Raw genomic sequence first — 118125 nt, forward strand, 5'->3', positions numbered from 1 at the left:
TCTAGTGCATTTCCTTTCATTCTCCTTATCACAAAAACATCCAGTTTTGGAGGGGGTGGGTTTATTATGGACAACCTGAATGTGCTGCTTATGCAGTTGAATCCAGCTTGCAAAATAACAACCATCCGTCTTGAGAGACAGCCCAGGACCCCTATCCACACTGCCAAGGCTTGCTCTCCAGAGAGGTCACTTTGGTGCTGCTATTGCAGTGGTTTGACTTCAGGCCTGGAGGCGCACTTCATTGTCTCTGGAGACAGACAGGTGCCAACAATCTGCTTATGTATTTATTACTGCTAGATTGTACTCTCTATAAAGATTTGAGGAGTGAGGTTATTACCCCTCTACTACTACCCAAACCAGGATGCTCAAGCACTGCTACTGTATCTTTCTTCTGGTAGATCAAGATAACCAGGTGACAGCAAAAACTGCAAAAATTTTAGCAGAGGCAATTAGAATAAAATCTATTATTTGATTAACTTTCTAATATTCCTCAGCTTAGGGGAGAAAAATCAAAAGAAAGACTATTGGCTCACATGTTTTATCTGTGGTTAAAGAATAATGTATCATTTCTGTCATTTGTATTGATGTAGACCTCCAGAATGTATTTTGTATACCTAACTATTTAGTTCTATCCCCAGTATATTTTTTCTTATTGCTATGGCTAGTGGCTAATGCAAATAAAGTTTCTATCTATGCATGCTTTTATTACAGTTCTTTTAAAAGGGACCAGGGCAGAAAACATCCAAATGTAACAACAATGTTAATACAGTATAATGAAAATACAATACGATTAAAAAAATAAAGTAAATATATAGTAAATGTTAAGAACAATGTAAAACATTTAAAAGGATCTAAAAACAACGAATAAAGGTCTAAAACATTTAAAAGACAAATGCATATCATCACAGCTCCTAATTTCATGATTGCCAGGAACAATATATTTCAGCCATCCAGTGATGGATCTTGCCATTTAACCCAAATTGTGCTCCTACGCTCACCCTCTGTAGGTAATTGCAGCTTCAAGGCACTGTGGATTTGGATCTGGGGAATCAGTTTGGGAGGAAATTATGCATGGAGAGACATGCATGGAGTCATAGATCTCCTACGTAGCATCTAGTTTGGCCCTCTCACAGGACTCTGCCATTGCGTTTCAAATATACAAACATCCTTTCCTAGTATTTATCATTCTTACCTAGCTTTTTCAGAGCTGGCCAGAAAAGACTCTGTACTTCTAGCAGAAGCAGTTAGTTTTAGAGGGAAGGAGAGATCAACCTTTTTAAATGCACCAAGTGCATTCTCCATATGAAGTGGCACTATGTTCCGTCATTCAAAACAAACATATTGGTTTCCTGGTTCCCCCTCTTTCTTTGTCACACACATGCCGTAAAGGGTGTGACTTTGTATGCAAAGTGAGAAGGTTGCAACAGTAGAGTTGATTCCAAGAGAGCAGAGACAGACCATAGAGAAGGAAGTGTCTAAAGCAATCCATACAGGCCATAACTGGGCTGAATATCAGGTGAGGTCGACTGTTAGTCATACTCAATGTGAATCCATTGAAATCTCAAAAAGGTCTGAAAACGAGACCCTTCTTGTTCTCCTGGACTTCTTTGGTGGCTTTCAATACTATTACTGGCCCAGGACATATTGCAGCCTGAGGGAAAGGAGAAGATGGTACCTTATCCCATGGTCAGAAACCAACTGGACAGGCACTTGAATCTTACTCAACAACGGTGATGCGGAAGTATACTTCACTTTTTACAAAGGCAGCAGGCTAGCTTAGGAGGTGTAGGCAGTGCTTTATTGATAAAAGTGCCACGGCTGTGTATAGGAAATGCACGTGGAAGATATAATATATCAAGGAGTTATTGGTCTGACATGGAGCTCTTTCTGCCTCTGTCCCCCCCCCCCCCTATGGAATGTCAATATGAATGTTTTGAGAACAGTCTTAAATATTTTGGGAACACTGGGAGGAGGTGAAGCCCTCCCCAGCCCCCCACAGCTGCCTTATCAGTTGTGGAGGATAGTGTTACTGGAGGTTACCACCCATACACTTCCGCTGCACCTTCCGCTTGTGTGGTGGCACCTCAGCAAAACCTCATCTTACTGTTTACAGCAGAGTATTTCCCTGGTGGCAGACGACAAGAACAGTAGTCATAGTCAAAGTCCTCAGCCAAGAGCTTCTTTATTGCTTGACTGGTTGCACAAGAATTTCTATTACAAAAATATACAAACTATTTAGTAAGGTAAAGGTACCCCTGACCATTAGGTCCAGTTGTGGCCGACTCTGGGGTTGCGGCGCTCATCTCGCTTTATTGGCCGAGGGAGCCGGCATACAGCTTCCGGGTCATGTGGCCAGCATGACTAAGCCGCTTCTGGCAAACCAGAGCAGCACACGGAAACGCCGTTTACCTTTCCACCGGAGTGGTACCTATTTATCTATTTGCACTGCATGTTTTCGAACTGCTAGGTTGGCAGGAACAAACTATTTACATGCCTTCTATATCTCTCCAGCACAGTATAAACTCAGTGTGTGTGTGTGTGTGTGCTTTCTTCGTGCCTCAAATGGCAAACTCATAGCGCCTTCTTTTAACTGCATCTTCAGCTGACTCCAATTAAGCTGGCACTCCCACACATTGAAGAAACTTCTGGAATGCTTTTTAAAGTTTAAAGGAACCTTAGCTGTTTCTTTAAAGAATGTATTCCTAACAAGTGCTGGGTACCTTCTTTTATGTTTGACATGTTTTGAGAAAGTGAGGCATTGGGAGGGGGTGGCTAATGGATGATTTGCACGTCGCTAGTCTTGGAAGCCACACAGGCTATATATAAAATAGGACAGTTTGGGCAGAGTTTCTTTGAAACTCATGCATGGACTGATTGGGCCGTGCAAACTGAGGCTACCTGAGGGGAGTAGCTTTGAAGCTGCTTGAGGGCTTCCAAGTGGCAGATTGAAGTGCTTGCTTGGTATGTATACATTGCTTGCTGCTTTAGAATAAAATCTTTAATCTTCTCACTCACTTGTGTATTTTGTATTGCTCATTTTAAAAGAACCACCTTGCATTTGGCAAGACAGGCTGCCAGCACAAAATGGCTGCCATGGGCAGTAAGGAAAGGGGATAATAAAAATAAAAATAAAAATAAATAAAAATAAAAATTGGCTGGGATGGTTCACTATACCAGTGAATAGTGTCACAAAAAAGCACTTGGTGTAGGACCAGGGCTTTTTTTGCAGCTGAAACTCAGAAGAACTCAGTTCTGGCACCTCTCAGGTGTGCACCATTGCCAGTAAAAGAGAACAAGGGAGGAGTTTGTGGTGAGTTTCAGCACCTCTTTTTCTAGAAAAATAGCACAGGGTAGGACAGAAAATGAAGCATGCACAGCAGTGGGGGCTGGGGACTAGTGGGATAGGAGCAGGGAGCCCAAACAATATGTGGAGCCTGAGTTAATGACTAACAGAGCCAGCTAATTCTAAAATGGTCCCCTGCTCCCTGCTGAGTTCTAGAAGAGCAAGAGGAAGCTGACAGCCAGTGGCACCCCATGGACTGGTTGGAAGTAAGATGATAGGCATATGTGGGCTTGCTGAGGGCAGATTGAGGTTGGTAGGGCAGTGGCCCATTTGGCCTAATGGACCAGCATTCACTGAGCTCTAGTCACCCCACACCCCTCGGCATCTGCCACCTGAACTGGCCATCTTACTCTGCCATGAGTACTTATTCCCAGGTAAGTCAAAGTAGGATTGCAGTGTTATTCAACTAAGAGAAAGAATACACATGCACACAGCTTACACTCTGCAGAACAACTACTGTAATAGCCTTTCTTTGGTGCTGACTACTAGCTGTATTTGCATAGGTTTTTTGAGTGAGTAAATATGCATAAATAAATAATCAGCTTCAGCAACACCGGACAAAAGCTTAATTGATACTTTTGTTCTGTATACTCAGTATGGCAAACAGGAAGAAAAATAAATCTAGTCTCTGTTTGGTAGAGCAAAGAAATTGAAAGGAGGATAATTCTGCACTTACGGTTCACTTCAGTGCATGACTGAACCCTGCTTTTCTACGGGAGTATCCAAATCAGTAACTCAATTAAAGGGCAGCATCAAAATTTAACAAATCAATAATTAGAGGATTCCTCAAGGGTGCAGAAATATATTGATTGATCGGACCCTTCATGGAAAGGTCCCATGATGGCTTACAACAATACAGAGATACAATATTAAAGTCAGTTAAAGCAATTAACAATCAGAAGAACAAGGTGGGTCCTGAAAATATATTTAGGTATCAGAGGCCAGGGCAAAGAGGTACATCTTTAGTGTTTGAATTGTATGTGCAAATTGTGAACTTGGTGGCATCAAGCCTATCAGTGAAATAGACTAGAATCATAGAATCATAGAATCATAGAGTTGGAATAGACCACAAGGGCCATTGAGTCCAACCCCCTGCCAAGCAGGAAACACCATCAGAGCACTCCTGACATATGGTTGTCAAGCCTCTGCTTAAAGACCTCCAAAGAAGGAGACTCCACCACACTCCTTGGCAGCAAATTCCACTGTCGAACAGCTCTTACTGTCAGGAAGTTCTTCCTAATGTTTAGATGGAATCTTCTTTCTTGACTAACCACAGACAAAGTAGGGATTTTCACATACTTCCAAGATTCCCCCATTAAGCAGATAAGTTATAAGCATATGAAAATTAAAAGGTAGAAAAGCCCACCCCAAAGCAAAACAGCCACTTTCTTTCCCATTCTCCTTTCCTTCTCTTGGTATTTCTCTCTCAACAATTGATACTCAACTTTATTGCAAGGGCTGGTAATATGCCCACTTGCCAGCCCGACATAAAAGAGTACGCCACAAACAACTGAGATCAATCACACAGGAATGGATTCGATGTGTAATATACAATGTATAGGAAATAGTAAAATACAAATATGCTTTATTTTTCTTTTTATTTACATTAATGTTTAATTTTTACAATAAAACCTCAACACGGAGGAGCTAGGCTTACAGTAACACTGAGAAGAAATCCCAAGGATATCCTTATTTTGAAACAATTACACCCACTCTATACATTTAAAGCACTCTTCCGCCATTTTAATAGTAATGGAGAATCCTGGAAATCATAGCTTGGTAAGGGAGCTGGGGATTGTGGTTGTGTGGTGTCAGCACCCTTAATAAACTACAGTTTCTCTGGGTACTTGAGGAACAACCCATATCTGTTAAAGTGGTATAAGAGTGTCTCAAACGGGTGGTGTGGATGCGCCCAGAAAACTACTCAATGTTCATTTCCCAATGAATTTATCAGTCTTCTTTCTAGAGAAGCACCTTGAAAGTGTCAGTTTACTCCTTCAGGTCATGTTCCACATTCTCCTAAACTGTGGATTTCCAAACTGTGGCCTGTGGACCACCAGTGGACTATGATATATTTTGAATGCTCTCTAGAGTATGATGTAGAAAGTGCCAAAAGAAGGTACTTCCTCAAAAGTATGTGTGTGACCCCCCCCCACAGAAAGTTGGTCCAGTTGCTCATTTTAATAATCCTGGATATTTCTGGGTACTTCTTTCAACATGTTCAGCAAAGCAAAATATACAGAAACTTTATATAAAGAGTAATAGCAAGAAAATATTCACAAATATTTATAAATACCATATAACAATTCTTTGATCAAGTACAAACAAGCAGAAGTATAAAATTATCTGAATTAACATTATAACATTGAACTGAAGATAAATTACAACCCCACTATTCTGGGCACCCTATTTCTTTGCGGCTTCTTGCCACATCGTTTAACACTTTCAACAGATTAAAAGAATATTGAGCTTTGCATCCAAAAGGTCTTAGGTTCAATCAGGGGTGGAAGAAGGGGTGTGTGGTGGGGGTGGGCCACCCCGGGTGTCAACACTGGGTGTGTGTGTGACAAAATGCCAGGCAGCACTCACCATGGGGCCTGCAGCGTGCCCAAGCCACGTGTCTCTCCTGGGAGTGATGCAGTGGCTTGGGCACCTGCAGGCTCCACGCTGCCCCAAATGGTCCACCCGCCGCCTCCCCCTCAGCTGTAGGGCGGCTGAGTGGGAGAAGGCAGGCAGATTCCTCAGAGGTCCCATGGAGCGTCCTGCCCTGGTTGGCCCCGCCCCGTGGGCAGCTGACCCCACCCCCATGGGCGGCTGGCCCTGCCTCTGGGCACAGAGCACGCATGCCACCCCAGTCGCCTGATTGGCTTGCTCCACCACTGGGTTCAATTCCCAGCATCTCCTGTCAGAACCTTGGAGAGCTACTGCCAGGCAGGGGTATAAAATCCTAAACTAGATGAACTGACAGTCTGTCTTGCTATAAGGCAGTGAGTGGCCTGTGTTCCTGTTGCGTCCCCAAACCAGACCCCTTGGTTCAATAAATTGTCAGAGCGTATAGGACTTAAATCACTACTGATCAGTAAAGCAATTTAAATGCACCTGTGCCCAAATTCTGAACAAATTCCACATAACCCATCAGTAGATGGGCTGAAGGCAGAGAGAGGAGCATCTCATAGAAGGTTCAATGCAAAAAACACTAGGAGGAGTGTCACAACAGGGGAATTCTGTTCTCTGCCATTCACCTCACTTTTCCCACTTGTGGTCCCATCCTTTCCACACACCACAAAGGTCATATTGGGTATATGCTGGGAGATCCAAGTGGCATAAAAAGGGGTTGAAGAATAGACACCAGGGAGACCAGGGCGGCCACAGCCTATCCCCCAGCTCACAACCCCAGCCAGGACCCAATGTCCATCACATGGGCAAGCCAAGGGTCCCCCGGAGTCACCCTGTGGAGAGAGAGATAGGAGTCAGTCCACAGTTACAGGAAGCCTCCTGAGAGTGGGTTTTGGAGACTGGTTTCAAAACAGATTATGCTTATTTCCTTTACAGATCTGTCCTCATGTATAGTTCAGGAACCATCTCCCAGCTAGACTAAGATAGTGAAGAAATGGCTAAGGTATGGAGGAGAAACAATGCACAAGGCTGAAATGACCAAATTTAAATTTCCCAAAACAATATGGGAACTGAAAGACGGCTATCTGTTGAAATTCGCACATATCTGAATTTTGTGATTCAGTTCTCCAACTAAACAATGTTAACAAAGACGCATATATTATTAAAATATTGCTTGCACAGGCATGTATATTAGTCAAAACTGCATATGAAATTGTGTTTATTGGGAGAAATTCACACTAAAATGCCGAAATTGACAGATTCTTCTATCCCTGGTCCAGACTTTCAGTTTCAGTTTAATGAATATATAATGCAGCCCTGTAAATAAGTCTTCCAATGTTACTGGCCTGCAAAAATGTATGTTAGCTTGCTGTGGCCCTGCAAAAATGTATGCTTGCTGTGGGCCAGGAGAGGAGAGACAAACAGCTCAGTCCTTATCGCAGCAGCCCACTGCATTTTAACGCAGGAGACTACCTCCTCCAGCAGACCTCTTGGCTTCTATGGTGGACACAGATTAGAGATGAAGCACCCTCTCTCTCCTCTGCCAGCCTGCTCACTAGCTTGCATGTAATGCCTTGCCACCTATGTCTACCACCCCACTGCTAAAATACAAGGCTGACATATTGCATTTCCACATCAGGTCTATTTAAGTAGGCCTGTACTCATCTTCTGAGAAGGCTACATTTCTGAACTGCTGGCCCTGTGAATAAAACCAAGACAAAGGATGGAAAAATCTGTGGCCTCCCAGCTGTTGTTGGACTCCAACTCCCATCAGCCCCAGCCAGCAGAGCCAATGATCAGGGGGGATGACAATGTCTGGAGGGCCACAGGTTCTCCATACCTGAGCTAGACCTTTGGAGCATGTCCCCTCCTTTTCTGGGGTGCTCCTGCCCACCACAGCCAACCACACTTATGGAGCATCCTACCTGGCAGGAATCTTTGCCCCCTTCTTGGTAGCCAGCACAGATCATACCAGGGCCGACCGGGTTATGGAGTTGCGGTTCATGTTGGGTAGCGTTGAAGAGAGAATTGCATTTTTCTCGGTCTATGAGTGGCACTTTCACTTCCTGGAGGGTTAGTGGGGGTGGCAATTCCACTGTAAGAGGAAGCAAATGTATCATTAGGGATGTGATCAGGTGGATAGCCACCCATCCCAATTATATCTCTTACCCCAATGTATACTCTAATAGCTGCCTATTTTACACTGTCCATTCTGCATTTAATATAGACGGAGGAAGGCAAAAGCAAATAGTGACTGCGTCCATCTCCCCTGACCACTGGTTTCTGAGATATCACAAAGCACTGCCCAGACATGTGCGGAACTTTACAGCATACAGAGAAAGAAATCTGCATTTTAACATCAATTCCTGATAAAAAACCAGGCACAATAATAAGGTATGATTAAGTGGCCAGCTGATTGCCTTTTCCTTCTGCTCTGCTTATAGAAATGTATAAGAGGGTTCACTTTCACCATCTACTGGTGAGAAAAGTGGTAGCACTGTTAGCTTCCAGACTGTTGTGAAACTCTAATTTGGAGAAGGAGGAACCTGTGACCCTCTGGAAGTTGTTCAACTACAACTTCCACCATCCCCTACCCTTGGCTCCATCCATTTTCCAAGGGGAGAAGGTGTGCTGGGAAGTTGCATGCTTGGATTTCAAACCTTGCCTCCTCATATGTCCTATTCATCTGTAGTTACTTTGTGGTTAATAAAAGCAGCAATGAGTCTTGAAGCACCTTAATGACTAACACATTTATTATGGCATAAGCTTCTGTGGACAATTCCATAAAAGCTTATGGCATAAATATATTTGCTAGTTTTCAAAGTGCTGCACTTCTCTCTCTCTCTCTCTCTCTCTCTCTCTCTCTCTCTCTCTCTCTCTGTGTGTGTGTGTGTGTGTTTGCTGCAACAAAGTAACATGATCACACTATCAAAAGGCACTCTGTCTCACAGACATTCTGTCTCACAGACATTCTTTCTAATGCATGGCTCTGAAGGCCATTTTTCTACCATTACAAGGCAGCCCGGAAGTTGAGCTCTGGCCTGGCCTGGCTCAAATTCAGGCCTGTAGATACCATCTCACTGCTTTAATGACATACCCTCCAACATGTTGAGTCCAAAAACCGGGATACATGTCTTCCCAGCTGTGCTCCTGTGCGAGTCACGTGACCTGCATGAGATCACGGAGCCCAAAAGACATGCTTTATTCAGGGCTCTGCTGTCACACAATCGCCTGACACCCCAAAATGCATGTTTTGGGGCACTGCATGATATCATGGACCTGAAAAAGCACTTCTTTCAGGGAGTGATCATGGTGCGAAATCATGCAAGATTATGGAACCCAAATGTGCTCTCACAGGACAAAACAGGAAGTACTGTTTTTTCCCAGGACACTTGTCGGGTATGTAATGGCTGCACCAGATAACATAGTGGTGGTCGGTGTGAGTTGCATTCTCGGATTAGTTCCCTTTACTGCCTTCCTGTTCACTCTCAGGTCCAGCAAAAACTCTTTGTCTTCAAAGTAATCCATGGTCTTGTTGTCCTGCTTTTGATGTTTCTCTCCTCATACCCAGCCTGAGGCCCTAACTATTCATGGTTTGCAGGTATTTATAACCCTTAGGGGTAGGATCTTTTTACAGTGGCCCCTTGTCTCTGCAATACTTTACCATCTAAGATCCATTAGGCCTCAGCACTGGGCTGATTGGAGGTTGTGATGCTTTCCAGATGTTGTGGACTATAACTCCCATCAGCCCAATACATTATTGTCCATGGTCAGGGATGATGGGAATTACAGTGGACAACTTCTGGAAGGCACCTCCTTGGCTACTCCTGGCTGCAAATCATACCCGCCTCCATCCTCCAGCATTTCAACTGCATCATCCAGCATCTTCCACCTGAGCCAGCTTGCCCTATAAAAGTGCAGTGTACATTGCTGGCATGAAAGTAAACAGAGCTTGAAGGAGAACCTCAAAAAGCACTTCTCCATCTCCTCACCTCCAGGTTGAATATCTCCCCATCCAGTCACATAGCAGCTTTCTTCCATTGAGAACTTTGCAGAGGTCTCTGGCAAGCAGATGGGAAGAATGTACTTGGTGAAACTCACAGGGGACTTCAGCTCTACTAAAGCAATATCCCCTCTGGAGCTATCACTGTCATAGGTGGGATGGAGGATAATCTGTTGGATATCAGATGTTACTGTGTTACTTGAAGTGTTCAGGAGCTGATAGGCACCCAGCACTACATCAGAATGGGTAGTTTGGCTCTTGATGCTGTCAGTGGAAAAAAAAAACAAGAGCAAAATGCAACAAGATCTTTGCCAAACTGGTCTCCAAGAGGTGAGTGCCCTTAGACCTTGTAATTCAGTCTCATGTGAACATGGCTAGTTTATTTTTTTAAAAAATATTTTATTAAGTTTTCTTCCAAACAGTCAGAAATATACAGAATAAAGAAAAAAGAAAACATGACTAGTTTAAAGGGGAGACTAGGGCCATAGCAACACAGTGGAGAAAAGGTCATAGCTCTTTCCAAGCAGAGGACCCCAGGTTGACCCCTCCATGTCTCCAGACAAGTCATTAGCACCCATTCATTTTTGCTTTCCCTCTGGGTTTTTAAAAATTGTGCATAAGCATAAGTCCTTGCCATTTCTTGCAACCAGTCTATAGGGCAGGGATGGGGAACCTTTGGTCCTCCAGATGCTGGACTTAAACTCACAACATCTCTGGCCACTGAGCACATGGGATGGGGCTGATGGGAGTAGGAGCCCAACAATATCTGCAGGGCCATTGGTTTACATCCCTGACCATTGGCAAGTCACCTTGTTCTCTTTATCTCCAAGAGGGAGCTACTGGCATAATTTCTGACGTGTTTTGTTATTTTAGTGCCCTCCCAAATCAGGTGGTCAGCAGATATCAGATGACACTATAATACAAAAGTGGAGATGAGCACCACACCCCATAGTCAAATCTGACTGGATTTAACCGTCCAGGGTTCCTTTACCTTAATGGCATTCAACTTGAGCCTATAAAGTTTGTGATTTGAGTATGGCTCTGGAGTTTGAACAATTTACTGCTCGGGCATAGACAGAACTATGCTTGTCAGTGCATGCTTGTCTCCATTTGCATGTTTTAAAATATGCAATATGCATTCAGAGCTGCATGGCTTGAATGCAGCCTACTGTACAAAGGTGAAAGCTGCTGCTGTTGCTCCACTGACATTCATCTCTGGCCCCAACCACCTCCAGGCTGAAAAAGATCCCCCAGCCCCAATCTATACCTTCTGCCAGCTATCTGCTTCCTTTAACTTTATTATTCATTGCTCTGTCAGGCTCTGCTTTGGCAAGGCCAAGGCACTGAGTAGCTGTTAGGCCAGCCATGGGCAGTCATTCTGGGCCAATGGGCACATTGGGAATGTTGAGAAAGTGCTTGGGTGCTAGTCACAAAATGGCTGCTCTGGGCTGTGAGGTACAAAACAAAATGGTCACCACATCTATAAGAGACAGGAGATGTTATTTGCTGTGACCTTTTGTGGATGCCATAGGGCAAACTGGCAGGGACACTGGTGCCTGTGGGTGTCACATTGATGCCCTCTGTGTTAGACATAAAATATTAGTTTGGCCTTGCAGCTGCCTCTAGAGTAAAACTGAATGATGCCTTCACAGCCAAGTACACTAGAAACTTACTTAGGGAAGCAGTGAGCTGCCGACAGGACCCACTTCTCGGCTATGAGGGCACCTCCACAAATAGGTTGGTCCCGATATAAAATGCTGACTTGCCAGGGCCATGACAGCCCATCAGAGGGAGCTGGTTCACCCCCCATAATTCGTTGAGCTGGCTTTCCACAAACTGTGGAAGAAGGAAAGAGGTTTTAAAAAGATAGGTCACAATAACACCAGCACTGAAGCACATCCGGAAACAAACATAAAAAGCCTTGCCTGAAACAAAAACCAAATATTTGTATGCGACCTTTTAAAGAACATTTCCAGTTATTGATAATGGTTTCCAGTCAATCATATTTAGAGCCATAGTGCCTCTAACTGCAGCAAGGCTGCTCACCATATATTGAAGCAATTGAAGCAATATTCAGTTTATTTATTTATTAAGTATATTTCTAAATCCGCCTTGAGGCTCCTGTTTAACAATAGGTCTGCATGATCATTAGGTTTATAGCAGCCCTACATTTTGATGAGACTTCCCTTTGGTTCAGCCCATCCATGAGCCTGTGAAATTGCTGAGTAGGAAAGACAAAATATACAGGGGTTCCTACCTGCTTCAGAGCTGGCAGCATCTGTAGAAAACCAAAATTAAGGGAAAACATTTCAGTTTTTCATATAAGAGACACTGAAGCACAAATACTGAAAAACAGGTGCCTATGTAGGAGAAAGAGGAAGAGGCCCAGGTTACAATCTGTTACCAATGTATTTTTTTAAAAAAGAATACAGCTCTGTATTGTGACACATATGTTATGAGTATATTTTCCTAGCCAAATTGGTAGAGCTTATTACAGGGCTTAATTTGAACAGAGACTCAGCGGGACTTTAGCTCTGGAGCATGCTTCTAACACCAAGACTCTATCTTGAAGCATGTTAAGTATTTTATGTAAGTAAGTACTGTAAGTAAGTAAGTAAGTAAGTAAGTAAGTAAGTAAGTAAGTGTTTTGCATAGTTATCAAATGTCAGCCTCGTACATACTAGGGGGCAATAGCCCTCAACTCATTTACCTGAGGTACCACCTTCCAGCCTACCATTTTCCTCTGTGCCACAGGACTAAATCTGATCTGCTTCCTCAGCTGCAGTGGAAGGGTGTGAACCTATGGCCAGTGTTGAAATAAAATTTGGCTGCCAGTTCAGTTGGTTTCTTTATGTGGAATAAGGAGGCGGCACCATCTTGTTCTTTGCCTCAGGTGGTTACATGTCTTGGGCCAACCTTGGGCCCAGTGAAGGCTAATTGTCTGTTGCCAAGTACTACCATGAGCCAAAAAAACACACCTTCCACACACATACACACATCAAGTCAGCTATAACACAGTGAAAGATGATCCAGAACAACTAGAACATTAATGAAAACAGAGTCTTGGATTTCAAATCCTGCTAGTCCAACTTGTCAAAGAGAAAGAGCCATAGGTAAGCCAAATGAGCACACCTTAGAGTAGAAGGGGGTGGGGGAGTGAGGACCAGCTTTGGTTAAGCAATCCTGTCATTTTTCAACCAAGAATCACTATCCAGGTTCACTAGTAATGCTAAACTAGTTAAGCCAACATCAAACCACAGTTTGCTAACAAACCATAGTTGAACATTACATGAGAACAAGGCCACTATCTGCTGACATACATTTGTCTCCCTAGCGGAAAGGAAGATGAGTTCCACTTGAAAGGCCAGTGTGTGAGAAACTCCTTTGTTTGCACTTATAAACCATGCATCTCCTTTTTTGGCTTAGTGCTTCTCCTACTCCCATTTTAACTCCCCTGAGAAGCGACTGCTTCTCTCATCCTCAATTACCTTCCCTCCATTGTTTCCCCACACCACAGAAGCCAACTTCTAGGGACCAGGGTCCCTTCAGCCACCCCATAAAATATTTGAGGGGGCCACCTCATTTCTCAAGTTGATGGGCATTGCCATTCAAATGGTGTCTGTGCACTGAGTCTTGTGATTGATTATGCAGGGCGGGGCTTACCTGGGTCCCCAATATTTTCAAGCTGGCACCCCTGCCTCACACCATCACTCACCTTGTAGCAGCACAGGCAGTAGAAGCAGCCACACAGCTAACGAGAAGGGCACCATTGACATTGTGGTTGCTGCTTCTGTAATCCTGCTCTGAAGTGTCTCCTGAGTGGTTCTGCTCTGAGTCCAAGCAACAAATCCTCTGCTTCAGTCTCAATTCTTTTGTTATCTGTGCTGCAAAATGTAATATCAATGGCAAAAAAGTATTTCCCCAGAATCCTCTTGGTATCAGCAGGATGGCAAATCCTTGATCTCCCCTTGTATCTGGGATCTTCTATCTTCACCAGCTGTTGTGTTGCTAGACTTGCTGGTAGAGCTCAGTTGACCTTAATAGATGCACAGCATAATGATGATGTTGATGACTTAAGTTCCAGTTATCGTTGATTATGATAATACTTATTTAGTGTTATCAATATGCACGGCACTTTTACAAAGTGCAAGGCGGCCTGTTTCGACCCCATGGAACCTACAGGGCAGCATTCAATCTTATGCTGGCAAATTTAGGTTGTACAATTAAAGTGGATTTGGAGCCCTTGTAGAAAGAGCCACTTCCCTCCCAAAACCGAGCTTTTTTGCAGTAAGGAATGCAATGGGATAACTTTTTTTCTGGTGATAAAGAAAGTAACAGGATACAAAAGGCCCTGGGAAGTGTGGGATAACAACTGCTTGATGCAACATCGTCTAACCTCCCCAGAAACAAATTTAGAATGAATGCTCAATAAGTAGCTGATGCCATCTAATCTCCTCCTCACAAACTTCATTCAAATGTATCAGGATGAATGCTCAAATAAACAGGTTACCTCTGAAAGTGAGCTTACCTGGGGAGTAACGTGAACACTGAAAGATTACAAAGCTAGCAACTCACTATAAAACTGTTAATATCCCCAAAGGCAAAAGCTAGAGGCACTGAGTGCCTGGCGTGCTCTGGTCCATGGGGTCACGAAGAGTCGGACACGACTAAACGGCTAAACAACAACAACAACAAAGGGGCACTGTTTTTTCAAGGGTAGATACAAGGAAAGAGAGTTGCCAGTCTTTTCCTTAAAGCAGAGGATATTACTTCCCTCCCATAGCTGCAGTAGAGCCCATGATCATATCTTAACAGTCCTCTGACCATAAGAGCAATAAAGCTCTATGGAACTGCTTCATAACCCCTTTCTTGGCTGTGGAGCAAGTCTGTGAATTAATATACAACCTGAAGATGCTGTTTCACCTTTATACAAATAGGTTTTTGGCTCATGCTTTGAAGTGGTAGGAGTTGATTCTGGAAATAGCGCACACATCTGTTAAGCACAACCCTGTTGAAACCCCTTAGACTATCCTCCCACGCCTCTGAAAGTCCTGCAAGGGTAGGTGTGCTGAAGCTTTGGCCAACCTGATGTTGCTGAATAAAAAACTTCCACTATCCCTGGCCATTGACTAATGAGAGTTGTAGTTCAGCAGCATTTGGAGGGCCAAAGACTCTCAACTGCTGTGCTAGGGCCTAAGCAGACATTCCCATGGGAAACGTGGGATTGGATACCCTTGTGTATATTTAATAAATCCATATAGTAGAGATACATTTGTCCCTCTCCAGCTAAGAGCAGCTTAAGAAGGGAGGAGTGATTTGCAAAGGGGTACCACAGAATGTTAGGGACACGGGTGGCGCTGTGGGTAAAAGCCTCAGCGCCTAGGGCTTGCTGATCGAAAGGTCGGTGGTTCGAATCCCCGCAGCGGGGTGCGCTCCCATTGTTCGGTCCCAGCGCCTGCCAACCTAGCAGTTCGAAAGCACTCCCGGGTGCAAGTAGATAAATAGGGACCGCTTTATAGCGGGAAGGTAAACGGCGTTTCCGTGTGCGGCTCTGGCTCGCCAGAGCAGCGATGTCACACTGGTCATGTGACCCGGAAGTGTCTCTGGACAGCGCTGGCCCCTGGCCTCTTGAGTGAGATGGGCGCACAACCCTAGAGTCTGTCAAGACTGGCCCGTACGGGCAGGGGTTCCTTTACCTTTACCACAGAATGTTAGTGTTGGAAAGTACCATGATGGCCATGTGGTCTAACCTAAGGTTACCAGATATCCCCGTTTCCCAGGGGACAGTCCCTGGATTTACAACTCAGTCCCCATACAAAACCCATTGAAGTTGAAAAAAAATCTAGTAACTTAGTCTAACCCCCTACTCCAAAGCATAAAGCATCTACAGGCTGTCACTCATCCCTGTATGAACCTCTAGCAAAGAACAAAGAACCGCCTGATCCCTCCTGAGGAAGTCAGCTCCACTGTGGAACAGATCTTACTCTTAAGAAGTTGCATTTCCACCCATTGGTTCTAGGCTTGTCCTCCTCCTCAGCAGAGAACAAATCTGGCCCAATTTCTGCACGATAACCCTTCGGACATTTGAAGACCACCACCACGGCTCCCCTGAATCTTCTCTTCTCCAGGCTAAACATACCAAGCACTTTCAACCATTCCTCACAGGATTTGGTTTCCAGACATCTCACTATCCTCACTGTTCTCCTCAGGGCACCTGGTGTAGGGGGAAATGGCTGGGCTCCACCTTCCCACCCATGCTGCGGCTGCTTTTAGAAGAAGAAAATGATGTGGGGTGATCCAAGCATAGATCCCCCATGTAATATTAGAATCATAGAATTGTAGAGTTGCAAGGCACCCCAAGGGTCATCCAGTCCAACCCCCTCCATTGCAGGAATATCAGCGTAAGATGGCCATCCAACTTCTGCTAAAAAAAATGCAGGAGAGTACACTGCCTTCCAGGGATGCGGGTGACATTGTGGTCTAAACCACAGAGCCTAGGGCTTGCCGATCAGAAGGTCAGCGGTTCGAATCCCCGTGACGGGGTGAGCTCCCGTTGCTTGGTCCCTGCTCCTGCCAACCTAGCAGTTCAAAAGCACACAGTGCAAGTAGATAAATAGGTACTGCAGGAAGGTAAACGGCGTTTCCGTGCGCTGCTCTGGTTTGGTACCATCTCTGAACTCTACCCATCTCTCATCTTCAAATATACAAGCATCCATTGCTGTTCCTACCTGGTTATTTCTGGGTCTGTTCAATAAGAGTCCCGTATTTGACGATTTGCTGCTGCTTTTAAAGAGAAAAATCCTCTACACAAAGCTCCCCGATGCATTCTTTCTGTGAGATAGCATTATGTCTTAATCACTCAAAATAAACATATTAGCTTCCTGGTTTCAACAAAGGTTCGATACCATCTTTTGATTTTTAAATTGTTTAAAACAGCTGTCTGTGAAGGATGTGACTCAACTTGCACAGAGTGATGTTTTTGCAAAGGTGGGATTTGAAAAAGAAGAAGAAAAACTAATGCGGAATGCCTCTGTGTATACACCATGCCTCCCTTCCCTGAAGAGAAACACGTAAAAAAAAAGAGAGAGCCCAAAAAGGAGGTTAAATAAATAATCACTTGAGAGTTGAATGGTGTCTACAGAATGTAGATTTTAAATGTGAACTGAATCAAATTCCTTGCCTGTTCTGAGTAATAATGCATGTTATATAATGCATCTAGTAGTAACCTGCTAGATTCAATACTGTTTACCCCCCACAAAACCCCAAATCGAACAGTTTCTATAAATACTAATATGGGAAATATGTACTGGGATATTTTATAAGCAAACATTATTCCTTATTATTTTGTTCCTGCTGTAGCTGAAATAGATTGACACACTCTCCATTGAAACTAGGGGTAATGAAGGCCAGAGGTTCCCAAGTCTTCATACGAAAAGAAGAAATCAGCAGATTTTCTGCAGTTTTATTGCTTGAGGTTCTCAAAGTTCTGAGTTGTGCTTGTTGACTTACAATCATTCAATTAAGAGGCAAACATCCATGGGTTAATGGCTGCCCCACACCAATGTGCCCAGTGCCCAGAGCTGGTCAAATTATTTTAGCACCAGAGGTAGAAAATTCCACATTTGGCTTAAGGGTTTTGTTGTTGTTGTTGCTAAAATAATAATAACAACAACGTAAAAACCCAAAACTGCCCAAGAGATTTGGGAGGCTTTTACTGTATAATTAAAGATACAATCAAACAACAAGCTGTTAGGTCCTTGTCAGCCTTTGAACATAGCAAGGGTCCAGGTGTCACAGCAATATAAAAATTTTAATAGCCTTAGACAGAGAGGACTTTGTCAGGTTGGAAACAAGCTGGGAGGTTGTTCTACATACCAAACATGATTTAGCCAGATGGAATAATAGGTGGTAAATTCTTCTCTCTGTTTTATCTAAGCCCATATACAGGAAACCATTAAAAAACTTCTTAATTTTTATTTTATTTTTGTAAATCCTTTTGTAGCGCTTGGGTTTATTATAGCCAAGGAAAATATAAATGTTGTGAAATAATTAAACTACAAACACTATTTAAAGGTCATCTTACCGCAACTGAGATTTCCTGTTTTATCCTGAATCTCTCTTCTCAATGTTGGTGCTGCAGATCCAGGAAAAAACCTATGCTACCAGTTATGGTGGGCCTGCCCACCAGTGGCCAAATTTTGGGACCTGATTTTTCTGAAATTAATTTAATTACAAAACAGTAAGTCTTTTCTATGGGGTGTCTGGGACAGATTGAATAAAGACTGTTGCGACAATACTCTGGTCAAACACCTACTAGCTGCAGCACAAATGCTTATAGCTAAAAGTTGGAAATATCTGGAGGGGATTAGCAAAGAGACCTGGTACAGACAGTTCTTTTTTTAAAAAATAGTGATAATGGAAACGAAAAACAACAACAACAACAACAACAACAACCAACCAACCTCTATTAAAAGAGTCCCACTTTTGGGGGGACTCCTATGACAGCACTGTATGGCTCAACTGCAAGGGAATTGCAGGCAAAAGAAATGGAAAAGATGGGGCACATAGGTCACGCCCACACTGTACTTTTAAAGCATGGGGCTCCTGCAAAGGATCATGGGAGCTGGGAATTGTTGCACCATGAGGAGTAAATGATAGGTCCCAGAATTCTTTGACGGAAGCCATATGTCTTAAATGTGCTTTAAGAATAGTTTAATGGAAATTTAATACTGAAATTGTCAAGGCTGATGGCAAGTACAGTTCAGCTGATAAAACATACCAGCACAGAGATTAAACTGGCATGCCTGTAATCTCCTCATTCTCACTGACCTACTTTTTACGGTATTACCTCTTAGTCAGTTGTAAGGAGCCTTACTGTAGAGTCAAGATAATAAGAGTATTTAAAAAAACAAAAACCTCCATAAGCGATATATGTATTTTATTTTTTTAAAAAATTGTGACAACATGATGTGTCACTCACTGGTGTGACTCATTTTTTTTCCTGGAAGTCAAGCCTGGGAACTTCTGGTTGAGACAGTTTTTCAGAAACCTGCCACCATCTTTCTCGCACTCACCTTAATGAGGGCAATTCAAGGAATTTATTGAACTTACCTTCAGTTTCCTCCAGGGATGGGCAAATCTGTACATTTTGGTTTCTGTCAGTTTCTCACTTTTCCAGTATTAAGTTCAGTTCTCCACGTTTTTACATCAGCTTGCATTAAAAAAAAAAATGCCCTCAGGAAAATCCACCAGCATTTTTGTAAGAATTTCTCTTAAAATACATAAAAAAATTCCTTCCAGTAGCACCTTAGAGATCAACTAAGTTTGTTAGACAGCACCTTAAAAAGCAGAGACGTCACCTTGCCAAAAAAGGTCTGTATAGTTAAAGCTATGGTTTTCCCACTAGTGATATATGGAAGTGAGAGCTGGACCATAAAGAAGGCTGATCACCGAAGAATTGATGCTTTTGAATTACGGTGTTGGAGGAAACTCTTGAGAGTCCCATGGACTGCAAGAAGATCAAACCTCTCCATTCTTAAGGAAATCAGCCCTGAGTGCTCACTGGAAGGACAGACCGTGAACCTGAGGCTCCAATACTTTGGCCACCTCATGAGAAGGGAAGACTCCCTGGAAAAGACCCTGATGTTGGGAAAGATGGAGGGCACAAGGAGAAGGGGATGACAGAGGACAAGATGGTTGGACAGTGTTCTCGAAGCTACCAGCATGAGTTTGACCAAACTGCGGGACGCAGTGGTAGTGGTTCGCGTCTCCGCTCCTCCACATGCAGCTGCTGGGTGACCTTGGGCCAGTCACACTTCTGTGAAGTCTCTCAGCCCCACTCACCTCACAGAGTGTTTGTTGTGGGGGAGGAAGGGAAAGGAGAATGTTAGCCGCTTTGAGACTCCTGAAGGGGAGTGAAAGGCGGGATATCAAATCCAAACTCTTCTTCTTCTTCTTCTTCTCTGGTCCATGGGGTCACAAAGAGTCGGACACAATTAAACAACAACAAGAAGTTTGTTATTGGGATGAGTTTTCGTGTGCATGCACACTTCTTCAGATATCTGAAGCATGCACACAAAAGCTCATACCAATAACAAACTTAGTTGGTCTCTAAGGTGCTACTGGAAGGAATTTTTTTATTTTGTTTTGACTACAGCAGACCAGCATGGCTACCTACCTGTAACTAGATTCTTAAAATACATGTTTGTATGCAATTTGGCCCAATATACCTGTTGCAAGTTTCTCCTAGTCAATGAAGACAGACATGGGTTCTTTGAGAAAGGTCTTGTTTATTAAGCTGTGCAGTGGCTTCAGAGAGATATTTCTCAAAGACTGAGTCCCAAATATAGGTGGGGACTCCTTTATATAGATTGTGACAAACAACATCTATATCAGTCCTATAGCAAAATGCATGTACAAGCAAGATTATACACCCGTTATACACAACTCTCACCATTCCCTTATCTTGTAACACGTGTTACTCTTACTGTTCCAGGAACCTTACCCCCCCCCCCCCATCTCTGGCTATGGAGGAATTTACAAAAGACCTTCTGGTAATCTCTCGGGTGAGGGTTGTTGTGACAAATAGATTCTAACTTCTTCTTCCCTCATACCCAATGTTGTAAAAAACAAACAAACAACTTTCCCATATCTAATGAATTTTTGTATGTTCCCTCCCCCCAAAATATGCATTCTGTGCACACTTTGCCAGAGTAGTTGCATTTTTGTACACATTGCTTGGTTGGAGAGTTGCATTGCGAAATTCAGAGAAGAATGAATTTTGAAGTACGGGGCTGTGTTTGGGTTCACCTAGGGACAAAGTGTCCAAGATTTCCACTGCCTTGTTATTATCCCTTGGGAAGGGCTCTCCTGAAGGCAACTTCAGCCCATCTCCCCTCCTGCTTCTCCAGGCATGTTAACAACCAGTAGCGTAGCCCAACTGGTCTATGCAATTGGGGGAGGGAGGACACAACAAACTCTTGACTGTGTTCAGAAAACAGTATGTTGCAGCCCAGAAATGCAAGTGAGCAGTTTATTTCATAGGAGCACATAAAATACGGAAATGGGAGGGGGGAATAGTGAGTATGTAGCTCAACATGGAAATGAAGCACTGTGGAATGTTGGTCTAACTGTTCCTACACTGGAACAAATTCAACACAGCTAACCCTATTCTCAACTGCACTGGCAGCTTGTGATGTAAGTTTATTTATTCATTTGATTCCATCTACAAATCACGTCCCATCAAATACTTCAAAGTGATTTCACAATGCCATATATGAAAACAATCTGGCATATGCAAACAATTAAAAACAATCTCTAATCCAAATTGCATACAGACTGGGATAAAGAGCCAGGCTGCTGGTTGAAGAGGTCAAGAGCAATGAGGAAGTTGGCAACAATCCCGTTCAAAAGGCTCTTGGCCTAGTTGGGTTTTGAATGATTGACAGGGAGCACTGTCTAGACAATTGAATGAGTGCCACGTAGCCAGAGGCTAGAGGATGAACAGAAGTGTAGAGTTGGAAGGTACTCCGATGGTCATCTAGTCAACCCCCCCGGAAATGCAGGAATCTCAGTTAGACATTACATGACAGATGACCATCCAACCTCTGCTTAAAACCTCCAAAGGAGGACAGTTAATTGCCTCTCATGGGAGTCTGTTCCACTGTTGAACAGCTCTTACTATCAGAAAGTTCTTCCTGGTGTTTGATTGGAATCTCCTTTCTTGTAATTTGAATCCTTTGGTTCAGGTTCTAGCATCCGAAGCAGGAGAAAACAAGCTTGCTACATCCTCCATGCAACAGCCCTTTGGATATTTGAAGGTGGCTATCATATCTCCTCTCAGTTGCTGCGGCAGGGAGACAGGGTTGCCAAAGGGTTGGACAGCAGTTATTTCATCAAGATTGTGCAGTAGGAAGTTGACCAGTAGGATATGATCCCTCAGCCTGGGCAGAGTGGAGGATGAGAGGAACTGGACAGTTTTAAAGAGACATTAACTTGGGGTCCAGATCACAAGACAGAGGATGTCTGAGCAGGATGCAGACTGTGGTGTGGGAAGCTTTTTATCCAGCCTTTAACTTGGTGCCCTCCAGATGTTTTGGAGCAGAGCTTCCACCATCTCTGACCATTGGTCATGGTGACAGGAGCCAATGGGAATTGTGGTCCATGATATTTGGAGAGTTCCTAGTCAGGGACGGCTGCTTTAATCCTTTGCCCTTTCTGGTCCTGATCAAACCCAGTATCCTGAGCCCTGAAATTTGCAGTAGGAGGAAACAGCTAGTTGATGTTCCTTTCGTTTACTTAATAACTTTTTAATGATTGCTAAGCGGAAGAAAGGTTCGCATTTATCCTGATGCTGAATTGTTTAATGTTTCTACAAGGAGGGGGCTTAGACTGGTGAGAACTGGCTCCTGGTGTGAGATGCAGGGATAATTGTACACACTGCCACCCACAAATTCCCACTCATAATTCTGCCAACGGGAATCCACCCAAACCCTCAGGCTTTTCCAGCGTAGTTTCCCTCTTGAGTCCCCTAATCCTTTCCCCCACTATTAAGTTTAATCCAGGTGGTGACAAGGCTCTTCTTCTATAAACTCATTGTTACCTCTTCTGGTTCTGTTCCCCACTGCAATATTTATATGGTTGAATGACAGGTGGAGGAGAGGTCTAGGGAGCAGAATACACGTGATGGTTACATGGTGTACAATATGGGTGGGATCTAGAGGGCTTTGGGTAGCAGGCAGGACTACTGGGTTCTTTCTCCAGCTATCACTCAGTCACCGTGGGGATTTGGTTCTGCAGCCAGTCCTAGAAGGGGACTTCTAGTGGGTGAGATTGGAGCAGGACCCCTGGGTTCTCTTAAAGGAAACAGGATGCCTAGTGATTGTAAAGGCTAAGAGCCAGCGTACCCGAATTCTCAGAAGATTTAGCTCATAAAATTTCATAGATTTGTGGTGGGGTCACAAGTGAGTGAAAACAATGTTGTCCGGTGGACTTTAGACTCTCTACAATCCAAGTTGGTTCACCATGTTTTTTAGGGAGAAGTAACAGAAAGAGTGAATCGGTTGACACTCTGGAGTTTCCTACCCTACTTTTGGTTGGACTCCTGGGTTCTTCTTGTTTTTTGGAGAACATTAGTTCCCTTTCTGTTGGGTATAGCAGCTTCTTAGACTCTTTCGTAAACCTGATTGTCTGCCTGGAGATATCTGCTCATCCGGTCCTTCCCTACACTGAGGTTGCCAGACAAGAGGGACAAGGTCTACACCATGGCCACAAAAACAATGGGGTTCTTGTTTCTTCTGATGCTGCCCCTGATGAACAGTGAGTACAAGAAATAGTTCCTGTCTTTCTCTATACTCTCCCCCTGTATGCTTGATTATTGCACACATCTTCATCCCCATTCTGACTTTATTTATATGAAACCAAATTCGATACAGTGGGATTTAAAGAAAATACATTTATTAATATGAAACATTTGTAGACCACATTTGTAACACATCACAAAGTGGTTAATAGTTAAACATTTTTTAAAGACAAAATAATGAAGCCATTTCAAACAATCAAAATTACCCAAATTACAAAAAAGGCAGAAGAAAATGAGACCCAATGGCAACACACCATGTCACTCAAATGCCTGCCAGAAGAGAAGGATGTTACATCCTTTCTGGAGCTATACAGCTGCAAATAAAACCTTTAAAGTGTGTTTTAAGTGCAATATACAATGTGACACTAGATGGTGATGGTGAGCCTTATGGAGAATTCAGTGTATTTTTAAAAACTTTTTTTTAAAAAAAAGCATCTGCAGAAAGGTTTTTATATGTGTGTGTGGAATCCCCCTTGGAAAAGGAGTTTGTTAACATTTTATTCAGTATTTGTTTTTCAGCTATGCACATAATTCTTGTCCAGCGCATCTGAATATATTGAATGCATAGGTGAACAAAACCATCGTGGCACAGAAGCATGGGACACATTTCAAACCTTTCCCATTTATTTTTTTAAAGTAAATATTTATAACAAAAGAAATAGTTATAACTATTAAGAACAACATTTACAGTAGAGAAGATCTCTTGTGCAAATAAATCTCGAAATACTATACCCTCTTTATAAAGTCAACAGAAAGGAAATATTTCGGGCACAGTTTGGTGGTGAAGATCAGCTGACTGAGGAACAATATGATTTGGCAAAAGCCCAACCGTGGTGGTGGAATATCAGCTACAGAGCCATCATGACAGGGATCATTCTCAGGATCGGGGAGGAAAGGGCCATTAAAAACAAACAAACAAACAAACAAACAAACAAACAAACATGCACCTAGATTGTAAGGGGTTAAAATACCATTAATTCAGAACTTTTAAACAATTTTTCTTTATATATACACACATTATGTGTGTGTTGGCTAGGGAAACCAGTCATTTAGTACAAATTAAACACCAGAGAAGGTAAATTATCACTGAAACACACTGGCAATGGTTTCCGTACTTTACCCTAAAGTTATCTCTTTTAAAATACCGTTGTACATCTGATGACTAATTGGAAAATACAACCTAATTCGGTTATATACTGTTGTGTTATGAGATGACACTTGGTGATATGAAAGTCCTGTCTCTGGTGATATTAAATCAGGGATGAATTAATTAGCAGATGGGGATTGTTACTAGCAGCGGTGGAGGAAGCCGCGAGGGCACCTGGGGTGAGGGTGGGGTGAGGGCGGGGTGCACTGCGGGGCCTCCGAGGCGTCTGCCTGCCTCCTCCCACTCAGCCGCCCTACAGTTGAGGGGGAGGCAGTGGGCGGACCATTTGGGCAGTGTGGAGCCTGTGGGGGCCCAAGCCACTGCGTCTCTCCCAGGAGAGACGTGTGGCTCGGATGTGCTGCAGGCCCCGCGGTGAGTGCAACCCGGCATTTTGTCACCCCCCAGTGGTGACACCTGGGGTGGCCTGCACCCACTGCACCCTTCTTCCTCCACCCCTGGTCACTGGACTGTGTAGTGATTAAGCAATGAATGAGCAAGTATGATCCTACTGAAAGGGCATTCCTTGTGCTGGGATGTGTCTCTAGCATTTTCCCACGAGCCCCTTAGAATAGGGGAGTGATGTTTTTAACCAGGGTTGTGGGATATAATAATAATAATAATAATAATAATAATAATAATAATAATAATAATAAATTTATTATTTATACCCCGCCCATCTGGCTGGGTTTCCCCAGCCACTCTGGGTGGCTCCCAATCAAGTGTTAAAAACAGTACAGCGTTAAATATTAAAAACTTCCCTGAAGTTTGCCTTCAGATGTCTTTTAAAGATAGGATAGCTGCTTATTTCCTTCACATCTGAAGGGAGGGTGTTCCACAGGATGGGCGCCACTACCGAGAAGACCCTCTGCCTGGTTCCCTGTAACCTCACTTCTCTCAATGAGGGAACCACCAGAAGGCCCTCGGCGCTGGATCTCAGTGTCTGGGCTAAACGATGGTACATGGGGGCACAGCTAGGCTCCAGTAGAAAACTTTATGTTTTCCCAAATCATGGTTGTGTTGAAAGAGTGTTGTGTGATTAGGAGACCATGAATAGATACATGTACATCTGCAGGATTCCCCACCCCCACCCCCAGTGGAGAGGGGAGTACATGGTGAAGTAAAACACTGAAAGAGGAGAGCAGGCCAAACCCTCACAAAAATGGAAAAGAATAGCGGTGGTACATTTTGTTTCATATCTTGGTTCTATAGAAACTTATTCCTTTTCTTTTAAATGAAAGCTGGAATCTGGAGTTATATTTATGGGGGTGGGGAGCAAGGAAACTACTCCCTCCCCTTCTTTGTGGGCACCCATGCATGGATGAAGAGTTCAGATTTTCTTTTTAAAGCACGATGCTGAAGCCTAAAAATGGCCTGGAAGCTACACTCTCAGAGCTGAAATGCCATTTCCTTGAATGTCGCTGTGCCTGCAATTTGGTGACAGCTGCTCTGCGGTGAGGAAAAGGCACTTTGCATGTTGTCAGGAGAACAGTCGTCTTCTGATGGCTCTGCTAAGCCCTGGCACTGAAAAGGGATTATGGCAAACTCTGTATGGATGTACATGTGAGAGACTTTCTGCTTCGATGTTTCCAATGCTGTCTTAGATACTGCATTGGATGATTTGTTGCAGATATGAATATTGCACAGTTTTGAAGTGACTGGAAGCATAAGAACTGACTCCTTCTGGAATAAATTATTATACAGGCCCACAAAAATATTATTCAAAATTTTACTGGCACGACTTTTTAAAATGAAACAGAATACAGTAAGTGATTCCTCCAAAACACCGATGCAATGTCTTGTGCTGTCCAGCACAGGCTCAGCATCTTACAAAATATGAAACAATCCAGGCCAAACTAGGAACAAAGGTCTCTCCTTCTCCACAGTCTGCATTCCAGCCTCCAGGCTGTTTACTCTCCCTTCAGGAGAGCTTCATTTACATCTTCACTCCATTGAGTTTGGGAGACAACAACAACAACTTATTTATACCCTGCCCATCTGGTTGGGTTTCCCCAGCTACTCTGGGCAGCTCCCAATAAAACATTAAAAACTTCCCTAAACAGGGCTGCCTTCAGATGTTCTCTAAAAGTCAGGTAGTTGTTTATTTCCTTGACATCTGATGGGAGGGCGTTCCACAGAAAACTCCCTTCAAAATGGAAATTTTGCAACCTAATACCTCTCACATGATCTAAGGTTACAACACCCGCATGTTAACTAGCAGTGGACAACAATCCATTAGTAAATCATTAACTTAGCAAGAGCTCTAAGTGCTCTCCTTGGCTTTAATGTAGCCCCATGGAAAACCCCATGTTAAACCTTTTCGCCAATACACAGCTAGGCATTCTCACTTCAAACCTTCATTAATACACATACACTTTTCATTTCTGTGTGAATTAAATCCATTATACTTAACAGGATTGGTCTGTCCAACCCCTTATGGTTCAGGCCACTTTGAAGCCACATTTTCAGATAGAGGCCTGGCTTGCAGGTTACACTTAGCCAAGCAATGAAATGGTACGATGTTGTGAGCATTAACTGTGTTGGGAGCATCAACTGTGGGGTGAATTTGCTACTGCGACAGCGAACGAAAGTCCAGTGCCTGAAGCAAAACAACCCCCAAATAATAGTTACGTCCCCTCAAAGCAGTAAACTAACTGAGCTACAATCCTCTGCTCTCTATTGGTGCCTCAGAGTGTTCCCTCAGCCTGTCTCACGCAAGGGCTAATTCTACTTCCCACAGCACAAAAAGCTCTGCAACTCCTGCACATTTTATTTTTTATTCATTTGCCAACAGGTAACACCTTTGTTTGTAGGAGATAGCTGCAGTTGGAGAGAGAAAGAATGAGATTTGGTTCAACGCTGCCCCCTGATGGATAGTTTGCATGCCGGAGCCTGAGGTGTGGCAGATCCGAAAGCTCACCTTCCCCTCTCACAGCCTCTTTCCAAACACTGTGACTTTAGGATGCAAATACATTATCTAAACATTATGAAAGGATAACTTAAGAGATATCTGCAGTGGCTGCCATGAGTGTTATGGGTGTTATGGTGACATTACATTTTTTTGAGGGGTGTGTGCAAGGCTCCCCAAAACAGAGTGCAAAGGGATTACATGACATCACAGATATGGCACGAGCAAAGGGCAAGCAAGCAAGTGGACAGTATTGCTATAAGCCTCATCAATGAGGCAGCCAGCAGAGGCAGCTCATTGCAATAGTGCACTTTGAAGCCTTCCAGTGCAATCGGATACACGCTTACTTAGATGCAGGTCTCGTTGAGTCTATGCACACACCATACATCTAAAGCACATTCCCACCTCCCAAGAATCATGGGGACTGGGGTTTGATAAGGGTGCTGGGAACTGTAGCTCTGTGAAGGGCAAGCTACAGTTTCCAGGACCCCCCCTGCCTTCATTTATGCTTACTCCCCAACCCAAGCAAGTGTGCACAGGACTACAGCCTCAGAGTTTGGAGGATTTTTGAAAAATAAAAAGATACATCCTCTTCCCAATGCTAATAATAATTTACTTCTTTCTCCCTCCACCCCCCTTTCCCGAATTCTTTCCCCAGGGGCAGATGAATTGTTTTCAGGTAAGAATGTCACCCGTGCAATACAAAGCAAACTAGCCACCTGGGCTCTGTCCTCAGCTTCAGCTTCAGAGTGGGTTCCTCAGTTTGAGTGGAGGGGAAGCAAGGGGTGTGTGCCCTGGGAATTATGATCTGTGGATTCTGCAGAGCATGGGTTGGCAAAGTAAGGCCCATGGGCTGGATCAGGCCCAATTGCCCACTGGATCCTGCCTGCAGACAGTCCTGGAATCACCGCTTGGATCATTCGGGCTGTGCCATTTTTTTGCATTGGGGGGGCACCATTCCCCCCCCTCCCTCACACACACTGCGGCGGCACCTTCTCCCTCCCTCCTCCTGGCTTCTCCTCGCCCTGCAGAGGAAGGGAACTGGGCTTTGATTGGTGCCAGCCAATCCGAAGCCTCGCTGCCTCTCTGTCCATGGCCGCACTGTGGGCATCGTGATGGGCTGGAGCTTGGCATGCCTGCTGGCCCCATGCCTGGCGCCTGGGAGAACTGGCCCAGAAAGGAGAGGTGCCGCCGCTGGCTCCCAACCACAGGCAGGAGGAAACTGGTTTGCAAAAATGTGTGTATTATGCAAAACTGCATATGAACATATATATTAGGAGACATTTGCACTATAAGCCTGATGAATTTTCCTGAGTGCTTTCCTTTCTCTGTTAAATCGCAAACCGATGTGTAAATGTGGAGAAGTGAACTTCAATTTCGGAAACAGTGAAACTGAAACTGACATATTCACAGTCATCCCTGCTACAACATCAGGAGGACCACAGGCTCAAATTCCTACAGTAGAGGTTGGGCATCCTAGTGTAGAAAGGTAGGGTGACCTAGTACTTTCAGGCAGTTAGAACCCAAACAGATGTGATGTGGGAGATCTGTGATTGACTTTCCTTAACCCTCTCTTTTAAAGCTGGTGTGGGGAGCCCTGATTTTGACAGAAGCAATGACATTGGGATCAAGCCTAATAGCTATTTCAGTGTGTGTGTGTGTGTGTGTGTGTGTGTGTGTGTGTGTGTGTGAGAGAGAGAGAGAGAGAGAGAGAGAGAGAGATGGAGGAAGGGAGATTTAGAACATGAAAAAGGATGCTAAAATACATGACGCCTCCCATACGTATTATTAAGCAAAGAAGGAAAAGAAAATAAGATAATCTCGCCATGTTTGCTTTAGCTCCCAGGAGCTAAAATATCACCAACGCTTGGCAAAGAAACAATCAAAGTGCACTTTTCCAGCTGTGTTGTGATCTATGCATTTTCGTGTTCTTCTTTCCTCTTCAAGTCTGTGGTCAACCAGTGTTGTCTGACCGAATTGTGGGCGGCCAAGCCTCACAGATTGGAGCCTGGCCATGGCAGGTCAGTGTCGGCTGGAAGGGGAGGCATTTTTGCAGTGGGTCCCTCGTGGCACAACAGTGGGTTGTGTCAGCCGCTCACTGCTTTAGGTAAGTACCAGCAAGGAGGTAGTGACATTTCACCAGTGTGCTTCAGAAATGTCTCAGTCTTTCAGTGTGATGGGGCCAGCTAGGCATGGCAACACTAGCAGTTGCATCAATATCATGTTAGAATGAAAAGCTGGTGGGTCCCCTGATTTGGATTGGGACTCTGGTAGTGGTGTGTGTGGCATTTAACTCTTTGGCGTTTAACCCTTTGAACCCCTGCTGACATCCCAGTCCGGATAAGGCCCTTTGCACCTGCTAACAACGCTAAAAAGGAACTTATTCAGTGCAAAGGCTAAAAGTGTGAAGGTGTCATGGCTAGTATGGACCACTGTTGGCTTTGAATCACAGCCTGGAGGTTGCTGGATCCTGGGAAACCCATTTTTTAAATGCTCTTTGACTGTTAGTCAGCGACTCCATCCCTTGCTGCAGTATCACACCCCAATGCATTTTCTTTTCTGTTTCATTTCTGTTTCTCAGACTGAATCCTTTCTCAGACATCACCGTGACCTTGGGAGCATATCAACTTGCAAATAGAAGCTCCAAATCCCAGACCGTTCCTGTCGCCCAAGTAATCCGTAACATAGCATTTAATGGGACTGGGACAAGAGGGGACATCGCCTTATTGAGGCTCCAAAGACCCATGAACTATACCCCATACTTCCTCCCAGTGTGTGTGCCATTTCCTTCAGCTGTGTTCCCTGAGGGCATGGCGTGCTTTGTGACTGGATGGGGAAACATTGGCTTTGATGGTGAGAGCCTGGTGAGAACATGGGGTTGGAGGTCAACCTGGAATGAATTCTGAAAGAGAGTAGTATGTTTTGGGAGGGTTTATCCTTTAGTCATGGGGATCCCTTGAGCCAGAAGTGGCTCACTGGGTAGCACAGATGGCTATTCTAGCTTCTTGACAGAGTGGTTGCTTACTGGTAGGGAGAGGGAATGGATCTGCTGGTGTTTGTGAAATGTCAACCTTCTCACACCTTGCCTCTCCCCCTCCTGGTGGCCACCACTGATAAGGCCCTGCTTTAACAGATGTGAGTCTAGTTGTTGTGAATGATGGTACCTGGAAGAAGCCTTCTTCAGAGGGGGAAAGGTTTATATGGGAAGATATGCTGATTAGATACTCGCGTCCTAAGCTGTTTACAGCTTTAAAGGTTAACACCAGTACTTTAACTTAGCCCCTGTAACTATTTGGAGGTAGCTGGTAAGGACATTTGAAAACTGGAATTGTATTCTCCCTGTGGCTGGCTCCAGAAAGTAGCCAGCCCACCATGTTCCAGTAAGGCTTATCTCTTTTGTGTTGCCTGTTGACCCTTGTCTACTGATTCAGTCACGATGCAGATCTTTACAGTGCAACAGGTTTGTTAAGCAGAGTCATACAGAGGCTCTTAATTCAGGCCTTACAGCAGAATTTCTCCTTGGCCACAGGAAGAAAGGGAGAGGGCAGTCTTGAGGCAGGGTTGCACAGGGTTGCACATTCACCATGCCTGAATACAACTCACTTTTCTTCTCCTTTGCATTCTTAGTACCACTTCCATCTCCTCAGAAGCTGCAACAAGTCCAGGTCTCCCTCATAGATGTTGACAGATGCAACGAGATGTTCAATGAGCCCCCAACTGGGTACAATCCTGTCAAAGACAACATGATTTGCGCTGGATATAAAGAAGGAGGAAAGGACGCTTGCCTGGTGAGCAATTTGACAGTTGTCTTGAATGGTTTCTTGATGTTTCCAGATGTTCCTGGCCTATTTCTCAGAGACTTCTACAGATGCTCAATAAGGTCTCTATGTGGTCAAGGAGCAGGCACTGAGATACTGGTTGCCTGGGGACAGATTCTGAGGGGCGTTATTATTCCCTGCTTCTGCTTGTTTGTTTCTAGGGTGATTCCGGGGGGCCCTTGGTCTGTGCCCAAAATAACTCCTGGTTCCTGGTTGGCATCGTGAGCTGGGGACAAGGCTGTGCACTCCCGTACCGCCCCGGCGTCTACACCAGAGTCACGTCCTATGGCGATTGGCTGCAGCGTTACGTTCCTGGCCTGCGGTTTGGAATTGTGCCCATCGCTCTGGAGGGGGGAGGGAACCATTTCGGACTTTTCACTTCCACTCCTCTTGTCACTTTCTCTCTTTCCCTCCTCCTGCCTTTCTTGCAGTGGGAATTCTTGAGGTGAGGAGTTCCTTGCCAGGTTGCCGCTGTAGAATCAGTGCTGAATTTGGGTACATTGTAGGCAGCCCCAGGTTGTGGGGAACCTTTGGGCCTCAAGATGTTGCTGAATTCTGACTCCCACTGGCCATACTCACTGTGACTGATGGGAGTTGTAGTTCAGCAGCACCTGGAGGGCCAAATGTTCCCCACACCTGGTATCCTGCTTGAAGGATGATTTGGGTTGCAGCTTGAAGATCAGTAGGGCAAAGCATTTCTGTCCCATAGTAAGTGAAGGGTAGGTGCCATAATTGTTCTGGTTCCTGGACAAGAGATTACCAAAGCGCCCTAGAATTCTTTGCCTTCTGCCTTCTTGCATTGTGAAAAGATCCTCTTGTTTGAAAATAATAATATAATCAGGTTTCTAGTCCAAATAGCAGTGAAGACAAATGTGAAAGCACATTGACTATCCCAGGGGAAATCTCAGAAGCCAGGAAGGGGACTAACCCCCTGTTTGTGGGTCATGCATGGGCTTCTGGTTGGCTATTGTGAGAAAAGAATGCTGGTCTGGATAGGCTAGTTCTCAAACTTTTTTCTCTGGGCCACACTTCAGAATAAAATTTTCCTTCCAAGCCATTTTTTTAAATTGATAAGCAATACATTGGAAAACAAAAAGAAGCAACTCATAGCAGTACTTGATTTATAACATAGAACACAACTACTTTATGATATAATCAAGGGAAATCTAGAAAATATAAAACAATGACTAATAATAATAATAAGTCACTTGTACCCTGATCATGTGACTGGGTTGCCCCAACCACTCTGGGCATCTTCCAATGGAACAGGAATCATTCTCAAAACATAATATTGATTTTCCTTGAATCTTCCTGCCGCACTTGCCATCCTCTCCTTGTGAGGTTTGAAATCCAAAGAGCTAAGTCTTTTTGGGGGGTGGAATGGGGAATGGGACAATGGAAAGTTTGTGTGTATATGTGTTGACACTGTGCTGAAATCTGTCATCCAATTTTTGGAAATATTTCTTTGTTGCAATAAAGGCTTCTGTTTATTTGCCTCATCGCAGGTTGCTTTCAAATTACTTAATATTTCAGTGAGTTTGGGATTGAGCTTTCGCCTTATCTTTCCAAGGGGGCTGAAAGTAGTGTGTGTTCCCCTTGACACAGAGGGTCATTGAGTCTGACCCCCTGCAATGCAGGGGTCTTTTTGCCCAAACCTTTGTAGGGCTTGAACCCACAAAACTGTGAGATTAAGAGTCTCATGCTCTACCAACTGAGCTATCAGCCAGGCGAAAGAAAGCACCTGAGGATGGTGCAGAGCAGGGCTGAGCAGGGCTGTGGCTTGGAGAGAGTCCTGAGAGTCAGATAAAGGGGCAATACACCTACAATAAAACATGTTCTTGACACAAGTGCATTCATGGCAGATTTATTCTGCTTTATTAGTTCTTGGATGCTTCCCCAAAGCTACCACATTATTGCTGCCTGGTGGGGCTATAGCACAACAAAAATGGAATACCCCCCCCCCCCGCACTAGAGAACATGTATGGCACAAAATGTTGCAGGATTTCAGCAGGTAATTACAGGATATACCTTGATTGGAAATGAAGCAGTAGAATGTCCTCCCCCCAAAAAAAGTTTTGCAGGAGCAAATATTATTGAAAGCATGATCACTTATGCAGGCATGAATATAAATACTCATGATGCATAATTAAAGGGTCACCTGGAGGGTTTTGCCCATGTGAATCAGGCCTGCATGCTCCCTCTTGAGTATGCCTTCCTTTGTTCGCAACAACACCATTTAGCCGTTCTACCATTGAGAAAATGGAATTTCCGCACAATGTAAGTTGCTGCAGTTTTTCATTTATTCCACAAAGAACTGGCACCAAGTTCATATCCAGAAAAAGGCACACTAACAGGTATCCTGTTTTGTTTATTCAGGCTAACACAGCACAAGAGGGATTTCTCCCTCCCTCCCTTGCCTTCGCTCCTGCCACTCTACTTGGAGAACCTTGTTTCTTGGAAGAGGGCCTTATATCTAGGAATCTAAGTTGACCAAACTCATCACAGCAAAACCTGACCAAGCTGGGAGGGGGCAAAAGGCCAGTAAGGCGTGGTTACCTGGAGGGGACAGAAAGCGTAGTGGGTGGGCAGACAGGTTGGGTCACATTCTCCCAGGAGGCTGCCAGGAAGTGCCTGCCTGTTTCGTTGCACACCTAAGTTCTCGCAGAAGCAGAAGCAAACCTGGAGGGCTGTAGCTTTGAGGTTGCCCTGCTCCCCTGGAGGTGAGGCAGGGCCCTTCTGCACTATGAGAATCTTCCTCTCCTTTTTCTGCCTCTCTATGCCACCCCTGATACAGGGTAAGTCATTGTGTGTGTGTGTGTGTGTGTGTGTGTGTGTATGTGTGTGCACGCGTGTGTGTGTGTGCATGTATCTAAGATTCTCTTTCTCTGGATAAAACTAAAGTGGGTGGTAGTTTCCAGTGGGGTATCTGGGCTGTTTGGGAAGAGACAGAGGTGATAACAGGGAAGTTACTACACCAGAGTTTTGCTTTAGAATATAAGAAAGCAGGTGACACTAGGACTTCATTGGTTAGAAAGTAGATTATCTTCCTCCCCCACATCTGCTTTGAAGACAAGTGATTATATAGGACTGTGTTTTACAGTCTGTGGAATCATGTCCCTGTGCAAATGATGTTCCATGCTAGATACTGTGCCCTTGCTGACTCCGCTAACCAGCCCCTTGTCATTCCTCCAGATTCACCCCGTAGAGCTTCCCCTTCACACCCCATGCAGCTACTAAGTTTGCTCTTCACTTTCCCAACCTCATTTCCCAAGCCACTTCTCCCTTCTATTCTACAGCCCCACTTTGCACCCCGTTTTCACCTTCACCCCGTGTCTTCCTCTTTCTTTTGTGCAACCCCACTTGCCCACAATCCACTTGCAGGGTAATCTCCTGCATCTTCTACCTCTCTTGCATTGCAAATACTGAACACCCTTTTCATTTTTTGTCCAACTATGAAGCCACCACCAGCTCCTATTCTTTAGACCCTTTCATGCCTCGGCATTCTGTTTCAACTCCATTTCCATGCCTCCTTCTCTCTCCTTTTTTGGAACCCTCTATGTGCTTTCCATTTTCTCTTCTGTTCTTCCTACTTTTCTCAGCACTCCCTTGTACACAGATCAACCCCATTTCCATGCCTCCTCATCTTCCCCATTCTGCAGCCGCTTTTATGCCAACACTTTATGCAGATATACAGTATGTTACAGTGATACCATGGGTTAAGAACTTAATTAGTTCCGGAGGTCCATTCTTAACCTGAAGCACCACTTTAGCTAATGGGGCCTCCTGCTGCTGCTGTGCCACCGGAGCACGATTTCTGTTCTCATCCTGAAGCAAAGTTCTTAACCCAAGGTACTATTTCTGGGTTAGCAAAGTCTGTAACCTGAAGCATCTGTAACCCGAGGTACCACTGTACTGTAGATTCTTAACAGCAAGTACGTTGGCTTATTCTGCTAGAGAAGGCTAAACTCTGTTGATCAATGTTGCGTATATGTATCTGTATATTGCTACAAAAGTTGGGCGCCACCGCCAATTTCTATTCAGCTGTGCCAAGATTCTAGGAGGGTTCCAGACGCTCACCCAGGATCTGTGTTCCTTTGAGAATAAAGACGTAGCAGAGACTGTCCTAGCTTTAGGAAATATTATTCACATATTTACACCTGTGTTTGTTTGGAGGGAGTTCAGATCTTACAGGATGGTCATCTCAAGAGTGGCTTGTTCCCTGCATCTCCCCCAGCCTCCCTTCAGCCATCCTGCCAAAGATGGATCTCTGTCTTTGTTTCCCCCTTCTCGTTCTCAGCACACCTTGCTAAATGCACTCTTTTCCTGTCACATCACATGCACACCCTGTCACATTGCCAACCTCTGTCTGCTCAGGCCCAATGATTCCTCTTAGATGGGCCATCAACCCCTTTTGTCATGTTAACACCTCTTTCCCTGGGGGGCGTTGGCTTGGAAAGGAAGCTTAACCTGTATTTTTCCACTGGCCTGGAATCTTAATATTAACAAGGTTCTGACATTCATTAATTTCTTGGGTTTAGGGGTCCCTCCCCTCCAATTCACAACATCATATCTATCTATCTATCATCTATCTATCTATCTATCTATCTATCTATCTATCTATCTACCTACCTACCTACCTACCTACCTACCTACCTATCTATGGGTGTCCACTTTGACTTCACCCCCAAAGGCTCATTCCTCCATTGTCTCCTGAGACAGACAGATGCCAACAATTTTTTCTCGTTAATAAAATATGTCTTCGAAATTACTACACTGAATCTGGAACGGCATGTTGAAGACAACACATGGTATCAGGAGTGAAATACATTGTGTGAAACTTTTGAGGGCTATTCATCCTTTATTCTGTCACCTGAAGCAGCTGAGGAATGGCCAGTTTTTGTTCCTCGTCTTTTCCTTCTCACTGTACTCAGACAATGGCAGAAGTGTGAGGGGGTGGTGGGGGTGGAGACCATCTGAGATGAAAATTGTGGTTTTAAACAATGGCAGAGGTTTGACTAAAGCAAGGATGGAGTAAGACAGAGGGTTTTTATTAAAAAAAGCAACAACCCCAAATCCCAGTTTTAACAAAGAGAAGTAGCAGAGATGTGTACTGTGTAAAGAGATGTGGTGATGTCATGGAAGGGATGGTCAGTTCCTGAGGAGTGGGAGGAGATCAAGGGTTTGGAACTAGATGGCACAGAGGAGGGTCCAAGCAGGTGGTGGTGAAATTGGGGTCCCAAGAAATATCTGAGCCAGAGGCTGGGACTAGGATGAAGAGAGCCAGGAGCTGGATCTTGGGGAGGGTCCAAGCAGGTTGACAGAGAGGATTCTGCCCCTGTGTCACTGAGCACATCTAGTCAGGCATCTCCTAAACTTGAGCTATTTGCCACACTGAGGGTTGTGTCCACCCCACTCTTCAATTGGAAGAGACAGAAGGTGTGCTGCTTCTTGGATCAGCATCTCAGCTTCTGCTCAGCCATGTAATATGCCTGCTGTGCCTTTTAACTATTGCCCTGCCTCATTAAAGATTTTGGGAGAAACAGAAGCCTAAGTTTGAATTCTTCAGTGTTGGCCAGGACAACAACATAGAAGCTAACACCACAGAGCTGTTGCCAACTCTTTCTTCTGTTTTAAACTGCCACTCTCTCTGCCTCAGTGTCACCCCTGCTCACTCTATTCAAAACTCTGCCATTGTTTGAAACTACCAATTCCCCACTCTGTTTCCTCCATCCCTGCTTTATTCAAGCCTCTGGTGTTGTTTAAAACTGCCATTTCCCCATGTCCTTCCACTCCTGCTTTACTCTAACTTTTGCTGCTGTTTTAAACCACTGCTTCTGCACCCTCAGTGTTGTTCCCTTCTTGCTCCCATGTCATGGCCCCTGCCTTCTCCTTTGCTCCCCTCCCACACCCTGACGTCAAGCTATTCAGGTTTCTGATGAGGCACTACAAATCCTGCAATGGTGGCTGCACGATTTTATGTATACAGGAAGATAATTGGGTGGGATGACTGCTGACCTTCTTGGGAGGCAGTAGGGCCTAGTGATTTGGGCAGATGAGTTGGGAAATTGGGGGCTCCCCAGTACCATCTCCAGTGGTGGAATGGGAGTGGGAGGCTGTATGGATCTTTGACGTAATTGAATGTGTTTCCTTCTCCAGACTTCATACAGTTATTATGTGATAGAGATTAAAGGTAAAGGTAAAGGTAAAGGTAAAGGGACCCCTGACCATTAGGTCCAGTTGTGACTGACTCTGGGGTTGTGGCACTCATCTCCCTTTATTGGCTGAGGGAGCTGGCGTACTGCTTCCGGGTCATGTGGCCAGCATGACTAAGCCGCTTCTGGCAAACCAGAGCAGCGCATGGAAACGCCGTTTACCTTCCCGCCGGAGTGGTACCAATTTATCTACTTGCACTTTGATGTGCTTTTGAACTGCTAGGTTGGCAGGAGCAGGGACTGAGCAATAGGAGCTCACCCCGTCGCAGGGATTCAAACCACTGACCTTCTGATCAGCAAGTCCTAGGCTCTGTGGTTTAACCCACAGCGCCACCCGCATCCGTGATAGAGATTACATAGGGCTAAAAGAGGTGGCATTTCAGCACTATTACAGGGCACACTCCTGCACAGGCTTCTCAGTTGTGTGTGAGTGACTGTGGGTCACGTCCCCCAGTTACCTGGAACCTTGTCTGTGTGAAGTTAACATTTCTGGAATGCATACAGATGTGTGCTTGTGTATGTGGGAAAATATGGAATTAGGGGAGAGGATCAGGATTCCTGGGTTCATTCCCTAGCTTTGCAAGGGGAATGCTGTCAAGGAGTCAGCACTCCTGGCCTGGGGGTGGGCAACCAGAACTTTCTGGAAGCAGACTAGAGTGCAGTTTGCATAAGAGCAGGTGAGTATGGCTGCCAATTGAGCATTTTCTGGCTGGCTTGTCAGGCGTCTGGGCTGGCTGCCAGACTGCAAATGGGAAGCTCTAAGAAGAGAAAAGCTTTCTTGTTTAGTTTGCTTCCAGTTCTGGCTTCTTCCCCTGCTTGTTATTTCGTTAATTCAAAAACAATTTTCAACATGCATGCATTGTGCATGCAGGTACGCTGCGCAGAAGAAAGTTCACCTGGAAATTTTTTGGAAGTGTGTGTGCACTAGGAAGGCGCCATGTGCATGAAAAGGTGGCACCCAATATGTGGAGATGTTGTCTTCCACTTTTCCAGTGTCCCACCACTATTTGAAGATTGCTCTTTCCTAGTGAACCATATGGGCAGACCCTCCCCACCCCCAATTGTGTCCCTGGGCACAATTTGTATGTCATGACATTGCATCATTTTTAGTGACATTCTGTTCCAGGAACATGGACAGGCTCCAAAGAGCAGCCAAGTTCCTGCTTGAAGAGGAGGAAAGCCTTTTGTTTACATATATATATATATTTAAAAAAAGGGGGGGGGTAGAAAATCCCATATATATATATTTAATTGTATTTTCAGTTTTACAAACAGTAACAAAAAAGAAATAAAATAAAACACAATACAAACAATGTATCCCCTTTGACTTCCCTCCCTCCTTTTGTGGATCATTATGTTATTTTCCTTCTGCATCTTCTCAATAATTCCAATTATTATAAACCCTTAATCAATCCATAATTCCATTTTTTACTACAAGATTTCTGTCAATCCAACTAATGTGTGTTTACAATAATTTTTCAAATATGTTATATACTTTATCATTTACTTATTATAATTTGATTCTTCCTGCTTCCTGATTCTTCCTGTAAGTTTTGCCATTTCAGCATAGTTCATTAGTTTTTTATCTGCCACTCTTCCTTGCTTGGGACTGTATCTTCTTTCAATCTATGAGCTAGCAAAGTCCGGGTGGCTGTGGTCGCAGACATAAACACTTTCCTCTGGTATTCTTGGTTTCCTTGGAAGGTTAGTGAGTCAGGAACTAACCAGACTCGCTTTTTTTAATGACAAAGCAGTTGCATGCTGTTTGATTGGGGAACCAGCACAGAGGGAGGGGATGTTTAACTCTTTCCTAATGGGTCATCATCATGATCTAAATGGCTCCCACCAATACCAAATGGATCCCTAGAAGGACAGACAAATACAGCAGCCTTTTCCCAGGGGCAACTGAGTAACAATGTGTATGCTAAGTGCCCCTCTCCCAGTGCCACTACTTCAGTCATATCAGAAGTCCCATGTAGCCTCTGTGAAGTACAAACCACTTTCTGGAGTACCTGGTCATTGCACTCTTGCATCACATCTAGTTTGGTCTTTTGATCAAAAGTGTGGGATCTGTGACTGCAGTACATGGGTGGTATGTTTGCAATTCTTCCATACTGTTTGTCACATGCGCTAAGCTCACCAACCTTTTGCAGAAAAACAACAACTGCCTGAGGAGTTTACTCTGTTCGGGTCATTTACTCAGTTAATCCTCTTTAACAGACTGAGTTTGCAGTGAGATCCTACTGTAAAAGTTTTTTTTTTTTTTTTTTTGCTTCCATGCATTTAGGTATTTAGAGAAAGAATACAAATTACCGTATTTTTCGCTCTATAGGACACACTTTTCCCCTCCAAAAATTAAGGGGAAATGTGTGTGCGTCCTATAGAGCGAAAAATACGGTCATAAATGCCAGTCCCCCCATTGCCCTGTCTCCTCCACCTTGCAAAATCTGCTTGCCAACAGGTGTCCTGTCGAAACTGCACTTTGTAGTCAATGTGACTCCCTGACTGCCTGGTTAGTGTGTAAAAGCTCAATCAATTCTTACAAACAGTTGAGGGGATGGATCTGTGTCTGAACTCTACCACTCCAGACTGTAGGTGAGAGTTCATATGGTTCAATGCCCACTTGCTTTGTGGGAAATAAATGAATGTCTCTTCACACAGAAAGGGCAATGGTGGTAGCCTAACCTTAACCATGAAACACTAAGGCTGCGTACACACAATACCTTTAAAGCACATTTGAAACACATCGTTTGCTGGCCAGCCTTCAGCTCCACAGCAGCACGAGGTGGAAAATGGAGAGAAAGCCCTGGAATAAGGAAACTGCAATTAAATAACAATTTCAATAGGAGCCTGGCAAACCTTTTTTTTTATTATTTATTTCCATTTGGAAAGAATGCTCTCACTGTTTGTGGGGACTAGGCCTAAGATAAGAAAACCACAATTGCTCTGTATCAGAATCTCACAAGAGCCTATGTGGGGCAGATGTTAAGTACACAACAAGCATTCATATCTGAAGCGAGTTCTGTTGGAATTATGTGTTTTAAGAAGCTGTGCCCATAAAAAGGTGTGGCTTGGAATGCTCAAATGACTACCAGGCTCCCCCTGGGCTCCAAGAAATGGCAGGGTGGGGAAAAGAAAACAATCAGTGGATTACAAAATGGTTATCATTTTGCAGCTTTCCCCCTGCCACACTGCCACAGACAGTCCCAAGAGTCTCAAGACATACCTCACCAAAGAGAAAGATTTCACCCTCAATCAAAGAGCTCAATCACTTCTCTGTTGTTTTTGGAAGGGTGGGCAACAATATTACAACGGGGTGTGTGTGTATCAATATTGTAACAATATAATATGGGAGTAAATATGGTAACAGAGATCACGAGTTGTTGGCATCCATTTGTCCCAGGAGACAAATGGTGCCACTTTGGGGGTGAAGTCAATCTGCTGGGAGGTTACAGTCCCTGCTGTGGCTGTAGAGACCAATGCGGGAGAGACATGTTTTGTTGTAGCTGGGGCAGATGAAGGTGTCTGGTTTGCTGCTGCAGATGCACCATGGCGTTTCTTCTCTTCAAGTACTGCAGGGTTCAACTCCATTCCAATGCGTTTCAGATGACTAGCCACCTGAGGCAGCGCTGCCTTATGGTAGGGACCACCACAGATGCCCCCATGAACCTGGTGCCCCAAGTTGTCACCTGGGTTGTCTTGGCCCTGACTCACCATTGTTCCTTCAAGGACACCTTCTGTTTACCTTTTTCTTTTTTCAATGTTATGATTTTATTTGGTTTCCTCTTCCTGGTTCTTGTTTATACCTAAACAATCTGGTTCCCAAGCTTTGCCTCTGATGATGTCATTTAATCATTTTTTCACTCAGGTGTCCTGAAACATGAAACTCAAAGCGGTGAGTATCTCTTTCATCTGGACCATGTGCAAAATGTACCGAACCGCGCAATAGACATGCTAAGCAATGCGTGTGCTCCGGCAGTAATCCTATAATCTACAAGGAAATGTTCTCCCCCCTCCCCTGCAGAATTGTTAACATTGCTGTTGTCGTAATGGCAGGGGTTAAGGCAAAGGCTGGGTACACACCATAAGCTATCTTCCATCAAAATTGTTGCAGTGGGTATATGATTTATCAAATTCTTTGTTGGGGATTTTGTGGAACACAGTCTTGTTTTTCTTTGATAATTGAGAAAGATTAGGAAAAATTATCACATTCCAAAGAAAAATTGGGTAAAAAAATATTGCTTCTTTTGAACATTTCTCACCACTTTTCATTTTGGGGGGCCCATATGACCTTTTGCTTGCTGCCCAGTATCAGCCTTGCTGATTCAGGAAATTATTATTTAATTTGCGTTTCTCAGCTGTGCGTCAGTAATCTATATTTTTGAATTTTAATGCTAGCACTTTATGAAGTTTCATGGTATTAACTTCATTTATCTTATTTTCTGTAGTGCTCAATTAAGTTGTATTAATTAAATAAAATTGATTTTCTGTATGCTTGAAGATTCATAATTCAACACTAGATTTTCTGTGTGCTTATATGAAGGGGTCTAACTTCCCCTTCAATGTGGTAGTTGCTACAAAGGGAACCATTTCTGCCACATAGAAATCACACTTAGATTTGTCCTCTGAACGGAGCAAACTTCTCACAATAGAACAAACATGTACTGCTGGAGATGTAAATGAATGAAAGCAGATTTCATATGCATTTTCTGGAATTGTAGCAAAGTACTGTAAAAAGATTCTGGTCTATGACATTTGACACAATACTGGAAATGGCAGGATATGCTTTATCCCCAAATTCTAAAACAAGCCTTTGAGGATATTGATCATCAGTTAATACAAACTCTACTGACCATATCAAAACTATGTATTGCCAAACTTGCAAATGTACTGTCACCCCAACTGTTACAGAATGGCTGAAGAATACTTGGGAAATAACACTGCCAATAAAGCAAATATATAATAGAAGAACACTTTATAATAATTATCAAAACAACTTCATTGAAACACAGTCTACACTTATAGAATTCTGGAATGACAAATTAGCACACGATATATCTCCTTATAACTCATTTACATTAATCTTATTTTCTATCTGTTTATTTCTCACTCTTCCTAATGCAACTTTGCTACTCATATTTTCTCTTCTTTATATTCTTGCGCAGTTATACTAGAATTAATTAAAAAGATTAGCAAGAAAACAAATCTCGCTTGATTTTTCAGTGCTTGAAATCAGCATCTACATTTTTTAAATCAAATGTTGAAGCCTCCAACGTAAAATAATGAGATATGGTACTTTGTTGCTCACTATTTTGTTCATCGCTAGTTTTGCTTTAAATATTGCTTACCGGTACTATGTACTGAAGACTCAAACGTCCTGTTTCTTCTCTTCCTCTTTTATTTTTAGGAGATGTGGGAAATGGCACTCAGACAGGTAAGAGATCAGCGAAAACAGGTTCTCTCACTGAAAATCACAGGGTCATTGTAGCAGCACAGTGAAACTAGGGGGTGGGCTCTGAGGAATATGTCCTTTGCCTGGACATCTTGGGGAAGAGGTTAAAACCGATATGTTTGTCAATTTCCTGCCACCTTCTCTTTCTCTCTGTTTTGCCAGTGTGTGGTCGGGTGATGCCCCAAAACCGTATTGTGGGGGGAAAAGATGCTTCTCGTGGGGACTGGCCGTGGCAAGTCAGCCTCCAATATAATGGACAGCATGCCTGTGGAGGGACCCTCATCAGTGCTGACTGGGTGCTGACAGCAGCCCACTGCTTCCCCAAGTGAGTAACAGGGAGAATGGCCTTGGAGTGTGTAATGGGAAAAATGAGTAGGCAAAAGATCTGACCTAGCCTTTTCAAAGAACGCAGAAGCAGGACTTGTGAGAGCCTGCCTTACACACCCTTTGAAGATAGTACAGATCCGTCCCTGCGTGTTTAGTGTTCGTTTTCTTAAAAGCAAGTCACTAGCCCTCGTGGAGGAATAAGGAGAGGCAGAATTCCCCCTTTTTGTTCTCTATGAAGTAACAGATATTTAAACATATTAGGCCTCTGGAATTATGCTCTGGCTGTTTGGCAATGATCCACTGCCATGCTAGGTCCTCTCCCCACAAAGTTTGCCTTCAGCAACTTTAAAAGGGCACCTGAAAAGGAGCTGTGCAAGGCAGAACTTCGTGGTGAGAAAGGCCTGCTCACAAGTACAGATGTAAAAAGAAAATGTTTTCCATTCTGCCCTTTATTTGTAACCTACAGCACTGTTTGTTATACTGCAGTTTGTCTTTACTCAAAACTATGCTATCAGTCCCTCTGCCCATTGTGGCAAAATTATTTAATTTACATAATTAATTACATAAATTATGTAATTTCTGTTGGAATTATCTGATATCCCTATTCACAAGTCTTCAATCCTGTCATTCTCTGTTCTCTCCCTTGAGAAAACCCAGGAGCTTCAAGAGAAAGCCTACCTGATATGTCAGGTCAGCTGAGCTTCTACCCCATTCCCCTCCCAACCCAAAACACATAATCCCCCCTGTCAGGGGTTCAGGAGCAGAGGGACAGGAGAGGGAGGAAGTAGAGACCGAGGGAGAGGAATCTGAGGGAGAAGTCAGCGAGGGTAGCCATCCGAGGTCTCTAAGTCTCTCCAGTGAATCAGAGGATTCACAGAAAGGGGCCCCAGTGGTCAGAGCCAGGGGGTTGCCAGAGGGAACACCCCAGGAAGGAGGGGCCAGAGGGGACTCAGAGAGCAGCAGCTGGAAATCGGGACCAACTTTCCCACCGGAGAGCAGTAAGGGGGAGGAGTCCCAAACATCGGCAGCAGGCAGCCTTCCGTCAGCGGAAGGACATGAGTCAGGGTTAGCCACGCCTGCATCAGAGAGCGAGGTAACGGTCAAAAGGAAGGTCAGGGGCAGCGCGCGCGCGCCAAGTTCAAATGTACAGGAGGGGGGCGCAATGGGCAGTCCGGAGAGAGAGCCGGGTCCCAAAGCCCGCCGGAGAGAAGGGGAGGAGTCCGAAGGGTCCGCTTCCGAGGCATCCCGGAAAGAAGGCACCCAGGGGGGTAGTAGGACCCAGAGGAGGAAGGAGAAACGTAGAAGGTGGAGTAAGGCTAGAGTCTTAAGCTGGTGTACAGGGGGCGGAGACTCAGACGAGGCTTCGCTGGTCTAGGGTTTAGACGTAGAGACGCACGCTAGTGTTTGGAAATGGAAACTAAATGCCAATAAAGACTTCTGTACAGTTCTAATGGCTAGCGTTGGTCTTCTGTGAGCTGAGACCGGGAGGCAGTCTCTGACAGTAAGCCTCGTCTCACGTTACCATCGGTTTTCTTCGCCTCAAGCATCGCTAAGGAAGCGAGGCAGGGAGGGTGGAAGACTGGTGCCTTGCGAGCTCACAAGAGTCAGGCAAGATGACTACAGAACAGAAAATAGCTTCCCTGCAAGAAGCGGTGACGCTACTCAACGCTGAAATAATCGCATCCAGGAAGAGAGAGGAAGAAGCGGCAGCTGCATGCAGAGATCTTCAAGCCAGGTTGGAAGGGCTTGTAAAGCAGGGGATCCCAGCACCCAGGTCCGAGGGGATCGGTTTGGGGAAGAGAGGAGGCAGCATTGTATCTCATTTTGATGGGAATTTGCAGCAGTACCCCAATTTCCGAGCAGATGTGCTGTTTGCGCTGCAGCTGCTGGAAAGAGACTTTAGAGATGAGCGGGAAAAAGTGGGGTTTATTTTGTCTCATTTGCATGGGGACGCGAAATCATGGCTGCGCAACCTATGGAGAGATAAGGATCCGGCGCTCCAAAGCGCAGATGCGTTCATTAAGGCGATGGACTCCTGTTTCTTATCCAAAATAGACCTGGACATTGCCCGGAGGGACATATTTGGGCTAAGACAAGGGAAAGCCAGCGTAAGGCAGTATCATTCCCGGTTTTTTGCATTGGTCAACGCGCTGAATTGGGATAAGGATTCTCCGCCGGTTAGAGACCTTTTTTGGGAGGGTCTGAATGCACAGATCAAGGATGAGATGGCAAGGGGTGAGAGACCCACCACCACTCAGCAAGTGGTTGAAAGAGCGTTGTCTATTGGGGTGAGGCAGGAAGAACGTCCGTGGAGCAAAGAAGAAGGGCGTTGGGGACGTTCACCAGCGAGAGTGCCCTCCCTCTTGCCCAGAGAGGCAGCGCGTGCGCAGTCCACGCCTCCACAGGGAGGGGGCGAGGAGCAGATGGAGATTGGCGGTGCTAGGGCTCACTCAGCTACCAGAGCCTTAACGCCGGGAGCAGTAAAATCGAAGCTGCATAGAAGGAACAGGAAGTGCTATATATGTGAGAGTGCAGAGCACATGGCGAAAGAGTGTCCCCAGAGGAGTTTCAAGCACACTGCAGCTTCAGTGACAGTATTGGAAACAACTCAGCAGAGAGCACCACAGCAGGGAAACGACCAGGTCTGGCTGGAAGAGGAGGCACTGGGGCCCAGCCAGACGAGTCAGTGAGGAAGTCCCCAGAGATTTTGCAGCCCACAGACCCCCTCCCGCCCAAGCCAGTGGTGCAGCTAACCGCATCGCTTCAGCTGCCCAATGGACTCACCTTAGAAGTGCCTATTACAATTGACTCTGGCAGTAACGCAGACTTTATAGGATTGGAGTTCATTCAACAACACAACGTAGCATTACTGCCAGCCACACTGCCCCTGAAGGTTGTCACGGTGGATGGCAGGGAACTGCTAGGGGGGCAGGTGGTGCAGCAGACGCCGCCTATGGTGATGCAAATTGGGAATCACCGGGAAGTCATCAGTTTCAATGTCACCCAGCTGTCCGACACGCCTATAGTATTAGGCATGAGTTGGCTGCACAGGCACAGCCCAGCATTGGCGTGGTACCAGCGCCACCTGACTTTTGGCTCCTCCTACTGTGCACAACACTGCATTATACCCAGCCCGGAAGGGGAAGAGGAGGACCCGCAGTTGCAGTTGGGCACGCTGCAAGCAGTACCCCACAAGTATGCGGAGTTTTTGGAGGTGTTCTGCGAGAAGGAGGCGGACAAGCTACCCCCTCACAGACCCTATGATTGCAAGATTGACCTCCTGCCGGGGGCGACGCTGCCTACTGGGAAACTGTACTCCATGTCTGAGGATGAACTGCAAGAACTCAGGGAGTTCATAGATCACAATTTGAAGCGTGGGTTCATCCGGGAGTCGAAAGCAGTGGGGGGCAGTCCCGTATTCTTTGTGAAGAAGCGGGATACGCCCCAAAAAAGACTGGTGGTGGACTTCAGAATCTTGAATTCGAAAACCAAGCCCTCAGCTTTCCCCATGCCCAAGATAGACGACTTGCTCGCGACGGTGCGGAAAGGACGCGTTTTCACCAAGCTGGATCTACGTGGCGCGTACAACTTGATTCGCATGCGCGACGGAGACGAGTGGAAGACGGCCATGTTCACGCCACTGGGCACCTACGAATACAGAGTTATGCCCTTCGGATTACAAAATGGCTCTCACACTTTCCAAGCCTTTATGCATCACGTGCTGGCGGGGCTCCTTTACAAGAAGTGCGTATGCTTCCTGGACGACATCCTGATTTTTTCAGAATCGCGAGAGGCGCACGAGAGGGATGTCAGGGAAGTTCTGCAGAGACTGAAGGAGCACAGGCTGTACGCCAAACTGGAGAAGTGCCAGTTCGACGTGACGGAGGTGGATTTCCTGGGCTACAAGTTGTCGGACAAGGGGCTCGCCATGGACAGCGCCAAGGTTCGCGCAGTTTTGGACTGGAAGAGCCCACGCAATCGGAAGGAAGTCCAGCGGTTTGTCGGCTTTGCCAACTTTTACCGCAAGTTCATCAAGGGATTTGCCATGCAGACAGCGGCCATCACCGACACGCTCAGCTCCAAGAAGAAGAAATTCATCTGGACGGAGCAAGCGGAGCAGTCCTTTCAGAAACTCAAGCGTCTCTTCGCGTCTGAAGAGCAGCTGCTGCATGTGAATCCCAGCAGACCCATGAGGGTGGAGACGGACGCCTCAGACAGAGCCGTGGGAGCTGTCCTGTTGCAACAAGACCAGCAGGGGGACTGGAGGCCGTGCGCCTTCTACTCGCGGAAGCTCAGCAAGTCGGAGCAGAATTACACTATCTGGGACAGGGAGTTGCTAGCCATACATGCAGCATTCAAGGCATGGAGGCACTTCCTCATCGGAGCCAGACATACAGTGCAGGTCCACACGGACCACAAGAATCTGGAGTACTGGCGCACGGCTAGGTTCCTCAACCAGAGACACATTAGATGGGCAGAGTTCTTCGCGGACTTCGACTTCAAGATAGAGTACATCCCAGGCGACAACAACGTGATGGCGGATGCATTGTCCAGAAAGCCGCAATACCTGGAGGAGGCGGCACCGTCGGCGGCCAAGCACATTTTCGCACCGGAAGCGTGGGCATGCGCGTCGGCAACCGTGGACCTGGACGCCGTACGTCGCGCGCTGCGGGAAGACCCCTTCGCACGGGCCAAGATGGAGGAGGTGCACAGGGGCACAGCGAGGGCCGACGAGTTCCAGATCCGCGATGGGTTGCTCCTCCACAAGGGAGCACTCTACGTGCCGGGAGACGACCTCCGCGCAAGGGTCCTGCAGCAGCTACACGACGCTCCCACCGCAGGGCACTTTGGCAAAGAAAAGACTGTCGAACTCGTAGCCAGAGACTTTTGGTGGCCCAAGATGCGGGGGGAAGTAGCGGATTACGTCTCGAGATGTGACACCTGCCAAAGGGCCAAGTCAGTTCACAGACCGCCGGCGGGATTGCTGGAACCGCTGCAGACACCGTCTGAACCGTGGGAGAGGGTGGCCCTGGACTTCGTCACGGATCTGCCCAGCTCGAGGGGAAAGACAGCAGTGCTAGTGGTGGTGGACATGTTTACTAAGATGGCACACTTCATTCCGTGTGCGAAGGTAGCCACGGCAGAGCAGACCGCCAAACTGTTCATAGACCACGTGTTCAAGGTCCACGGTCTGCCACGGTCTATTCTTTCCGACCGGGGGCGACAGTTCATCTCGAACTTCTGGCAGAAGCTGATGGGCATTCTGAACGTCAAGGTCAATTTGGCGTCGGCGAGACACCCGCAGACCAACGGACAAGCGGAGAGGGTCAACGCCGTCATGCAGCAGTACCTAAGATGCTACGCCAACCAGCAGCCCACGACATGGGTGGACTACCTGCCGCTCGCCGAGTTCGCTTACAACAATACGAAGCACGTGTCGACGGGGGTGACGCCGTTCTTCGCCAACAACGGGAGGCATCCCAGAACCTTCCCGGGTTTAGAGAGAGTGGGGGAGGGGGAGCCACAGGCAGCGGAAGCCTTAGCGTCAGAGTTGCAGGAAGTCCACGAACAGCTCAGGAGGCAGCTAGAACTAGCAAAGCACGCATACAAGGTGCAGGCCGACAGACACAGAAGAGTTGGGGAAGACATACAGGTGGGTGACTGGGTCTGGTTAGCAGCGCAAGCAGTGCCGACCAGATCATTAGCTAAGAAGAAGCTAGGACATAAGCAGCTAGGACCTTACCAAGTCCAGGCGCAGGTCAATCCAGTAGCCTTCCGGTTGGCTCTTCCGGAGGGTTCCAGAATGCATCCGGTGTTCCATAGATCGGTGCTCACGCCCTACAAAGCACCTCATAGGTTTCAGGAGCCGGACACAGCACCAGACCAGAGCAGTGAAGGGCCCAGAGTGAGGGGGCCGCCTAGGAAGGGACACATCAATGAGGTCACAGAGATTTTGGACTCCAGATGGGGGGAAGAGGGAGTAGAATATTTTCTAGCCAGAGAGGGTACCCCGGCCAGTGCCAACAGCTGGGTACCGGACTATGCCTTGGAGGAACCGCTGCTCAAAGAGGAGTTTCATGCCCTCTTCCCGCACAGGCCCATGCCAGCAGAGTTTTTCGATGACTGGCTTTTCACACCCACTCTTTCAGCCAGCACATTCCTGGGGTTCGACTCGGACGAGGAACAGGCACCAGTCCCCAGCTCTCAGGTGGGTTCGCCACCGGGGTCGGCCTCAGACCACTCGTATTGGTGGGACGATCAACCAGAGGAGCAGTGGCGCAGGAAGTGGCTGAGGGGTCCTTGGATGGGACCACCCGAAGAGGGGGAGAGGGGCGAGACGGACATGGACGTGTTGGGGGACAACGTGGGGTTCGAGCATGAAGACAGAGAGATGGAAGCAGAGGAGAGCGACGTTGACGAGTACATGGGGGATGAACTGTATCCGGCAAGCACCCCCGCGACGACGGAGCACCCAGTACCCGCACCGGAAGGAGGGGAGGGGGGAAGGGGGGGCTTCGAGGGGGGGATGGATGTCAGGGGTTCAGGAGCAGAGGGACAGGAGAGGGAGGAAGTAGAGACCGAGGGAGAGGAATCTGAGGGAGAAGTCAGCGAGGGTAGCCATCCGAGGTCTCTAAGTCTCTCCAGTGAATCAGAGGATTCACAGAAAGGGGCCCCAGTGGTCAGAGCCAGGGGGTTGCCAGAGGGAACACCCCAGGAAGGAGGGGCCAGAGGGGACTCAGAGAGCAGCAGCTGGAAATCGGGACCAACTTTCCCACCGGAGAGCAGTAAGGGGGAGGAGTCCCAAACATCGGCAGCAGGCAGCCTTCCGTCAGCGGAAGGACATGAGTCAGGGTTAGCCACGCCTGCATCAGAGAGCGAGGTAACGGTCAAAAGGAAGGTCAGGGGCAGCGCGCGCGCGCCAAGTTCAAATGTACAGGAGGGGGGCGCAATGGGCAGTCCGGAGAGAGAGCCGGGTCCCAAAGCCCGCCGGAGAGAAGGGGAGGAGTCCGAAGGGTCCGCTTCCGAGGCATCCCGGAAAGAAGGCACCCAGGGGGGTAGTAGGACCCAGAGGAGGAAGGAGAAACGTAGAAGGTGGAGTAAGGCTAGAGTCTTAAGCTGGTGTACAGGGGGCGGAGACTCAGACGAGGCTTCGCTGGTCTAGGGTTTAGACGTAGAGACGCACGCTAGTGTTTGGAAATGGAAACTAAATGCCAATAAAGACTTCTGTACAGTTCTAATGGCTAGCGTTGGTCTTCTGTGAGCTGAGACCGGGAGGCAGTCTCTGACACCCCCCCCTCAGCTTTCTCTTGTATTTCTTGTTGCCACTGGTCCAGCAGTGCCTGCCATCATCATTAATTAAATTTCTATCCCACCCTACATTGCAAAGTGATGTGTGTATGATATTGTTCATGCACAACGTAAACCAAAGTAGCCGCCTCGGGTAAACAAACATGGTGACTAACTCTCTGTTTGTGTTACTGCTGCAAAACAGAACAGGGCTCTGGGGAGTGCCTCTGGCTCCACCACGGTGCTGCTCTTGTGTTTGTCTGCTGCTTTTGAAATGGGGAGTCTCCCCCCACATGGAGGTCCCAATGTATATTTGAATCCTATGCCCAGGTATTCACTTGTACATGCAAGTGACCAACTGTGGTCACATTCACACTAGGTTAAAAAAAGGTAAAGGACCTCTGGATGGTTAAGGCCAGTCAAAGGCGACTATGGGGTTGTGGCGCTCATCTCGCTTTCAGGCTGAGGGAGCCGGCGTTTGTCCACAGACAGCTTTCCAGGTCATGTGGCCAGCATGACTAAACCACTTCTGGCGCAACGGAACACCGTGATGGAAGCCAGAGCGCATGGAAATGCTGTTTACCTTCCCGCCCATTTATCTACTTGCACTGATGTGCTTTCGAACTGCTAGGTTGGCAGGAGCTGGGGCAGAGCAACGGGAGCTCACCCCGTCACGGGGATTCAAACCTCTGACCTTCTGATTGGCAAACCCAAGAGGCCCAGTGGTTTAGACCACAGCGCCACCCGTGTCCATAGCTGTCAACTTCCCCCCTTTTTAAAGGGAAATTCCCTTATTCCAAATAGGATTCCTCACAAGAAAAGGGAAAAGTTGACAGCTATGCCCACGTCCCCTACATTCACACTATCCATTTAAAGCACTGTGATAATACTCAAAGCATTCATAACTGATAATTTGAGTAAAGCTGGCAGAGGAACCTTTGGCTTCCAGATGTTGCTGAGCTACAACTCCCATAAGCTCCATCAAGCATGGTCAATGTCTAGGGATGATGGGGATTTTAGTTCAGAAACATCTGGAGGCCACAGTTTCCCCACGTGTGGAGAAAAATGATACAATACACCCTCTTTTTAATTCAGAAACTACCCCACCCCATGTCCTGACTCTTGTTTGCTTTTCCTAACAGGACATCAAAACTATCTCACTTCCAAGCAAACTTGGGGAACTACCAGCTCTTGAACCCAGAACCCAATGCTAAGTGGTTGAAACTCTCCCAAGTGATTGTGAACAAGCACTATGCTGGAGATGGGACCAGTGGAGATATAGCTCTGGTTCAGTTGGAACATCCCGTACGCTTCACCAAAAGCATCCTCCCAGCCTGTCTCCCAGATGCCAAGGTCCAGATCCCAAATGGCACCCTTTGTTGGGTGACAGGATGGGGAGCTCCACAATATGGAGGTGAGGTGCTGTAGCTCAGTGGCAGAGCAGCTGCTTTGATTGCAGAAAGTTCCAGTTTTAATCCCTGGCAAAGATCCTTACCTGAATCCCTGAAGACCTGCTGATGGTTAGCACGGAGCTGAACTTTAGTCTGACTCACTGTAAGGCATGTTTTCCAAACTGGGATAAAATGGTTCAGCTGCGTGGCAGTTTTGGAATGGATGTGGATTAAGGTGCTCAGTGAGGTTCATGTTTGCTTTTAACCTGTATTTGAATAGGCTTTCTCCCCCACCCCTTTGTACATAAACCACGCTGGGACCTTCTTCTGCAGGGCAGTATAGAAATGTCTAGAATAACAAACAAACAAACAAACAAACAAACAAACAAACAAACAAACAAACAAACAGGAGTACAGAGAACACATGGTTCAGAAGGCTTGGGGATTTAAGGGGACAGATAACCACTGTAACCAATATTACCACTTGACTGGAAGTATGATGTTGTGAGATATAGCTGCTTGGAATAATCCAGATTCGTGTCTCTGAGGGTGGGATATTAAAAAAATACAAAAGAAATTGTTATTGTTAATAATAACAAATAATTTGGAGTTCACATGGTGAAAAGGGCAGATAAGGAAGGGGCTTGATAGGGTCTGGATACTTAGAAGGTGCAAATTAAGGGAAACTGAGATGTGAATTACTTAATGAGGGATACCTTTAGCTGGGTGCCAATATGGTTCCCTCTAGATGTTTTGTACTACAACCCCCATCAGCCCCTGCTCTTGCAGCTAGATCCAAAACATTTGGACGGCACCAGGTTGGCAAAGACTGGGATAGAGAGAGCAGCTTAGACCAGAGTACTTAGCCATGACTGAGGTGAAAAGAAAAGGTGGAATTAGTGGCAAGACATTTGAAATTCTGTTGCTACGTGGTTAGATCAGAGATGGGCAACTTGTGGCCCTTTAGATGTTATCCTCCAGCTCTCATCTGCGGCAAGGTTAGAAGCAAGTGTCCCACATTTTCCCAGTGCATTTTCCTATCACTTTCCACATCACAACAAGTCAGATCTTTTGGGTAAGTGGATTTGTTGTGTAAGACCTCCAATCAACTATGTTGTGCGACCTGAATTTGCCAGTATATTTTTGAAACACCCACTGTTGTTTCTGAGGTGGATTTGCATCCCTTTCCTCTTGCAGTATTTAATTTATTCTGAATTGCTTGATTTCTCATTCCTCCTCTTCTTCCATCCTTGCCATCTTAATTTTGCCTCAAGCTACCCTCCGGGCTCCCAAGACCCTGCAACAGCTCCAGGTGCCCTTGATAGACACAAGATCCTGTGATGCCATGTACCACATTGGCACTGGTATCCCCCCCAGTATCCGACAGATCCAGGATGACATGATCTGCGCTGGCTATGCCAAAGGAGAGAAAGATGCATGTTTGGTAAGAAAGGAGTACCAGTAGATATGCAAATGGAAGAGCAGCAGTGAGGGCATAGGGCAAGGATGAGGAACCTGTGTCCTTCCAGATGTGGTTGGATTTCTCCTAAACCCATTCCATCTCACTTATTCCCTCTGCACCCTCCACTTACTAATAACCCTGTAACTGTGGGCCACAGCTGTGGCACAAAGCCAATCAAATAAGATATTATATTTAACAAAAACGTTTACATTTATTTATATCAAGATTAGAAAGTGAACAACCTTATCTGGTTTAAAATAGTACTATCTTTAAGTCAGTATACACTTTGTTAGCTTGTTATTGTCACTTTAAATATCAACACATTGTATCTAGCTATTAATGTTAAAGTGAGACAGCTTTAAGGATGCAGTTGCCTCCCCCCCCCCCCGCACCCCAGTTAAGTCTCACCAACAGTCATACCTTGGAAGTCGAACAGCTTAGTTCCTGAACGTTTTGGCTCCCAAACGCCGCAAACTGTTCCAGTTTGCGAACTATTTTTGGAACCTGAACATCCGCTGTGGCTTCTGCGGCTTCCAATTGGCTGCAGGAGGTTCCTGCAGCCAATCAGAAGCTGTGCTTTGGTTTTTGAACATTTTGGAAGTCAAACGGACTTCCGGAACGGATTCCATTCGACTTCCAAGGTACGAATGTAGTTGAGGACTCTGTTGGAAGCCTCTTCTCCCAACCCCTTACTGACTTATCAAAGTGTAGGTTTGTCTTGCTGTACTACTTGGAAATTTCACCTCTGGGATTCCTACTGCTCATCAGAAACCAACATTCCAGGTTGCTTCTCATTTCCCCCGTCTGACAATTCTCCCCTTGCCTCTTCAGCCTAAACCAAGCAATTCAGTCAGCCCAACAAGTATTTGGCCACCAAACTGCTCTACCTCCATCTTAGGTCTGCTTTCTTATTCCATGATCTTCATCCTCTGCTGTCTTCTTCTTCTGGCTGAACACCAAGCACCAACAACTCCAACTGTCCCTCTGCTGACCAGCACATGGCTTTATATATACTTCCTCTGGGCCCTCTAGTCCAGTCCCAGCCAATCAGAGTGTCCAGCTGAAAATTCTAAACCTGCACCCACCAATCAAAATGTGCAAGCATTCCATACTTATTTTGCATACGGAGAATTCTAACACTAGCCTTTCCTCACAGTTGTCAGTTAAGGCTGCTGTTGGCAGTTAAACTGACTTTGGCGATACCAAGACAGAAAACTTCCCACCTAAAATACATTACAATCAGTGCTTTTCTTCTAGAAAGAAGGTGCTGGTACTGTGTACCCTCAGCACACCCAGAAAAAAAAGAACTGATTACAATGTATATTACAATACAAATGTATTGTACACATTACACAATGCTCATTAAAACCTGATTCAAATAAATAGGATTTCCCTCCATACATTCTGAAGAAATATGGAGAACCAGATGTCAGCCACTAGGGGGGAAATTGCTGTTACTAACTGTCGAGATTCCAAGGAGTTTTGTCGCTGTTGCTGTCACAACTACAAAACAAAATTGTGCAAAAATTGTGTTTGTGTGTAGGGGGATATTCAGGGAAACTTTGTGCTCCTTCCTAAAATTTGCTGAAAAAAATTCCAGTAGGAATATTTAGCTTATCTTTCATTACACCTGTCTGGAAGTCCTTTAGCTTAACTCCCAAGGTAGGTTTAGCCTGGTTGTTGCTTCCTAGTGTGGAGGAGAGGGTGTACTGTCCATGCTCAGAGGCAGCCTGGAAAAGGGACTTTTTTATTCTAGTTATACCTTTAGTAGGCACAAGACATAGGTGACAGAGAGCTTACCGAGGGAGATGGTTGTGCGTGCAAATGGAACGACCTGGCCGTGGTTGGCTGGTAGCACCAGGCTCAACATAAAACAGATAAGGTCTGGAGCAAGGGGCATGTTACAAACTCTCACCAGCTGCTTTCCTTAACTTAGGGTGACTCCGGAGGTCCCTTGGTCTGTCAAGAGGATGGTGCTTGGTTTGTAGTGGGCATTGTGAGCTGGGGTGAAATGTGTGCCATCCCCAACCGCCCAGGCGTCTACACTCGTGTTGGCTTCTACGAGGACTGGATAAAGAGGCACTATGCAGGAGCTCAGTTCGGCCTTGTGAATGTCACTTATTACAGAGACTCTTCATCTGCATTGGCCTCCAGTCTTGTTCTCAAAGAGTTCCTGCTACTGCTCACTGCCTCCTGCCTCGCTGCCATCCTTCTGACATAGAGGGATATGAGTGTGTTCCAGTGTTTTCCTCACTCAGACGAAGTGTTATGGAAAACAAACAAACAAAAACCCAGGTTATTTTCACACACACACAAAAAAAGTTTCTGAAGATTACTGGTAGTTCAGTAGCTTCTGCTGTTCTATCATATACCTCGGGGATGTATCAGGAATGCAGTTCTGAGTGGATGGATTCTGGAATGTTCTGGAAAGTTCCATGTTTTGATGAAGAGAACAACAAGAAGGACAACGTTAGACTTTATGGACTTAAAGAACATTGGAGGTGTGGGGAGCAATATTTTCTGGTGAGGGAGCAGGACTTCTTCACTTGGAACACTGCCCTCTAAGCTCTCCCCCTCTCCGCTGCTTAAAATATCCCTTACATTGGAACAGGGGTTCTTGCATCCTGCCCTAAAAGGTGCTAATTTTGTGAACTGTTGACTATACATATGCACATTTGCACAGTCTATGCAGACCACAACATTTCTTACTTCATGGAGTAGAATTTGAATTCTCCTGTTGAAATCTCCTAACAGCTATGGCTGTGTGTGTGTGGGGGGGGGGGAGTCCATGCATTAAAAGGAGGAAGTTATGGGGCTGTATGAGCAGAACATCCCTCACTGCCACCTCCATGCTCCCTGATGTCTGCATCTTAATCAAACGTTTTATTCATATAGTGATACAAAGGACACACCATACATTTGAAGCAATAGGATACCACTTTTAACAGTCTACCTCTGTGAGGGGAATAGGGGTCTCCTAGGAAATCTCAGCACCGTTAACAAACTACAGGTCCCAGGATTCCTTGGGGGGGGGGGGAAGACATGACTGTTTTAAAGGGTATCATAGTGCTTCAAATGTATGGTGTGAATGCGGCCAAAATGATCCTCTCTGTGAAAAGGGACCTTGATTGGACCAGGGCCTCTCCTCACATAGAAGAGCACAATGCACATGTATCACTACACAAACAACATTCCTCCTGTTGTAGTTTGAGCACATGGATGCTGTGTGTGTGTGGTGGTGCTGTGTGGAGTATGCAGGGCTTATCAGCACAGCCTTTGAGTCCCCACCACACCTTCTTTTGACATGTGGAGGGAATCATGTGAACCCCCATAAAGTGGTCCTAATCAGGAGAGTGACTGGAAGGTAGTTTTGTACAAGGGTGTGTGGTGTGGTGAGGGACAGAGATGACAACCTCCTCATTTGATTACAGTGGTACCTAGAGTTACAAATGCTTCAGGTTACAAACTCCGCTAACCTGGAAGAGTTACCTCAAGTTGAGAACTTTGCCCCAGGATGAGAATGGAAATCGTGTGCCGGTGGCGCAGCGGCATCAAGAGACCCCATTAGCGAAAGCATGCCTCTAGTTAAGAACAGTTTCAGGTTAAGAACGGACCTCCGGAACGAATTAAGTTCATAACTAGAGGTACCACTGTAGTTTGGCCTCTCTCCCTCCTCCCCTATCCTCCCCTACGTTTTCCAGGGCAAAGCAGGTCTCAGAATCCAAAACTCGGCAGCACACCATCTTGCTACCCACTTCCTCCCTCCCTTCCGGAACTCAATGCTTTGTGGTGTGTGAAGAGTTGGGGATGGGTGAGGAAGGGTGTCATTTCAGCGTTTAGCAACTTGTGCCTAAAAGACTAGGGAGAAACACACACACCCCTACTTCCTTACATGACATATTTACAAGAAGGAATTTAAACAAGAAGGAAATTACAAAGCCTGTGCCAGAGAGCCACATTCAGACCAAAGAGGCTAGTCCCCATGGTGCATTGATACTTCTTGCCACCAGCACCATATTGTTCGGCTTTTAGCTGGGCGTTGCTGTGGTGCATTACCTCTTCTTATTTGTGGGGAACCAGAAAATAAGGAACCACTGCTGACTCCTATTTTGCTCCCACCATGGTATGTATCTTTCAAAACCTGTTACCCACTGCCACCTTATATCTGTAACATGCTGTTTACCAAACCTTTCAGTGTAATCCAGTGGCTGTGGTACTTTAGATGTGATACAAAAACCAAACAAACAACTTTATCAGTAGTAAATACAAATAACAATATGTTCTTTATTTATTATTAACTATAAAAGTAAAATAAGGCAAATACTATGCCTAAATTGGTTACTGTTTCTCTGAGACTTGTGATTTCTTTTATAAGGGTACTACTGTTACAAATGGCAGCTGCTTTCAAATACAGAAACTTACTTATGATTAATTTGTAATGCATAGTTTCTATTAAATTTATATGCCAGTTAGTCTCTCTTCTCACCACTGCCAGGCAGATAGGACTTCTGCTGGTTTCCTATGAACCAGGCATGCAGGCACTTCTCTCTCTGGTCAGCTTCAGAAACCTCTCTGCTAATCTTTGGCTTAAGCCAGTGTTTCAGCTTCTGGAGGGCAAACTCAGTCTCAGACAATGATTCTTTGTGAAGTGTTAAAACTAGCCTATTTATGTTCCAGCCCCATTGCAATTCAACCAGATTTGAGTGGCACATAATTCTCTCCCATCACCTGACTACTTTTCCCATCCAATGAGTGACCAAGGACTTCAAGCCAATCAAGGAAAACCCACTCTTTAGTGCTAAATTGGAGCAAATGTCAATCTGGAGAAAACCTGAATTCCCTGTTTGCTCTGACTAAGCACTAAAGAGCAGTTTTCCCTGGGGGTGGGGGGGAAAGAGGAAGTGTGGATAAGCCCTAAGCAACCACCAGCCAACAATGGATACTTAGCATTTTAAACTTAACCGTTCACATGACCCCCAAATGCACAATATTGTAAAAGGTGATTTCTCCACAATTGCAGAGGCATTTCTGCTTTCCCACTGAAACACATGGCAAAAGATATTTGTTGCTCATTGGGTAGTACAGATGTCTAGTGGTTGACAGCTGACTCATGGCACTTCATTGTTTCCAACCATTCTTCCCAATTTGTTGGAGTTCTGGTTGTAACTGAAAACACACCTGCCTTTTGACACCGCCTTTGTACGTTTTTAGGACACACCTTAATTCTGTGATTGTAAGTTGTTTTAAGCTATTTTTAAATATTGTGTATTAATTGTTGTAACCCGCCCTGCTGCTGCTGCAGCAACAACAACTTCCACATCCCAGCCCCCAACTCTGAAATCTACAAGTGAAAGAGGGAGTTTTTACAGTTGATTTGATTTGATCACAGGCCAAATGTATTTTTATTTCCATACTACAGAGAGTATTGTTACACTACAAATATTGGCTTGATATCATTTGAGGGGGGCTTCCCTGAAAGCTGTAGTTTGGCTCAGGTACTGATAATTGTCTCTTTGAAGCACCTCCTTGCCCGCCACCCAAACTAGGCATTGCCTGAGAGATGTGAGATGTCTCCCAGTATGTGTGCTCGTAAATCTAAAGTTGTTGTGCAAGTTTTCCTGTTTGAGAAGAAGGAAGAAGTGGAGGCTGCTGGACAAGGGGCTGTGTGGCCTGAAGGGCTAACTTAACCCTTTCCTTTCCTGCGTTTGTCAGTTCGTGGAACTGTCCACTTGTAGGTTATTTGCATATATCACTCAATTAGTGTACTGTCTGTGTACCTTTATTTCTTTAGAGCTTTTGTACTAAGCTCTTCAGCCAAAAAGGCTCTCTGAGTGGTTTATATACCACCCATTAGAACAAGACAGTTCCTGTCTACAGGCTTACCCCCCCCCCCCCCTTTTAAAAAGACATACAAGGGAAAAGGGAAAAGGGACAGGGAGGGAAGAGTGGAAAAAAGCAAACCCAGGTGCCAATTGCTAAATAACAGCTCATCTAATGACCAGATGGTATAGGAATAGTTCAGGGGAAGGAGGTGCGTGTTGGAGTTGGTATTCCAGCAAAACTGCAGGAATGAGGCCTGCTGCTCATTTCTCCCACTGAGGCAGCCTGATGGAAAGGCTACCACTGGGTGGCAGTAGAGGGAGAGGGTGCCCTATTGGAGCAAACAGCCATTTGAGTTTTCTCCAGATAGACGTTTGCTCCAATTTAGCACTAGAGAGAGTGGGTTTCCCCTGGGAAAGGAGCAGGATAAGGGGAAAACTGCTCAGGTCCATACCTAGAAAGTGTGGGTCAAAGGGAAAACTGCTCATACCTGTGCTTTCTCGGCACGGGATGAGTGGAAGTATGAACAAGCCCTAAGTCCTACTTCCCATTTCTCCTACTGACGTAGCCTGATAGAAATAGTTGAGCTGTACACCAGGGGTAGGCAACCTAAGGCCCAAGGGCCAGATGCGGCCCAAGCGCCTTCTCAATCCGGCCTGCAGATGGTCTGGCAATCAGCATGTTTTTACATGAGTAGAATATGTCCTTTTATTTAAAATGCATCTCTGGGTTATTTGTGGGGCATAGGAATTCGTTCATATATTTTTTTGCAAAATATAGTCCGGCCCCCCACAAGGTGTGAGGGACAGTGGACGGGCTCATGGCTGAAAAAGGTTGCTGACCCCTGCTGTACACATTAGCAAGTGTACACAAATACTTGTATATGGGGTGTCAAGAATCTGGTGATAGAGGTGAATGGCTGCTTTGTGCATTCAAGAGCAGAATTATATATTTATAACATTTCCTAAGAGAAGAGTTTGGATTTGATATCCCGCCTTTCACTCCCTTTAAGGAGTCTCAAAGCGGCTAACATTCTCCTTTCCCTTCCTCCCCCACAACAAACACTCTGTGAGGTGAGTGGGGCTGAGAGACTTCAAAGAAGTGTGACTGGCCCAAGGTCACCCAGCAGCTGCATGTGGAGGAGCGGAGACACGAACCCGGTTCCCCAGATTACAAGACTACCGCTCTTAACCACTACACCACACTGGCTCTCTAGAGAGTGTCACAAGACTATTTCTCTCCTAACCCACTCCCCCCCTGCATTTGATACTATCGCCTAATAAAGGCTTGCAGAGCAACATTGCTCAAATTCCTCTCAATTTAAGAGTCACCTCAGGTCAGAGAGAAGTATTTCTCAATCCAGGTGTCAAGGTTCAAAGAGTTTATTGTGAAGGAAAGGAAAGAGATAGACAAGGAAATGTGGGAGCCCACATACCAGACGGGGCTCCTTTACTCACATGATGGGTGGGGAAGAGGATTTCACCATGGAGTTACGGAGTTACGTGCGTGTTACAAAAATATGTCACATGATACACAGTACAAACAATAAATAAAGTCATAAATATATACACTTGGCACCATGCTGGTAAATCAACTTCATGTCATGAAATAAACCAGGCCAGAATGTCTATAGCAGCTGAGATTTTGCATTGGTGAGAACAGCAAAACCCCATGAACAGAGGTAGCGAATGGTAGGTTTGGTGTATCTGATATATATGTTGTTGAAAGGAAGAAAAGGCCCTTGGGTATAGGGCGGTATATAAATTCAATAAATAATAATAATAATAATAACCCCGACCATCCACATCATACATTTGAATAATAAGAATCCTGTGCCCCCCGAACATCCACATCATACATTTGAAGCACTCTTCTATCCCTTTAACAGTCATGGCTCCTTCCCCAAAGAATCCTGGGAACTGTAGTTTATTAAGGGTTCTGAGCCCACAGACCTACAGTTCCCAGCACCCATAAGAAACTACAGTTCCCAGGATTCTCAATGACTGGTATAAGAGTGTTTTAAAGGTATGGTGTGGTTGTATGTCGTAACAGGCTTTTTATTCAGTAGCAAGAAAGAACCTGTTTATCCTGAGTGTGAGGCTAGCTTTCCTCCTCTGCTATATCTTTAGGCAGTATAATTCCCAGAGGAGGAAACAATTTTGGGCTTTTGACTATCCACCCCCATCTTTTAAGACACCGAGGATCAAACTACACATGTTGTTAAGAGATCTGTCCAATTTCTGTGGTTCTCAAAGTTACAGCAACTGCGGAGCCCCCCTAAAATGGATCACAGCCACAGGAGAGATAAGGGGAAATCTTTCCTCCTCTCCATATTCCCTGCTCTTTCCAGGAAGAGATCTGCTCTATACAACACTCTGTGTTCAAGCATCTCTTGCCTACCTGGCAAGCTTTCCTCATGAAAACCCACCCCTTAAAGCTGAATGAGAGCAAACGTCAATTCGGGTTTTCTGTGGATTGACGCTTGTTCTGATTGAGCTTTAAAGAGTGGGTTTTCACAGGGAAAGCTCAGGAGCATTAAAATTGTGCTCAGTCTTAAATCGCGGACTGTGCCTGGAAAGAGCAGAGGAAAAGGTAAGTGTGGATAAGCCTAGAGTGTGTGTAATCCCATCTATGTTTGGCTCTGACTCCCTGCACCCCTTTGACTCTGAGCCTGAAGGCTTTGAAAGATTACCCCAAGGGAATGCAACCTGAAACAGCAAAAGGTTGCCCTTCCCTGCTTTAGTAGCTGTGTGACAGGCAGAAATCACATGGTTGACATGAGTCATTAGGGGTTTTTTTGCTGCTGCATCACATGGTTGACATGAGACAACCATGTGATGCAGCAGCAAAAGAAGCTAATGCTATTCTGGGCTGCATCAACAGAAGTGTAGTGTCCAGATCAAGGGAGGTAATCGTACCACTCTGTTCTGCCTTGATCAGACCACAACTGGAATGCTGTGTCCAGTTCTGACTGCCAAAATTTAAGAAGGATATTGAAAAGCTAGAACGTGTGCAGAGGAGGACAACCAAGATGATCAAGGAACTGGAAACCAAGCCTTATGAGGAACAGTTGAGGGAGTTGGGTATGTTTGGCCTGGAAAACAGGAGACTGAGAGAAGATATGATAGCCATCTTTAAACATCTCAAGGGCTGTCATATAGAAGATGGAGCAAGCTTGTTTTCTCCCGATCTGGTGGGGCATGGATCAATGGCTTCAGGTTACAAGAAAGGAGATTCCAACTAAATATCTGGAAGAACTTTCTGACAGTAAGAGCTGTTTGACAGTGGAACAGACTCTGTCCTTCCTTGGAGGTTTTTAAGCAGAGGTTGGAATCCATCTGTCATAGATTCTCTAGTTGAGATTCCTTCATTGCATGATTTGGACTAGATGACCCTTAGGGTCACTTCAAGCTCTACAATTTATGATTCTTTGAAATCAACAATAGGTGATATTCTGCCCGTTGCATCTCCTCCATGCTAGGAGGAAGGCCCACCTGCTGATTTCAGCCTGCTTGCTAGCTGCTAGAGGTGATGAACCCTGAGGGAGGGGGCTTTTGCTCAGTGAGATATAACACATGCATGCAGAAGGTCCCTGGTTTGACACCTGGAATTTATTGATAGGGATGGGGAATGTTTCCACCTGAAACCCTGGAGAGCTGCTGCCAGCCAGCCAGTAATGAGATAGATGGACCTGACTTGGTATAAAGCCACTTCTTGCACTGACCGGCTAAATGACAGCAACCCTATGACCTTTTCCTGGAGCTTAAGACAGATCTGAGCATGGATATGAACATAAGAAGAGTCAGCTATCTTAGGCCAATGGCCCACCTAGTTCAGCAGAAGAAGATCAAGAGAACCGTTCTTGGGAACTGGAATCCTGCCTGCATATCCTCACATTTTAAGGAGAGGCCTCTGATAGCCACAAGAGCAGAGCCACTTCCAGATTTGAGGGGTCCCCAGGCAAAATGCCTTGTGATGGGATCCTGACATTAACCCTGCAACAAGCTTAGTAGTGGAGGGCAGCAGGAGTAGTGTGAACTGTGGTGAGTGGGCCACAATTGTAACTACCCACATTGTCCCAATGGAGCACCACTCCATAGGCAGTTTAAGCCAGCAGCTTCTCAGCCACCGGATAGTTTTTTTTGTAAGCCTGAGCCTGGGTTGAAGGAGGACCAACAGGGCCACAACATGTTTTAGCATGGATATGGCTGAGGATGCCAACTGAGTACTATCGCTGGGCATGCTCAGTGGCTGAGAAAAAAATATCCAGGTGTTAATCTTTCTGCTCCAGTCCCTTGCAGCAAAACTTGTTCCTGGAGTGGAGGACTGAGTCCATGAAGAAAAACGTGAAATAAATTTCAGAAATGGTAATGGGGATGGGATATCCCCTTAATTTCTGAATGCCCACAAATTTCTGTATCAGAAAGGCCAAGAAGGACTGCTTTAGCCGACAGTCACTTCTTAAAACCGTACAGCAGCAGAGCTTGAAGTCTCCTTGATGGCCTCACTGGCAGTTCTGATGATCTCCATCCTCTTCCAAACTAAGCCTGCAGGATTGGCACAAAGGTCTCCCCAGGAAAAAGGGGCTGCCCTCCTTTTCCAGAGAGTCTACTCAGAAGATAGTAGCAAAACGACAGTGGCTATGATGATGGAGATGAAGCTAAGACTTCCAGCTGATGCTCCATTGATGGTACTTCTGTTGTTCAACGTTGACCCATGGCCCTTGGTTTCCATGCTGGTGAAAGTCAGCTCTGGTATCAGGCTGTGGATCCATGACTGATAGGACGTGACACGGGCATAAACACCAGGGCGATTCTTCTGTGCACACCCTTCTCCCCAGCTCACCACGCCTGCGAGGAGCCAGGAGTCCCCCATTCGGCAGGCTAGTGGTCCTCCTGAATCACCCTGTGCAGAGAAAACCCAAATAGATTATGGGAAATGCAGGCACAGGCAGTGGGCAGAGCAAGCCAATTGGCATCTGGGGCGGCGCGCATGCCCTGCGCCAAGGGCCAGGGCCAGCCGCCCACGGGGCAGGGCAAGCCAGGGCAGGACACTCCACAGGGCCTCCAAGGAGTCTGCCTGCCTCCTCCCATTCAGCCACTCTACAGCTGAGGCGGAGGTGGTGGGTGGGGCAGCACGGAGCCTGTGGGTACCCAAGTCATCGTGTCACTCACAGGAGAGATGCGTGGCTCGGGTGCGCTGCAGGCTCTGCGGTGAGTGCCGCCAGGCATTTTGTCACCCCCCTCAGTGGTGACACCTGGGGCAGCCCACCCCCACTGCATCCCTCTTCCACCGCCTCTGGGCACAGGGAAGGGAGCTGATGTCCAAGAGCTAAGGCAAGGGCCGTAGCTCAGTAGCAGAGCATCTGCTTTGCATTTGGAAGGTCCCAAGTTTAATGTCTAGCAGATTCAGGTAGGACTGGGAGGGAGACTTATCTGAAACACTGGTGAGCTGCTGCCTCTCAGTATTGGCGAGATTGAACTAGATGGACCAAATATCTGGATGTACTAATAATGGACTAAAACTGATCTGGGTCTCACCTGGCAGGCATCCCGATGTCCAGCAGCAAAGCCAGCACATATCATGTCATTTTTAATGTCCTTTGTGAGTTTGAGCTCTCCGGAGTCTTGGTGATAGAGGGCATTGCATGTGTTTGTGCTGATTATGGGGACCTCTAGCTTTTGGAGTATATCAGAGGTTCGCTGTTTGTCTGAAACAGGAGCAAGATAAGAGAATCAGTGCCACTGTATAATGAAACATTAAGATGGTGATGCTCTGCAACCAAAGGGATTTCATTTCTGTCTCCCTGGAGTTATTGGAACAGACTGGGAATGATTGCAGACTGCATTCTTTGCAAATCCCTGCGCATGGATCAGGTCTTCGCTACCTACCAGATTTTGCATGTCACAGAATGGTCACTGCATTTATCAGAAATTTAGAGCTATGCAGATTGCAGATTTAAGTTTCAAAAGACTATATATATATATATATATATATCCGCTTGAATATGTATTTTGAGAGAAGATACACTTTATAAATCCATTTTTTTAGAGGATTTCATAAAACAAACAAATTCAAGTACAAAATGGAATTATGGTTAAAATTATGTGAGTGACAGGTTCTAGACATATATCCCTGTTTGTATAATTGGCTTACAAGTTGTCACACATCACCCAAGAGATTTCAAAGAGAGACTCCTTTGTTACCTGCAATTTATTTGCAGACCTGACACTAACAGACTTTGGATTCAATAAGGGATTAGGAATGGCTCACTCACCACAAAAGGTAATTGTCCCTGTTTAGGCATTAATGTACATTATTCATCTTGCTTGGCCAATTCATCACCAGTTGGGAGCGTGTCACACCCACTCTTTTTCCTCTTTTGATGGGATCTCATTTTCATTTTTCTTGGCATACGATTGTGGCACACCTGTCTCTTAGATTGCTCAGCTTTCGGGCCTCGCTTTCTAAAGACATTCTGACACTCTATCATCTATCTATCTATCTATCTATCTATCTATCTATCTATCTATCATCTATCTATTATCTATCTATCTATCTATCTATCTATCTATCTATCTATCATCTATCTATCTATCATCTATCATCTATCTATATCTATCTATCTTTCTATCTATCTATCATCTATCTATCTATCTATCATCTATCTATCTATCTATCTATCATCTATCTATCTATCTATCTATCTATCTATCTATCTATCTATCTATCTATCTATCTATCATCTATCTATCTATCATCTATCTATCTATCTATCATCTATCTATCTATCTATCTATCTATCTATCTATCTATCTATCTATCTAATCTCTCTCTCTCTCTCTCTCTCTCTCTCTCTCTCTTATCATCTATATCTATCTATCTATCTATCTATCTATCTATCTATCTATCATCTATCTATCTATCTATCTATCTATCTATCTATCTATCATCTATCTATCTATCATCTATCATCATCTATCTATCATCATCTATCTATCTATCATCTATCATCTATCTGTCTGTCTGTCTATATCTATCTATCATCTATCACCTATCCATTCACACTTTGAGGGTCTCACACCATGCATCTGATGAAGAAGGCATGTGAAAGTTTCTGGCCCCATAGATGTGCTAAGATGGAATCCTATTCACATACTTGCCAGGGCATAAGTCACATTGAGCTACATGATTTTTTTCTTCTGAACAGACTCATTGCATTGTTCATGTTTAAGGTGCCATTTGGTTCATTTTTTTTAATGAGAACTTATATTCTGTTGTTGGGAGCTAGACCATTAGGGTAGAGATTACATCCCCTGGCTTTCCCCCTAATGGATTTCTATTTTGTATCTATATTATCTTACAATTCATCTTTTGTAAGTTGCTATTCCCATTATACAATAGTGGTAGTAACAGTAACAATAATAAAAAACAGTAGTAGTGGTAGTTTATTAATGCTTGGGCCATAGGTCTTTCACATATAAGATAAATAGGTACAATACAAAAACCAATAGTATAAAATACTGCATAAAATCACATTGCTACCTAGCAATGATAAAAATTACAAACATTTTATAGGTGATATAGAATATTTTTTTGATTATAGAATGCTCTTATGAACTAAGCTGGAATTATCTCTAGTTTGTTTCCTTTTTTGTCTTTCTCTTATTTTGGGGAAGCCTTTGTACTATGCTGCACAAATGAAAGCCCACTTGTGTGGCAGCCATAATTGTGTGCTCCTCTCCCCACTGCCCTTGGAACCAGGCATTCAGGAGAAAAAAATGGTAGCTACCAACCCAACTTTTTAAATAGCTTGACAACTTCTCTCCTTGCCTCTACCCCTGGGCACAACTTAATTTGTGATCTTTAAGAGCTGTATAAATAAACAGAAATCCAGCAAGTATAGCATTTCCTGACCTGCAGATGCTGTTACAGCTGGATTTCTTCACTTGCAGGACTTCTGCCTGTCACAAAAATGTTAGAGACACAGTAGCCAAAAATTACAAGCTCCAGACTAGTCCTGCTGCCTTGTGTCTGTGAACTGCTATTGTTAGGGATTAACTGGAGAAATCAGAGAGAGAGAGAGAAGCTGGAGCGTTATAGACTCAGGCCTGCATAGCTAAAGTCTCTCGCTGCCTAAGGGCACACCAGTACCATAAAGAATATATTGGTTTCATAACACTAGAACTGCTGGGCCTTCCTCCAGAAGGATTTTGGGAACTGGAGTTTGGTGAGGGGTGATAATTCTCTGTTAAAGATTCTTAACTCCTCCCACACCCAGAATTACAATTCCCAGGACTCCCAAGAAAGAGGGAATGGCTGTTAAACCACTTATAGCCTGTAGCATAAATTTCCCTCTAATGCAGTCTTCTCCAACCTGGTACCTTCCAGATGTTTTGGACTACTGTTCCTATAATTTCCTCACCATTGGCCATGCTGGGGTGGCTGATAGGAGTTATCCCCCCCCCCCCGTATGTTTCAGCAGAGGGAGACTAGCTGCTAAAAGGCCTCGGTCCAGTATACTTGAAGGAGCTCTCCACCTCCATCGTTCTGCCCGAACACTGAGGTCCAGCGCTGAGGGCCTTCTGGCGGTTCCCTCCCTGCGAGAAGTCAAGTTACAGGGAGCCAGGCAGAGGGCCTTCTCGGTAGTGGCACTCGCCCTGTGGAACGCCCTCCCACCAGATGTCAAAGAGAAAAATAACTACCAAACTTTTAGAAGACATCTGAAAGCAGCCCTGTTTAGGGAAGCTTTTAATGTTTAATAGGTTATTGTATTTTAGTGTTTTGTTGGAAGCCGCCCAGAGTGGCTGGGGAAACCCAGCTAGATCGGCGGGGTATTAATAATAATAATAATTCTCTCTCTTTTGAACCTACCTCTGCCTTGCACATCTCCCCAACCCGTGACCCAGCACATGTGTCCTGGGGGGAAGACGACATCGGAATCAGGGACACAGATGGGGACGATCCATTGAGAGAAATTCACTGGCTTGTCCAGCTGCAGCAGAGCAATGTCTCCGGATTTCACATCCCCCTCGTATGTAGGATTGAGGATGATGCGTTTCACAGCAGTGGTGATGGAATGGGGACCAGGACTGGAGAGTTTCAGTACTCCGAGCATCACTGTGAAGTTGGAAGGTGTGCTGAGCCTAGAGAGACACAATGGGGTTGAGGAGACAGAGAGAATGTCAGTGAATTCTTATCCTTAGGGTTAAGTAGATGGAACAGGTTAAGGAGCTGGGTTGTGTGAAACAAATCCCAATATTTCCCATTTTTAGTTTGCACCCCCCCCAATTTAAAAAAAGTTCAGTTTGATTTTTTTCAGCTGATCTTTCAGGATTATCTCTAGATAAATAAAACTATTAAGTAAACATTCAAAATAATGCTGTTATTTTAAAATAATGATTTAAAATAATTTAAAAATCAGCTGAAATCTATTCAAAAACTAGTTAAATAAGAAAGTTTTAGCCTGGTGCTGAAAGCTTTTCAAGCTCGTTGGCAGGCAAGCAGCCCAGAGAGGTATATTCCAGAACCGGGGAGCCACCAATGAAAAGGCTCATTATCCAATCACCATCCACCAACGTTCTGAGGGTAGGGGCACCCAGTGAAGGGCGTCCGAGACACATCTTGGAGTACGGGCAGATTCCAGTGGAAGGATGTAGCACTTCGGTTCTTTTCGTTGCAAGCTCCTTCAATAGCCCTTCAATTACTGTTGGGTTAAGAGATTTGGAGAGAAAAAAACACCACCAGTGTGTAAAATGGTGGTGTAAAACCTCAGGCTTTGTGGAGGGTGGGGCTACTTTCACTGGCTTTCCTTCAGTGCTTTTGCATGGCTGGAATGTGAATCATGAAACTCTCACTTGCCTGGATGGACAACAGGGAGATGTGTCTATATGCATATAAGGTAAAGGGGCCCCTGACCATTAGGTCCAGTCGTGGTCAACTCTGGGGTTGCGGCGCTCATCTCGCTTTATTGGCTGAGGGAGCTGGCGTACAGCTTCCGGGTCATGTGGCCAGCATGACTAAGCCGCTTCTGGTGAACCAGAGCAGCACACGGAAACGCTGTTTACCTTCCCGCTGGAGCGGTACCTATTTATCTACTTGCACTTCAACATGCTTTCGAACTGCTAGGTTGGCAGGAGCAGGGACCGAGCCACGGGAGCTCACCCCGTCACGGGGATTCAAACCGCCGACCTTCTGATAGGCAAATCCTAGGCTCTGTGGTTTAACCCACAGCGCCACCCACGTCCCTCTATATGCATATAGAAGCCTCCATCCTCAGTGTGGCTGCAATGCAGCCTAGTATGTAATGGTAAGAATCACAGCCTTTGCCTTGCATACTTTTGCCTCTGTTCCTATCCCCACTGACATGTGTCCCACTGCAGGAGATTGTCCATGAGAGTATGAGGCCCTCAGACTGGTTCACCATCCCTGCTGTAAAGCACTAGGCTGGTCCAACACAAGTTAGAAACTCATAGATAGTACTGGAATCAGTGGGCATTTTTGGACTCAGTGCTGTCCACCAGTGCTATCTACAGCTGTGCACAAACCATTGACCAGTGCACGAAGCTTAAGTTCTTCATTTTGTTCCAAACAAGTCATGATCTGAAGGTTCATTCTTGGCTTCCTGCTTGCTGTCCCGCATCTATTTTCACACAGCTTTAGCTGAAACTGACGCAGTGAAGCCGATGCAGACAAAAAAGAAAAAAGAAACAAACCCCGACTGAATTAGGCCAGTTATGATAAACAATATTGTCCTGAGAAATCTGTGAGCATGAAGACAGGCCCTTAAAAATGAATATTTCAACATTCAGCATTGAAAGCTGACTTTGTAAAATGTGTGTGAACTCTAATTTCAGTGATACTTGAGGGATGGATGGGATTGGAAAGGCATACTTACAGTTTAAAACAATGTGAGGCTGTGATGACCCACTGATCAGTGATGAGGGACCCTCCGCAGTGGTACGCTCCATCCAACCTTATGCTAACCTGCCAAGGCCATTCTCCATCCTGCGAGTCTTTCCCCCCTATGATCCGGTTTAGGATTCCCTGTTTTCCACATACTGAGGAAGATATCATTATTAGGACAGGTCTCTCAATGGCTATTAAGCATAATTGTTAAATAGAGCTTCTGTGTTCTGATGCAGCAGACCAGTATATATGGCATACCAGTTACTAGTATAACTGTGCACCAGTTGCTAGGGGACAAGGCAACACAGGATGCTTCTATGGTCCTGAATGCATCTACTTGGCCACTGTATGTTGTGGTGTGGCTCAGGAAACCAGCCAACCTGCCATGCCCCCTTTCAGGCTACTCCATTCCATCTTCTTTTCTCTAAGTTTTCAACCCATTTCCACACAGTGGACATCCCATTCTGTAACCATTGAGCATGTCCAGTCCATATTATATTTTTCAGCCCTTCAGTTACACACACACACACACACACACACACACACACACACACTACTTCTGCAAACCATGGGATACCCCCAAACTTGCCAACATTACCCACTTGACAGTCACATTCTGGCACCATAAAGAATGGCCCTCAGAGAATCAGGCTATGTGCACATCATACATTTAAAGTATCCGTCCTTGTAAGAGCAGCAATTCCCAGTACCCTTAATTAACTACACTTCTCAGGTTTCTTGGGTAGGGAATGTGCTCTAAATGTATGGCGTGTATGCAGCCTATGTCTCATGTTCATCTATAGGGTGATATTGCAGTTTTAGGGTGCAGGTCCTTGTGAGGAAAGCCACTAGTGCTAGTCTAATTGGTTAGTGTTATAGCAGCTATGATCCACAGGGCTCTGTGACCAAGACCACCCTTCTCCACAGGGATTCCTTATCTCTAAACATTTTAATTGAATAATTTTCCAAATTAAAAACTCATTGGCTTCAAGCACAATAAAAGCATATAGAAACAGTACTCACTTCTGCTTGCATAACTTGGGTTGGCATCTGAAAAGAAAAGAAAAAGGGGTCAAAACAAAATCAATGTATTGGAACTAGAATCTAGAGTCACACCATGAAGGCTGCTGAACTATCATACCCCTGCCTAGGCTGGCTTTGGATCATCTGGGATGGGGCACCAAGGAGTTTCTTTGACAGTCTGTTAGTGCTGCTCCCAAATGCTCCCCTAATTACAGTTACCCAGCAAACCCAACACACTCTCTTTTGGCCCTTTCAAAATGGTGGAAAGGTTACGTTGCACAAGCAGAAATCCTTGGACTTGCAGATCTGTTTTGTTGGATACTGCCCATTATCTTGAAATGTCTTGCCAGATGGTTATATTAAATGTAAATATTGTGGCTGAGAGCTATACATTCACCCCCCGTGACTAAAAATGTTGTTTTGGATTCAGAACTAGCCTGCGTTGGGCATTGTAATTGTTGCAGCTAAGATGTGCCTTCCTTGATTCTGCCAATGCATTTAAGGAACCAGCCAAATACTCAAAACATGGCTCATCTTCCTGACTTTCAAGTCCATTCTACTCTGTTCGTGGTGAGAATGAAGTGAAAAAAGACAAGACAGGCATTTAATCATCACATTAATTTATATCAACACAGGAAATTGCTTTATCCTAAGTCAGAACCTGGGGCATTTTGCAATCAAAACACATGCTCTACCACTGAGCTACAGCCCTTTAGACTATATACTGACAAGTATATTTTTTAAAAAATACTTCAAAATAAATTGCTTTAAGAATGAGCAGTTGATTACACTTGTCATTAGTTCTATCTTTTCTTTTCTTTTTAAATTCTAACGTAATCATCTCCTATTTTGGTTGAAAATATAGCCTACTTGTAAGACCTTGGAACTGGGCCCTCTAGAAACTCAGATTCAAGATGACTAATTTTCACTAAAGCAGTTAAGGTCTTGCAAAGTCTGCTTGCCACACATCGATCAGCACCAACTGGCAGCTCTGGTTTGGCAAATGATAACTTGACTTCAAGATGTATTGTAAACATTTTCACCCCTAAATACCGCCACTAACAGCTTACAATACCCTAAGCCAATAAAATCATTAAACAAACTAAAACATTATAAGTAAAGCTTAAAAGCAAAGACATATAGAAATAAAAACTTCAATTTTGTAATTAAACCCCACTGAAATTCAGATAAAGTAAGGCACTTTTTTTCTGCCCACCTAAAAGTCATCTGGGTGGGACTAATCTAACTTTTCTTGGGAGTGAATGCCGTAACCAGGATCCTTCCAAAGAGAAGACTGTCTCAAGTTCCTATTAGCCAAGTCTGTTTAGGTGGTGAGATAGAAAAAAACGAACTTTGGTGATAATTGTAACCCTTGGGCAGGCTCATACAGGAAGAGACAGTCTTTTGGATAATCTGGTCCTAAACCATTTGTGACTTTATAAATGATGGCCTAGGTCTTGCAAAGTTGACTTGGTTTGCTTTGTTCTGGAAAACTTAGCTCAAGCAAAGTATATCTTAATTTCAATTGATTGAGTTTAAAAGAAATTTAGGAATGCATATCCTATTGTCCAATGACCAGGCTGATCCAATGTGGGGAAGTCCTCTCATTCTTCAGGGTGGAATACAAAGGGCCAACAAGCCAAGTGAGGCTCATTCTTACAGTCTTTCACAATGCAATGCACCACCCACCACACAGTTTTTAAGTCAGTCCCCAGGACAGGCATTGGTGGTAGGCCCTCCTGCTGGGGTGCTGATCATCTTCCCCAGATTACTGTGTGGTGATGTGGGGTGGGGGGTCCAGTGTGCCCCCTACTGGTGGTGAGGAATATTAACTCATGCAGAAAAATGTTCCACTTACCCATCAACACCTGCAGAAGCATCAGTACCGTCAATCCCATTAACCTTCTTTTCCCCCCTGGCACTTGTCCTTGATGCCCCATATTACTACAGCTTTCTTCTTCTTCTTCTTCTTCTTCTTCTTCTTCTTCTTCTTCTTCTTCTTCTTCTTCTTCTGCCTTTTTAAATTGATTGTAGGTAAGCAGAGGTAGAATATGGAACTCTTTCAAGAAGGAGCATCTGAGACACACTTTACTATTTATGTGGTGCAAGCTTTGGGTGCTTATATATGGCACCCCAGGAGGGCGTATTCACTCTGGGAATGCTGCCAGATATGGGAGTTTGTCAGCTGGGAATGTTACGAAACCTGTTGGGTAAATGCTGCTTGATGCTTCTCACCTGCCTCCTTCCTTCCAAATCTCTTCATTTCCCTGTTTCTAACTCTATTGTATATCCATTTCCCTGTTTCTCATGACTACTATGTGGCCTTTCTGCCAGAATCCTTCCTTCCCACTCATCACAGTGGTTTCTGCATGCACCATAAGGTCAACTCTCTCTGTCTTCAAAGACATCTCTACAATGTGCAGTCTGGTTTTCACCCCCTGCAGCTAGGAGTTCGTTGTATTGCTTCCAGTTTTCATGGGAAAGTGCCCACACAGCGTCATTTCAGCTATACCTAAACATGTTCTAATCCACCTCTCTATTCAATGGGGTGGTTCATGGGTGGACCTCAAAGTCCACTGTTAGAATGGTGGGAGAGGTAGGTAGCTGATGATGGTGATCTCATCTGTGTTACTGATCAAGCCTATTGCTGACCAGTGTGTTGGGATGCGGGTGGCGCTGTGGTCTAAACCACTGAGCCTCTTGGGCTCGCCAATCAGAAGATTGGTGGTTTGAATCCCCACAATGGAGTGAGTTCCTGTTGCTCTGACCCAGCTCCTGCCAATCTAACAGTTCAAAAGCACGCCAGTGCAAGTAGATAAATAGGTATTGCTGCGGCGCTCTGTGCACTCTGGTTTCCATAATGGTGTTCCATTGTGCCAGAAGCGGTTTAGTCATGCTGGCCACTTGACCTGGAAAGCTGTCTGTGGACAAATGCCAGCTCCCTTGGCCTGAAAGCGAGATGAGCACCACAACCCCATAGTCACCTTGACGGGACTTAACCATCCAGGGATCCTTTACCCTTAAAAACAACAACAACAGACCAAAAACAAAAAACATTTTTACCTGTATTTATAAGAGTATTGGACCAGGATTTAAATCCGCACCCAGTCTATTGGGTGTTCTTGGACTAATCATTGTCTCTTAGCCTATGCCACCTTACAGGGTTGTTGTGATGATAAAATTGAGAGGGGGGGCATGTATGTAACCTGGAGCTTATTGGAGGAAAAGTGGGATATACATGTAAGAACAATGTGCTGTGTTCAGTACTAATCCTCATCAGAGTAGAACCATTGAAATGAGTGAACATGAGTAACTTAGGCCCATTAATTTTAGTGCGCCTCCTTTGAGTAGGACTAGCACTGAATACAACCCATAAATATGATATGACATTTTGCTGCAATAGATGGACAAGATGGTGTCCTTCATTCCACACATAGCTGACTAGATTGGAAGTTGAATCTCATTTCAGCACCGGCAATGGGACAGCATCCACTACACTTGAAAGCTGCAGGCTAGTAAGGGTGCAGGCACACATAGGGTGAGATGTGACTAATAAATCCCATCAGTGGAAGTCTGCACAATGGGGCTTCCTCCTTCCTCCCCCTGCACCCTCCAAAATTGGCTCTGGCAGGGTGGGAGAATGCCCAGAACTTCAAAGGGTGGGTAGAGGGAGATATGGAATTGTTCCATTTGTCAATATGAAATCCTTGCTCTGATGGAACGATAGACACAGCACAACACAGAATTCCTCCCAAAGCTCTGCCCTCCAACAGAAGAGAATATCCAAGGGTTCTGGAGGAACAGCACCTGCAGCCTGAGGCGACCACCTCACCTTGCCTAATGGTAGGGCCAACCCTGTTACTGATTGTTTGTTAATGTATTTGCAGATGATAAACACATCATTGTCCAAATAGTCTTATGCCCTCCCAAATGTACTGAAAAATTAATCCTTTGTGTTGACTCCAGTAATTAATACAGTGGTACCTCAGTTTAAGAACAGCCCTGTTTACAAACGATTTGGTTTATGAACTCCGCAAAACTGGAAGTAGTGTCCCAGTTTGCGAACTTTACCTCAGTCTCAGAATGGAATCCGAATGGCAGAGGGGCACCAGAGGCAGGAGGCCTCATTAGGGAAAGTGCACCTCGGTTTAAGAACAGTTTTGGTGTAAGAATGGACTTCCGGAACTGATTAAGTTCGTAAACCGAGGTACCGCTGTATGCTTTGTTTTTAACTGCAGGTTTTTACCCCATCCTGATTTTATTTTGCTGTTCTTTTTATTGAACCTCTGTAAAAAGCCTTGCACATTTTTTTTTTTGGGGGGGGGGGAGGAGAATGCATATATCTTCAAACATTCACATATTTTAAAGGTATAATAACCTGTGACACATGTTTAGCTATGGAGAGGCCTAATTCAGCAATGAATTACCATAATATGTACTTTAACTATACCAAATGTTATCGACAAATTACCACAAATTGAACCCCAAGTTGTTGTTTTTTGTTCTTCTGTGGAAAAACCAATAAAATATATATTTCAAAAAAAGAAGTAGTATCAATTGTCCTGTATCCAGACTGCAGATAAGAGTTATGATGGATTTCAAAATTACTCTAGTTTAACAGGGGTAGTTTTGGTTTTAAAGATTGTATTGGTTGTTTTGTTGTTTAGTCATTTAGTTGTGTCCGACTCTTCGTGACCCCATGGACCAGAGCACGCCAGGCACTTCTGTCTTCCACTGCCTCCTGCAGCTTGGTCAAACTCATGTTCGTAGCTTCGAGAACACTGTCCAACCATCTCATCCTCTGTCGTCCCCTTCTCCTTGTGCCCTCCATCTTCCCCAACATCAGGGTCTTTTCCAGGGAGTTTTCTCTTCTCATGAGGTGGCCAAAGTATTGGAGCCTCAGCTTCACGATCTGTCCTTCCAGTGAACAATTGTATTGGTATCACACTCCAAAATAGTAGTCTGGAAAGCTGCTTGGGGAACGTTTGGCCCCACAGTGTTAAAAAAACAAAACCAAAGTTAAAGTAGATCCTCTGAAATCAAGTGACTTCATTTACTCATGACTAGTGCTCACTGGTTTCAATACATCTAATTTGAGTTGCCTACAACCAGGGCTTTTTTTTTTCCAGTTGGAGCTCAGCTCTAGCACCTCTCAGGTGGGTGCCATTGACATTCAAAGAGAACAAGAGAGAAGCTCTAGTGGGCTCTGGCACTACTTTTTCTAGAAAAATAGCACTGCCTACAACCCAAAGTAAACAATGGAAGGGTTCCAATGTGTCTTGATTTTTCATTGACACCATACCATTAAAATATGTCACTTCCCCTCCCCCCCAGAATCATGGGAACTGTAGTTTGTTAAGGCTTCTGGGAATTATATCTCTGTGAGGGGTAAACTGCAATTCTCAGAATGCTTTGGGGGAAATCATATGCTTTAAATGTATGGTGGTGTACACCATACACCTGTCTGGAAGTGTAGATTATCAGGAATAGAACTGTTACATTATACCTCTATAGCTATCTGGAGTTATACGGTGGTACCTCGGGTTAAGTACTTAATTAGTTCCGGAGGTCCGTACTTAACCTGAAACTGTTCTTAACCTGAAGCACCACTTTAGCTAATGGGGCATCCTGCTGCTGCTGTGCCGCCAGAGCACGATTTCTGTTCTCAACCTGAAGCAAAGTTCTTAACCGGAAGCACTATTTCTGGGTTAGCGGAGTATGTAACCTGAGGTACCACTGTAATGTACTTTCCATTTAAGCAAATAAAAATAAGAGTGGACCTTTGTGTGAACATCAGTTCATGGAGTTTCCTTCCTCATAAAACACAGTGCCACAATTACATGGACATTTTTGATCTGACCTCTGCACTTATTTATGCTAGAGCATTGCTGGCCTGGCTCATCTCTCTGCATGCTTCAGTTGACCACGCCAATCTCTTTGTAAATTACAGCATCTGGATGCACTTGATGAGGATTGCAAGCTGAATTGAAAACTAGAGAGGCAGGGATCCTCCTGACAGACCCCCCCACACTTTTGTTTTTTGCAAAAATAAAAATAAAAAAAGGAAGTAGGAAGAGCCTCCTCGTTCCTTTCTGTCACCCACAGCAGTCCAAGAAAACTGTGGGTAAGTATTATTCAGTTCGAATCCCCGCGGCGGGGTGCGCTCCCGTCGTTCGGTCCCAGCGCCTGCCAACCTAGCAGTTCGAAAGCACCCCCGGGTGCAAGTACGGTAGATAAATAGGGACCGCTTACCAGCGGGAAGGTAAACAGCATTCCGTGTGCTGCGCTGGCTCGCCAGATGCAGCTTGTCACGCTGGCCACGTGACCCGGAAGTGTCTGCGGACAGCGCTGGCTCCCGGCCTATAGAGTGAGATGAGTGCACAACCCTAGAGTCTGGCAAGACTGGCCCGTATGGGCAGGGGTACCTTTACCTTTACCTATTATTCACTCACACTTTTTCATGTTTCTGTGGAAGACCCAAAGCAGTAGCAAGCAGTGTGCAAGTGGTGAAACCTTCTCCATTACAGGTTTCTAAAGAGAGGCTGGATGCCCACCTATCAGGGATGGTGTTGCAGCAGCAGATTTATTGCACCAGAAGACGGCTGGACTAGAGGACCTCTGAGATGCCTCCCAAATCTATAATTCTGTGTATCCCCCACCAACAGGGGCAGCCAAGCCATCACAAGAGACAGGGGAATTGGAAGCACAAACGCACACAATTTAACACACACAGGATTATCTTTTAATAGCTTCATTTCTACCAGAAGGAAAAAATAATAATAATTCCAGCCAGGTTATTCAGCTCTCTTTTGTGTGATTCAGCCCTTTGAATATTTATGCCTGTTCAACTGGCAAAGGGTCTATGTGGAAAGATGAACTTGTAAGCTCTGGGTGTGGAAATACATTAAGAAAGAAGTTTTCATGACTGTCTTCTCCAGTAAACAGTTCAGGGGTGATTCATTGAGGGAAACATGTATTGCTGTTTCTCATGTCCTGAGCTTTACAAAATCAGGACAAAAGTGATGTCATGACATTCTAACCATGAATCATGCCCCCCGCCCCCGCAAATGACCGAACACAAAAATGAGGTCACAAAAAACAAAAAACTCTCAAGGCAGAGGGCCTTCTCGGTAGTGGCACCCACCTGTGGAATGCCCTCCCATCAGATGTCGAGGAAATAAACAAATATCTGACTTTTACAAAACATCTGAAGGCAGCTCTGTTTAGGGAAGTTTTTAATATTTTATGTTTTATCGCTTATTATTATTATTATTAATATTCTGTTGGGAGCCACCCAGAGTGACTGGGGAAACCCAGCCAGATGGGCGGGGTATAAATAATAAATTGTTGTTGCTGTTGTTGTCACAGTTTGTTTACTTTATTTATTGACATTTGTAGCCCACCCTTTAGCAAAAAATGGCTTACAAAAATTAGTTATGAGATTCTCCCTGTCCTCGGGTTCACAATCTAAAAAGAAATGATACACAAGGAAAAAGGAATGGGAGGGAGAAGGGAACAGCAAGCTCATGCAGAAGTTCTCTAAGTTACAGCCAGTGTCAGTGGTGATTGTGGCTGCCTTCACCTTGATATAGAATAGTCCCCCCCCCCCCCCGATGCTCTCTTCCTGTTCGGATCAGATCCAGGAGTAGACAATGGCCTGGTGATAATGTCCTTTGTTAGCTGGATTGCTGGTCAATCACTGTTTCTTGTGTGTGGAGCAAATGGTTAGAAAGGGGCAGTAGTCCAAGCTGGAGATAACCAGAGCATGTACCACTTTGGCAAACAGTGCACAGGCAGGTAGGGTCTCAGCTCTACCAGATGGAGCTGGTGGACAGCTGCCCTGAATACTGACCTGTGCCTCCATGGACAGCTGTGAGTCCAAAATGACCCCAAGGCTGGACACCTGGTCCTTTAGGGACACAGTTACCCCATTCAGGACCAGGGAATCCCCCACACTTGCCCCCACAAACAGTATTTCCGTCTTGCCAGGATAAAACACAAATGTCTTGAAATAGATGAAGTTCATTCATTGTACACTATTATTTCAAAAACTGGGAGACAAGTTTTATCCTTTAGGATTAAGACCAGATTCAAATTTTCTTATAAGGAATTTTTGACAAGAGCTGCTCGGAGTCTCTTTGTCAGCATATACTACAAAAGAATAATGCATGATTATTTCCCTAAGAGCAGATCTGAGTTCATATTTCCAAATGATTTTCAGTTAGGGAGTACTGATACTAGAAGCCTTTATAAAAGGGAACTGCTGAAGACATGTGTGCAAATATTCTATTATAAACACAGAAAACCACCCCTTCTGATTTACAAATCATAGCAAAGGACAGGTTTTCTATTTCTTTAGTGTTTCTTCCTTATTAGCTGTCCCCTGCTGTTCAGCTCTGGCTTCAGCAGAGTTATATAATGTTTTGGGGAAAATATGAAACCCAGCAACCCAACACTGAAGGCTAAGATAGAGAAGTTCTCCACAGCTACCATGTATTTCCCCTTGGTGCTCAGGTAAAAGGTAAAGGTAAAGGTACCCCTGCCCGTACGGGCCAGTCTTGACAGACTCTAGGGTTGTGCGCTCATCTCACTCTATAGGCCGGGAGCCAGCGCTGTCCGCAGACACTTCCAGGTCACGTGGCCAGCGTGACAAGCTGCATCTGGCGAGCCAGCGCAGCACACGGAACGCCGTTTACCTTCCCGCTAGTAAGCGGTCCCTATTTATCTACTTGCACCCGGGGGTGCTTTCGAACTGCTAGGTTGGCAGGCGCTGGGACCGAACGACGGGAGCGCACCCCGCCGCGGGGATTCGAACCGCCGACCATGCGATCGGCAAGTCCTAGGCTCTGTGGTTTAACCCACAGCGCCACCCGCGTCCCCTCAGGTAGGAGGGAATAAAGGACAGCCAAACACTGCAAAAGACCAACATGCTGAATGTGATAAACTTGGCTTCATTGAAACTGCCTGGTAACTTCCTGGCAAAGAAAACCACAGTGAAATTGCCAGGCAGCTCATGTAGATGAGGACACAGTATAGCATTGTCAAAGACCCCTCATTACATTCTAGTATAATTTCTTCAGTCATTGAAGAAATTTCTTCAGTCATTGAAGAAATTGAAGAAATGCCACCAGTCTGCGGCAGTTAGACTGGTGACTGGGAGTGGCCGCTGGGACCACATAACACTGGTTCTGAGAGATCTGCATTGGCTCCCAGTACGTTTCCAAGCATGATTCAAAGTGTTGGTGCTGACCTTTAAAGCCCTAAACGGCCTCTGTCCTGTATACCTGAAGGAGCGTCTCCACCCCCATCGTTCAGCCCGGACACTGAGATCCAGCACCGAGGGCCTTCTGGCGGTTCCCTCATTGCAAGAAGTGAGGCTACAGGGAACCAGACAGAGGGCCTTCTCGGTAGTGGCACCCGCCCTGTGGAATGCCCTCCCATCAGATGTCAAAGAGATAAACAACTACCTGACATTCAGAAGCCATCTTAAGGCAGCCCTGTTCAGGGAAGTTTTTAATATGTAACGCTGTATGGTTTTTAACTAGGGACGCAGGTGGCGCTGTGGGTAAAAGCCTCAGCGCCTAGGGCTTGCCGATCGAAAGGTCGGCGGTTCGAATCCCCGCGGCGGGGTGCGCTCCCGCTGCTCGGTCCCAGCGCCTGCCAACCTAGCAGTTCGAAAGCACCCCCGGGTGCAAGTAGATAAATAGGGACCGCTTACTAGCGGGAAGGTAAACGGCGTTCCGTGTGCTGCGCTGGCTCGCCAGATGCAGCTTGTCACGCTGGCCACGTGACCCGGAAGTGTCTTCGGACAGCGCTGACCCCCGGCCTATAGAGTGAGATGGGCGCACAACCCTAGAGTCTGTCAAGACTGGCCCATACGGGCAGGGGTACCTTTACCTTTACCTTTATGGTTTTTAACACTTGATTGGAAGCCACCCAGAGTGGCTGGGGAAACTCAGCCAGATGGGCGGGGTATAAATAATAAATTATTATTATTATTATTGAGTGCATGTCAACATCTGGGTATGGGGGAGAGGTTGCCAGCCACACAGTACGGATGCCTGCTTGAACAATGGAGCAGGAAAGGAAGAAGGGACAAGCTTAGCCTTTCCGCCACCCATTTCTTCATCCAGGATTCTGGTCTTGTGGCCACGAAGGCCAAAAGCACAATGAAAGTTTTGGCCACTACACAAGAAACAGCAATTGAGAAGATGATACCAAAGGTTGTTTGTCGAAGGAAACATGTCACCTTCGAAGGTTTGCCAAAGAAGAGCAGTGCACAAAGGAAGCAGAGCAGGAGAGAAATGAGGAGAGTGTAGGTGAGGTTCCTGTTGTTTGCAATGAATATGGGAGTGTCATGGTGCTTCATAAATGTACCCAGCACCAGAGCTGTGATCAGAGAAAATGAAAGTGAAAAGCAGACTAAACTGATGCCCAAACTGATGCCCAAAGGTTCTTCATAAGTCAAGAAACTTATATCCTTGGGAATGCATGTATCCAGATTCTTGCCTGGATAGTCTTTGTCTGAGCACTTATTACACTCATTCATATCTGGAAAATACAGGAAATGGCTAGGTACTGTTCCTGTGGTATAGTCTTGTTTAATCGGTTTGGAGCCATGTGGTGCTGCAAGGAAAGCGTATCAAGGGGGTGGGTGGGGCAATGCCACAACCAAGACCATTCATGTTCATGCTATCTGAATGTATATTCACTACAGCCTGGGTGGAGCCTGTGGAAGTCAGAAAGAGTGAGAAGTCCCCCTCTAGATATGAGCTGAACCACATACCATCTGACTACTCTCAGTGCATTGTCATTTTCTTTTGATTAACATATTTAGAATATCCCAAGGGCAATGATCAAAAAGAGGTAGACACACACACACACACACACACACACACACACACACACGATTATCATATCTTCTGAAATTGAAACCCAGCTGTCCTTACATCACTGTTCATTCTTAAATACTGAGTCTGGATCCAATGAGTCTATTTATATCTCTTACCATCCTGGTTTGCAATCTTCCCCTCTGGGCATGGGATGCAATCGTAGCAGCAAGGTGGCTGTCCCTCCTTCACTTCTTTGAGATTTACAACTCTCAGTACAGACAAAAAGAGGCTGGGTCTAATCCATAAATGAAACAGCAGAAGGGTCATCATGAGAATAATAAATTTGGAATCCTTCAGGTTCTGGGGCTCTTCCCTATGCTACTAAACTAACGCAGCATTTCAGTAAGATGTGGAACTGCTCTATGGAGAACATTTCTTCTTCTTCTTTTATTACTAGTAGTAATATCTGAAGTGGTGTGATAGGCTGGATCTAGACATATCCAAAAAATGTTTCAGGTAAATGTGTTATAAAGCTCATAATGGGAAATTACGTTGCTGAAGGATTGAACTTTACAGCACTATTTGGTGTCACAGCGTTAAAAAAACTAATGTAGCTGAGTCCATAGTTCTCTATTGTTCTGGTGTTGTACTTGCATAGCAGGTGTTGTACTTGCATAGCTATTGGAAACATACTGTGAGATATCTCTTTTCCTGAAGACTGGTGCATCAATTCCTAATGCCCTGTCTCTTGCTCTTCACACCTTTCCTGTCGGATGCTCTCTCAAGCCTCACCCGTTCTCCTGCTTCCACTTTTTCCACTGGTCCCCTTCAAAATTTATGAGTCTTCTGCATCTGCTCCTGCCTGTTTTAAGATTTTCTCTCTGGAATTATTATGCCTCCTTGTGCACCTCATCACTTCCCTCAACCAGTGCTTTGTTGCTAGAAAAAGAATAAGTGTATTTATGCATTTTAATTCGTAATGCTTCTTGTTTATTTATTTTTGGATTATATCTAACATTAGCTATTTTCAGAATAGTCCCATTTAGATTAAAGAATATGACTAACCAAAATCCACTAATTTCAATGGCTATACTCCGAATAAAACATAGTTGGATACAGTGCTCTGTTTTTTGCTGTTTGTGGCAGCTCTTATTTATCAGGTTTGCCTCCCTATGCATGTTGACACAGAAGTAAGCCCTAATGATGTGACTTACTCCCAGGTAAGTGTGTGATGGGATTGCAGCCTTGGCCACCTTCATCTAACTGGCCAGGAATCTCTCAGTTCGTGGCTGTTTGTTTCCTGTTGTTTGTTGCCAGGGGTTGTGTCATCTGTTGTTGTTTTCTCTGTTGCAATTTCCTAAACTGAGTTTCCTTTTACTCACTTTGGCAACATGACAAATTCAGAAAATAGATACTTGATGAATGATACGCCTTGCCAAATTCCTTCCTTCTTCCCTCTTGCGGTGTCGTCTTGCAGTGACAGGGGCAGAACCCCAGTCCAGAGACCCACATAGATTCTGAGTTGCACACACATCACAAAGGGCTACATTGCCTTTCCCCTCAACACCAGCAAGGGCAGTCTGAGTCCTCTCACTCTACAGCTGCTTTTTACAAAAATAAAATAGAAATAAATACCAACAACCCATATGGTGTTGGACCTACAAATATTTCTGGGGTGAAGGATGGATATACACCTCTCTATCAGAACAGGGGTGAGGGACACATCTTAGACTGAAGGTCACATTCTCTTCTGGGCAAATTTTTGAGGACCATATGCCAGTAGTGGGCAAAATCTCTCCCGGCCCTGCTTGGAGATGCCAGGGACTGAATCTGGGCCTTTCTCTACTACTGAGCTTTGGCTCTTCTCCTAGCCTAAAGGAGAATAAGATTTGAAATAGGTGCTTTGTGCCAGAAAAAGAATGAAGGCTGGAAGGATTCTGCTTCTGATTCAGACACAAGATTGAATTGCCCCCATCCCAACTTTACAGGGAGTGGGAAGGCGCTGGGTTGGCTTTTGTTGCTCTCACATGGTGTCTTGATGCACTAAGTGACCTCAGACTGGGCAAATACTTTGCAAATTGAGATCATGGGTTTTGTTTTGTTTTGTTTTGTTTTTGTTTTGCTTCCCCTTCCTTCTTCTGGACCTTTTGTCATGTCCAAGAGGAGGAGGAGCAGGGGGCATTGTGGCAGCTCTTTAGTAGTTATGGTGAGAAGTTGGCAGGGGAAATGGGATCACAGACTTGAATCACACCAAATGTTTTGCAATAGTAAAGGTACGAGCAATTATTATGGGGCACAAGGTTGCCCTCTGCAGGGCAGATTGAATGTTGCGGATGGTGTGTTTGTATGTGTGATATCCTGATAGATAATTTATTCTACAGTGTTAATGGCAGTGGACCATGGTAGTGGAGCATGAATCCATTTTTTTGGGGTGGGGTGGGGGAGTTACAACAGCCTAATCCCATATATCAGTTGTCTCCCACCCACAACAAATGTGGGTTTTTTGTTTGAAAATTTGGAATAAAGGTTGCAAAGCGAACAGTCTCTTGATCTTAAGACCAGTGGGCCAATTTTGAGAAAAACAAGTCTTACTTTTCTTTATGGTATCATCAAACAGGATCTTCAGCAAAATGTTGCAATAGGCAGTGCTCTTGTTGACAGTGCCAGCCAGCAAGCCCATGCTCCATTCTATTTTCTCCCTTCCACCCAGTTTTCTGAATGCCCCTCTACAGTCGGGTGGTATTCTGTGGCCACTCAGTGCTCTGTTGGCTGTTTGGGGTTTCCATCCTCCTTAGGGTTTCCCCCTACTAAAGTTTTTGTTTCTTTCTTTGTTTTTACTTTGAGAACTTTCGGGGTGGGTCATATCTGGCTACTTGTTAATTTTAAATTTGTCAGAAAACTTTGGGTCTCTTGTTACCACCCAATCCAATAGTTACCATGTTACCATGGTTTATTTAATTTAGGAATTTATGCCCTGCTTTTAAACATTGTTGCGTGCCACCCCATTCTCTAAGCAGAAAGGAGATTCCAGGGGTTCCAGGCACTTGCCAAATGGTTTGGTTTCCTTGGAATGAGGGACAGCAGAGACTGTGGTGTCTTCATGATATATGGTTTATTGACATATATATACAACCTGAGCCTACGATGTAGGGGCTCACAGCATTAACACCCCAGAAGGTGTTACTTCTCTTCAAGGCTCTCACTCTCAAGTTTCTGTCCACTTCTTGCTCAGATTTCTCCCACGCTCCGTCTGTAGTTATTCTCACTGCCAGCTAGGTGAGGGATGGGCCATCCATTTGCCTTCTGGCACAGAGCAACTTCCTTTCTTATACCAATGACCCATACTTAGGGGCCATTATGACCCTTGCCTGGCTAATTCAAGAATTGGGGTCCTCCATTAGATTTTAATCCCTGCTGGATCTAGGAATTAGAAGAGACTCGGGCATATGGTCACCACCTTTGTTCTGGCAGAATACAGGAGAGGGTGGGGTGGTTGGAGCTGTTCCCCCCTTTCATCTAGTGACTTCAAAGCAACCCATTACAATCTATTGCAGCCTAACAGGATGGAATTTCTCCCTCCTTCCCTCCCTCCCTCCCTCCCTCCCTCCCTCCCTCCCTCCCTCACACACACGCAAACACACTTGCACATGAATTTGTAAATCTGTTTGTGCTTGGCTAGGGACGCGTGTGGCGCTGTGGGTAAAAGCCTCAGCGCCTAGGGCTTGCCGATCGAAAGGTTGGCGGTTCGAATCCCCGTGGCGGGGTGCGCTCCCGTTGTTCGGTCCCAGCGCCTGCCAACCTAGCAGTTCAAAAGCACCTCCGGGTGCAAGTAGATAAATAAGAACCGCTTACTAGCGGGAAGGTAAACGGTGTTCCATGTGCGGCTCTGGCTCGCCAGAGCAGCGATGTCACGCTGGCCACGTGACCCGGAAGTGTCTCCGGACAGCGCTGGCCCCTGGCCTCTTGAGTGAGATGGGCGCACAACCCTAGAGTCTGTCAAGACTGGCCCGTACGGGCAGGGGTACCTTTACCTTTACCTTTGTGCTTGGCTAAAGGTAAAGGTAAAGGTACCCCTGCCCATACGGGCCAGTCTTGGCAGACTCTAGGGTTGTGCGCCCAGAGTTTAAATATATGACCTTTCACACACCCTTTCAAACATGCATTTGGAGAGGACCCCTAACTTGGCAGAGAGAGAGAGAGAGAGAGAGAGAGAGAGAGAGAAGTTGAAATGCAGGATAAAACTGTATCAATACAAGATGTAGCATTTTACATTGAAATGAGGGATAATCCTGTATTATACAGGACAGGTGGCAACCCTACTCAGGCATCATACATCATACTAACCCCACCTCCCCAAACTTACAACGATATGTTACCAGCGCGGTTGATAACAGCAACAATGCAATAATAGCTGCAACAATCCTTTTCAGCCAATTCTTTTTACGATTTCAGTGCAAGGCCTTGGGCACTAGGTGGAAGCAGATAGCCGTGAATGGAGAAGCAAAGTCACTTTTGCTGCATTCCCTTGGAGTGAAGGAGCTGGGAAGAAGGAGAGGATAATGATGGATGAATGCCTGTGTTTCCGGGCTAGCAATACATCTGTTGTTAGAAAGAGTGGTGGGAGGGAGCGACCTTGTATTACACAGGAACTGATGGGGACGGGTGGGTGGAGGAATGCATATTTCAGGGCTGGTCAGTGTTCAGGACAAGTGGGGTTCAGTCATTCAACAGCAGCTGTTGAATTCTGGGAAATTCAGCATTCTCAGACAACTCAGAGTGGGTGATGGTACACAGCCAAAACTTATTTAGCTAGTTTCGGTAACGTGTCTTGATGTCTCGATTTGTGGACTAATTACATACATTTTATTCACTATGATGTTTTTTTAAAAAATGCGTGGTGCCAGTTTTAGATCCAGTCAAACTCATTAAGACATGCCAATGCCTTGAATTGATGGGTTCCTTCCGAACAGCAGTAGGAAATATGGAATGAAAACAGCAAAGATGAATGTGTCTCTGAACATGGGCAAAGTGCCAGTGGAAACTTACAAGAGAAAGGAATTCCAGTTCAGGAGGTGGTTCTTGATAGGTCTGACCCTCTGTGGGTCTTGGTATAGAAAGCAAATCCTCTGTAGCTGTGGGATGGGATTTGATCTGCTTCACATTTTAATGCGAGCCTACCTCATTTGCATTTCCTGAAACAATGCTCAAAGTGCAAGGCATTCACACTTCTCCAAATGTTGCGATGCACTTCCTCAAATAAAAAGAATGCGGTGCAAAAATGAATATATTAGGGTCAAATGTGCATAATAACACATCTATTGCTGCAAACAGCATACAAAATGCATCACGTCAGGGAAAATAGCTTGCTAGAATATGCATATCGGGCAACACTGCATACAAAAGTATGTTTATTAGTAGAAATAGGCTCTAAAATGCTGACATTTTTTGTGACCACTTTTAAATTATTAAATACAAACTGGTGCAGAAATATGACGAACTGCACTTAAGACAGAGAGAAACTGAAACTGACAGATTTTTTCCACCCCAACTCCAGAGGTACTCTTATTTCTGTGGCAGACCCAGTTGAGATTTGAAATCAGAGTTGTCTCCAATGCTAGTCCTACTCACAGTAGACCCATGGAAATGAATGACTTGACATTGGTCAAGTCCATTAATATTAGTGGGACTACTCTAAGTAAGGCTGGCATTGGACACAACTCATAAGTACCTCCCTACCCACTGCCACAAATCTTAATTCTACCTTTATTACATTTCCTTCCAAAGGGGTGGAGGTAGAAATCTCTAGGTCTCTTAGTTCTCAGACTACTTGGCAATCGCTCACCACCCAGGAAAATCCAACCGCTTTCCACACTGGCTGGAACTCTTGTCTTTAAGCCACAAGTAGGTGGAAAGACAAACATAGTGTTCTTTTTCCTTCAGTTTCTGCATGCAAATTGGCTTGCTCACCTCTCTCTTTTTTAAAAAAAGAAATAGCAGTGTTTTATTGCTTTACCGGGAAGGATGGGTTGGATGGGTTGGAAAGCCTGAAGGTGCACACCTCAATAAAAAACAAACATTTTTATAGCCTGGTAGTGTGAAGCTGAGGCAATCTGAGGTAAAAGGTGCAAAACTCAAGAATCTTGGTTCTGTTCCCAGCTTGATAAAGGGATTAAAGTTTTGAAGAAATCCTACATGTCCCTTTCAATTAGTGTTGTCCCTGTCCCTGTTTGTTTGACACGGTAGAAATATTCACTATCCCTTTAATTCACAGCACTTCTGCCTTTTGGCCAATATGTTCAGAGTTTAAAACAATGGCCTACATATTTAATAGACATGATACAAAGTGGGAAAGGGACTGGGAGGGGAGAGGGAAACAAGCCAGTTCAGGTTTAATGAGGCAGTTATGGCAAGAAAGGAGCCAGATAGCAAAAGAGTCCAGCTAGGCTGATGAAATGGGCCTTGCTTTGTCTCTGAGGCAGCCAGAAAAAAAGTCTGCTGATGGAGGCAGTTTTGGGAGGAGAGGAGTGAAATAACAGTAAGTCCTAGCCAGGGTTATAGAGGGGGACTCACTATAAATGAGGAATGGAGACTCTCTGGCTCCAAGTCCCATCAGCCTCAGCCAACATGGCCAATAGCTAGGGTTGATGGGAGTTGTAGTCCAACAACATCTGGAGGGCCACAGGTTTCCCATTGCTGGGCTTGGTCTAGTAATGGCTATTAGTCATGGTAGCTCAATGGAGCTTCCGTATTCAGAGAAATCAACCTCTTCTTGGTAGTGGTTCGCTTACTCTGTTCTTCCCCCTCGCTGATTGCTGTTCCAATTGTGAGAAGATTATCTAATCACTGAAATATGAGCTGGTGTCTGCTTGCCACATGGAAACAGCTTGGCAAACAGTATTACAAAGGTTTTGGAAATTACTTTTACATTTTGCCTCGAGCCGTCCTTGAGTTTGAGTCCTCTGCCCCTCTTTTGGTTGCCCAGATGCTGATATTTGATTCTGTACACAATGGGTAAAAGGTAAAGGTAAAAGGACCCCTGACCAATAGGTCCAGTCGTGACCAACTCTGGGGTTGCGGCGCTCATCTCGCTTTATTGGCCGAGGGAGCCGGCATACAGCTTCCGGGTCATGTGGCCAGCATGACTAAGCCGCTTCTTGTGAACCAGAGCAGCGCACGGAAACACCGTTTACCTTCCCGCCAGAAGGTACCTATTTATCTACTTGCACTTTGATGTGCTTTCGAACTGCTAGGTTGGCAGGAGCAGGGACCGAGCAACGGGAGCTCACCCCGTCACAGGGATTCGAACCGCCGACCTTCTGATCAGCAAGTCCTAGGCTCTGTGGTTTAACCCACAGCGCCACCTGCGTCCCACACATTGGGTAGGTACAGAGAAAAACAAGATGACCAAAGTACACCCCACCCACCACACTTACAAAATACATTTTACTTAAAAGAGTGCTTTCTCTATGGATGAAGTACGGGGCTATATATTCACATAGTTTTAGACCCAATGGTCTTATGCCTCTGGACTTCGTGATCTCAGGGGTGGGAGTTTCTTAGATGGACTTCACTTACTGCAAACGATCCTACAGATTCCTCCCTCTTTAATGGCAAAGTGAGGTGCCCTACCTAATCATGTGGTTGCTTGTTCTGCTGTGTAGGGCCCTAGGTGTCATCCTGCCAGATTCTTCCCTGCCAGCCTCACTGGCAAATAAAGAGTTACACATTGGGCTGTGCACTGATATCATTCACATAGTGCCTCCCCCAGAGACAATGGCTACATTTTACACATACCCATTCTATGCATGAAACGAACAACTCATAGCCACTTTTTACAGTAGCATTGACCACGGAGAGGCAGCGAGTAACAAAACAACCACTTTGTTCATGGCTTTTAAATTTCTGGATCAGACTTGCCAATTACCAGGGGTACTGAGTGGGAGATGGGTGAACAGGGGGCTAGGCCCCCCATTTCTGTTGAAAGGGCCCCCCAAAAGTTCTGCAGTGGCTGTGCACACACGCCACAGGGTGTGTTTGTGTCAAGCTTGCAAGCTGCGGGGCATATGCATGACATGTCAGCATGCTCCACGGCATGCGCGAGTGATGTTGCCCGGCCCTGTGGCCCCTCAACTGTGGGGGCAAGGTGGCGTGTGTGCCAGTTACAAAGGAATCTGCCAATAAGTGCTGTGCCTTGGTAGTGCAATTAAGTCCAGGATGATTAACCCCAGCTGGTTTCATAACACAGTGACACAATTCCTTGAATAAGTAAAAGAGAATTCAAACACTCCCCAAATCCCATGGGGGAGCCCAGCAACACATCGCTATTACGATGCCCAGGGTACCTCATTCAGGCAAGCTCTCAGTTCAGGAATGTTTCCAAATTCATGCATAAACAGATGTGCAATGTATACATTTGCAGCAAAGAGCTGGAAGAGTAAGGAAGCCAAGACCACACTGGAAGGGAGAAGGGCTTCCCGGGGGGGGTCTTAAGGAATTTGCTCTAGCTACAATTGGCTGTAATTAAGGTTGGGACACAGTACTGTCAAGCCAACACATGCATTTAAGATAATACATTATGACTACACTGCAGATGTAGTAATGACAGATTGGGAGGGCAATTTGGATCAGGAAAATGGTGGTGCTGGGAAAGGCATTAAATGCCCCCAGCTAGACTGTTTCATTTTATTATTTTTCAAAATAAATGTCTAGAGATCATTTCTGGCTTTCCTGATGTATTTTGTAGAGTGGCCCTAAAACACCTCCAGGTGTGTTCTCTCTCACTCCTCTCACACAGGGATAGATGGATGAATCTGTCAATTTCATCCCCCCCCCCAGTTTCTCATTTTTCTAATCTTAAGTTCAGTTCTTCACATTTCCAAATAAGTCTGCATTCTTTTTTAAACTTCTCTTGAATGTTCAGCAGATAATTTATCCTTATATGCATGTATGTTAATTTCACTATACAGTGGTACCTCAGGTTTAGTACTTAATTCGTTCCGGAGGTCCGTTCTTAACCTGAAACTGTTCTTAACCTGAAGCACCACTTTAGCTAATGGGGCCTCCTGCTGCTACCATGCCGCCGGAGCACAATTTCTGTTCTCATCCTGAAGCAAAGTTCTTAACCCGAGGTACTATTTCTGGGTTAGCGGAGTCTGTAACCTGAAGTGGTACCACTGTACAGTGGTACCTCGGGTTACATACGCTTCATGTTACATACGCTTCAGGTTACATACGCTTCATGTTACATATGCTTCAGGTTACAGACTCCGCTAACCCAGAAATATTACCTTGGGTTAAGAACTTTGCTTCAGGATGAGAACAGAAATTGTGCTCCGGCAGCGCGGCAGCAGCAGGAGACCCCATTAGCTAAAGTGGTGCTTCAGGTTAAGAACAGTTTCAGGTTAAGAACGGACCTCTGGGACGAATTAAGTACTTAACCTGAGGTACCACTGTACACATTTCACACACACTTTGTCCTGTACATTTTTGCACATATTGCTTGGAGGGACAACCACACTGCACAATTCAGAGAAGTGTTAATTTCAAAGGATAGTTGTGTTTAAGTTTGCTTATTGTTTTCAAAAGTGCAAATTTTGATAGATTCGGCTTTCAATGCATAATGAACTGAATTTCTTCTCCATCACAATACTTGATTTCCCTTAGATATGTGCAACATGTAATGAAGAGTTCTGCAGTCAATAATTTTAATCAGCTCATTGTTATATATGCCTCAAACCACCAGCATGTTTTTCAGGACACTGAAGCTGCAATTCCAAGCACACTTACTTGGCAATAAACCTTTTTCTTCTCCTTGAAGCATACTTTTGAACAGAGATACATTATGTTGTGCTGCCAGGAGAACAACAGTTCCCACATCATGCACATGCACTACGCAAGATTTCCACAACACCCTGCCATGTCATCACCTCAGTTTACCTAAATCCTGCAAGCCACACCCATCTTGCAAGTTGCAGCACTGGCCAGTTTTATATAAGCTCCAAGAGGTGGCGAATTGCTTGATGCCCAGTCTGTTACAAAACCTCAGGGGCTTCTTCTGGTGATGGCAGTGTAGCTTCTGAGTCCAGGTGGATGCTTTGGGTCTTTCCAGACCGCCCCCCCCCCCCCACAGACACACACACACAGACACACACACAGACACACACACACACACACACTTCATGATAACTCTGGATGCATTGTCACCACTACCGCTGATGTTCCAAATCTGGCCTGGATCTGAAACGACATTTGAAAATTCACAGAGGCCCAAATCCTGAGCAATGCTGGATTCTTTTATGGGGGGGGGAGGGGGGATTTTATTCAATTTGATTTTACATTTAATGTTTATATTCAGACATAAGTCATCACCACAAAAATACAGGATTTCTTGAATCCTTGGACTTCCCTCCACCCCTCAGTGGGTTCCATTGTTAGTCCCTTTCCGCTGCATCTTATATTGTCCTTCATTTTTTTTTAACCTTACAAGTGTTATTGTTGTTGTTGTTTAGTTGTTTAGTCGTGTCTGACTCTTCATGACCCCCTGGACCAGAGCACGCCAGGCACTCCTGTCTTCCACTGCCTCCCGCAGTTTCGTCAAACTCATGCTGGTAGCTTTGAGAACACTGTCCAACCATCTTGTCTTCTGTCGCCCCCTTCTCCTTGTGCCCTCCATCTTTCCCAACATCAGGGTCTTTTCCAGGGAGTCTTCTCTTCTCAGGAGGTGGCCAAAATATTGGAGTCTTAGCTTCAGGATCTGTCCTTCCAGTGATTACTCAGGGCTGATTTCCTTAAGAATGGATAGGTTTGATCTTCTTGCAGTCCATGGGACTCTCAAGAGTCTCCTCCAGCACCATAACTCAAAAGCAGCAATTCTTCGGCGACCAGCCTTCTTTATGGTCCAGCTCTCACTTCCATACATCACTACTGGGAAAACCATAGCTTTAACTATACGGACTATAAGTGTTAACTATAAGTGTTATTACAGTCCTGCTAATGTTTTTAATTGTTTACAGTGTTCTCCAAGGTAAATTATAAAATTTCCCCATTCCTTATCTTCCTGGTTTCTGATCTTTCCAGTCATTTTTGCCAATTTGGCGTAATCCATCAACTTGATCAGCCACTCTTCTCTGGTAGGGATTTTGTCATCCTTCCTGAGCAATGCTGGATTCAGTGGGAGTCTAAGATCAGTGTAGGCAAGATGAAGCCAAGATCTTAAGTAGCCTCAATATGTAACAATCAATTCAATCAAGATGGTTTAATCCTTCTTAGTCAGTTTCAAATTGGGCTGGCAACTGGTCCTCTATCTTGTGGTGGCACTCGTGTCCTGCTTACAGGTTTCACATAGCCATCTGTAAGAACAGAATTCTGGAACTGATGGGTTTTGTGGCCTGATCCAGCAGGCCTCCTATGTTATGTTCTGACCTTGAGCCTGTCAGAGGCGGTTTTAGGGTAGTTTGACCCACCAGTCACAGTGGGTGCCATACTACAGGGGATGCCACAATGCTATAGAACAGAGTGCGAGAGGTGGGGGGATTTTAGCATTGCACAGGACACCACTGAAATTTGAGAGCCCAAAGTCCACCACTGAGCCTGTGCTTTCAACAATGCCCAGTAAATCCTGCCAGTAGAACATTGCCCACCTCTGTACTTCCATGCTAGGAAAAAGCTTTCCTTGCTTTATTTCTGCTTGTCAGGTTGCTATTACAGACCCAGGAGCATGGCTCAGTAAACAAGACAGCCAGAAAACAAACAAAACAAAAACAGTGCTGGCAACACTAAAAGGAACCTCGGAATCCTAGTACAGTGGTACCTCAGGTTACGGATGCTTCAGGTTACAGACTCTGATAACCCAGAAATAGTACCTCGGGTTAAGAACTTTGCTTCAGGATGAGAACAGAAATTGCACAGCAGTGGCGTGGCAGCAGCGGGAGGCCCCATAAGCTAAAGTGGTACCACAGGTTAAGAACAGTCTCAGGTTAAGAACGGACCTCCAGAACCCGAGTTCTTAACCCGAAGTACCACTGTACCTGACGACCTCCTCCCCAGTCAACTACATCCACTTCACAAGATTATAAAAAGCTGACATACATTGGTCCATTTGGCCCAATAATGTTCACAATGACTGGCAGCAGTTCTCCAGGATTTCACCAGCCCTAACTGGAGATGTTGGGGTTTGAAGACCTTCTGCAGGAAAGCAGATGCTCTACCACTGAGCTACAGTCTTTCCCCATGTCCAGATTCCCTGCCCAGATCTGGAGGAGGAAACCACTGCATCTCCCATTCACCTTAGCTTTCAGTTCACTACATGTAACCCCCCAGTCCTCTCTTGCTTCCCAGATCTGGCAACGAAACCCAGACATTTTGCCTCATGTTGCCAGACCCCACATCTTCCAACAATGAAAACTGGGAATCTTATGTTCCAAGAAATCCTACGTTCCTAATAGCTGGGTTGTACTGGAGTTGTCTGAGTTAATTCTCCGTGGTGCGTAATAACAGTAACTATGCTTGCTTAGCACCTCCGAGCTGTTTTATGAACGTTAGCTAATGAGCTCCACCACACCCTAGCTTAAGAAATGATTGTTATCTTCATGTGACAAGGCTGAGAAAAGTAGGCAATTGAAAACACTGTGACTTCCCTACAGGCAAATTTCTCTAATACGGAAAGGGTCCCTTCTCTAAAACAGGTAAATGCTATAACATATGCACGCTTACTTGGGAAGGAGACTCCCAAGTGATTTACTTCTGGGTAAATGTGCATAAAATCAGCATGCCTTCGTGCCCTTTGCTCCTCACCCCATTTTCTCGCTCTCCCTTTTGGAACCTGTACGTAGATGCAGTTAATGCAGCAGATAATGGTGACCTTTTAAAATGAAGGCTAAATCTTAAACTATGGAATTCACGGCCACAAGATGTGGTGATGGCTGCCAATTTAGATGACTTTAGAAGGAGCTTAAACAAATTCACGGAGCATAAGGCTATCAAAAGCCATTAACCACTATCATAATATTTTGCCTCCGGTGCACCTCTAAATAGCAGTCATTGGGGAACAACAAAAGGAGGGTGAAATTGCTTGTGGGCATCTGGCTTGGCCACTGTGGGGAACAGCATGCTGGTCTAGACAGGGTTCTGGTTGGAGTGAACAGGGCTCTCATTTTTCTTACCTGCCTCCCTTTCAGTGCAATGGCTCCACTCTGATTCAGCACCCCACACCCGCCCCTATGCAGTTGTCCTTAATCAAAACCACAGAAGATTCAATCCCAAAAATATTTTCACAAGTTTGGCCCCAAAGCTTCTGAACTGATCGCACGAATCTTCTCAGAGTTATGCTTTTATTTATGTCCTACATCTTTGCCTGGCCTTTCTGCCATCATGGAACTGAAGGCAGTGTGTGCACAGTTCCTTGGGTGGTCTTGCTTAACTTCAACATGCTCCTGTGCCCTTAAATTGTGCTCTGGAATTTTATGTAATGGGGCTGAGTCTGGTTGTTGTCTAAAACTTCTGGGGGGCACCAATTTGGTGAAGGCTGCCCTAGAGAAACACTACCAGTCCAAGTAAAGCAGTCCAGGTCTAGATAGCCCAATAGATTGATTCAGTGCTTTTTTTCTGGGCGTACGCAGGGGTACACATACCCCTAAACATTTTGTGAATCTAAGATTGGCCTCATTGAGGGGCAGTATTTCAATATGAGTGGGAAAATGAGAGTACCCCTAACCTTTTTTTTTAATAGAAAGAAAGCACTGGAATGATTCCGTATATGGCACAGTCATACAGAAGTGTGTGTGTGTGTGTGTGTGTGTGTGGAGATGAAAGGACAACTTCTTTTATGACTGCTGAGAAATCAGAAGCTTGAAATTCTACTTTGGCTGATCCACCTAGATCAGGGTTGGCCAACCTGCAGCCTTAGGCCTAATTTCAAAAACCTTCTACAAGATATCATATCAGACCTCTGGCTAGCAAGAACGATGCTCCACCCACCTCTGGCTGCAGTCTTGCCCCTTATTGGCAAGAGGCCACTGGCAGATTACCCCTGAGGGAATGTGGCCACTGACAGACAAATGGTTGCCTACCCCTGATATAGAACATCTCAAGTGGCCCAACTTGCTAGTAGAACACCCTTGGCAGCAGTTGGTTGATGTTCCGGGAAAGTACATGACTATGCTTTCAGCATAGCATAGAGAGACTTTTTTGTTTAACATTTCAGGCATGTTAATTTAGGATGAGAAATGAGTCCTGCCAGATAGAGATCCATCAAGGTAATGCCATTGATTCCAATCTTTGTAACCCCACGGTAAAAGCTAAACCTCGTTCCCTGAAGAGTCAGATTTCTTGAGGGATAAGGAAACATCACATGTATTTTCTTTTTTCTTTTACGTCTTAGTTCCTGTTAGGGAAACCACAGATAGAGAGATACTTCTGTCTCTCCGTCTCATATATACAGTAGACGCAATATAGCCAGACATATTAATTAGAACATTGCAATAATCCAACCGATACATGATAACAAAACCATGATGTTGAATATTTATCGCCGGGCAGATCATGGAGAAACAAAGGCAGCACGCTGTAACGGTTCGCCCACATGCTGTGCACTTGATAGCGGATCTCGGAGGCTTTCAACTAAGCAACAGCCTATTTGCAAAACTCAATGGGAGAGTGGCAGCAGCCACAGCAGAGCAAAAAATCAACAGCTCTACCTCCATCAGAGTACAGAAAACACCACAGAAAACAGCAAAGCTGATGGTTGGCCAACTCTTAGTCTATGGAATGTGCTTCCCTTGGACACCAACTGTGTTTAGCATCAGGGGCCAGCTAAAAACCTGCCTGTTCTGTGAGGATTATTTTCATTTTTTATGTAGAAGGATGGCTGGGTGGCTGGAAAAGTGACCAATGCTCTGTTTTACTGTATTCTTGATTTTCTTTTCTTTTCATTGCTGATTGTTGTATGTGCACATTTAAAGCATTTACGAATCCACCATAAACATAGATCTCTAAGCAATTTGCAACAAAATAAAATACAGAATAATTTACCTCATAAATGAAACAGTAGAGTACTAAAAGTGACCGGATAAGTTAATGTTTCAGAAATGAAAATGTTTTTGCAGCACATCAAAATCCGTTCAATGTTGGCATCTGTTTCACCTCCACTGGGCAGGTGTTCCGTCATGCAGGGGCTAATGCACTGAATTCTGATTATAGAGATTTGATTTTGGGAGCCAGAGACACCTCCTAAAGCTCAGCCCCTGTCAATCTCTGTGATCTAGCTAGCCTATAGGGAACGAGGTACTATTTGTTTATTCTTGCAAGTCACCCTAGGATGAAGGGCGGAATACAGTGGTATCTCGGGTTACATACGCTTCAGGTTACATACGCTTCAGGTTACAGACTCCGCTAACCCAGAAATAGTACCTCAGGTTAAGAACTTTGCTTCAGGATGAGAACAGAAATTGCACGGCGGCAGCGCGACAGCAGCAGGAGGCCCCATTAGCTAAAGTGGTGCTTCAGGTTAAGAACAGTTTCAGGTTAAGAACGGACCTCCGGAACGAATTAAGTACTTAACCCGAGGTACCAGTGTATACTCATCATGTCCCTGAAGTTCAACTGGCCTTTACCAGAGGCCAAGCTTTCAGTGAGGCAGGCTCATTGTTGTGGAACTCCTTGCTAATAGAGGTTCAGCAGGAGTCACTTACCTCCCACGTATAATTTCTAATCTGCTAACCTCACCCTCCTGTTCCTCAACACATGGAAGTATTGAAGGCTAATTGGCCCATACAATCAGCCCCATCTTTTCCAAGAGCTGTGGTTTGGATTAAGCAGCCTCTTATATCTTCCTGGCTTTGCCATTTCTCCACCTCTTATATCTTCCTGGATACCATTTCTCCACCAGGTACTGGCACATCCTCCAGGGATGCAAGAGCGCAGCTGGCTGGATTCTCTGGATGGATATCTTAGGCTTCATCAGCCGGCTTCCCCACTTGGCTGCCAGACGCCACACTCGCAACCCAGCACATCAGTCAAACCAGTTTGGTGACATTGTGCCCGCCCTTCTGAGGGCTAGGTATTAAAGCATCTGCATCTTGGAGAGAAGCAAGCCCTGTCACCCCAGAGGGCATCCCTCTTGCCGCGCTCTCCCACTTCGGGGAGGACGGAGTGACAGCAGATCCGAAAACAAAAGAAAAACGGAATCATGGCAAGACAGCAAGGGGCACCCAGATTCGGCACCGCAGGAGTTCTGCTACTGATTTTGGCTTCCTTGATGATTCAAAGAGGGATCTGCAAGCAGTGGCATTATGGATATAATTCTTGTGAAAATGACCAGCAGATAATACCCGACAGAGGTAAGCGTTAGAAGCTCCCATTGCATTCATTTAGGCCACCTTTATTTCAACAATTTATATACTGCTTGAACAGCAGAGAACAAGCTCAACAAATGCAAGAAAGATTAAAACAAATCGGGTAATAACTATCAGATCAGAAATGCCTTAAAATGCTCTATGGGGAAGGATCATAGCTCAGTGGTAGATCACTTGCCTTGGGAGCAGAAGGTCCCGGGTTCAATCCCCCACATCTCCAGGTGGGGTTGGCAGAGACCGCCTGCCTGAAATCCTGGATAGCTGCTGCCAGTCTGTGTAAACAGTACTGAGCTAGATGGATCAACGGTCTGACTTGGTATAAGGTACTTTCCTATTTGCCTATGCTTTCTGAAATATAAGAAAGTATTCAGTAGGTGCCAGAAGTTTAACAGGGAGGGTCCCCCTGTCTGATCCCATTTGGAGGAGAGTTCCACCAAAGATTGTGGGATCGAGACACCTAAGAGTGGGTCTAGGATCCAGGATTCCTGAATCCTTTCACCAGTCCTGGGGGGGAAAGTAGTACTTCGGGTGTGGTGAATTTGGGAGGCAAAACACCTAAGGCTTCTAGGGGCAAACATTCAAGATCCTTGGAAAAGTGATCCTTTAGCCAGCTTCGTTTTTATTATTGTTAATGAACAGAGTGATTAAATGATGATAAAAAATGATATTTCTGTCCTTCTAGTGCGTGGTTAGGGCCAAAGAATGAATTCTAAGCTATGATTTTTAGTACAGAACCAGTAGTTGCCAAATGATTCTGGAGTAATTAGGTTAGTGCGGCCAAGCTGTGTTTGTTTTTGTTTTTTTTGGGGGAGGGTGGCATACAGGAGAAAAGTCTCTCTTGACCCACTGTGGAAAGGCTCCTGCTTTTCCTAATTCGACTCTATGGTAGTGATACCGAGTGGGTTTTATTTATATCTCACTTTTCTATTAAAATAATAACCAAAGCACATTACAAAAAAGAATACATGCGCACGCGCACACACACATAATAAGAGAGTGCAATGATACATCATTAAAACAAAACAAGAGTAGGAGACCACGGAGGAAAACATCAAGAGGCAGAAAAACTAAAATTAGACTTAACAATTAACAATAATTATACATTTAGTTTTTCTGCCTCTTGATGTTAATTGCTGCTTGAAATATTATTGCTAGACACTGGACAGATTTACTAGGGGCCACACTTCCAGCAAGTAGGTTTACTAGGAAACTCACTCATAAGCTAAGAAGCAAGAGGACAAAGCAAGACATTCCCCCCCCCCCAAACATGCTATGATTTTATTCAATATGTAAAAGATGACTCTTGCAATCTGAGTCCACATCCAACTTTTCAAAGTATATGGCTTCCCTGAGACAATGCAATAAACCATTCTGTACCTCTCTCCTCTCCCACAAACTCTCAATGCACATTGCTGTATGGGTTTGTAATGTGACTTTTTAATCTTTTAGCCTTTATCAGCCTGAGAATTCTGTAAAGATGCTCCTGACAGTATCCTCTTTCCCCTGCCCTCTCCAACCCAGTTATTCTTTTTATTGCTAGTTCCTTGTTTATGCTTGCATTTATATTTGCTACTGATCTCTGGATCCTATTTTGAAACAAAGTGCCTCCTCGAGATGTGCAAATCTGTAAAAATATGTTTGTTTTATATTTTTATATTTTTTATTTTAAAAACAATCAATAAAAACTATTGATATAAAAACTACAATTATATTGAGAATAGGGAAGAGTATTTTTCAATTCTCCACATTTCCACAACGGCTTTCAACATTTTAGTGCTATTTTATGCTACCATAACACACTTTTGTGTGCAATTTTGCCTAATATACACATTTTTTTGCAAAGCAACTTTGCCCCATATGCATTTTGTATGTCATTTCCACTAATATGTGCATTCATTTGCACACCTGCATTTCTGTGCACATTACTTGGCTGGAGAACTGGATTGCAAATTTTTTTTGGGAGAAATGCTAATTTCAAAGTATGGCTGTTCTTCAGTCCATATCTTGTTTCAGAAAGTGCAAACTGTGTAGACACGCCTTTAAATACAAACTGAATCAATCATAAAACTAGCAAGTTACTGATTATGGAAGAATATAATGAAAGGGATGGTAGTCATATGGTCTTTGGAAATTCCAGTGCTAGGTGAGGTGGGTGTACATGGATCGTATAACAACCCTTATAATTCCCCCCTATTTAGCATCATTCTGAAGCATTGTGGGTGATTAAAAAGGTGTGCTAGACACAGCTGCCCAGTCCTGTTTGGGTCACTGCTACTGCAGCCAGGTAAGCCCACTAACAGAGGGAGGGACCCACTAGAGGACACTTTGCCCAGGGAGCCCATCTCAAACTTTGAGCTAACCCTCCTTCCCACCCTGTGTAATCTTGCATATGGAAGGGAACTGAGACCATGGATGTCCTAACAACTGCAGTGGTTATATCTGGATGCACAGAAAGAAGAAGGGAGTGAGGAAGGGAGGTTGATACCAGAGAGCATTTCACACAGTCTAAACTTCTTTGGTCACCATCTCTCTTTCTCCTACAACACACCATAATATGTGGTGTAATATGTGGTTAAGCCTGCCTAGTGCTTCCTCTTTTGTTAGAAGTGGGCAGAAAAAGTATGTTGCCAAGTTCTGAACTGGCCCCAGGAGCATCACTTCAGGAGCAGGCTGGATCAACACCAGCTAGCAGGTGATAATGCTTATCTCTACAGCCTGGAAAAAAAGCAAACACCAGTGTTGCTGATTTCGGCATATCAAACAGCTGCTTCAAGGCATAAGAGCAAGCTAGGCTGGATTGGTTTCCTCATCTCCTGGCCAGTTGCCATCCTGATGTACAAATGCGAAGCTGAAGAAGGGGCCCATCCTGCTGATCCTAAAAGATGGCTGAGACGAGGAAAAGCGCTGTAGCTCAGTGGGAGACCATCTGCTTTGTGTGCAGAAGGTCCAAGATTCAACCCCTGGCCTTTTCAGGTAGGGCTGCAAATGCCCTCATTCAGAAGCCTTCCTTATTAGGTTGTCCCTAGCATCTGGTGTCCAGATTTTGCTGTCACAGAACATGGAATTTCCATGACTTTAGAGCCATTGATAGGCCTATTTCTTACCCCTCAGAGCAAATGTTTGGAGTCACTGTTGATGTGGCTGAGTTAGGGGTGGGTGGCACCACTTTGCAATAGTTCTGGTCCTACTTGGATGGTCATTTCCAGAGGGTGATGCTTGGTCAGTGCTCTTCAGCCACGTGGAGCCTTCAATATGGGTTCCCTCAAGGTTCACGTTTATCCCCTGTGCTATTTGGCATCTACATGAAACTGCTAAGTGGGGCTATCTGGAGTTTTGTCAGCAATATGCTGATGACACAAAGATCTACTTCTCCTTTACATCTGCAGTTATGGGAGTGGATGTGCTGGACCATTGTCTTGCTTCGGTAATGGACTGGATGAGAGCCAACGAACTGAAGCTCAATCCAGATAAGACTGAGACACTGTTAGGGGGTGGTTCCCTAGACCACGTGGGTGCCTGCTCTTGATGCGTAGTTTGTGGGTACTTCTGGATCCTTTGCTGTCACTTGAGGCTCAGGTGGTCTAAGTGGCCCGGAGTGACTTCCATCAACTTCGGTTGGTGGCCCAGCTGTGCCCCCATCTGGACAGGATTAGCCTAATTTCTGTTATCTATGATCTGGTAACCTGTAGGCTAGATTACTGCAATGCGTTACACCTTGGGCTGTATAAAATGGTTCGGAAACATCAGCTGCTGAAGAATTCAGTGGCCAGATGGCTCACTGGGGCAGGGCAGTTTGAGAATATTACACCAATCCTGGCCGAATTGCACTGGCTGCCAATTAGTTTCTAGGCCCAATTAATAGTGCTGGCTTTGATGTTAAATGGCTCAGGACTGCAATACTTGAAAGACCGCTTCTCCCCATATGAGATGACCTGGACCCTGCGATCATCAGCTGAGGCTCTTCTTCATGTGCCTCCTTCATGAGAGGTCTGGAGGGTGGCAACACGAGATCAGGCCTTTTCTGGAGTGGTTCCCCATTTGTGGAGTGGTTCCCCATCTCTCCAGGGGGATTCATCTGGCGCCTTTATTATACATCTTTTGGTGTTTCTCTTCTGCCAGGGCTTGGGCTGATTAGCATTCTATGTCCTTTTAAATGTGTGTGTGTGAGAGAGAGGGAGGAGATTATGGGTTTGGTTTGTTCTGGTTTTAATACGTATTTTGTGTTTTTATTTTGTATTTTTATGCTGTGAACCACCCTGAGATCTTCAGATGAAGAGCAGTGTATAAGTAATAATAATAATAATAATAATAATAATAATAATAATAATAATAATAATAATAATAATAAATAATAATAATAATAATATTGAGACCTGCCTAGCCCTGAAATAGAGAATTTGCTACTCTTGGTGACCCTTGCTTTCATGAATTCCCAGCTGCACACATATGGGTGGAGCTATTTGGAAAAAGAAGGGTGTGTGAGGTTTCTGGGAATGTTACATGATATTCCAAAAGATTATGGGATAAGCTGTTTGAGGACTTCTTGAGTGTGCTGTGTGCCAATCTGGGTGGTGTGGCTGATTGGATTAATTATGTATGGATTGTGTGCATATGGGGTGCGGATAATGTGTCTGTGATTCTAGTCCTGAATGATTTATGCAGTACTCTCTCTCTCTTGGAAAAAAAAATGAGATGCTGGTACTCATATCTTGATAAAAGTGTCATGGGTGTCAAAACAATATAGTTGCCATGGGCACCAAATAAGAAGGAGAAGGAGGTGATAGTACTTTCTACTGGTGGATATCATCACCCTTTGATCTAGGACAGAATGGTTGTTGAAGAAGCTTCCAGGATAATCCTACAGCCATGAATAAAAGGTAAAGGTAAAGGTACCCCTGCCCGTACGGGCCAGTCTTGCCAGACTCTAGGGTTGTGCGCCCATCTCACTCTATAGGCCAGGAGCCAGCGCTGTCCGCAGACACTTCCGGGTCACGTGGCCAGCGTGACAAGCTGCATCTGGCGAGCCAGAGCCGCACACGGAAACGCCTTTTACCTTCCCGCTAGTAAGTGGTCCCTATTTATCTACTTGCACCCGAGGGTGCTTTTGAACTGCTAGGTTGGCAGGCGCTGGGCCCGAGCAACCGGAGCGCACCCTACCACGGGGATTCGAACCGCTGACCTTTCGATCGGCAAGTCCTAGGCGCTGAGGCTTTAACCCACAGCGCCACCCACGTCCCACAGCCATGAATATTTTCCTGCAAAAGTTGTAGTTTGATGAGTCTGCCACTGGAGTCCCCTAGTTTCTTTTCACAGAACTGAAGTTCCCAGGGTTTCCCCTGGGAATGACTGTCAAACCAGTTTACATATGTAGCATCAATAGGCCCACATGGAAGTGGGAGGCAGCAATAAATAAATACTTGGGAATAAAATTTTCATTGTATTTATTGCTACAGTTGTCTGCAAATTATTATATGATGCAGGCTTCCTTGTTGTGAAACTCCACTGTGAAGTCTTCAAGCTAAAACCTTTATGCTGAAGAAATGGATGGTTAATTAGCTAATGATGATTTCCATAATTAGATCTGATATAACTTTATTTGTTCGCTTGCTCCTCTATGGCAGGTTAAATAGCTCCGTGACCACATGATTGACAAGCTGTAATTTAATCCTGAGGTTGGGAGAGTGGTTTTTAAACATTCCATGGCATCAGTTTAATGAATTCAAAGTCTGGCACTAATTGAACTAATGAATACTGAACACCAAGCTAATTGCACTAGATACATTTGCTCTTCAACTCATCTGACATAATGGTGCCAAGGTTCAAGGGAAGATTCCACTTCCCTTGAATTTAGTTTAAATACAGTGTTTAAATAATTTGCTCCCACTTAGCACATCTTATGCTTTCGTTCTTCTATTGTCCTGCTCATGAATTTGGGTGGTATTCATATACCATACAAATAATAATAGATTTGAAGTTGGCTTTTTCTAGGCAAATCAAAGTTAAAGCTAAGCATGATTTATTCTTGGATGGGTCAAATGTCAAACTGTGATTACATTTGCACATGGTTTTGCTCTTGTCCTTGTGACCATGCCAGAGGAGGAGCAGGGGAGTGCGAAAGGGGGGATCTGGGAGCCTGAGACTCATTTGTGTAGTGCTAATCCAGGGGTAGCCAATGTTGTAGTCTCCAGAGGCTGTTGGACTACATCTGATGGTGTAGTGCTCTGATGGTGTTTCCTGCTTGGCAGGGGGTTGGACTCGATAGCCCTTGTGGTCTATTCCAACTCTATGATTCTATCTCCCACAAGCCCCTGCCAGAATGGCCAATGGCCAGGGATGATGGGAGTTGCAGTCCAACCACAGCTGGACTGCCGCTGTACAAATCAATGGATAAAGGTGTATGCACATATCCACCCTCTTTCACGCCTTCCTCCCCCCCCCCGCCTGAAAGAACTGCATGCTAGTGCACGCCACAGCCCAAACCTCCAAGGGATATGGCACTCCCAAGGTCTATATAACCTTCCAACCTTTCTGTTGCTTGGGAGATTTTGTTAGCAGCTTGTGAATCACCTTAGTCATCCTGTCTTTGGATGTGACTGCACACCTCACCCTTTCCCATCTTGTATCTGTGGCTTTGCCATGGGTTGGGAAATCACTAATCTCACAGAACGGCACACCCTTATTTCTCCCATTGTAACAAAGCAAAAAAAAAAAAAAAAAGCAAACTGGAAAACAAAAAACCTAAAGCAAGATTCAATTTGTGTTGAGAAAGATAGTTCTGTCTGACGAATGGATTAGGATGATGTGAAATCATGAATTTTAAGATGGTGGGTTTTGACTCTGCATGTGTGAGATATATTAGAGCTGCTTGTCTGATTAGGAATATCCGTCAATTAATTGCATCCCTTTTAGTTTACTAATCTTAACTGATTGAGGTTGCATATGTTGCACATCAGGAAAAATCTGCATATACTACTGAGAATAGCATACAAAACTACATTATATTCTGGAAAGCTGTGCAAAACTATGCTTATTGGGCAGAATTACATATAAAACTGTGTATAGTAGGATAAATTTTCACAAACTGTTGCAGAAATGTGGAGAGCTGAACAATGAAAAAATGAGAAACTGAAACTGACAAATTCGCAGTGCACATTCAAAACGTTGTCTCAGAAGGAGTCCTGTTCAAAGCAGATCCCTGCAATTGATGTGCCTCAGTTAGTAATGCCCAACTTAAATCTTTTTCCTAGTTTCAGGCATCCTACCTGTAATTTATTTGTCAGATTCGGCATTCGTGCAGCCTGACAGAATTTGACATGGAAGTTTGACCTGGTGGTTATGGGCAAAGTGCACAGATCTTTCTTGGGTCTGACCGTGGGTTAGCAGCCAAACCTAACAAATGCATATTCTTGCTAGTTAGCATGAGAAGGGGCTAAGTCCATGGAGCTGTATGGCTGATAGGCAGATACTCAGACCATAGAAATGCAATTGGTAGAGAGGGCTCAGTGTAGGGTTGCCATATTTCAAAAAGTGAAAATCCAGACACAAAGGTCTTTGTCCTTTTTTCAGCAAAGTTGTTGAACTTTTCTTTTTGATTTTTAAAAAAGTTTTTGGTAAAATCTCAACAAAAAATATATTTTTGAGCTAATTTTCAAATGAAAATCACCAACATCTACACTACTGACATGGGCTGCCATATGTCGGAATTTCCTGGACATTTCAGTGATTTTCGCCCGGATGCTGCTTAAGGGGGCTGAATACCAGCTATGTCTGGAAAATTCTGGATGTATGGCAACCCTAGCTCCGTGCATATAGTATTTTGCCTATATAGTTTTTACTGCTACTGTTTCTGTGAACTGAAACTGAGAAACTGTAAACTGTCCTGGTGGTAGAGGGAGTAAAGCACATAGACTCTCCTACCTGAATCCTTGGCTTCCTTTCCAATGTAAAACAAAATACATTATACCAGACAATCAATGGTGATTACATGTTATAATAAATTGATTAGGATTGATTACATTTTTGGTTATGTCAGACACAGGTGATTAGATAAAATACAGTATATCAAATTTTTTTTAAAAAGCAATTATATTTGATTTGGAATGAATTAGATTGTGTGCATTTCTTGTAATCAGAAAGTACCACAATGGTTGGATGTAACTGGGATATATATTTAGAGAGAAAATGCTATACTGAAAATGAAAGGTTTTCTAGCACTGGATTCTCTTTAGCTTGAAAGGTATACAATTGATAGGCATATTTCAGATCCCTAATGGTAATCAGGTAAGTGGATGATCTCCAAACCAGCTATTGTTTCAGGAATTCCAAGAAGAAACTTCCAGGCAAAGATTTGCAATTCAAATTTATTGTGATGTCAACAGACTTGCTGTGTGCTCCCTGACAGGGTGGACTAATTCAGGGTGACTAATTCAGGAAACACTGCCCTGCATCTCAGTTGTCCTCATTTGCCCTCAGTGATGTCAGTGCATAGCTAAATCCGTTTAGCTATGTAATTGTGCTGCGCCTCAGTCAACCCAAATTTAATATCTTATATACTGCTTGATATAACAAAAACTCTAAGTGGTTCACACAAGCTGCAATCATAAAACTGCAAGCAAAAACAAGTCAGTACACAATATCGAAATGCAATAAATATCCAGTAAAGCATTGAGCAAAACGTTAAAACAAAAACACTGAAATTGCAAGTGCACTATTACCGTGATTTGGAGAAAAGACATGGTGGACCACATCCCTGAAGCATCTCTGACAGTGAAGGAAAAACTGGGCAAGATGGACAAAGCGTCTTCTGTCAAGGCAACTTCATGTGCTCCTTTCATTACATCATTAAATGATATTAATTTGATATCTACAAACTTAAGGAGTGCCCCCTTTCTTTTAGTAGGAAACACTTCCCATGAAACACTGTGCAGCAAAAAACAGTTCAGTTATTAGATCAGCTGTGCTCTCCTCCAACAGTGCATTGGCTGATGCCATTCACATTCAGTTGACATCTTATTGGCCAGCATCATGTGTTCCCACTGCTTGCCCTTGTCTGAGAGCTGCGAGATGGAGATCATGTCTTCTCCTGTCCATTTCACACCAAGGCTTAGGTACAAGGTTTAAGCACGGTGCCTGGGGAGGTGGGAGAGATTTAAAAAAGCAGTCTCAGCATCAGGATCTGGGGAGGATATTTGGGGCAATCCAATCCTCCCCCCCAATTATTTTCTTCTTCTTGGAATAAAAGTCCTGTGATTACTTCTGGTTTTTGATTGTGTATCTTTAGCTTTAAGCCCTGGGTCACAGTTGTCCCTGTTGATTCCTCCTCTTTCTGTTGCAGGTTATCATATGACCCGTTCCCATTGGGGTAAGTTTTTATCATCAGACTTTTTAACCTTTTACGCTGGGTTCTGGGGATAAGCAACCTGTGGCCCTCCAGATGTTGCTGGTGTGGGCAATGGTCAGGTATAATGGGAATTGGAAGGCAACAAATTGTCCATCCATGTCTTGTGCATTCCAGGGGACCCCACTAAGCAACACAATATGGACATCCACATCCTGCTTCTCTACTACAGACGTATCTTAGATCCTGGATCTTAGATCCATAGGTCACCTATGACAAGGCTAAAAGTGCAAATCTTTCTAGTGGGATGCAACAAATTCCCTATGAGCACAGGCAACCCAGGACTCAGCTATACAGCTGCAAATAAAATGTTTTAAGTGTGCTGTAAAGTGCATTATACAAATGTGACAGTAGATGGTGATGGTGAGCTATGGCAAATTCAATATATTTTTCAAAACGTTAAAAAAAGCATTTTCACTTTTTAAAAATATGTGTCTAGATTACACCACCATTACTTCTCAAAAGTTGTTTTAGCATGGAATTTGGTCTCCGTAGTTGGGGTAGATGGTTTCAATGCCTTTCATCTCTTGATATAAGGCAGCTTCCTATGTTCAAAACATGGGAGAGGTCTTGGTCTCCCCTTTGTTGTTCCCACAAAGGTTGTCTTTTCAGTTAGGGCAACACCAGTCCCTCACACCTGTTAAATTTGAAGTTTGATGCAAAATTCAGAATGCTGAGAATCTTGTAGTGTCTTTAAAAGCAAGCTTACGAGGTCTCGTGGCTGAAACAAAATGAATCTGAAAATGAAACATAGTAAGGTGACGCAGTTCAGTGCTCTGTGTTATCCTTTTTCCCTCTTTGTGCCTAGCAAAAATAGAATAAGACTGCAATCCCTTTACACACTTGCCTGTGTTTAAGCCCTCTTGTTAGTGGAACTTACTTTCCAGTTCATAGGCTGCGCCGCATATTAGACACAAGATGTAGACATGTGCCAAATCTACTTCCTTTGCAAAATGCATTGTCTAGACTTTGGAAAAAATGGAAATAAAACCAGTATCCCTCCACAAATTTTCCATTCCCCACTCCTCCATGAGTGATTTTAAACCTCTGGTCACACAAGAAGGCATCCATTGAAAATATCACCATTCTAATCTCTGAAAGGCTTTCAGTATCATCACCAGCACTTGAATTAGGCTCAGAAACAAACTGGAACCTAGTGCCATTGCCTTAGCAAGAGAAGCACATGTACCCAGCAGGTGGGCCCCTATTAACAGTTGGCCCACTGCATTCTAGAACTTTTGGAGTTCTTGGAACTTTTCAAAGGCAACCCCAAATAGAACACAACAGTAATTTCGGAGTGATGCAACTAAGGCCTCAGATGATCACTCAGAGAACAGGATGCTGGGCCAGATTTGGCCTTTCGTCAGATCCAGCAGGGCTGCTCTCCTGTTCTTAAGGAGTGTGTTGACTTAGCCAGATGTGCAGTGTGCAGAACAGATTGCTCCCAGTGTTGAGTTTAACCCCACCCATCTCTTTCTTTTCCTAGTATGTGGGCGACCAATCACCCTGAATAGAAATGTTGGGGGTGAGGACTCTGTGGAAGGTGAATGGCCATGGCAGGTCAGTGTGAAGAAGATGGGCAAGCATATCTGTGGAGGGGCTTTGATAACCCATGATTGGATTGTGACCGCAGCACATTGCTTCCCACCGTGAGTAACCCAGAAATGGCTCTTTTCCTCCCACCTGCAGTCCACTGAGCCCAAGACTCTTTACAAGTCAGGTGGAAAACTATCCTATAAATGCACCCCCCCCCAATGAAAAGGCCCTGTTCTCTATGTCATCCATGTCATCTCAGATGTTGTGGGAACTATAAGAAAAGCCCAGAAGATATAGGCTGTTTTCAATATATAGATAAGTTTGCCTGAAGATGTGTCATCCTTTGGATATCCTGGCCCAAGCCCTGCAGGTCTCTGTGTTAGACTACAGTCTTGGGGGTAATGCAGATTATGTCCAAGGCAAAGAATCCAGTTGTCTATAGACTACAACCCTGGTCATCTATCTTTCAAAAATAATCTCTGCTGAATTTCTCTCCTGACCATTGTAATTCCCCACTCAGCGTTCCTATTCCTTGGAAACCAGGTTGCATATTTTAATTTATACATCCACTGCATTTCTGTTTCTAAAAATAAACTGAAGGCAAAGATTATGAGGCAGCTTCATATTGTTTTAATGTTTCACAGTATGTTAAAGCTTATAAGGTTCTGCAAATTCTGCTTTCCAGACCCAGGCTTAAGAATAAAATATTAAAGTTCAGCACCAGTTATCTTGATTAGTTTGCAAAAGAGCTGAGATATAGACACATGTTTCTATTAAAGTGCCTTAACAAAAGGTATTTTCAGGGCTTTTCCCCCCAGCTGGAACTCATCGCAAATCAGTTCCAGCACCTCTCAGGTGGGTGCCATTGCCATTCTAAGAGATTGAGGGAGGTGTTCATGATTAGTTCCGGCACCTCTTTTTTGAGAAACACAGCACTGGGTATCTTAATGAACTTCCCAAGGACATGAAATTAACAAGGAGCTCTGATCCAATGTGTTAGCTCAACTGCTGCAAGGCTTATTTTAATTAGCTGAAAGAATTGTTTGGCAAGATGATTTGTTTTGATCTGGTAAACTTTGCTCTTGGCAAGCTTCCTAGCTGTAAGATGCTTCAGATAAAGTGTACCCAGAACAAAGGCAGAATGGGAAATCAGAATCAGAATGCCCATGGGACCATCTCAGGCTTAAAGTGCAGGTTTCCCCAATGTGTCCCCCCTTTTTGTTGTTGTTGCAAATTTGAGATAGTCTGAATGCTTCCCTGGGTCTAATAGCATCCCAAAGCTTCCTGATCCCAGCCAAGTAAATTGTATGCAATGGCGACAATGTTCCTCATAGCAATTTTTCATCCATCCCCTTGCAGAGAAGGTGATCTCTCCCAATACTCTGTGCTGCTAGGGGCCAACAAACTGGAGAATTCCTGGCCCCACAAACAGTCCATAGGAGTTGGAGACATAATCAGAAATCCCCGCTATGCAGGGGAGGCCACAAGCGGAGACATCGCCTTGGTGAGGCTGATCTTCCCAGTGAGATTCACCAATTACATCAGCCCAATCTGTGTACCTGCACCCAACGTGGACTTTCCTGCAGGCATGATGTGCTGGGTCACTGGCTGGGGAGATATCAGCGAAGGACGTGAGTACTGGGAGAGGGGAAAATGTTAGAACTGGACAAGGTTTCCTTTCTTGTCCAGGAAAATGCAAAATAATAATGATGCACCCTTCCTGCTCTATAAAGCCTGTTTCTAAGATCTGTGCCCCAACTTTCCTTTCCCTTGTAATGGGATTTGCTGAGAATATGTATCAATGCTTTGAAAAAATACTGTGATCAATGGTTAGTGGTCATGATGGCTGTATGCTAATTCTGGGATCAGAGGGAGAAGGCTGCTGCCCTTGTGTCTTGCTTGTAGGCATCTGATTGGCTAGTGGGGGAAGCAGAGTGCTGGAGGGGAAAAGCAGAAGCTCAGTGCTAGAGCACATGCTTTGCACTCCAGCATCTCCAATATATTACAAATGCCCAGCCTGCTTGAAGAAAATTAAGAACTTGACTTACATCTGGAGCCTGGTAAGTATGCTAGAAGTAAAGGTTGGTCTTGCATGTTACCCAACAATTGGAAACTAGTAAAAACTTTGTTCCAGCTGATTGCATCTATACCCTAAAGGTATACTTGACTGACCTTCTTGCACATCTGTTTACGGTGTGCCTTCCAACTCACAAATGGATTGTGCAAGTGGTAAAGGAAATATAATAAAATGATAACCGTGTCTCCATGTTTCTGCTTCACTATCCCATGTTCTTCACTTCAGAGGATCTGCCTTCTCCAAAGAAGCTCCAGAAGCTTCAGGTGCCCATAATAGATCTTCAGACCTGCAGACGGCTCTATAGTATTGACATGGGACCAAACCTGCCCCAGAAACCCATCCAGGATGACATGATGTGTGCCGGGTATGCTGAGGGTATGAAGGACACGTGTAAGGTGAGGGATTTCTCTCATCAAGACCTGCCTTCAGTTCCACATGGATAAGGTCCTTCCTGTCTCACTTGCTATCCAATTCTATTATTCTTTAAGACATTTGATATTCAGCCTCGCCATTGAAAAGAGACCGCATGAGATGGCATACATTAACTGTCCAGGGGTCCTTTACCTTTTCCCTTGTGGGTCCTGCTTGTGGGCTTTCCTGGGGCATCTGATTGGTCCCTGTAAGAACAGAATGCTGGACTAGATGGGCCTTTGGCCTGATCCAACAGGGCTCTTCTCATGTTCTCACCCCCTCCCCACAAAAAAACTATGCATTCCCAAACATCTTCTCCACCCTCAACATATGCTTCTTTGTAAAATGCATCTTGCTTTAGTTTCTAAGCTGAGAGCTGCACTGCTGGGAAGTATGAGAAGGTTTCCCCACCTCCTAACAACCATGCCACACTGAATCACAAATGGATCTAACACCCATCTTTGTGTTGGCCTAGGGTGATTCTGGTGGCCCACTGATGTGCAAGATGAACCAGGAATGGCTCTTGGCTGGTATTGTCAGCTGGGGAGAAGGCTGTGCTGAGAAGAACCGCCCTGGCGTGTACATCCGCCTTACCGCATACCACGACTGGATTCACAGGATTATCCCCAATTTGGAATTTGTCGAACCTAGGAGGGGTTACAACACCAGGATCAGGAATCCAGGCACTTCTGGAGCTGTTGGGAGGGGACAGGCCTTCATAACTGCCCTGCTCCAGGTTTTGGTGTGGACCCTTATTCATATCTTGCCATAGGATCTGTGGGAAAAAGAAGTTACAAGTGGTCAAGTGCTGCGGGGTTACCTCTCATCTCATCTTTCTCACATTTCTTGGTCACGCCTAACTTCATCTGCCCAGGATTCTAATAACTACTATCCACTTGGCCGTGAGCAGCACTTGCACAGGGAGATACAAATGCAGTGAGCGCATGGATGCCTCTGCAGACATAGAGATGGTTTGGTGCTTCCTTCTCAACAGGGGGATGCAACACCCTTTCTCATGACCCCTACTAGCCACTGTCTCCTTTCTTGCCACAAAACTTTTACATACAACTTTTACATGGTGCAATCAGAAATCATGGGTAGCTGGGGCGGGGGGGGGCATCATCATGGAATCATCATGTGCCTGTTGTTGGGTGATGCCTTAAGGCAGGGGTGCCCAAACTTTTTTCAAAGAGGGCCAGATTTGATGAAGGCCTGCGAAATGGAATTTGGACATGCCTGCCTTAAGGGACAGAGTTGGACCTCTGAGGCAAATTAATTGAGGCTCAAACTACAGAAAACGCTCAGCTGTCTGATTCCCCCACTTGTTGTTTTTTTTTTTTTAAAGGCAAAACAGCTTTGTAAACTGTCTTAAACTTTTCATGACACTGAAAATCAGCTACCTGAGGTAGCTGCCTGATTCATGGTAAATGCCAATTCCTACCTCTGATACTGAACTTGCTTTTTACTGGATCAAAGTTGAAAAGCAAAGTCATCAATGTATTTGATACATTCGAATTTCTAAAGATTAGCATTATCTTCACCTCTCCTTCCCCTGCCCAGGTCAGTGTATCACAATATGCATTAAAAAAAAAAAAAAGTTTCAACTTTAGGATGCTAGTGTTATGACTATTTTAAAAGTCCATATTTCAGTCTAATACAAAACTGTCTGTTTGGAATACGTATGCTTGAAACAGGTTTGTGTAAGAGTTGCTTCAAGGAATCCTTACCTTTACTCCCTCTTTATCTATTTCTATCTGCCCACATCACTTTATGTTTTCAAGTATACCTGAAATACAAAATTATAGTGATTTTATGACAATTTCATTGTCATGGCAACCTGGGAGTTGCAGTTTGGGAATAATGGTCTGTTAGGCAGTGTTTCCTCACAGAACTGCAATTCTCAGGAGGAAAGAATAACTTTCAAAGTAATTAAAAACTGTGATGTAGATGTGCCCTTAATTAATCACATGCACTATTCCTCAGCTGGCCATGACACTAAGCAGCAGCCATTATCCTGTCTTCTATGGGTTTAACTATTTTCCATTACACCAACCAAATTATTAGCAATCATGTAGTGGGTTTCGGAGAAAATTGAAGATGAGGCATGGACACCCTGATGGTGACTGGCACCACAGTACAAGGGCAAGGGAGATCTAAGTCTTCCCTCCTTAACTGTGATTTGGTAAATATAATCTCCCATACAGTAGTTAGCATTAAGGGGAAAAAACCATTCCCATTGACAGCAGTACTTCGCCCCCTCTAATGTTATCTGCTGGACTGGGCAAGGGAATATTTTTACTGAGACCAGAGTTGGGGAGGGATGACTTAACCCTCCCCTCCCTCACATACTGCAGTGGTGATTACAGCTGGCTCGACCCCGCAGCCAGGTATTTAATTAAAACAAATTCATGACATCATAGCTAATCACATTGCTAGCACAATGTGTAGTTAGGGGCCTTACGTTTTGCTTCCTTTATGGAGTCCAGAGCCAGATGCCCTGAAACTTTAGCTCTCAAAATATGCTCAAGAATCTTGTAAATGAATGAAAAGTGGAAAAAATTAAAGGGGCGGAAAAGTGAAAAAAATGAGGGGTGGGAAAATTAAAGGGGGAGTGTTTAAAGTGTTGGCCACTGGAGTGTATGGTTTGTGTGATTTGCAAAACGTCACATATTAATAAAATACTTTGCTTAATAAAATCCTTTGTTGGTGTTCAAAGGCTCTTTAATGGTGTATTAAAGTAGCTGGAATAAACAGCAGCACTGATGAAAGATTAAAGCAGAAGGGGAAAATAATGTAATGCACATTGGATGAAAACAGCCAAGAAAAACAGTCAGATGTCACTTATCAGCTTTCAGTATATCCCTTTTCTGCCCAAGGTGGAGCAATTAATATAAGCTAGGAACACCTTTCAGTAGCTGTACGAGGTGAAATAATGTTAACATGTTGTTTCAACAAGTGGGCGGAACGAAACCCAGGTGCCATGGCTGCCAAATCTATGCAACAAGGGCAGAGCAGGAGCAGAAAGACATACTGTTCTGAAAAACACACCACAGAATGGCAATTATGGCCACAACCCCAGCATCAGTTACACCACCAGCAGCATCTCTCTATCATGGCTCACTGCAGTGACAACCTGCCCCCCCTCCCAAGATGCTCAGACATGTAGGGAGCCAGTACATTGGTGCTGGCAGGCACCTCCACCCACTGACCCACCTAAATAGTAAGTTGCCTTGTGACTGCTTCTAGTTGGAAAAATCAAACACGAACATACCTAAATAATAATGCCCTTCATTATGTGCACAATGACACCACAGCACCTCCATGCTGGGAGACCTTGCTTCTCTGAGATCCCAGGTAGCCCGGAAGGAAGAGCTGGGGTAAGACATTTTTCTGCCTGAGGTGGAGCAATGAATGGCACATCTCTCACACACATGTCTAGGTGCGTAGGACTCAAGGCTGGTCAAGTCACTTTTTTTGGACACCTGAGGCAGAAAACTCCCACAAGCAACTTTCCTTGACCCTGGCAATCAAAATGGATTGGGCCAGATTAAACGAACTTGGTGTGCTAGTAAAAGACTGCACAAGGGCTCCCATGAGCGTAATGGGGCTTCCCCCATGCTTCCTGGCCACTTGCCCCCACATCTTCCCCAAATCTGCTCTGGGGAGTCAGGAGAGCTCCCAGAACAGCATACAGAGGGAGGAAAAGGGAGACAAACACCAGAATGCTGTTGCTACCCAAACAGCCACCGTCCTCCTGCCAACCTTACCCCAATTGTCCTGAATTTTATTGCGTAGGTGAGGGGAACCTGTGGTTCTCCAAGTCCCATCTGCCCCAGCCAGCATGGTCAGGGTTGATGGGAGTCATAGTTCAAAATATATGGAGGGCACCCGGGTGGGGAGGGATGTAGAGTGCCATGCACATTGATACTGCTGTATCAACAACAGTTGTCTCCCTAGCATCTGTTATATGGAGGCTTTTTGAAATATGGCAACCATACTTCAGATATAAAATGTGTGTTTTCATATAACAGTGTCCTGGAACGGGTTTTCCAATGCTTTCCAGATATAAGCCTTCAACAATCTCTTTAAGAAATGGAGCAGCAGTCAGAACATGATGATGATGATGATGATGAATAATTTATTTATACCCCACCCATCTGGCTGGGTTTCCCCAGCCACTCTGGGCAGCTGCCAAGAGATTAAAAACAGAATAAAACATCAAACATTAAAAACAGGGCTGCCTTCAGATGTCTTCTAAAAGTCAGATAGTTGTTTATTTCCTTGACATCTGATGAGTTTGAAATCCATTGTTTTTTTTCTTGTTGCTGTTCTTTCACCTTAGCTATATGTACTCATATGTTCCCTGCTTCCCTGAAATGCACACTTTAACAAAATCATTGGATGCTGTGTTCTACAAAGCTGGAAAGACACAGCTTATAGACATTTCAAAACACGCCTCAGGGCTTCTGTGTTCCAGTTCTGAAGAACATTCTGCTTTCCTCTAGTAAAGCAATTGTGCACTTGGTAGTGATGAAAGAGGCTGCATATTAATCTGCCAAGTTTCAAAAAAAATGAAGAAGTGGTAAATGCAGCCTCTTCACAATCTTGACATTGTTTAACACTGATGAAAGCAGAGTTGCGAAAGTCTAGATTATTTATTAGCATCTGCAGAGCCAATCAAATCATATTATTAAATATATACTGCAGGATGCACAAGACTCCTACAAATCAAGGTCAAAAGGTTGACCGAGGTTGCAACACTATATACACTTACCGGGGAGTAAATCCCATTGAACTTATTAGGGTTTACTTCAGGTAGACATGTATAAGTTTGTACTGTTAAAAAATAAATACCCTATACTATGTATCACACGCTCCGAACCTGGTTGTGCATTGGCCACAACCTTTTGTACAGCAGGCTAGTTTCTTCATACTCTCACACCCCTCTCTACTCTACCCCCCCATTCAGGCAAACAAAAATCCGAGTTCAAAGGACACAGTCCAGCCAGGCAAAAACACCTGAGGAAGGTACAAAGCAGGGCCAATAAGTGGTGTGATTCAAGAGGGTGTGGGGTTATGGGGAAAGTCCTGAGAGCCAGACAAAGAGACTCCTGGACCTGAGGTTTCCCTTTCTCTGAACCAGATGCCCAGCTTGTTAAAAAAAAGAAAAGAGTCAAGGTTGGATTTTCAGCCAGCTGCATTCCTCTTACAAGTATGATGCAGAATAGTTTATACAAACCTCATTAAACGGTAAATTTTACAAGTCCTTGGAGGCAGCATCCCCCGAGTGTGATTGGTGGCTTGTCAGCTTTAGACTGTGTTGCAAATGAGAATTTATGAGATGACTATTCATGACAGAAGATAAGAAAGCCAAGTGCCTGTCTCTCAACATGGAGGCTACTCTGATTAGTGCCTCTGAAATCCCCAGCTCTACAAATATTTGTAGCTCTTTAAACCTGGTTTGCACAAGCTACATCAGTTCCCAGGCCCATGGGCTGCTAGGGATGTTAGATATTTGGGAGGCTTGCTTAAGTTTATAGCAGGGTTTTTTTTGGAAACCTAAATTTAACAGAAGAAAAACACATGGCACCCAGTTTATTGGGGGTGGGTGGAGATGGAATTCTGAAGCAAGAGCTATTCTCATCAAATGCCCTACTTGTGGTCCGCACCACTGTTTGGTTTGTTCTTTTGATGGAGTTTTTGTTTATATTATTTATTGAAATTGTGGTTTTTTAATGGATACTGCAAGTTTTGTATATTGGTATCTTTCTTTTCCTGTATATTTATATTGTTCTTTTATTGCACTGTTCCCTGCTCTGGGATTGAAACATTCAGCGAAGAGTGGGTTATAAATATTAGGGTTAGGCACTGGATTTGGCTGAGTCCTGAGGCAAATTGGGTTTATTTGGGCACCAGCCAAGTTAGGTTAAGAAAGCCACAGGATCGCTGAGTGTCTGTGTCCTGCCATTTTTGGAAGTGGGTCCCACATTATTTGCTGCCTAATGCTCCTCTTTGTTTTTTTAGTATACACTGTGCTGCTTTGCTTTGCCTTCTCCACTCCCTCAGTGCCAACAGGAAGAGGTGAAACAGCACACAAACAGTGCACACTCAACAATCATTGAAGTACAAAAAAGGTAGATTGCTCTGAAAATTTCTTAGTCAGCAGATCCCATGGGAGAAGTATTTGAGAAGCAGCTCATGGATTTCAAGAAGAGCTGCTGAAAGGGAGATGAGAGTAAGATGTATGGGCTCCATAGTTTCCGTTTAGACAAACTTTTATCCAGTATTCCAAATGAAGTTTTTAACTTGGGGTGAACTGAAAAGCTCTTAAAAGAAAATGTGAGATAGAAATATAATGATATATGCATTTCCTGCTTACGAAACACAATGTGTTCCTGGAAATCATTCATTAGGCAAGTGTTTGCATAAGAAGTCCATAATTTCCATTA

The 118125-nt window shown here is 44.7% G+C and overlaps 5 protein-coding genes across 5 annotated transcripts; 3 read left to right on the top strand and 2 right to left on the bottom strand.

Annotated features, from left to right (window-relative positions):
* Positions 1-4927: 4927 nt before the first annotated feature.
* Positions 4928-14623, bottom strand: LOC144325102 (serine protease 33-like). Its single transcript, XM_077917168.1, has 7 exons — positions 14491-14623; positions 13678-13998; positions 12220-12240; positions 11636-11798; positions 9952-10226; positions 7885-8054; positions 4928-6792 (listed from the first exon to the last, which is right to left on the bottom strand). The coding sequence occupies exons 2-7, from the start codon at positions 13736-13738 to the stop codon at positions 6514-6516; spliced, it is 969 nt and encodes a 322-aa protein (XP_077773294.1). The 5' UTR covers positions 13739-13998; positions 14491-14623; the 3' UTR covers positions 4928-6513.
* A 14097-nt stretch (positions 14624-28720) lies between these two features.
* On the top strand, positions 28721-32658 carry LOC114583221 (serine protease 27-like). Its single transcript, XM_077918130.1, has 5 exons — positions 28721-28724; positions 29322-29481; positions 29956-30227; positions 31002-31162; positions 31354-32658. Exons 1-5 carry the CDS (start codon positions 28721-28723, stop codon positions 31639-31641), a joined length of 885 nt encoding a protein of 294 aa, XP_077774256.1. The 3' UTR covers positions 31642-32658.
* Positions 32659-33785: 1127 nt separating this feature from the next.
* Positions 33786-57669, top strand: LOC114581430 (serine protease 27-like). Its single transcript, XM_077917167.1, has 7 exons — positions 33786-33987; positions 41273-41299; positions 42812-42838; positions 43019-43181; positions 51613-51884; positions 53136-53305; positions 55260-57669. Exons 1-7 carry the CDS (start codon positions 33936-33938, stop codon positions 55542-55544), a joined length of 996 nt encoding a protein of 331 aa, XP_077773293.1. The 5' UTR covers positions 33786-33935; the 3' UTR covers positions 55545-57669.
* Positions 57670-63751: 6082 nt separating this feature from the next.
* LOC114581439 (serine protease 27-like) lies at positions 63752-73208 on the bottom strand. The gene is made up of 6 exons (XM_028701576.2): positions 72933-73208; positions 71075-71101; positions 70041-70203; positions 68018-68289; positions 64684-64853; positions 63752-64048 (listed from the first exon to the last, which is right to left on the bottom strand). The coding sequence occupies exons 1-6, from the start codon at positions 73012-73014 to the stop codon at positions 63752-63754; spliced, it is 1011 nt and encodes a 336-aa protein (XP_028557409.2). The 5' UTR covers positions 73015-73208.
* Positions 73209-97795: 24587 nt separating this feature from the next.
* LOC114583220 (serine protease 27-like) lies at positions 97796-112735 on the top strand. Its single transcript, XM_028704558.2, has 6 exons — positions 97796-98240; positions 107590-107616; positions 109139-109301; positions 110548-110819; positions 111491-111660; positions 112152-112735. The coding sequence occupies exons 1-6, from the start codon at positions 98090-98092 to the stop codon at positions 112446-112448; spliced, it is 1080 nt and encodes a 359-aa protein (XP_028560391.2). The 5' UTR covers positions 97796-98089; the 3' UTR covers positions 112449-112735.
* Positions 112736-118125: the final 5390 nt, after the last annotated feature.

Source organism: Podarcis muralis, chromosome 13, assembly GCF_964188315.1.
Source record: "Podarcis muralis chromosome 13, rPodMur119.hap1.1, whole genome shotgun sequence".
Lineage (NCBI taxonomy): Eukaryota > Metazoa > Chordata > Lepidosauria > Squamata > Lacertidae > Podarcis > Podarcis muralis.

What these genes read in the sequence shown, in the direction of transcription:
- LOC144325102 (XM_077917168.1), bottom strand. Translation starts at nt 13,738, where the DNA reads ATGTCAATGGTGCCCTTCTCGTTAGCTGTGTGGCTGCTTCTACTGCCT. An exon ending in TGCTGCCAGCTCTGAAGCAG is followed by an intron (nt 11,799 to 12,219) that starts GTAGGAACCCCT and finishes CTTCTTCCACAG; the next exon opens with TTTGTGGAAAGCCAGCTCAA. An exon ending in GCAGCTCACTGCTTCCCTAA is followed by an intron (nt 10,227 to 11,635) that starts GTAAGTTTCTAG and finishes TTCCACTGACAG; the next exon opens with CATCAAGAGCCAAACTACCC.
- LOC114583221 (XM_077918130.1), top strand. An exon ending in GGGAAACATTGGCTTTGATG is followed by an intron (nt 30,228 to 31,001) that starts GTGAGAGCCTGG and finishes TTGCATTCTTAG; the next exon opens with TACCACTTCCATCTCCTCAG. An exon ending in GAGGAAAGGACGCTTGCCTG is followed by an intron (nt 31,163 to 31,353) that starts GTGAGCAATTTG and finishes GTTTGTTTCTAG; the next exon opens with GGTGATTCCGGGGGGCCCTT.
- LOC114581430 (XM_077917167.1), top strand. Translation starts at nt 33,936, where the DNA reads ATGAGAATCTTCCTCTCCTTTTTCTGCCTCTCTATGCCACCCCTGATA. An exon ending in TATGCCACCCCTGATACAGG is followed by an intron (nt 33,988 to 41,272) that starts GTAAGTCATTGT and finishes TTTTTCACTCAG; the next exon opens with GTGTCCTGAAACATGAAACT. An exon ending in GGGAGCTCCACAATATGGAG is followed by an intron (nt 51,885 to 53,135) that starts GTGAGGTGCTGT and finishes TTTTGCCTCAAG; the next exon opens with CTACCCTCCGGGCTCCCAAG.
- LOC114581439 (XM_028701576.2), bottom strand. Translation starts at nt 73,014, where the DNA reads ATGGGGCATCAAGGACAAGTGCCAGGGGGGAAAAGAAGGTTAATGGGA. An exon ending in GCCTCACATTGTTTTAAACT is followed by an intron (nt 68,290 to 70,040) that starts GTAAGTATGCCT and finishes GTGTCTCTCTAG; the next exon opens with GCTCAGCACACCTTCCAACT. An exon ending in GGGAGATGTGCAAGGCAGAG is followed by an intron (nt 64,854 to 68,017) that starts GTAGGTTCAAAA and finishes CTCCTGTTTCAG; the next exon opens with ACAAACAGCGAACCTCTGAT.
- LOC114583220 (XM_028704558.2), top strand. Translation starts at nt 98,090, where the DNA reads ATGGCAAGACAGCAAGGGGCACCCAGATTCGGCACCGCAGGAGTTCTG. An exon ending in GCAGATAATACCCGACAGAG is followed by an intron (nt 98,241 to 107,589) that starts GTAAGCGTTAGA and finishes TTTCTGTTGCAG; the next exon opens with GTTATCATATGACCCGTTCC. An exon ending in GCAGCACATTGCTTCCCACC is followed by an intron (nt 109,302 to 110,547) that starts GTGAGTAACCCA and finishes ATCCCCTTGCAG; the next exon opens with AGAAGGTGATCTCTCCCAAT.